We start from the raw sequence: 144,179 nt of genomic DNA, 5'->3' as shown, positions 1-144,179 counted from the left end.
TTTGACCTTGCACGACTTCTCTATATTTATTCAGTCCTTGGAAAATCTACTTAATTTCTAGATGGAACGTCGTCTACTTTACCTCACGCTTTACCTCATGATGGTAGTTGTCTTATTACACATTCTTATAGAAGACTCTTCATTGTATTTTGCCTAGATGTTTTCCTTATTGCACTAATATTTTTAATCAAAGAAACCATTCTTCTCACTAGGTTCTACCAGTTATCTTTAATATTCTCCACCAAATCAAAAAATATATCTAATTTATATTCAATATTAACAACATTAGAAATGTATTTCTCTACTTGATTATTAGAAAATGCTCATAGGGCATCAAATTCTTTACATGACCTATTAAACATTTCATTACACCTCCATTGTACCTTGGAACAATCACTTCTTCCCTATAAGAAACCACTTCTCTTCATCTAATATAAATGATATCACTACACACCTACCAACACATTCTATGCTATCACTTCCTTTGTAAACTACCTCAAACTCAATTATTCAATCTGCACAAGCATAAATCTTCCTTCTACTTTTTGAAGCAATCATATTTGGGTGCTATGTTCCTCATAATGTCTAATTATATTTCCCTACTCTTTTCGCTTTGCTTCTCTAGGATTCTCACCAAACTAAAAACTACAACTCTACATTCCAAAATCAACCCACTTGTTTTCATCTTATCAAAAAAACCTTAGATATAATTTCTTAGTTCAAATCACCCTTTATAGATAATTCACAACTCTTGAAGATTTCCACATACTCAACACTTCTATCTATTCACCTACAATGTTGTTAATTTAAAAGACACATTTCAATATATTTTCATCTTTTTGAATGATACATATCTAAATCTTTCACTCGACCATTTTCTCAAATTTATTAATCACATTTTTATCAAAAACAAATCAATGCAATACCTAAAATTACAGCCACCCAATGAAAAATTGGAAAGATAAATTCATCCATCATAAAATACAATCTATTCCATAAACACTAAAAAAAGAAATGTTAATCCTGATAAAACATCATAAGTAATTAAGGTGTTAATTTTAATTTTGTGCAGAAGTCAATACATAGTAATTGCAATGCACGATCACTATATTCTTGGGCAATAACTAATCCTTTGTTATTAAATATTAAATAAAATTCAAACGAAACACTGTAATATTTACAATATAATATTCAATGAACATTGAAAACCAGATCTTACAAAGGCAATACATTCATTCAACTTCTGTGTGGGATCCTGTTGAAACTTTCTGTTAAATAATCTTATGCAAAATATTCCAAAAGTAAGCATATGGTATTATAGAGTTATTTTTCTATTATAAGAATGATAATATATGTTTTACTAAAATATAAATTTATAAATATTTCAGATATAATTAGCATTGTTTTTGGATTCAATTATATGAGTTTCTTCAACTTTCTTTTTTTATTGTGATGATGAATTACAGAATGTGATCCACTTTATGCAAAAGAATATCACACAATTGAATCCAGAATAAGTACTTATTATCTGTCTGAATTGTGAAAATTTAATCTCAGATTCCAAATATAATCAATTTTCTTCCTATTGATATAAAATATAACAAAATGAACTCTCCAATGCCAAATATTTCAACGACAAGGGTGATGGTATTAGAGAGTTGTTCTTCCATTATAAGAATGATAATATATATGTTTTCTTCACTGATAAAACTACAAACAGAAACTTCGTTTTTGAATGGATTGATAAACATTATAAATATTCAAAATATATAATATCAACATACATTATGAATTCGTAAATAATATAAAATCCTCCGTCAAAAAATATATACAATCCATTTCTACGGATAATAAAATTGAAAAACCAAAACATATACAATCATAAATATTTCACAAAACAGCAGCTCTGAAACTACCTAATTCATTGGGTATGATTGTGTCATATATTTGTTTCTCTGTACAATTTTCAAATGAAATCTTGATTTTGTCTTTCATAATCTGATATCTAAAATATTAATTTGACTAATGTGTATGCAAACAGTCTACTTGAACATTTGCTGATCTAATGTGCTCGAGGATTTGAGGCTCAGCTTTGACAATTGAGGATGAGGTCTTCCATTTGTGACCTCACAGGTTCATAACTCTGAGTTAAAAGTGTTTCATGTGAGACCCCAAAATGTGTCATGCCAACATCAACATTAAAAAATTTACAAAATTATACAAAAGAAAAAACAATCTACATGTGACAAAACTAATTCAAAACAACATATCAATTAAAAAAAGGTATGAATATTTTTCCCTACCTTCTACACTTAATCTCTGCACTGATATCTAAAATATTAATTTGACTAATGTGTATGCAAACAGTCTACTTGTACATTTGCTGATCTAATGTGCTCGAGGGTTTGAGGCCCAGCTTTGACAATTGAAAATGAGGTCTTCAATTTGTGACGTCACAGATTCATAGCTCTGAGTCAAAAGTGTTTCACTTAAGACCAAAAGATACGTTGTGCCAACATCAACGCCAGATTTTTTAAAAGAAAGACAATCTGCATATGACAAAACTAATTCAAAACAGTATATTAATGAAAAAGACATGTATGAATATCTCTCCCTACCTTCTATACTTAAATCTCTGCACTGACATCGCCATTATGGAATTCAACAGGCATTTTATACCCACTCCAAAACAGTATTCAATCAGAGCCTATAATAGAACAAAACATAGGCTTCCATTATAGATTTTCAATCATGTTCTCAAGTCTATTTCAGTTGAAAAAAACAAGAGTACTTGTGAAATTCTAGTGCCCCAATATAACTAAAGTGGAATCTGTCTTGTCTGAGTGATGTGTAAGGAGATTTTATTTTATGCAAGTGGGCATGAAAGATTGAACCAGAAGACTGCTTATGGATTCATGCACAAGATTCAACAATGTAAACTATCATATACATCATCTGAAAATTCAAATACTTACTTTCATGTATAGATATGGAAATTTTGTCCAGGTTTTATGAAGTTTGTATAGTTTATAAGATATTTTTCTCATTCAACCTTTCTATTATTGTGGTGCTTACGTAGCTTTTATCATAGTATTCAGAATTAGATATTTGTGAATTTGGTAAAATATTTATATATTTGATTTATATAAAAAATAAATTGAATTTTCTACTAAAGAATTTATTGTTTTTGAAATGTATCAAATAGGTTTGCATGAATCTGAAATCTCTAATATCTTCATGATTTTTTTTTTATTACAAATGGAAAAAGTTTCCTAACTTTTCTTATGTTTCTAATGAAAGATTATTTGTTTTATGTTAAACCTTAGTTGTTTATATCTACAATATTAAGACCTAATGACTAATTTTTTAAAGTTTTTTAATTATTAGTGTTATATTAATAAGTGTAGTTTAATTAGGTAACTTTGGGAGGGTTTGGTTATTGGTATTGTCATATGGATCTATTGTTATTGAGTGTCTTATTTGTTTGGAAAAAGTGTGATGTTGGCTTTGCATAATATGTTTAGCATGGGTTAGACATTCTTGAGACCACTTGTTAGATTAATTAGGACAATTATCTAATTATTAAGTAATTAGGTCTTTTAATTACTTTATTCACTTAAGCTAAACATAGATGCTTTTTAGCTTTTATTAAATTACACTAATATTAGTTTCACTTAAGTTTGGCTATAGTTGAGATTTATTTAACTACGCATGCTTTTTCTTTAGTTACCCTAAATTTAGTTTAGGGCATCCTTGTGCTCTCTATATAAGCACACTATTATGCATTGTAATTTCATCTTGCAATCTTTTCTTTTGAGGAATATATGACATATTTTTCTTGCTACTATCATTTGTGGAAGGCGTTCTAGTTTGAATTTTGATCTTGAAAGCTTGTTTTGCAAACTTTTGTGTTTCAAAATTCAACACCACTTTGTATGTTGTATGTAACATTGGGAAAAATATTGAATGTGAGTTGCACATTGAAAAAAACTTTAATATTGAGAAAACTTAAAACCAAAAAGTAAATGAGTGAGACTTGATCCTGTAAGCTCTTGGTATAGGCGCAAAGTTTATCTAATACCACTTGTTGGTTTTGTGTAAACTTATTTTTATAAAATCAAGCACACAAGTGACTATTGAGGTTGCCTAATCATAACCTTTGGCTTGCTGGTTAAGGTTGGGTTGAGCATCTCTTGTAAGTTACATACATGAGTATAGGAAGCATGGAATGGGATGTGTAGTTACATTATTTTTCTTTTCTTTTTCATATAGGGTGCAATTAAGGAATTTAATGTTTCAAAAGTCTTGCATGGGAAATTGCAATTGTATTGTAATCTTTGCTCAAGAGATATTTTATTGAATGTGTGAGTACTTTTAGGCCCTATGATTTTACTTTTGAGATTGTTTATAGGTACATCTCATTTCATTTTGATGGTATATTTGTATTTTTTATATTATGGATTCCAAATACATGTTTGAATATTTTTCTCTCACAGAGTTATGTGGAAATAGTTTATTACAACTAAAAATTTATTTTCATTTGGTATCACAACATGGTTGTCATGTTGTGGGATGAGATCTCCATGGTATTGTTAGCCCTTGAAAGGAGTAGATTCTTATGCACACTTGAGTTCATGGTCTTGTAGGAAAATAATGAAGATAATTTCAAGGTTATATATATCTTTGTAGACTTGGATTATGATAGCTCTGAAAATTGATTGCATGAAATTTTCAATTTTGAGCTCAAATGTTGATTTTCTAGTTTAATTTAGGGTTTAGGGTTTATCAAAGTTTCTTACGTTTTATGAAGAAAACCCTAGCAATGATATATTTTTTTGTTACTTTTTCCCACTTAAAGCCAAGGGTTGTTTACCGTGAGCGAGGCCATTTCATTTCCTAAGTATTAAGTGGTGGTCAACCGATTTATGAAATATGATTTTCCTAAGTCATGCGCATAAAATTTCCCTATGACTGGTCTCCCTTTAAATATTTGTGCCCGTGCTTATGTTTTCCTAAGCCCGAAAGTCCTAAGTATTTTGACCGTTTGCTAAAGACAATGATTCCAACGGTTCACGCTTCCCCGTGATCAAAGATGCGAGGATGATAAAGACCGTGGCACCGCGAGATTGTGCCATGTGTTTTCAGCAGAAACCAACAAGGTTGGCAGTATAACTGGTCGAAGCATTGTGTTACCGGTACTCAGGCGATAAAGGTCGGTCTACTAACAGTCGCATCAATTTGCACGTGTTCAAAATGAACGGAGATGTTTTATCTTGAGGTAAAAGGTGCTCAATTTCTAAATTCTGGAGGAATAAACGGCCTTTGTGCAAAACAGTAAAGTTTCAACAGATCTATCGGCCCCCGTATCCCCACGATAGAAGTTGCAAGGATGTTACAGATTGCAGTATCACGAGATGATGCCATGTGTCCCGGGATGACCAGGAATACCTACGGTGGGGCTGCTGACGAAGTTTGATTGAAAGATGATATGGTGTTGTTTAGTCAGGATTTGGTGGGTCCGTGAATACAGATGGAAGAACAAATGTTGAGTCAATAAACAATGACTGTTAGATTTGCCATGTTGGGTGAGATATGCGGTTGAGTTTCAAATGTGAAACTGGGAGGGATTTTGGAGGCATCGGTCATAGCCCGTGGGGAAGAAGTAAGATGAACATGGATACAGAATTGTTGACTCGGGATTGATTAGACAATCAAAGATGATAACTCATAGATATGAAAGGATCAAGAAAAGCTTCTGGTTTTGATATGATGGATTACGATTTTTCTGATAAACTCAGAGATTTTCCTGTTGCCAGGAATCCTGAAGCAAGGGACTGTACACTAAGAAAGGAATAAGATCGAAATAAAATCATTCACGTGAGGTGAACACATGCAGGTGGCAATGGAGTGATGGCCTAGAAAATGGTGGTGTCTTGAGTTGTAGGCATGATTGCTGAAATCCATAGCTGACAAGGTGAGAAGAAGATATCAGGATGATGATTCTTCACATGGATAAGCACTGCCACATTGAAAGGAATTCTGATTATAAATTCACTAGGTAGATGATAGAATGGGTAGAAATAAATACAAGCTTCTTCATTTTTCTGAGAACAGTTCTTCATTAGTGAGAGGATGGTGTTTGAACATAATTATGAATGGAGTCATTCCATATTTTGTGACACTAGATGGATGTTTTTTCTCTGGTACGAGGTTGCTCATTATCAGAGGGGGCGTGAAAGCCTTTTCTTATCAGGAAAAGCCACCCAGGGCATATCCTTTGCTCTTACTCTGCATTTTGTTGGCAGAGTGTTCCAAGAAGGAGCTCACAACGAGCTAAAAGAAGGATTTGTTCGAGGGAGAATTGGCAGCCAGTCATCTCTGCAGCAACATGGAAGATGCAATGCCTCTCAACAAATCATGTTTACCCCCAAGCTCTTCTTTCTATTTTCTCTGATCCCGGGAATAAAGGCTAGAGATTTTCCTCTATTTTGGTGAGAAAGTCTTGTTTCATGTCGGGATCTGTTTTCCTTTTCAGGAAAAGAAGTGCTATGGAGCAGACTGAGCATCTAAGGGTCCATCTAGAAGTGTCTGGGTGATATCGGTGAGGCTCAAGTGTTTTTGTTTTTATCAATAATCAGTTGAAGATTTTGGTACCACCTCATCACGGGTACCAACATGTGGATAAGGAATATTTTGTAACAGAATTGTGTATAGCCTCTGAGGCATGGTTTTGATGACAAGTGTCTTTTGGCCTGAAGCTTGTCGCTCCCTTGTTTTCTATAAAAGGGAAATCAAGGCCATTAGTTAGTTTTTCAAATTTTTTGAGAAGGACCTCTGTAAAGATAGGTCTATTCTGCAGGGTTAGGTTCCATATAGTTCTTGAGAGTCATAGGAAATAGTAGTGTAATGTCATTTTGCTGAGCAAAAAGTAATAGAAAAGTTGCGAGTTTCCTTTTTGAGTGGGTTAATCTGTACTCAAATTTGTTGACTGTTATCTGATAAAAGATAGCTTATGATATTGATGCAAATATATTTCTTAATCTTTACTCTCATGTATGTGATTTAATCTTCTTTTAAGCAAATGGGATCAAGGGTTTCGTTTGTTTGTTACATTGTTATGATGTATGTAATTTTTCTTTCAATGCTTTAGTCCAAGGGGTTAATTAAAATTCTTGAATGAGATTACAGAGAAGACTTGTAACAGGATTTGATAAGCAGTTTAGGTGGAGTACTGTAAGCAAAACAATATTGTAAGGTAGTATTGTTCTACACTAGACCAGTTGTTAGACGAGTTTTTATCAAATTTCAGTAACGCTTTTCAAAGAATATGTAACCCAAATGAATAAGACATTGGTATTTGCTAGCGAATGTCATTAGGTTTTCGGTTTCTGGTTTATCTTCTTTATGATTTATGAGAACAAATCTTCTAAAATATCATAATATCATTTGTTAATTTTTATGTATTTTCTAAAAGTTGTCCCACCCTTTCTCATACTCCGGCTTAAGGTTGAGGATCACTGAAGGACTTGCCATCCTTGAGCATTCTCCCTTTCTGTTGAGTCCTTTCATGAGATAATCTGCTTTGTTTTTAGTTAATTCCTAAGTATCATTGTAGAGAGCAGGAGATTCACTGAAGGGATCACCCTCCCAGGTCCTGCAGAGCCCGAAGTGTAGAAGGATTTTGCATCCTTGTTAATGTTGGTCCAAGTCTGACAAATATTGATAGTTGGAGGTGGCTCTCCATAGATATTTGGAGGAATCATCTTGGTCTTTGTCCAGTGGCAGTATAAACCCGTCCATTTTTGGGAACCAACAAAAATGGCGACTCTGTTGGGAAAAAATATGAATTATAAAGAATCTCAGGTAAAATGATTTGCCTAAATATATAGTCAAGATTATCCCATCTGAGTCACCAATAAAAATGTCGACTGTTGGGGCATGTTGCATAAAGTTGTCTAGGTCTTTTGTGATTTGATGGTTGAGCATTGCTCCCGCGTCGCAAGACTAAAATTTTTGCCCACAGAGTGAAAAGCTTCTTAACCTGTCCCTTGTCGGTTTGAGTCAACTCTCATAAATATTGTTGGAAAATCAGCGGTAGTTTATTTTCTATAAAGAGTTTGGTCCAGATCTATCCGTTTTTCAAGATTATATGTAATACCTCACAAGTTGTGAGTGGCGACTCTGAGATCTATGCACCAATGTGCATTTGCTTGAAGAAGAACCAAGAAATTTGCAGAAAAGATGAAGCAGATTTGAGCTCTTATGATGAAGTACCCTGACAAGTTGAGGATGGAATTTATATAATGCCATTTGATGATAAGGAAGTGTTGCAGTGTTGTGTTGAAACAAATTTGACCTGTGAAGGAATTCCAGTTGTTTGAGTATTTATCCTCTGCAAGGAGGTGACGACTCTGTCAAAAGATCAGTGTTAAATATTTTTAGGATTGAAGTTGATTTTGCAAGTCCCAGGTTAAAGAAGGCAGCAATAGCTTCAGTATTTCTAGGTATTTACGTTTACATGAGTCAAGTGTGTTTTCATGAAAATTGTGTGTAAAAAATGTTCCCTAAAGAGTGAAAGAAGCACTAAGGAAGGGAATGGTAGTGATTATTTTACAGACTCCTATTATTCAGTTTCCATTTTCTGTATGAGATTGATGGAGTATGTTTTGATCCTTTGCAATATAATAGTTTAAGATTTGTGGAAAAAGGAAAGAAATATGGAAATGAATGAAAACATGTGTCATGTCCCTGTGCTTCCCTATGAAATGTTAAATGCAAATGTGCAACCTCTGCTGAATCACCATAGAGATTTTTTTATGGAAAGATATAAGCTATTGAATTTTGATGGTATCCAAGGTTTCCCAAATCCTATTTCTACAAGGGTTAGGGAACAATTACTAGGATTCAGTGGGAAAAGGTCAGAATCAGCACGACAACATTTGCAGGAGTTTTCAAAATTAATGGAAGATTTTGAAATAAATCAAGAAGATGTTTTCATGAAGTTGTTTGTTCAGTCTTTGAAGGAAAATGCCAAAGACTGGTTTTCTTATATGTCAGTATGTTCTATCTCATCATGGGATGAGTTGAAGGTAGCATTCATGGAATAGTTTGGTGAAATAATTAATCCAAGCTTAGTTATGAAAACATTCATGGGTATCCAGAAAGAAGAAGATGAGTTAGTACCTGCTTTTAATCTTAGGTTTTCTAGGGCATTGGATGACATTCCTAGTAGTTATAGACCAAATTATGCAGTATGCTTAGTTTTTTATTTGGTTGCATTTGAGGAGGAAGAGAGTCATTTGCTGAGAGATAAGGATCCTAAAACCTTGCATCAGGCTTATAGGATAGCAATGGATATTGAGAACAACTTGAAATATTGAATCCCTAAGGGTTATCTATCTGCAAGGGTATGTTATCCTGAGATATTAGAGGTTGAAGTAAATCATAAATCTGAACATAAAGAAACATATCAAGATCCTTATATCCCTATTGATCATATTAGCCTTGTTATTGATTATGATTTGAACAAAAATATGAGTGAAGAGAACTTGTCCTAGACAATGGTTATTCCTCATATTGATGAAGAAGAGGTTAATGAGAAATTATCTGACATATTAGATGTAGAGATGAATATGGTGTCAATCACTTTACTAAATGACAGCAACAGTAATTGCTCCAGGAAGAGAATCTCACAAGAAATTTATTTGCAGTCTTGTGTTTCAGATAGATCTGACAATGAATATGAAGAATTGGAAAGTTTTATGTACGGGATTTTGATAATATTAATTCAGTCTCTTAGGAAGTAGTTGTATATGATAATGAAAATTCAGATAATGAGATGCCATGAACTTTAGTTGCTAAGATCAGTGAGATAGACAATTGTGTGGTATGTTCAAATAATGAGGAAACCATATTAAACCAGTTTAGGGATCAGCCTTATAATGGATTGGTTTTATGCAAGGAGTTTACTTCATTTGAAGAGTGCGAGTTTGAAGAAGATGAAAAATATTATGCTAAACCCGATTGTCCCGATCTTCTGGGGGATTTCTATAAAATTGATCTGGAAACATTTATGACTAGTAAATGTGAGGATGATTTCCTCTTTGATGTCATGAATACTGACATTGAATATGAGAGTGTGGAGTTTGTTGATATTGACCAGTGTTCTGAAATAGATGAAGGACATTGTTGTTTTGTTGCTCCACATGACATTTTGAAGCCAGAATGGGAGAGTTTTATGTTACATGAAGATATCATTGTTGAAAGGGTAAAGGATGATGTTTTTTCATCATGCAGTGATCTAATTATACACGCAGTTGATCAAGACACACTAGCCACAATAATAAAAAATGGAAGTGAATTAGAATGGTTTTCAGGTATGGATGTTTGTAAAACAGTTACCATATTGGATGAGCCAGCATATGAGAGATTTCCCTTTGACCTTTGTAATGAGTTTGCACTGTGTTTGCAAAAATGCTTTAGTGATAAGCATGTTATAGGGGTGCAAATAGATGAAGAAAGCAATTTTCATGATGACAGTTGCATAACAGAGTATGAATTTTTTAACTTATCTTCTCATCTTGATGAGGCAGACATGAAACCTGTTGAGTGTTATTATCAACTCATCTCCATTTCGGATAGTGATTTTGGGTTATGTTTATGTCATGCAAAGCTAGATGGAAAGGTTCAGATGAATGGACATTGCATTCAGATAAAGGTATTTTATAACATGCTAAGGGGGGGAAAATTATATTGTTATGATATCTTTAGATTGTTCAAGATACAACATGATCATAACTATATTTTTGACAGGGGAAAGTATTGGTTGACATTGGCAGATGGCATTGGGCCATCATATGTGGTTTGACCCTCCAGGCCACAAACAATTTGGGGTGGAGTAAGTTTTTCTGACTCTATGCCCAATGGAGTTATGAATAAATTCCCTCTTAAATTGCTTGTTCATGGACAGTTTTTGAGGTTCTACTTTTTTTGAAGTAGTTGTTATCCATGAGCATTAGATAGGTTTGCTTTGGTAGTGTAGCTTCCTTTCTGTTGAAGTTACCCTATCCAGGTAATTTAATTTTGGTTTGCTTCAACCAAAGATTCTGGTCTCTCGCCTCATTCCTATGAAATGAGCGTCCCCAACTAGAGCCACTGATAGCTCTGAAAATTGATTGCATGAAATTTTCAATTTTGAGCTCAAATGTTGATTTTCTGGTTTTATTTGTATCCTCTGTAAATGATCCAAGGTCTAGGGTTTAGGGTTTATCAAAGTTTCTTACATTTTATGAAGAAAAACCTAGCAATGATATATTTTGTTGTTACTTTTTCCCACTTAAAGCCAAGGGTTGTTTACCATGAGCGGGGCCTTTTCATTTCCTAAGTATTAAGTGGTGGTCAACCGGTTTATGAAATATGATTTTCCTAAGTCATGCACATAAAATTTCCCTATGACTGGTCTCCCTTTAAATATTTGTCTTTGCGCTTATGTTTTCCTAAGCCCAAAAGTCCTAAGTATTTCAATAGTTTGCTAAAGACAAAATGAATCCAAAGGTTCACACTTCCCCGTGATCAAAGATGCAAGGATGATAAAAACCGTGGTACTGCGAGATTGTGCCACGTGTTTTCAGCGGCAACCGATAAGGTTGGTAGTATAACCAGTTGAACCATTGTGTTACTAGTTCTCAAGCGGTAAAGGTCGGTCTACTAACAGTCCCATCAATTTACACATGTTCAAAATGAACGGAGATGTTTTATCCTGAGGTAAAAGGTGCTCGATTTTTAAATTCTAGAGCAATTAATGGGCATTGTGCAAAGCAGTAAAGTTTGAACAGATTTGACGGCCCTCGTATCCCTTCAATAGAAGTTGAAAGGATGTTACAGACCATAGTATCACGAGATGATGCCATGTGTTCCGGGATGACTAGGAAGACCTACGGTGGGGCCGCTGACGGGGTTTGATTGAAAGATGATATGGCATTGTTTGGTCAGGATTTGGTGGGTCTGCGAATATAGATGGAAGGGTAAATGTTGAGTCGATAAACAATGACCGTTAGATTTTCCATGTTGGGTGAGATTTGCGGTTGAGTTTCAAGTGAAATTAGGAGGGATTTTGGAGGCATCGGTCGTAGACTGTGGGGAAGAAGTAAGATGAACATGGATACAGACTTGTCGACTCAGGATTGATTAGACAGTCAAAGATGATAGCTCAGAGATATGAAAGGATCAACAAAAATCTTCAGGTTTTGATATGATGGATTACGAGTTTTTTGATAAACTCAGAGATTTTCCTGTTGACAGGAATCCTGAAGCAGGGGATTGTACACTAAGAAAAGAATAAGATCAGAATAAAATCACTCACATGAGGTGAACACATGCAGGTGGCAATGGAGTGATGGCCTAGAAAATGGCGTTGTCTTGAGTTGTAGGCATGATTGTTGAAATCCATAGCTGACAAGGTGAGCAGAAGATATCAGGATGATGATTCTTCACATGGATTAGCACTACCACATTGAAAGGAATTTTGATTATAAATTCACTAGGCAGATGATAGAATGCGTAGAAATAAATACAAGCTTCTTCAGTTTTTTGAGAACAGTTCTTCATCAGAGAGAGGATGGTGTTCGAACATAATTATGAATGGAGTTGTTGCATATTTTGTGACACCGGATGGATGTTTTTTCTCTGGTATGAGGTTACTCATTGTCTGAAGGGTTCAGAGGATTGTCAGAGGGGGCCTGAAAGCTTTTTCTTATCAGGAAAAGACACCCAGGGCATATCCTTTGCTCTTACTCTGCATTTTGTTGGCAGAGTGTTCCAAGAAGGAGCTCACATGGAGCTGAAAGAAGGATTTGTTCGAGGGAGGATTAGCAGCCAGTCATCTCTATAGCAACATGGAATTTGCAATCCCTTCTCAACAAATCATGTTGACCCCCAAGCTCTTTCCATTTTCTTTGATCCAGGGCATAAAGGTTGGAGATTTTCCTCTATTTTAGTGGGAAAGTCTTGTTTCATGTAGGGATATGTTTTCCTTTTCAGGAAAGAAATGCTATGGAGCAAACTGGGCATCTAAGGGTCCATCTGGAAGTGTCTGGGTGATATCGGCGTGGCTCAAGTGTTTTTGTTTCTACCAATAATCGGTTGAAGATTTTGGTTCCACCTCATCATGGGCACCAGCATGTGGATAAGGAATATTTTATAACAGAATTGTGTACAGCCTCTAAGGCTGGGTTTTGATGACAAGTGTCTTTTGGCCTGAAGCTTTTCGCTCCCTTGTTTTCTATATAAGGGAAATCAAGGCCATTAGTTAGGGTTTCAAATTTTCTGAGAAGGATCTTAGTAAAGATAGGTCTATTTTGTTGGGTTAGGTTCCATATAGTTCTTGAGAGTCATAGGAAATAGTAGGGACTGTAATGTCATTTTGCAGAGAAAAATGTAATAGAACAGTTGTGAGTTTCCTTTTCAAGTGGGTTATTCTGTACTCGAATTTGTTGACTGTTATCTGATAAAAGATAGCTTATTATATTAATGCAAATATATTTCCTAATCTTTACTCTCCTGTATATGATTTTATATTCATTTAAGCAAATGGGATCAAGGTTTTTGTTTGTTTGTTGCATTGTTATGATGTATGTAATTTTCCATTCAATTCTTTAGTCCAAGGGGTTAATTAAAATGCTTGAATGATATTACAAAGAAATAAGACTTGTAACAGGATTTGATAAGTAGTTCAAGTGGAGGACTGTAAGAAGAACAATATTGTAAGGCAATATTGTTCTAGGCTATACCAGCTGTTAAATGACTTTTTATTAGATTTCAGTAACACTTTTCAAAGACTTTGTAACCCAAATGTATAAGGCATTGGTATTTGCTAGCGAATGTCGTTAGTTTTTTGGTTTCTGGTTTATCTTCTTTATGATTTCTCAGAAAAAATCTTCTAAAATATCAGAATATCATTTGTTAAGTTTTATGTATTTTCTGAAAGTTGTCTCGCCCTTTCTCATACTCCAGCTTAAGGTCAAGGATCACTGAAGGACTTTCCATCCTTTAGCATTCTCCCTTTCTGTTGAGTCCTTTCATGAGACAATTTGCTTTGTTTTTAGTTAATTCTTGAGTATCGTTGCAGAGAGTGGGAGATTCACTAAAGGGATCACCCTCCCGAGTCCTGCAGAGCCCGAAGTGTAGAAGGATTTTGCATCCTTGTTAATGTTGGTCCAATCATGATGAATATTGATAGTTGGAGGTGGATCTCCATAGATATTTGGAGGAATCAGCTTGGTCTTTGCCCAGTGCCAGTATAAACCCGTCCATTTTTTGGAACCAACAGATTATTCTACATCTAGGGTTTAATGGATGAGTTTTTTGTTTGGTCTTTGTGTGAGGTATCATTGGAGACCTTATATAAAATAGACCTCACCATTAAGTCTAAAAGGACAAACCTATGGATCCATACAAAACATTCCTATATTTGGGGTAAAAAAAAAACCATTTTTTTATGTCCTTAGAGGAATCTATGAAAGTTGTTAAAGTCTATACATTTATATAGAATCCATATGTTTGTGTAATATGTATGATGTTGCAATCATCAATAGAGCAATACATGATATACATCGTAGAATATTCACCTACCAACATATACCTAGTGTCGTCAAATATACTCTATGAATAAATATTAAAAACAAATATTGGTTGGTCAATGGTTCACAATTTGAAATAGTCGATATCATTCATTAGGAGCTTATTTAAAACATTTATACAAATGTTTTTGTCAAAACTCAATAGTCACATGGAAAACTATCAAACTAAACTTATGGGACACACCACTTGTCACTGAAGGTCTTGGCCCCTAGTCACCCTCAATAAAAGTCAATGCATGAACATACTCCTATTCTAGAACACATCTTTGAGCATCTAGAAAAGTATCAATTGAGACTCAACCCCAAGAAATGTGTATTTGGGTTCACATCAAGAAAGCTCTTTGGATTCTTTTTTCTAAGAGAAGCATCGAAAATGATCTTGCTAAGGTTAAGGAAGTTATAAAAATGCCTCCTCCTAAGATCCTCAAGAAGTTGTGAATTATACAAGGAAAGCTTTATTCGATTAGAAGATTCATGGATCATATTATGAACAAGTGTCTGAAACCGTTCACCTACTTACTTTGCAAGTAAATATCTTTCAAATGGGATTCTTCATGCCAACAAGGCTTTGACAAATGTAGGAGTATTTGGCCAACCCACCCATTCTTATGACTTTATTATTGGGAAGACTATGATACTCTACATATTCACTACATTAGTTTGGATCGGTGCACTTCTTGCCCAATATGATGAAAATGGAAAAGAATGGGTCAGCTATTTTATCAACCTCACATTAGTAGGCTATGAGCTCAACTATACACCAATGGAAAAAGTGTGCCTTGTAGTTATTTTTAGCTCTCAAAAACTAAGGTACTACATGCTCAATCATATTGTCAAGCTGATTTCCAAAGTGGGTCCACTTAAGCGTTTTATATCAAGAACAACTCTAACTAGTCATCTAGCTAAATGGGTTATGCTACTAATTGAATTTCACATGAAGTATTTGGATCAAAAAGTTGTTAAAGGTCAAATAATTGTAGATTAGTTGGTGGATGCTCCTTTAGTTCAAGCCTATCCATTGGTCACTGACTTCCCTAATGAGAAAATATTCACCATCACTAAACAACTATCATGAAAATTATACTTTGATGGTTCCTTCACATTACACAATTGAGGAGTTGGCATCCTATTTCTCACCCTCCAAGAGAACTTTATTCCAAAGGCATTTAGATTGGCCTTCCCATGCACCAACAATGTAGAAAAGTATGAAGCTCTCATTATTGGTTTGATAATCACAATTCAATGGAACATATCTGAGAGCTACAAGCCTATGGTGATTCCCAACTCATTATCATATAGGTTAACAATGAGTTTCAAACCAAGGTGGCAAACTCCTTCCTTACAGGTTCATGGTTGATGATTTCAAGAAGTATTTTGATTCCATCCAATTTGATCAAGTCCCTCAACTCTAAAACAAACTATTTGATACAATGGCCACCATCAAGGCTCTCTTTTGAAAGCCTTAAGATAGTCATAAATATGAATTTATAGTTGAACAACTTCTTGTCGCTACATATGTAGTTCTAAATATCGAGATGGTGTGTGAAATTGTGAAATGCATTGTCAGCAACATCGATACTTGATACATGTCTCATCACAAGATTTTCATCCTATTTCCATGCTATGGACTTTCTCTTAATGGGACCTCAACGTCATCGATAAGATCCATCCATCCTCCTCCAATGGACATGATTTTCTCATAATGAACACTAAATATTTTACTAAGTGGGTGGAAACCATTCCCCTCACTCTTATCACAAGTGTACAAATATCCAAATTCATCATCTATCATATCGTTTGATTCTATGACATTCCATCCACCATCATCAATGATAATGGTAGGCCCTTCAAAAACTAACATTTTAGGAATCTATGTGAAACCTTTCACATCCAACATTATTAGTCCACTCCATATTACTACCAAGGTAATGGCCAAGTTGAGGAAACTAATAAAATATTGCTCAAAATCCTCAAAAGAGTGTCAATAAAATTGGTCATGATTGGCATCTCCATCTTAATCCCACCCTTTGGACATACCACACAATAATTCATACGCCCACTGGTACCACTCCATACTCTCTTTTGTATGGCATCAAATCCATCTTACCAATAGAGGTTGAATCCCCATAAATATACATCTCATTGCAAAATATTATCAATTATGAGGAGTAACATGTGACACATTTAAATTAGTTAGATATCCTTGATGAATGAAATTAAATGGCTTATTATCATCCCCAAGTGTATCAAAATAGGCTCATAAGTTATTATAATAAGAAGATCAGGCCCCACCAATTCTAAGTTAGTGGTCTTTTCCTTAAATAAAATGTCAAAAATCAACAAGATCAAGAAAGGAAAGGTAAGCTTGATCTGAACTAGATTAGTCCTTATGTTGTCATGATCAAATATGGTTCAAGAGCTTATTAGCTATCTACTCTAGAATAACCTCTAAATAACCCTCTTAATATAATTCATCTTAAAAGGTCATATGCCTAAATCAATCGAGTATATCCTGCTTTCAAAAAAAAATTAAATTTAAAAATAATCCAAAAAAATAGTAAAGAGAAATCAATCGTCCTATGGTGAAAATCATCCTTGATAGTGCCTTGGATTATTACATATGGTGAAAACCTATAAATAGGCACCATGTGTAGTGGCGGTTCCATTATCCTACTTGTCCTCACCTAAAATTTGAGTTCCCCCATCATCCCTTAGTTCATCAATTTATTTCCTATCGTCCCATCCTAGTATCTCCATATCCATCCATCCTAATACATCTATAGTTCAGCATTAGATGAGTTGGATTACTATCCAAAATCTTGAGCTTCATACACTTGTTTTGGATATGTCTTGAACATCCTACAATATAATCATAATTAAAACATCTTTCAAGCTTGGCTTATATGAGAGCCATCCTTGTAAATTGGGTCTTGTACATAGTGTTAGTCATGTGTCTCCATCTAGGTTCATTTGTATATGTTTGTCTTCAGGTCTCATCCTTTTTGTTATTCATTGTGTGTTATCAATACTTTGTCCCTATCTAGCTGGTGTGTCAGCAATCATCTTTTGGTCTCATTGAGGCTTTAGGTGTCTCACTTGTCCTTTTTCATACCAGCCTTCATCAATCTTCACAAGATGTATCCTTACTCATATAAGACCACATCAACCCCATCTACCACATATCCTTATGGAAAAATATACTCAAGGTTCTTATTATTTCATTCACACTTTTTTATCTTTATTAATATTTATCTTGATCTTCCTAATTTGCCTACTCATGGTCATCGCGATGCTTTATAACATGATGTGTTGTGAATGGTGAAACTAGGGGCACAACCTTCATTTTTGTTTTCTTTTGTCTTTTTTTATGGCCCACATTGTTCCCACATAGGTCCTATTGACGAGTGTTTTGACACACTCACCAACAGTCAGGTAGTTTATGTGAACACTCACCACCTCTCCTGAAAAGAAGTTGTTAGGAACTGGAAGGCAACTGAAAGGGGGGTTGAATCAGTTGTCTATGAATTTCAACCCAATTATAACTTAATCAAACTTGATACTTAATACTGGTAAACCAAACTTAAGGTCGGTTAACAGATTAACAGTTAATATCAATACCGGTGAAACTTAATGCATGAAACAGAAAGAGAAACAATATCCACAACACAGAGATTTAAACATGGAAACCCTATAAGGGGAAAAACCACGGTGGGAAACCTTACCCACAATCAGATGATACTACTATAGATAGTATGTGTATACCAATGGGGTCTGAACATGCAGAAAGGCCAACCGCCTAGAGCACACTGCTCAAATGGGAGTCGCAATGACTACAGTAGGATGGTTAAATCCTAGAATAATGTACTGCTCAAGATAGCATCTCGAATGTTGGATTCAGTACCGGTTAAGCTCTGATAATCACCTTCAAACCTTCCTTGAACCTTCTCTATGGTATGCTCATATGATCTTCAATATTCGCACATACCATGTTACAATACCATACCATAACCTTACATACCATATCCCATGTTTCATCTCACAAATGAAATCTTACATATATACAAAACCTAAGACCAAATGTGTAGGTCGTCTCACTAAGAATATTACAATTAAATCAATTAAAAATAAGTCTTGATGCGATCCAATATGTCAGCTCAATACATTTACAACAATATCCAATCAATAAATCATCTCTATAACGTGTCCTGCTGATCTGGAATAGATAACGCATAACGGTCCATAACCTAGACCAATCTGCCGGTAACAGCAAATATGTCAACCTGATTAGACCAATAACCAAAACACCAAAACCAAGTATCCAAACCATGTCTTCAACATAATCAAGTGATCTCTAGATGATAACAAGTCATCATCAGTGTCAGTGAACCATATAACCTGCCGGTGAACAATATACCGGTGACTATGCATAAGTCACTGAACTTGCCGGTATACAATCGACTTGATTGAGTTACCTTGTAGCCAATGATCATGTTGGAAAATTTCACATCTATGTTGGCCATTTGGTGGAATTGATTATGTGTCGCATTGATGTTTTGTCATGATATAATTCAATTTGTTCTGCATTACCTCCATCATGTCCCTATGTTTTTGTTGTGTTTTCTCTTGTTGATCAGTCTATACTAATCTCTTTGATGTCCCTCCTATTCGGTGACTGCTTCACCCGATCATCTACAACCACAGAAGTTACATGTGGAAGTTTTGATACCTTTTGCACAACAGGCTCCTTTCATTTATCTGCACTAGAAGGAGTCATTCTTTTTCTCTTTTTAGGTTGTACCTTCCTTGGTGTTGGATCAGCCTCCTCTTAGTCTGAGTCTAACTCCACATTATGAATAATTATTATCTCAGTTGTAGGAGTCTTTGCAAGTGCAAGCATCTGTGAAGCAACAGAAGATGGAGTAACAGTTGTTATTGCCAAGGGTGGAGGTGGTGTTGAAATAGCCATTGCAAAAGACGTGATCAATGTGGTGGTAGTGGTAGCGGTGGTAGTTGGGGTGGTAGTTGTAGTAGGAGTAGTGGAGGCACTAGAAGGTTGAGCCTCTTGAGAAGTTTGTTTTGTCGTTTCTGCAATACCCTCAATGACGGGCCTAAAAGGATGAATCTCTGCTTGTGATTTGACCCCTAGGCCCACTGTAATCCCCAAACTTGCCTATTTTGCCAGATATTATGCTTCTTTCATTTTCTCATTTAATTTCTTCTTCAAATCTTTTCTAGTCAAAGGAGTTTCAACTTCCTCCTCCAGATCTGTAGAGGTATTCTTCCTCGACTCTGACTGGGTTCTCTGATTCGTATACTCCTTATGCACCCTGGATTGAAGATTGTCAGTCGGGATATTCTTTTGTTTACCTTTGGAGCTAGCTAGTTTAATCCTCAGACATAACCACTTTATGGTTCTATCTATCACTACTTGAGAAATTGTATCAATATCTACCACTTCCTGATGTGACCATCTGATTGGAGGAAGTGACCTCTTATCTATCCATGTCTCCTTATATATTGGATCGAGCAAAATGTCATCATCATGTAATTGCTTGGGGATGTTAGTCTCAATACCAAAATCTCTTATTTGCGGAACAGTGAGGCGGTGGTAATATTTCTCCCTTGCCTCAAAGCTATCCTGAAGATTGGCCCAAAAATCCTCCAGGGCAGGTTGATGCCTTTCATATACTTTTGGCATTAGTCCTTTTAATTTATTGTATGAATAATAAAATTGTCTAGTATAATTAAAAGGCTTCAGTTGTAGGTCTTGCAGTTCTTGCTCAGCAGCCTTTGCCACATGAATTTTCTGACATGGAAAGAATGATAAATTCAAGGGGAACTCTTCACCTGTAACCCTTGTCTTATGTCTTGACGATAGAAAATTTTTCAAGTGCACAATCTGCCTTGCGTACTCTAACAAAATTATTATATCTATACATTACCCAGGCAACAAAAATGATTCTCCAGTAAATCCACTTACTCTCAGATAAGTAGATCGGGAGTTTTGTATGAACCAACACCCCCACTTCTTTACTAGCTCCATTGCCTCCTTGCTCATCCTGAACCCAGTCACACTTGTGTTGTCCATTTGGTGGAATTGATTATGTGTTGCATTGATGTTTTGTCATTGATGTCAACACTAGTTGTTTGGATGCTTTAATGGCACGCTTCTGGTCCCAGTAGGTTGAGTAGTTTTTGGTTAACTTGGATCCGGCATGATCTGGTTGACTCCGGTATAATCTGGTGATGGAATTGACTAGTTCAATAATGCTTATACTCATATTTGGTTAGTTGATTTTGGTATGGTGTTTGGATGCTATTCTGCTTACTCAAAAGATTGGTTTTCAGTTTCGGCGAGGGTTTCACTGGCAGAGCTTTTGGTGGAGATCTTTGATGCATTGCATAATTGGTGTTGGTGCAACTTCTGATGGAGTTTCAGGATTTTGTTAGTGATTATGTTTGAGACTTGGCGTTTGGAGATCATTACTAAAGCGTGTGGACCTATACTTGGTCCCGGTTGATCTAGGTTATGGACTAGCATTGATGTAACGTGTGGATAGGACCTATTGTTGTATTTTTGGGATATCTTATGAATTAGATATTATTTATTTTGGTCTAAGGCTGACATGGTTTATAATTATGTAATTGATTTATTGTTTGGTGGTCGACCTGATTGTTTATGGTCGAGGGTTTGTATAAATAAGATATAAGATCTCATTATAGATTATCATGGTTATTGCAAGAAGTCATGGTCAAGGAATGTAATGTACGAATAATTTAATATCATTCAAGCAGAGGAGTTGGTCGATCATTGGAGATCAAATTGGGTTTGTGTAAGAGGATTTAGTCCTCCGCTATTGAGCTTAACCAGAGCTATACTCAGGCATAGGAGATGCTATCTTTTGTAGTTCAACACTTCTTCAGATTATAGTCTAGATTTGTATGTAGCCAATGAGACTCCTTTTGTGATGAGCAGTGTGATCTAGGTTGTTGGTGTTAGAATACAATGAATCCAAGAACACTGAGAGGGGGGGATGGATCAGTGTTATGTTGGTAACACAAGAATTTACCTTATTATAACATACACATATAAACCAATAAATGAAGAAACATATAACATGAACCAAATAAACCAGCCACATGAATGAACACCATAACACAGAGAATTTATACGTGGAAAACCTCAAAGAGGAAAAACCACGGTGGGATTTGTGACCCACAATATCAATTCACTGGCCATATGAAAGATATTGCATACCATGGGGGCTTGCACATGCAGGAAGACACACTACCTAGAGCACACTGCTCAACACAAAAGAGTCTCACTGACTACAAGCTTCTGCTGAAACAAAACAGTACTGGTGAACTCACAAAATGCATCTGCAATGCCAAAAAGAGTTTCGGTTAATGCTTTATCCTATACCGGTTCATAAACCTTGAATCCTTCTACCGGTATCTCCTTTCCTCCAAGAATGTTCAACAAACCATCTACTGATCATAGAATGATATTACATTTGCATACAGATGACCTTCACACATATCCTTCGCATCACATAGTTCTACTACCTTTTTCATATACATGTCCTATATCAAAATGACCTAACAGACTAACTTATATACCCTTTACAAACAATATGCCTTATGTCGGCTTACAATATAAAAGACATCCAATGTCGGCCCTTATGCAATAATTACAAAATGATTTTACAAATAAAACCTATCGGATCTCAAACTGATGTCGATTTCACTGAAGTGTTGGATGTTGATGTCAGTGATGACCCTAAATATCCCAATGTCAGTATCCGCCAGTGTATGCCTCCAAATGTCGGTATATGCCTTCGATAGAATCTTGTTGCCATCACTGACAACATATGATTCCAATGAGTGTCAATTGCCAACAATCTCCCCCTTTGGCATTGATGGCAACACTCATGTAAAAAATAGATTCCCTGTCGGTTCAACATAAAACATGAACTATGAACATGCTCCCCCTGAGCTGATTGACTCTATCGATATCCTCCTCCTAGGATTACATACATATTTTTCACATAATATACACTCCCCCTTTGGCATCAATGTCAAAGACCGATGAATGATTTGAAATAATGTTACAGATTACTTTACCGAAGCTTGACCAATCTCAAAATTTCCGGATAATTTTTCTCTAGCAACTGTACATAGGTATCCTAGCCAGTTTTGAGTGTTCCAGATATGGATACAAGTCCACTCAGTAAATGTGCTAGTGTTTCTTTCTCAGTGATTTCTGTCGTGTGGGATTTGCAATCATATCCATACATTCTCTCTTATGTACACCAAGTGAATCCAATCTTGGACTCACCAAAACTCTAAGACTCCTTGCTCTCTGAATAATCTTGTCTCTTTCCTTTTCAAAAGCAAAAACTTGGTTCTCCAAAGTCAAAATTTGTCCATCAATGGAAGTTGTGAGTGAATTTAGTCCATCAAAAGAATTAGCAATATTAGCAATCTTTTCATGTAATTCCTTTAACCTTTGATCTACATTTGTTGTAAGAATTTTTATATTACAACAGACCCTGTAGATGTTAGTACACCATTTCAAAGATTTTTCAATGAGTACAAGTGTCTCTTCAACCTTCCTCTTCTCTGTTTCAATAATCTGTTCAAAAGTGTCTTTCTTGGCTAGATTAAATCTTTAAAGTGCTTTCTTGTCAAAAATCTGTTGCAATGATTGAAAGTTTTTAGATGTGTTATGTCAATACCTTAAGCTTGTCGGAAGGGCTCGCTTCATTTTCAATCATACAATCAGGAATCAATCTATGTAAAACTATTATTGACTGATCTATTATCCCTTTGTCAATAGATCCCTCCTTCATTACCTTTTGAGTAGTCATCATCATTACCTTTGTGGGACTCATCTTTTTGATTGATTTCTTCTCAACTTCAAAAGTGTCAATTGCCAAAAATTTTGTTGGGGAATCAATTGTCAGTTCAGTCTCCTTTTCCTTATCTTCCTTATCCTCTCCCGGTGTATCTCTTTTCACTTCCTCTATTGCATCGGTAAAACTATTATTGACTGATCTATTATCCCTTTGTCAATATATCCCTCCTTCATTACCTTTTGAGTAGTCATCATCATTACCTTTGTGGGACTCATCTTTTTGATTGATTTCTTCTCAACTTCAGAAGTGTCAATTGCCAAAATTTTTGTTGGGGAATCAATTGTCAGTTCAGTCTCCTTTTCCTTATCTTCCTTATCCTCTCTCGGTGTATCTCTTTTCACTTCCTCTATTGCACCGGTGGCTTCACCACTTGGTGCAATATTTGTTACTGTCGGTGGAGTATTATCCACAATATTATCTGTAACCTGTACATTATATATATTACATTGCCCAGACTGTACAAATGTAGTCTCTGTCGGTTTAGTCTGTGCACTCTCATCAGTTTTGGGACTATCTACCGGCTCATTCAAAATTTGAACTAAACTTCCCAAAATTCCTTTCCCTTTAGATTTGTCCGAAATGGTGGGAGTAGTTGCGTTAGCAAATTCTTCTTGAGAAGTGAGAAAATCTGGATTCTTTTGGAAGAATTTGGTCCAACCATCTCTGGTCTCATTTACTATCTCATTAACTCTACCCATCATTAGACCTATTTGTCGGGTTTTGCTGCTAAAGATTGTTCTATTAGCAACATCTATACACCTTTTCATTTCCTCATTATTTATAGAGCCACACATATTCAAAAGTTCAACTTATTTAATCTCTTTGTCCCTCCTTATTGCATCTAATCTCCTTGCATCTAACTTATTGTACAATGATAAGGGAATTTCCTTCAAAATCTCTACCAAAGCCTTCTTATATATGTCTAAATATAACAAGATTGCTTCTTCTATTTCATTTTGCTCATTATCATCTAAATCTTTATAAAAATTTGACACATTCTTCAAAATTCCATCTTTAGTTACCTCATCAATTAACTCAGCACAAGTCATTTTACCAGATTCAGTTGCTTCATCACTCTTTTTCTTTTTGTTGGGGGTTGCAGGAGCAGATGGAGCAGGCTGCCTCTTCTGAGTAGGTTTCCTTGCCGAAGGTGTAGTTGCAGTTTTTACCTTTCTAATTAGCTTCCTCCTTGGTTCCACCTTCTTCTCCTCTACCGAAGGCTTGTCAGCTTTCTTCCTATGTACCCTTCTGAATGCAAGAGGTTGACTATCCTCAGGATCAGAGTCGGAAGTGATAGAAGAAATGAAATTTTCAGGCCTCTTCACCTTAGGAGCACTAACCGCTATCAGTTGATCTACCGGTTTAGATCCAGATGCTAGTTTTGTATCTATCCTATGAATTACATTCTGAAAAAATGCAGACAATTTTTCTATCTTCTTCTCTCTTCTTTTCTTGTTGAAACTAGTTTTAACTTCAAAAGCCTTGTCCTTTGCAGTGCCAAAGTGTTCAGCCTTATCATCCAAAGGAGCATCAATCAACATTTTAGCATATAGCTCCAAAATACTGTCATCAACCTCATAACCCAGTTCAATGACCCATATAGTTATATGTTCCACTGCTTCCATCAATGTCTCATCTATTTTTACCATGAAGCAAATATCAGTGGAGTATTTCTCCACAATGTGTTTGGAAATTCTCTCCCTTAGTTTCATGTTCTCTTGAAAAATTTTGAAGTAGCCCCAAAGCTTCTCATCCATGTTACTACCAAGACTGGTGATTGCTTCTTTGATCTGCATACCTACCGGTATATCATGAGCCCAACGCTTCTTTCCCAAACCTGGTAGCTCATTCATGAAGTACAGCATCAAACAGACAATAAGATTGCCAAACCTAAAAGTTCCTTTCTTAACGCTTTTTATCTTGCCAATATTAATCATTAATTCACTCCTTAACCATTCACACAAGTTGTACTTTTCATTATTCTTTATCATCTGATATGCAACATGGATACAAGAACTGGCAACAGAGTTCAATCCACTTGATTGAGTTACCTTGTATCCAATGATCATGCTGGAAAATTTCACATCTGTGTCTTTGATGGTGCTAAGCCTCATAGATCTTCCATCATGGGTTGCATCGGTGACCTTCTCAACCGCAGTGTTGGAGATCTTCTTTCCCAGTTCCTGTCCAACTTTAGGTAAGTTGGTGACCGCCTGAATAGCTTCTTTGGTGATATGTGGGGTCGGTCCAGCCAGATGAATTCATTGTGGACCCTGCTTAGAACATATATGATCACTTCATCCTTGAATTCTGGTATGTATAGGATTTCGGTTAACCCTAGATCCTCAATGACTTGATATTTCGGCTTGATTGTACCGGAGTTGCCTAGTATCAAAGATTGATACATTCCCTTGATTTCCTCGGTGCCTAAATCCTCCAAGGTGCAGTGAATATAGGCTCTAACATCTTCTACATAAACCACGCCATCGAGAACTCTTGAAAACGCGCCAGTAGAGTCTTCATAGCAATTTGGGAAACTTCCTTGAAAACAGGCCTTAACTTATCCTTGACCTCAACAATGGTGGGATTCGCAATGAAAGTAGGAGCAGATGATGATATGGATGTCATTTCAAATAAATACCTGGATAACAGTCGTTGGTTGAAGGGTTTTGATTACTTCTCAGATGACTGCTGGAAATCCTTCAAAATACCTTTGCTCACTCTTGATCGCCTATGATTCGCCTTTGCTTTTCTCTCGTTTGGTCAAGTGTTGGGTGAGTGAAAATGAGTCCATTTTCCCTTTTTATCGGCGAGTAAACTCTAATTCATCGCTGTCATAAATGCTTAGCAATGTACCCTATCGGATGTCAGTTTCACAATTTTATGCCAGGTAAACCTCCATCAATGATTAATACCACTCTCCGGATCTCTTTCAAATCTCTTCCAGTGAATATGCAAGATTTGCAATGAATTTTCCAACCCCTAAGGCATATGCCTCAGTTACCAAATGAATTTCCTGTCGATGCAGGAATGCTTTGTTCTACCGGTGTAGTTGCATCTCCACTTAGTTCTTCAGATTTTCTAACCCACCTCTTGGTGTGATCTTGATGTATTTAATCTACCTTCTTCTTTCCTTTCTCATTTGTTTTATCATGGTTAACTGGTGTAGTCTTACTTCTGCAGTACTTAGCAATATTACCTATTTCGTTGCATGCATAACATGTAACATTGTTCTTTTGAATTGCTTTAACATATCCGGTGTCATTCCTTGACCTACATTGATTAGCCAAATGACCAAAATTTCCACATGCATGACATTTAACATTCATTCTACAATCTTTTGACTTAAGACCATTTTTCTTGCACTTTGTACGTTGACCAGGAATAGAATTGTAGTTTTGATTTTCTCTATTTCTATATTGTCTAGCCATGTGCCCAACTTTATTACAAACAAAACATCTACCATTGAATTTGTAAACATTAGATTTCCTTACCGGTTTCCTCTAGTCTGATGAATTCTGCATATCGGTTGTCTGATCTTCATTTGTAGTACTAGAGCTTTCACCTTGTACAAATCCAAGCCCTCTAGAATCTTCACTATGCCTTTGTCTTTTCAATAAATCATCCAACTATGCAGCACTAATCCTGAATTTTTCTTCATACTCACTTGCAGTAGTCAGATCATCTCTCAGAGTTGTTATTTGTCTTTCAAGCTCTTGTTCATTATTCCGGGAGTGTGCCAAATCAGTTCTCAACAGATTATTCTCATGAGTCAATCTTCCACATTCATCAAATTTGTTCTTTAGATATATAACAAGATTTTCTTCCTTCTTCTTTTTGTCCTCAATATCTTTTGATTACCTCATAGTCAGGTCTTGCATTTCATTCTTCATGAGCATGTTAGCTTGACTCAGTTTCTGACATTGTTCCTTAAGTGCATTTTTCTCTTCATCATCCTAGTTTTGCAAAAGTTCCTTTCTCTTAGCTTGAGATGATGATAGTCTTTCTTGCAGAACAAGAATGAGTTCATTAGAATAATTCAATTCATCTTGCAATTTAAGGTTCTTCATCCTTTTAGCATCATAATCCTCAAGTGTCATCTCAAGTTGCTTCTCCATAGCCATGTTCAATGATTCTGGTTTCAGGATATTCCTCAAGTTGTTAAACTTCCTCCGAGGTACCAGGCTCCGATGCCAATTGTTGGAATATAGTGAATCCAAGAACATTGAGAGGGGGGGTCAATTAGTGTTCTGTCGATAACACAAGATTTTACCTTATTATAACATACACATATAAACTGATAAATGAAGAAACATATAACATGAACCAAAAAAACCAGCCACATGAATGAACATCATAACACACAGAATTTATACATGGAAAACCTCAAAGAGGAAAAACCACGGTGGGATTTGTGACCCACAATATCAATTCACTAGCCATATGAAAGATATTACATAGCATGGGGGCCTACACATGCAAGAAGGCACACTGCCTAGAGCACACTGCTCAACACAAAAGAGTCTCACTGAATACAAGCTTCTGCTGAAATTAAAAAGTACTGGTGAACTCACAAATTGCATCTTCAATGCCAAAAAGAGTTCCGGTTAAAGCTTTGTTCTGTACTGGTTCATAAATCCTGAATTCTTCTACCGGTATCTCCTTTCCTCCAAGAATGTTCAAAAAACCATCTCCTGATCATAAAATGATATTACATTCACATACAAATGACCTTCAAACATATCCTACACATCACACAGTTCTACTACCTTTTTCACATGCATGTCCTATATCAAAATGACCTAACAGACTGACTTATATACCCATTACAAACAATATGCCTTATGTCGTCTTACAATACAAAAGACATCCAATGTCGGCCCTTATTCAATAATTACAAAATAATTTTACAAATAAAACCTATCAGATCTCAAACTGATGTCGGCTTCACTGAAGTGCTAGATGTCGGTACCGGTGATGACACTAAATATCCCAATGTCGGTATTCGTCGGTGTATGCCTCAAAAGGTCGGTATATGCCTTCAATAGAATCTTGTTGCCATCAATGACAGCATATGATTCCAATGAGTGTCAATTGCCAACAGTTGGCCTTCCTGCAAGTGCAAGCCCCTTCATTGTAAATTCACATACTTATTGCAGAAGTATTATCTAACTATGGGTAGGCTTACCACCGTGGTTTTTCCCTTTACCGGGTTTTCCACGTACAAATCTTGGTGTTGTGTGGATGGCTTTTATTCTGTGATTATTGTTTATGCTTAATTGGATTAACTGTTATTCTGGTATTATTGTTTTGGGTTCTGGTATTATTGTTTTAAATTGCTAATGCTTCGGGTAATTTGTGACAAATCATTCACTCCCCACCCCCTCTCAGTTGTCTTTCGATTATCTGAACTGTCTAACAACTTGTTAACTTTATAATGATAGGAAACAAAAATGTGTCATTGATTCTCTTATAGTGCAACCTAGATTCTTTCACTGGCAACTGGGTATAATATTCCCATATGACTTTCTGTCCTTCTTCTTCCCCTAGTTTGCCCTCAATCTACAGCCCTGTAAATTGACCTGATCTAGCTTCAACCCAAATAACATTATATGTAAAGATAAATTTCTTCGTGTTGTGCACTTCTTTGAGCTGGTCTCTGATGTTATCTGACAAAATTTGAGCCCAGTCGTAATATTGTCGTCCATCCAAAATTGTCAACGTGAATGAGAACATTCATGGCTGAAAGTATCTGCATGCAGGTTTGTCGAAGGCCTTGTTAAGCATTACAATCAAATCCATTTTTCATTCTTTGAAATCCTACCTTAAAATTTCATTTTCTTTTAGGCCTGTCTTTCTTTCCTCCTCAATCCATTCCTCATTCATTCTCTTCTTGCATTGGCTCATATTCTGGTTCCATTCTCTTTCACCGTCTTCTTCTCCTTCAACCAATACCTGCCTCCTAGTGGAAATCTAGAACACCAGGGCTAACATATTCGACGATAAATCAATTACCGGTTTCCCATCAACATCGACACATTGCCTAGTGTCAAAGTTATAAAATTGTGCAACTTGCATTATAAACCTCGGCGCCTGTACTAATTGTGGGAAAATTGTCGCCTCTACTAGACTGGATATTTTGATCCTCCTATATTTTGCACTCAATCCTAGTTTCTCTAATTGTCTTTCTATATCTTTGAGCTCTATGTGCCTGATCTTTGTGTTTGTTACCCATTGGATGGCATCCTCCAGCTTGGAGGCGTATGTTTTCCCCTGGTATTGATATTTCATTGTGATTGGTAGCTTCTCAAGATCTTTTTTTTTCGGAAAGATTCCATTAAACACAACTAACCCTGGAAAACAAACATCAAACACTACTCAAAGAGAAAACACTGCAAAAACAGCTCACATCGGGACTCCGGGTTCCTGGGGTTCCGAGGTGAGAAAACACAAAAATCATGAAGAAAACTCAGGACTCCAGAAGTCCAGGATCCTGAGCTAAGACTACTAACAGAAGTAACAAACTCAGAACCCCGAGGACCCGAGATACCAAATGCACCAAAAGCACAAAAGAAGACCACTTCGAGAACTCAGGAACCCGGGTTTCTGAAGTGGTGAGACCCTTGACTATGAAAACCAACTCGGGACTTTGGGGTACCGAAGTTCCAGGGTGGGACACGAAAATGCAAAGCGGAACTCTGGAAAACTAAAGTCCCGATAAACTACAAAGATGGAGCAGAAAGAGAGCTCGGGACTACGGAATTCCAAGTTGATCAGACATGCAAAAAGAAACTGATTAGGGAACTCGGGGTTCTAAGTTTCCAAGTTTCCAAACTAGTTGGACCTAAGACCTAAGACCCAAGACCACCATCTCGGGAACTCGAAAATCCAAGTTTCCGAAGTGGTGGGAAATAAACAAACAAACAACAAAAGAAACCCTACGACCATTATTTGGGGAACTCAGGAATCCGAGTTTCCAAAATAACACGAAAACAAGCAACAAACTCAAAAGAATGTCATTTCGATAACTCGGGAACCCGAGTTTCTGAAATGACATGACAGTGAAAAAAAAACCCTAACCCGGAACTTCGAGATCTCGAGATTCCGAGGTTAGGGCACAACAGAAAACTAAAAGAAAAAATCAAACAAAATAATCAAAATTTAAGAAAAAAATAAAATCTAACCTAAAACACACGCAAATCTGAATGAGGAAGGCGAGAAATCCACCTACCTGGCACGAAAAAAGAAGACAGTTCTTGATCGAGCGCCTGGGAATGCAAAATTGTGAGGTCAGAGCTCTGAATTCGGACAAGTGAGTGCACAAATGAGATCCACAATGACCTCCAACCATATTTATAGCCCCGACCAGGCACCACATTAAATGCGACTTCGGGAACCCGTGAACTCGAGTTTTCGAAGTGCAACACAGGCAACAAGCTCGGAACCCCGGGGTTACGAGATATCGAACAAACAAAATAGAAAACGAACCTGAGAGTTCGAGAACTCGAACCTCTGGGGTGATAACTCCAAAGACAAACAAACACTTCGGGAGTCTGGGAACCCAGGTTTTTGAGGTGTTGCTCCGAAACAAAAAAGAAGCGAACTTGGGAGTTTGGGAACCCAAACTTCCGAACAAGGAACCAAAAACAACAAAAGGTCACCTAGGGACTTAGGGAACCCAAACTCTCAAGGTGGCCAAAGCAAAATCTAATAAAAAAAGGAAATCTAACATAAAAAAAGAAAAAAGGGGGGGACCCATATTTTCATGGGAATGAAAATAATGGGACTAGATATGCAGGGCATAACAGGTCCTTGTGGTCTCATGATATGTTGGGGTAGATCTTCTACTTTTGTTTATCTAGCATCATGCCAACCAAATTTTCCTACAACTTTGTGAGATGTTGGTCTATCCTTTTTGTTTTTTGTGTTAGTCTTATGCATTTGATATGAATTCACCTTGGTTCCTCATACCATGATGCATAATATCTCATGTCAAATCAAAATGAGTTCTCATTACAAGAAAACTTTTATATGGCGCTCAACATTCTCCCCATCCATTATCCTACATGTTTCTAACATGTTCATCCTATATTTATATCCCCCGTCTATCTATCCCATTTATCTTCCTCGTTTCCACCTTAATAATGCTCCCTCATCCATCTTTATTCTTTTGTCTTCCCATCTTTCATTTCTTTCTCACATCACATTCATCATTATCATCTCACTTAATTTTGCTTAATATATATTAGTCTATCCATTATCATTTCCATTCTTTTTATTGTTAGTTGAATCATCTTACATAATATAGAATTGTTAGTCTATCCATAAATCATTTTCAACCTTTCACCACCATTAGGCATATGCATCGACATCACAATTATCCATATATCGTGCATTCATCATCTCATCCATTTCGAGAGAACAATTGTGTTCTCTTCAACCACAAGTCCTCTCAAGGGGGCATCCTCATCCTCATTTCCACTCATTTGTTTTCCTCCTAGTCACTCCTTTGAGTGATTGGAGCATCTTAGTCTAACCATCTTCTTTAATGTTTAATGTGTTAGTCTTCTTTGAAACGATGCTACTTTGTCACACCATCTCAAAGAGGGGCAAAACATAGACAACTAAAATTGACCACATGGGGTCAAGTTACCCCTATTTTATTTAATTCCCTATCATCTATATTAATTAAATAATATTCTATTATTTAATCAATATTATCTAATCTCTTCTAGTTTTCCCAAGTCCTAACCTAAAGCAAATAATTACCTTTAATAATTCACCCTAACCCTTACCTCTTTTATACCAGAAATTAAATAAATAAATCCTATTTATTTAATTTGCCTCCCCAAATGTCACTTCCACCATCCTTTCCACTTGCCTCTAATCTTAATCTTAATCTCTCACCTAATCCTCCCTTACTTTCACATTCCTAATCCCTTGGATTAGGAAGGGGTCAACTCCATGTCATAAATAACTACCCTCCAAGCCCACTCAACCTTAAATGTCTTCTCCTTTTGGGAAGAAAGCCCACATGTGCCCTCTCGCAATGGTCACATCCAAGGAAGATAAAATTCTTGTATTCCTCTCATCCTCATACCTTTGGAGTGTGAGGACAAGACATATATTTATGAAAAGATCTTCCTTACACCCCAAGGGTACAATCTTCCTCTAAAGCTCTCCCATGTTGTCACCTGGCAACATATCATCGCTTGAGAGGACAAAATCATTCTCCACCCTTGATTTCCATCAAGAAATCCTAGCCCTCCATTCATCTCTAAATTCATTCATATTAACACTATACCATTTTTCTCATATCTTGCATTGAAATCAATTGAGTGTCGTTATGTTGTCAAATTTTCATGAACACGCATTGAAATGGAGTGCATTGGCAAATCTACACAACAAGGAGCACACCATACTTCATTTTTATGGATTTCACTATGGTTTGACCCCTCTTTTGTCTAATATAGAGTGTTGTTTGATTTTTTGCTTTTGAATCGTTTTAATTTCTATTTTGGTTCCATTTGAAACCACATTTCCTTGCACACAAAGTTTTGATCTTAGATTTAGGACCAAGCTATGGTTCCTCTGGTGTAGCATGCAAAATAAGATCAACATGCTTTTATAAGCCTATGTACGCATTTCTTGATTTAATACCTCAATCAATTACTTTATCTTGGTTTATATTGATGCAAAATTAAACTATAGTGTTAGAATTTTCTCTAATCCAACTAATAGAGTATTTTTTCGTTCAAACCTAGAACATACCTTATATTTTATACTTTAAAGTTTGATGTCATTGTGGATTGAAATTTTAACTTCACCTATCTCTTTGACTCTATGTGACTTGTTGTCATGAAGTGAAATAGGATCCTTGTGACTATCATTAGTAATAAATATGGCATGCTAATTCTAAGAACATGAAGTTCTAAAAACACTCGAATCAAAAGAGACCAACTACTTTTATCACTATTTGAAATAGTTATCAATGCAAAATCCTCAACATGGTTTGACTCATCAATATTGGTCAAATTGGCTTCACTATGTTCCTTGGGGATAGATTAAATTATCTTTTTCTCCAATTACTTAGATTTTCACAATAGAAGCATTGCACTTTTCTCTATTATTGTGAAGTGGTAAACAAATTCTAGTTTGTACCTTGTAACTATGTAGCAAGTGAACTTTCTAAACTCCCAAAAGAAACTTCACTTAGTTGTCTTTGTTATCATTCCTTCTACAACAAACATAAACTAACATTGTCAAAGATCAAATACTAATTTTCTTCTAATAGGTTCAATAACTCAACAAATCCTCACAAGAGGATAATAAATGGTTTGTGATTAAAGCAACCATATCCATCTTATCCACTCAATTATTGACCAAAAGTTGATCTTAAGATATTTTATTTTTAGAAGATACTCTAATAAACACCCACCCTCATACAATTTACTAGAAAATAACAAAGTCCCACCCTCATGCAACTAAGTTATAAACAACAAAGTATTAAAATATAAGGTTACTTTTTTCAAAGACTTGACATTTTTTTTAAATTATTCCATATTGCATACACAAATGTAGCATTTCAATCTTCAACAATTAAATAATCTAATATTAACAACTTTACAATCATCGAGGATTATGTATGATGTGTATAATAGTCACTTAGGAAATTGATAGACCTAGTTTCTTTGCCTAAATAAGATTATGTTGCATTCTTAATACTCAATAATATTTAGCATCTTGTGAATCCATATGTTTTAGTTTTATTTCTCAATTTCTATGTCTTCGACAGTACTAAGTTTAGAATCATGTCCATTTACTCAACAACCCAAAAAATAAACTTTTCTCTAAAAAATTTAAATATAATCCAAAAAAATCAAGACTTGTAAGGTTTTGGATAAACTGAATAAATACCTAAAACTACTGAAAATTGCAACTAGTAAAGAATTATGTGTTGTAGCTACCTACACCTATCTATCTATTGACCACAATCATTTTCCTTCCACTGTGAATAGAACTTTACAAATGCTCTCAGTTGCAAAATCTAAATCAAGGCAACCATATCCTATTGCTACACACAACCCTTTATGCAACTTGCAACCCTTCTAAAAACCCTCAATACAATCATGTAAAGTGTTTCTCATGACTTTTTTTCATATCGATCCTCCCACAATGTTAGACTAATATTTCTAGTGATTGCTTCCCTCGTGTCCTTCAAGCTTCTAATATGTGAATCTAAAACTACAAGCTTCATAAATTGCTTGAATGTTGACTTTTCTTTTTTTTTAGAAATAAATTCTTGTGATCTCTATGAACTTCATAAACTTTTAGAACATGCATTTTTTAGGTGACTTTCAATACGATCAACCTTCTCTTCTCGTCTTCTTTTGAAGCTAGACTTGCATCAAATACTATTGTTGGTATGACCAAAAGAATAAGATGAAAAAAGAGGTTTCTCTGTCTCAAAGCAAAGATAGCAACCTTGTAGAATTTAAAAATAAAATAGTTAATAAGGAATCGTTGAAAACAATAAAGATCACCCAACAACTAATAAAGTGCATATATTTTAAAAATTAGAAAAAGCGATGTAGAATTTAAGTTAAAATCTTCAATAAAAATTATATCAATATAAAAGACAAATCCAAGCGTGATCCAACAAACTTAGTAGAATATAATTTACTCGCAAATCTATCATTCTTCTCTTACTACTTAGTGTTTTCCTTGTATGAGGATTATAGTGAAAAAAATCATGATGGTGAAAAATTCCTCAAATATTATTATAATGAAAAGAATTATAATTTGTTGATGCTTACACATATTGAAGAGCATGGAACTTCCACAATTCTTTCTTCTCTTTCATAATGATCTAGCATAAAGCCTATATTTAGTGTCCCAGCAAATATTAAATTATTCACCATAGTCAATTCTCTATATTTTATCTAATAATAAGAATTCCTAAAAATATAAGATCAAAAGACAATCAAACTCATTTGAATGTTTATCGGAACCTTTTTATAAGACATTAATAATTAAATAATAAATCAAGTAATAATTAAAAATATTTTTATATTAATTAATTGAATATTTTATAATATACATTTTTATATTATAAAGTGGATAGCCTTATAGTTAAATTAAAATGTATGTCTGCTTATATGTGGACTCCTTAATAAGCATTATGCTATCATAGTTTAGTTTTTCTTTTGATCATATTTCAAAAGCATATAAAACTATTATTAGCATTGTCATTATTATCTAACATCTACTTCTATGTTGAAGGTTTAATGTCGTTTGATACATATATTGATTTATTTTAATTTTTTATATACTAAAGAAAAAATCTTGTCATAATCATTATAACTTCATATTTTTGATAGCATAATGTGTCATAATGATAGCATAATGTGTCATAATGATAGCATAATGTGTCATAATGATAGCATAATGTGTCATAATGATAGCATAATGTTTATTAAGGAGTCCACATCATTATGCTTCCACATATTGATCTAGCATCTATATCAATCTTAATATTTTTCAACTATATTTTGAAATTGATTCAATTCTACCCTAAAGATTTTCAAATTCATAATAAAATTAATTTAATAAAAGAAAAAATAAAATATATTAAAAAATAATTTAAAAATTATAACATTGAAATATCAACATACCAATAATGATGCATTCAAATATTAATAGATAGATTTGACATTCCAAATTTTAATATAATTAAAAATTAAAATTGAAAAAATCATTCATATGTTTGATTTGAATATGACATTGTTGTGTAGAATGTATTTATCTTTGGCTTAACATTTGTTGAGACCATTCAAATGCTATTTGTTCAGACAGTTAACAAGGACCCATGCATGCTTCTTCCAAATCCATGCCTACCAAAAGTAGTTTGTCCTTAACCGAATTTCAAATGTTCTCCTCAGGGCAAACATTTTTGCTCACTTTGGTTGTTGGCTTTTTTTATTTCAAAAAGTATTTGGGTTAGTGTTGACGTGTATTTTATACACAATCATACACAGAATAAAATACCGACAGGCATCTTATCCTCTCTTGAGAAAATAGTCTCTAACTGCTGAAGATCTGCAAAAAGGATCAGTTAGATGGACTCCAAGGTTCTTTTAGTGGGGTCTCCACGTGTGGACAAGCTTTTTAGTGGTATGATGTGATTTGTTGTTTCCTCCAAGGCGTCTTACGGATTCCAAAGGCTCGAAGATTCTACTAAACTAAAAGAACTTTCAAAAAAAAAAGCAAAAGAACAGGGTTTAAGGAAGTCTAATCTAGCCTAACCCTATGAGCGACTTAGCATGAATGAGATTTGGCAAGACTCAACCAACTTCAATTTTGCCATAAGATAACAACTCAATTGAAATTAGTGCGATCTTCTAAGGTAATAATGATGTTCAATGCATCAAAGACCAAGGACACTACTACGAAGGTACATATCCTAGATACGAAAATGCTTGAAGGTTAAGGACTCAAAATGTTCTCCAGTCGACCACGCAAGGCGTTCCTACAATCAGCGAGAAGCTAGTGGTTTGGATTGCGAATCCTACCAAATATCAAATCTCACACTTAGTCTTTCAAATTAACAAACTACTTTGATTGAGCGTGATTCAAGTACATCCAACAACCATGAAGATAACTTAAGAAATTTGCAACAAAACACCATAACTTCAATATTTTATTGATTTCCAAGTCATCATATACAACAATTGCTTGAATCTCTCTCTTCAAGACTCAATCTTGCTACAAAATAAGAATTGCTTCTAACTCTAATCTCTCTATTTCACTCTTATCTGACTATTCGACTATTAACTATCACACTATTACTAAATGAAATGAAAAATGGGGGTATAAATAGCATCCCCAGTTACAATGAAAGGTCCAGATTGAAAGTAAATCAACGGACAAGATCATGACACCTAAACCCTAATTAGGGTTTGTTACAAATGACCTCCTTTTTACTGAACAATATTAAATACATAGCCAAATATTAAATTTGGCACAAAAATCTAGGAGGTATCAACCAATGAGAAATAAGATGTCATGTCATCTGCAACAACCTTTCATCTAGAATCTTATTCCCTTTCCAATTCTCTTTCTTAGCATATGCAATGAATTTTGTCACGATTCCTTCGATTTCTGTGATTGGAATCTCGGGAAGATTCTTGATACTCTCTTCTAAGTGGATGACCTGATCGAATGCATCTAGAAGAGCTGCGTCCCAAGTAGGTTCAAGTTCCTTTGTTCTATCATCTTTCTGCTTCATTGATCGATTGAAGGGGCAATGCCTGCACTGGTGATCTAACTGGATCCTGACGTCCCAAAGGTTCATTGATGTGACTGAAATATGTCCTCCATGCACCGACCTCTCTCTCAAGCTTTCTATTCTTTTCTACTTCTTCTCTAAACTTGTCCTTCAATGCCTCAAATGTGTCGGTGGCATCATCTAAAGTCTGCTCTGCTATGGATGGTCCTAACTCAATAGTCTGTATATGATAGTCTTCTGCTAGGATCTCACCCTCATATTTGTCTACTGCCGGTGTAGCTATCTGCAGTTTTCTAGATCCAGTCTCATCTCGAATCATCTTGGACATCTTTGTAGCCTTCTTCTTCTCTGTTGTCATATGTGAACGTCCCACAAGGCTCTCTAAATCAACTGCACTGTCCTCGTCCTCAATTACGATCACCTTAGTCAATCTTTCCTTCAACCAATCTGGGATATTCGATCTTGTCTCTTGAACTTGAATTTCTTTATGTACTATTTCTTCCTGTCTGGGAGGAGATGTTACTTCATTATCTTCTTCTAACTCATAATCTTGGAGAGATCCATCGGATGAAACATGTTGTGCCTGTCCTTCCTCCTGTCTGTCATTCTGTACCATCGACTCCATGGACTCTTCCACTCGAACTGTTCTATTTTCCGGTCTGGAAGAAGTACCTGGTGTTTGATCTTTGTTAGCACCTAACTTTTCTTGGAAGGCTCTTTCTTTTCTGATCCTTCCTTTCTCTTCGAACCTCTCGAATGGAGATTGCCCTCACTGACACATCGAAGGTTACCTTCACCTGAATTCCTAGGATTAGGATTGCCTTCACTCACACTTGCTCCACCTTCGGCTGGTTTCTCTTCCAAAGTAAAAGACATAGCTATGCCTTGTTCTCTCAATTTCTGATGCTGAACGTCTACCCATCTGCGAGTACAAGACAAGACTGGTGCCATCAAATCATCTAAATCCACGGCCTCGGGCTCATTCCAATTCAAACTAATTGTTTTGCTTTCTCTATCATATGAAGATTGGATGTGCCTGCCGTTGTCCTGAGCTTGGTCGGCTACTCTGTAAATCTTACATTTCCTGATGAAATCCAAAGGCAATCTAGAATGTATCTTACGTTTCACTTCAAGATCATCTAGGAGGTTCATCATAAAATCTTCAATTTGGTGCTCATGTCTAAATCTTCTACCGACCGTCTCCTCTAAATGTCCATGTGGATCAAAGCTATTCCTCCAAGCAAAAGATGAAAAAGAATACAAAGCTAACTCCTTCTCTGCGTCATCCATGGCTAAGACATTAGGACATACCTCAACTGAATTACCCAAAATAATAGGTACCTGAACTCCATTCTGATGTCTGTGTCTGAATGGCTTCACATATGCTGCCAACTGCCTTGTTACTTCAAGTAACACAATTCTGTCTGTCGGGTACCTCGGCAACATGTATGGAGGTAAAGGACATCCATGCACTCTAATGTAAGTGAACTTGGGAAACTGAATGAACCAAGCACCGTACCTCTTGATGAATTCTTGGGCATCCTGAGATAATCTGTTGTGGATCCCTCCTTGCAACGTCCTTGTGATGTTCATCGTGAAAGTATCATTGACTAATTTGTAGTTTTTCCCTGGCGGATGATGCAAGTAGGTATAGGATTCACAAGCTCTGACCTTGCCGGGTCCTCTTCCAATCACTCCTCTGTGAGGTAGTCCTGCGTACTCAACACTCCTGATTAAGGCATAGATGACGTATGAACTCATGTGGAAGGACTTAGTAGCCCTGAGTCTCCTTAACTGTACGTCTAAGCAATGGCTAATTATCCTAGCCCAATGTATTGTACCCTTTCCTTGAACAATCACCTGGATGAAGTAAAACATCCACTTCTCAAAATAGAAGGCATGAGGTGCTCCTGTAACTCTGTTGAGCATGGTAATCAAATCTCTGTACTCCTCCTGGAAATCAATCCTGTGTGGTGTGTTCGGTACTTTGCTTAGACGGGGACGACTCTTGAGTAGCCAATTCTTGTTGATTATGCTTAGGCAAGCATCTGGATCATCATCGTACACTGATCTGGCTCCTTCAACACTCTTATATATCATGTCCCTGTGCTCTGGAAGATGGAAAGCTTCACTTATGGCTTCCTCTGAAAGGTACGCCAAAGTGTTTCCCTCATTGGACACAATTGTCCTGGACTGTGGATTGTAGTGACGGGCACACTCGATCATCAACTCGTGGCACTGAATAGCTGGAGGAAAACCGGCCGCCTTGATGATGCCACTCTCTATTATTCTCCGGGCGACAGGTGATGGCTTGCCAATGTAAGGGACCTCTCGAAACTTCTTCGTGCTAAAGTTTCCCAGGTTTGTATCTCCAATGTTGCTCCACTTCGACACGATCCTGGTCTCCACTTCTTCGGTCTTCTGATCTTCTTTCATGAGAGCCGAGCAGCTGGTGGATGCTCCCGCCTTTGGGGTCGCCATACCTACACAACATTTCATTATAAGAAATAGATTTTGCAATAAATAGCGTAAATAAGAGAGATAAATTTTTAGGAAACATCATGATAAGTCTCTAGAGTTATCATTTCCTAAAATAAACGATTGAGCTAAGAGAAATTCAAAAATCAAAATTTCAAAACTTGAAATACGACGATGAATGAATAAAGCAATAATAATTAAATCGCCATACCTCGATAGAGAGCTAATCTCTAGAATGCAAAAACAAAATTCGCCTAGGCAAAAATTGAGGTATAAAATAATCTTCAATATGATCTCCTCAAAATTGACTTCGCCACCTCTGGAGAGAACGTGATCTTCAAGTATCGCCTTAGACGTGGTCTTAAATGATCTTCAAATTCGCCTTTGGCGTGGTCTTAGATGGATCTCCAAGTTCGCCTTTGGTGTGGTCTTCAAATTCGCACCACCTTTTGATAACTAAGCGCCACCCTTGGATGAATGAAACTCGCACCACCTTTGGTCTTCAACGCAATTCGTACTCCACACTTAATGATATACTTCGCATCACCTTCGCTTCTCCTCAAGATCGCATATGAAGGATAAAAATAATGATGTGAAAATGAACATTTCACTCCCCTTATAAATAGCGCGCTCATCCTTTCACCCCTTAGGCCGACTTGACAAATAAAACCATTTTTTAAATGATTTGCAATAAAATAACAAGGCCGACTTGCTTAATTGGGCGTTTCAAATCGATTTTATATTAATTAAATAATTAATTATTAATGCCTTGCGTTTTTTAAATGAGAATTTTGATTTTTAATAAAGGCAAAAAATAATTAATAAAAGATAACGCCATATTAAATGCTAAATAAAAATGGATTTTCAATTTTTTAATCGATTTAGCATTTGAGGAAAATTTGAATTGTTTAATTTGGCGCCAAAACTAGAAAACAAAGGGACGTACCTCATCGCTCTGGTCCCTTGGAGAGGGACAGGAGCGATCCATGATTTTGGTCTTGATTTTGCATTTCTTACGTCCAACTCCTTCATCTTCGTGTTGAAAATCGATCATCATGATGAGTCCTTTGAATTTGATCATCTTGCATGCGTACTTAAAGGCCTCTTGAATGTTCATCGCCCTTGTCCCTTGGAGAGGGACAGGAGCGATCTCCAAATTTCTACGTCCATCTTGCATCTTTTAACTTCGATCTTTATTGTTGGCGAATAACATCCTTTGTTCGTGTCTTTTGCGCTTATTCCATTTGTCTTCATTATGTGTTTGGACGCTTTGAGGGATCATCACCCTTGTCCCCTGGAGAGGGACAGGAGCGATCCACATTTTCCCCTTGGCCTTGGCAACTTTAAACTTCAATCTTCGTTGTGATGTCCTCCAAACGATGTCCCTTGCCTTGCTTATCCTCGCCTAGCTTTGATCTTGAAGGAATATGCGTGTTTTTGATGATATCGCCCTGGTCCTTGTCCAAAGGACAGGAGCGATGTGAGCTTTTACCTTGATTGGCAATGTTTGGACGTTCAAAACCCTTGCGAATTATCTTCAAACGATGCCTTGGACCATATGCTATCTTATGACGTCTTGACTTAGCTTGAACTTGAAGCAAAACGAGGAATCCAAAGCAAATCGCCCTGGTCCCTTGGAGAGGGACAGGAGCGATATAGTCTCCATGCTCAAAATGATGATCATTTTACGTTCAAAACTCTTGTATATCATCTTTTTATCATACCATGGACCCTCTAAAACATTGCAACGTCTTGTCCCTACGTAAATTTTGCATGAAATGGCCAATGCATCTAACATCGCCCTGGTCCCTTCCTGAGGGACAGGAGCGATCTATGTTATAGGGTGTCAATCTCTTCATTTTAACGTCCTTTGAGTGTTTGCGCATGATGAAGACGCCTTGAAATTTCCCTCACCACCTTGTCTTGACTTGTGTCGACCTTGAACTTTGGAGGAACGACCTTGAACTTGCGTAGGAAGTATCATCACCATTGTATCGCCCTGGTCCCTTGGAGAGGGACAGGAGCGATCCTTCCCTTGTGGCCTCTATCTCACTTTGCCAGGTTCCAAATTTATATTCAACGGACTCGTCCTTCTTCACTCTATTCGTCCATGCCTTGACATCATCTGTAACTTTGCAAGAAAAGCAATTATATCAAAAATCGCTCTGGTCCCTTCCTAAGGGACAGGAGCGAACTAGGCATTTAACACTGTTATGGACGTCCCAAAAATCTTCAATTTATATTCAACGCATTCATCTCATGTTTCCCCTTGTTTTTGAACGTAAACTTGCCTTGACCTCTGTCTGGATTTTGCATAATGAAGGAAATCGCTCTGGTCCCTGGGAGAGGGACGAGAGCTTCAAGGTACCTCGCCCTGGTCCCTTGGAGAGGGACAGGAGCGATTTGGTCAATATAGGTCATTCTCCTTCGTTTTTGCATATCAAATTATATTCATTTGGCAAAGCATCTTCCCTTGGACGTCCTCAAATCATTAAGTTTTCGAAATCTTGCAAGGACAAGGCGAAATTTGAATTGTAGCTCCGGTCCTTCACTGAGGGACAGGAGCGATTTTCCTCCTGGAGGCATTTCTATGCTCATGAAAATCTTCAATTTATATTCAATGGAAAGATATCGCCGTTCTCCATCACTTCCAACTTGAAATTTGTCTGGACTCTGCAGGGATGATGAGATATTTGAAAATGAGCTCTCGTCCTTCACTGAGGGACAGGAGCGATTTTGCTCCTACAGGCCAAAATAACATGATTTTTCACATTTTAACACTTCACGAGGCGAAAACAAATCAATCCCAATGCCCAGGATCAAAATCAAAAAAAGGTCAAAATTTGGTCAAAATATTCAATTGGACAAAAATTCACATTGACTGTCAACACTTAGACAAATTTAAGCTCTGCATCAACATTCCAACTGAAAATTAGACCATTTTGGCGAATCCATTGCATTCAAAACTTGCATCCTAGAAAAGGAAGCTCAAAAGCACTCAAAAACGACTGGATTTTGGCCTGAAAAGGCAAAATTTAAAACCCTAAGGCTTGGCCCTAAATCCAGACGACCAACTAACTAACAAAACCCTAAAAACGAAAGCGAAAACGAGCGAAAAACAAGCAAAAAGAGGGGGTCCCCATTTGCGATGGGGCGATGTGTGAAATGGTCACAACAGTTAGAAAATCAATTCTTCAAATTTGGGCTGAGCTTTTTTACTTTTGGAAATTTTGAATTTTTTATTTTTTTTAATTTTATCAATTGGCAATTAGATGGCTGTTGTCAAAAGTGTTTGATGCAATAAAATACTTAAAAATTCGATTCTTTGATCAGCTTTAGACACCTTTTGATGCTACATTGATGGTCTAGTTTTAATGGCTTTCAATTCATTGTCTTCATGTAAAGACTAGACTATACAAAAAGAGTGTGATTTCGAATTGTTCCCTTTAAAATTATTACTAGTCTATAAGGCTTTTCTTTTATAATTAAATAGGTGCTCCTCTTTTAAAAGTTTAACTAAAAGTCGTTTGGAACTTGAGAGATTGTAGCAGGTTAGCTCTTTGGATAGTTTGTCTAATCTTGTGGTTTGTGTGTAAGAAAAAATCAAAAGAAGAAATTTGTATGGTTTATTGGTTGCTCCCTTCCAATCCCTCCCATCTCTACCGTAGGGTTTGGCAATGTTTTATCGCATAATTAATTATCCTAGCTTGATAATTCAATTAATCACTCCTCCAATTGTTAGGTCAATTTTTGCTACCTAATTACCTTAATCCAAACATTACAAATGCTTGGAAGATTTTGTGGACTTAAAGACAATTGACCAATGCTTTATGAGAAAACAATTGTCAAATTACATATTTGACATCATAGAATATGTACAAATGTTTAAAGTTTCAAATACATTTGCACCCTAACATTCAAAAGGCTTGAGTCTCTAAAAAGAAACAATGGATCTAAAATAAAGAAAAACTTTCTTTGGGCAATCAAAGTTCATCTTCATTTTAAAAAATTTCATGTGATAGGCTTCTGTTTCTAAGGTAAGAGCCACTTTTCTTCATGAAAACAAAATGCTTCATAATCTTCTTATAGGCATAGGATTTCAATTTCAAACTACATGCCATTTTCCTTCTTGGAAAAGTAGAAAGCCTAAAATCTCCATATGAACATGTGTTTCAATTCCAAGGTAATAGCCATTTTCATTAATAATTTGGAACTAAGGATATGGAATAGGTCTTACAACTTCAATGATCTCAAGAGGACTTATAAAGTGAGGTTCTACTCTTCCAAATTTAACAAAGCTAATTTACTCTAAACTATCACAATGTTCACCACATATCAACCATTAAATTTGAAATTTGATCATTGCTATTCCCAGAATCATTTCAATTTCACATATTTGTCCATACGAGTGCATAAGGGATCCTCGAGTATGTTGCACCCCTACTACCTACTAGAAACCATTGATTTATGTGGTTTTTCTAGCCACCATCATCAATTGAATGTTGTGCTATCACCCCTTGAGCAATGACAATAGGTTACAATAGCAAAATGCTCCTCCTAGATTTGAGTTTTTAAACTCATGTTCCATTTAATTTTTTGAACACATTTTTCACATTGACAACCAATTCTTTCTAAGTAGATCCACTCTTTGGATTTATTAATTAAATGAACATCACCATAGACCCCCAAATAATAATGCTCAACATTTTTTTATCATATGATTCAAAATAAGTTTTAGAGAGGGGTCCAAACCCTTTACAACAAACAACTACCAACACAATAGCTAGAAAATAATGGAACTTCAACCAAGCTACCTCACATTGCTCAAATAGAACATAAAACCTATATACCACAAGACAAAACACCAAACACAACACAACTTGAGCCCAATGAAAACATAGACAATGCCTAACATCTTCCTTGCAATCCTTATACCCTAACCCATGGATGGGATTTTGAAAAAAAAAATTGAAAAGACCTCTCTTCATTATTTAAACAATCATCTAACATACATCGTTTTCCAACTGAACAGAACATGAAGAGAAGACATCCACCACCACCACCTCATCCTGGGTCACTCCATGCCATGAGGAAAAGGGTTTATCCACGTAAGATGAATGCAACACAAACTCCAATTGTTCAACAATGAGAGTCCCCATTAACAATTGCCTAAGTAATGAGGTCAAATAGTGTCAAAGAAACTAAGTCATTTCAAGGGTCAACTAAAGCAATATCATCCCTAAGGAAGCCACCACAAGAGGAACATCCATTATAACATGAGCCTCATCCACCAAAGAGGATGAAACAAGGACATCCATTGCCAAATGATCAAGAACAATCCTACCAAGGATGCAAACACTCAAAAGCAAGATGTTGAGTAACAAAGCAACTCCTGCAATGGAATAAAAACCTCTTATAATCAAATGGCTGAATCATCTACCTAACCTTGATCATCAAGACTAGCTCTTTATGAAGAGGCTTGAAGATATCAATCTCCACCAAAATATGAATAAAGGTGGAGTGGCCAATGTTAGACATGGTAGAATCCACCTTTAAAAAATGACCAATAGCATTACCAATATTATCAAAGTAAGTATTTTTCTACAATTGAAGAGGGGGGTAAGGCAACCTTATCCAAACAAGTACAATACTAAGAGATTTGATCATAGGGTTGAAAGATGGAAACCACAACATGAGAAAGAGGGAGTGCACACCACACATCCACAACCAATTATTTGGCACTACCTCCATGTCCTCCAGAGAAAAAATTGCAATAAACCCTTAACACAAGGAAAAAGACAAATGCCATCAATTTGACGCCTCCAAGACTCCAAAGCCCACCCATGCAAGTTTGAGAGAGAAGGCCAAAAGATGTTAAATTTGCAAATCTTACAAGTGTAAAATCTTTTATTTTCCACCACTTCCTACCCACATACCACACTCGATGGGGACTAAGAACAACAAAGAGGTCAAGCCATTCCATGAAAAGAATGGTAAGTTAAACCAAAAGTCCCAATGAGCTGACTTTGGGCACAAAAGATCTCAGCTAGGCCTCCCCAACCACCAAACCAAGGAAAAGGCAACCAATATCACCTATATATCCCAAGATGGTCACTACATCAATCACAATAACACTATAATCATCAAGTGCAAACCCAATGACTCCAAGCAAAAACATCCCATAACCCTTAAAAAGGTCATTTGCAAAGGAACTAACCCAAATCCAATGACTTGTAGGGCTCTAGATATGCATGGGAGGGTATCGTTTGAAATGCCAAAACAAGATACATGTGCATGGGAGGGTATCGTTACCAATTTTTTATATAAAGTTATCCTAAAACTATAAACTAAATAAACATCACCATAGGTGCAAGAGTATCAATGCTTTATAATCTTATTATGTTGTTATCTTGAAATTATGATATAACAACTTAATATATAATACAACACTGTACAAAATCAAGAACTCAAACATTATATTATATTATTTTTAATAATTATAATTGTAATTTAAAAATTGCAAACTTATATTGCTGCAATTTAATCACAATTATTTTTTTTCAATTTTATCTGTCAATTTAATCAAAATTTTATCTATCTTCTAAAATATTGGAATCCATCTATAATGATAATTCAGGGTGAAATGATTGTGTAGTCCAAATGGATAATTCCTCCACAACCCTGCTTACCCCTATAATACTTGCCAACACAGGTTTTTTCGATCTTCCTTTTGTTTCCTCCTCACTGATGAATGAATCATATAAAATGTACTAGACACTCTGTTATGTACCATGTCTGTTATGTACCATGTAATTCCACATTGTATGAAAAAAAGAGTCAAATTGAAACCCGTTTGAAACAGTAATGTACATGCATCATTCTGTATAATTCTATAAAGAGATGACTGGATTATATATGTAAAATTGATATGAAAATGCAAAATAAAGATGTAAGAACAGCATAAACCAATAGCCCTTGAAATGACCTGCATGTAAAAATTGGTACCAATTCCAATTATCATGTCTAAAAGGCCTCAAAGCTTCATACACTACAAAATTTGTGCAGGTTGTACCAACACTGCCTTCTCACTCTTGCAACAAATTAATTCCACATAAGAAATTTTATCAATATCACGCAAGATTTATTAAATGAACATCTTTCTATCAAAATTTGAAAGTTTTAAATTTTCTGATTATCAATTTCCCTATGAGCAAGATCCGGATGCTGGCATCCACCAGTATTAGTTAAAATTATATGCCTGCATACTGATGGACAGTGTCATGACGAATAGAAGCTCATAGTCCTTTCCAATCAGTACAGTATCCTGTCCACATCATGTCATGCAAGTTCACAAAGTGATATCTTGATTGTTGCCGAAAATTTGAAATAGAACTCATCTTTCACGAAACTTGTCTTCATGATATTTGAAAGCCACCAGTTGAGCACTCCATAAGAAATTTCTTCTTCCATCTCTATTGACATTCTGATCGAATCCAAAGCAAAATGTGTATGCATTGAAGTGAAGTCAAATGTCAAAATCCTTTTCTAACCACTACCGTCTCTGGCCCCAAGCTCTTATAAATCTTGCAGAGCATGTGTAGGGATTTCACTTGCAAATAAATTTCATTTGAATGTCCTAGATGTGCAGAAAAACAAATTTGTTATAAAAGACAAAAATGATGGGGAGAAACATTCACAAGAAAAGTCAAGAAGATGCAAAGCAGATTATTCAAAATGGATTACAGGTTGCAAGCATATATTAGTTTGTAGGAAACAAACCTCAGAATATCCACTACGCTAAATTAGCTCCACTAGAATTTCGTCGGGGACTTCTATTCGAAACACGGTATAGTGATGGTTAAGGCTTTTTATTCCATGCAATCTATAAGCACTACCTAATGCACCATTTTTTTGATTTGAGAATGCATAGAATACCCGACGGACTCTTTCATGAACAAGAGCCATTGCACACCTATGTCATAATAAGAGAATACATCTATCAAAAGAAAATCATGCATTTTCCCCCTTTAAGCATATATTTCAAAGCAACCAAAATAATCCTAACAGTTATAATTCCATTTAGAAAGGCAGCCAAAATAACGTACATAGCACATGGTTCCCGTGTAACATAAACATCAAATCCTGTGCAGAGGTAAGGTCGTGGAATATCTTCAGATGCAAAAGGCAGTTTATATTCTATTGATGGAATATCCTGTGCTCCGTCTGTGTTTTCCTGCACCAACACAATTTTTACTACGAACTTTTCTACAGAAAAGCAATTTAATTTGAAAAATGGCAGAATTATGCAAGCCCAGTATATCCTGTTTTTCTGACTCAAAGCACAAAACAAAAATTTAGATTCCGATTAAATAGGTTGCCAACTTAGTAATTACATCTTTCAGATGCCATAAGATTTCAGGTAGGAATAGTAGAGCACTCATAAAAGAACGTTAATATCAGCTTTCAGAATTAAAAAATGTAGGGCCTGATTAAACATTAGTTTATATTTCTGGAATTTATAGAAAAGCAAATTAAATTTGTTACCAGAGAAACAGATTTAACTGTTTAATGTACAAAAAGACGACCAGAAAGCATTAATCACATCAGGGATTGAGAAAATAGAAATATTTACAGGCAGTCAGCTTAAACATGAAAATCAGAAAAAGTTGCCTTAAACACCTCATCCAAAATCAGAAAAATTGGAAAAAGAGACCCGACAAATAGTACAACCAAAGATTCCCAATAGGTCTTAATCACGGTGGCCAGACAGACTCAGACAAAGGAGTGTAATTGATAGGTAAAAGTGTCAATGTAGGTTTGGACATATCTCTGGTCAAGACTTTCGAAGTATTGAGTGAAAAAGATATTCACTGAAAATAAAAAGTAATTATGTATTTAATTTATTGAGTGAATCACTAAAACAATTCACATAACCAACATCACTAGGACTTTATCTCCCCCTTTTTGAGCTCTAGTTGCCCCAATGATTGGTTGAGTAAAATTGAAGTTTGGACATCTCTATCACCTGAACAAGAGAATTCATTCTCTTTTCTGCTTTATCAATTACTGTATCCCCATAGTATGAGGGGGAATTTATTTTAATGAAGGTAAGTTTTTACCTTTTAGTTTGCCTTATTGAAATAATGTAATATCCCCCTGATTTTATTTTGTGTTGAAGTTGCTTACAATTATTTTGTGAAATGATATACCATGTGTAACATAAGCTTGCTGGTTGGTTTCATTTTCAGATTCAATTCATTTTGTTTTTCATGATCATTGGTAAACAACAAGTAATAGAACTAGTCATATCAAATAAGCAAATTTTGAAGCAATGATAGCATTAGTTATAACTACCGGAAGCCAACATAAGACCTTCACAGCCACACAAATCTTCATGGTGCACATCGTTTTCATGATTTTGTAAGAGGCAAAAAGCAGTGCTAACAAAGTCAAATAATAGAGATTTTGGAGTATTTAGCCAACATATGATGTCAAACTGGAATTAAATTGCTCGTCGTACTCTCTCCCCAAGATGACATGCGGTGTGATTGACCAATTGTGAGCACTGTCGTACCTCATGATGAAGGATTGTAGTTGCTTGACAATACCACCAAGCTATACTATGTAGGAAGAGTATGGTGAATGATCTCGTAGTATGAAGAAAGGATGTCACTAAGTTGTGAGGGAAAGCCCCTATTGCCAGAGGATGGAAAAATACCAGTGTTCAACGGGGACGCGTCCCCCCCCCTTTTTTTGGCGCGTCCCCCCGTCAGAGACGTCTCGGGGACGGGGGGACGGGGGCGCGACGTCCCCCGCCGTCCCGCCACCGCCACCCAAACGCCACCGGGACGTGGAGACGTCCCCACATCTCTGTGTCTCCCAGGGAGACATGGAGACATGGAGACGTCTCCGTGGAAGACGCCTAGGCGTCTCCCCGTCCCTCGAGGTAACTAAAGATGGAATTTTGAAGAATGTGTCAATTTTTTATAAAGATTTAGATGATAATGAGCAAAATGAAATAGAAGAAGCAATCTTGTTATATTTAGACATATATAAGAAGGCTTTGGTAGAGATTTTGAAGGAAATTCCCTTATCATTGTACAATAAGTTAGATGCAAGGAGATTAGATGCAATAAGGAGGGACAAAGAGATTAAATAAGTTGAACTTTTGAATATGTGTGGCTCTATAAATAATGAGGAAATGAAAAGGTGTATAGATGTTGCTAATAGAACAATCTTTAGCAGCAAAACCCGACAAATAGGTCTAATGATGGGTAGAGTTAATGAGATAGTAAATGAGACCAGAGATGGTTGGACCAAATTCTTCCAAAAGAATCCAGATTTTCTCACTTCTCAAGAAGAATTTGCTAACGCAACTACTCCCAAAATTTGAAATGAATTTGCTAATGCAACTAATCAAAGTGTACCAAGTCTGAATACTCCCTCTAAAAGTCTGAAAATGGCTCCAAAAAGTCTAAAGACACTCAGAAAATGATCAATATTAATGGCTGGAAGTGGTCACAGTCGTGTCACATGCTTGCATTTGAATTATTTTGCCCCTCAAAACTCAGAAATGGTCACATCTAGGCACAACTATGTGGCTGGAAATGAAGTTTCAGTCTGAAGACAACCTAGTATACTCAGTAAAATGTCAAAAATGGGGTCCGAAAGTATACCACAAGCCTAGAAATACTTGGAAAGGAGTGTAGATAAGTCTAATTTTCAAATTTCAAAGTTTGAATACACCTTCCAAGTCAACAATGGTTGCCCAAAAGTCTGAAGACAACCTACAACTAACATTAATCAGCATTTTGAAGTAGTTGCAGCCATATGAAATGCTTGCTTTTGATGTATTTTACCTCTCCAAGGTCAAAATGGCCAAATCTGGGCGTAAGTATAGGGCTGGTAATAAAAATTTAAGTCTGAATAAAAATGGAGTTCCAGACTTATACTAACAATGGAAGCTTCACCAAATGTCTCCAAAACTTGTCAAAATGAGTGCACAAGTGAAATCGCCCAAGTGTGGAGGAGCTGGAAATGGAAGTTAGTTTGAGGACAGCCTGCAACAATGGAGTTTCAGACTTATAGCAGCAATGGTAAACCTCAGAAAACGCTCCAAAATGACCCTTCAATCAAATCGCCTAAGTATGGAATGGTTGGTAAGTTGAAAATGAAGTCTAAAAATGGAGTTTCCAGCCAACCATGAGGTCAAAGTAACTGTTGTCATTTTATGACACCCTTGGTCCATCAATGAGAACCAATCAGAGATACGATACATGGACCAGCGCTGCCCCAGTTGATCAAGGAGAAGAGCAATGGAATTATGAAGTGTGAAGTGTTGTCTTGTCAGGAGGAAGTCCCTTAGTCCTCAACCCCGGAACTTTGGACCCCCGAAGTTCCCAGGTTGCTAAGCCTCCTTCTCTCTTCCTTGGAACTCCGGAACCTCGAGGTTCCGAAGTTTCTTTCCTTTGCCTACTTCCCTCTTTCCCAGAACTCCGGAACCCCGAGATTCCGAAGTTCCTTTCCTTTGCCTCCTTCCCTCTTCCCCAGAACTCCGGAACCCTGAGGTTCCGAAGTTCCTTTCCTAAGCCTCCTTCCCTCTTCCCCGGAACTCCGGAACACCGAGGTTCCGAAGTTCCTTTGCTAGGCCTCCTTCTCTCTTCCTCGGAACTCCGGAACCTCGAGGTTCTGAAGTTCCTTCTCTTTGCCTCATCATCTGTTCTCCGGAACTCCGGAACCCCGAGGTTCCGAAGTTCCTCCCTTTCCTTCCCCCTCCCCTTCAGTTCTTTGGAACTTCGGAACCCCGAGGTTCCGAAGTTCCCTTTCCTTGCCTTCTTCGGAACTCCGAAACCCCGAGGTTCCGAAGTTCTTTCCCTCCTTGCCGTTTCTCTATTCTCTGGAACTCCGAAACCCCAAGGTTCCGAAGACCCACCCTTGTTGCCTTTCCCTCTTCTCCGGAACCCCGAGGTTCCGAAGTTCCTTCCTTAGCCTTTTTTCAGTTCCTTGGAACTCCGGAACCCCGAGATTCCAAAGTTCCTTTGCTAGATCTCCCCTTTTCCTTTTGCTTAGTCTCTTCTTCCCTTTCCTGGAACTCCGGAACCCCGAGGTTCCGAAGTTCTCCTTCCCCTTCCCCAAAACTCCGAAACCTCGAGGTTCCGAAGTTCCTTCCTTTGTCCCCCCAACTTCAGCAACCTGTGTTTCCGAAGTACTCGAACTTCTTTCTGGCTTGCAACACTTCCAGATGGCATGATCAACACTCAAAGCTTTAAATGCTCCGACGACTTTTGTGACTTGTGCACCTTCTTTTGTGGAGCTACAGAGGTGCATTTAATGATTTTGGTAGGATTTTCATCAAGAGAGGTACGGGACCATGCTTGTTGTGGTAACTTATGTCATGTCTGCATGCTCTGACTTTGGAAGGTCAATCAATCCACCCTTCTCAGGGTTGCCTTTTCAGGGTATGGCTAGGTTGCTTGCATGTACAGAAAGTCAAGTGCATGCACTTCCCTGCACTCCCAAACTAACATTTCCTTGCACACACAAGGTTCATGATCACTCTTCTAACCAATTTTCTATATAAAGGTTGTTAAGCATCATTGTAAAGGGTTCTCTCCCTGCTGGCTTGAGCTATTCTATGCTCTTTCACTTCTCTTAAAGACTTGTATATCTTGCATTTCTGCAACTGTAAGTTTGGCCATTGGCCTTTGAATGAATTGAAATTATCGTTCTTGCCTTCCTTCAACTTATGCATGTTGTGTATGTTTTGTGGCTCTTCTCTCATATATGTTGTGTTAATTTATTTATGAGTGTGACTTGTGGGAAACCTTCTCCCCTCTTGACATTCAGTGAATTCTAACCTCCATACATGCATTGGGGTCACTCATACAACTGAAGTTTGTGCATCTCCTGGGTATTTCAATTGATTCTTTGTGTCATTTCGAGTAGGGAGAGAAACAATCTCTTCTTGGTGCATCACCTCCTTTTATTTTGAACATTTTCCTATTCCCTTTTCTTCTGCGAGTTGTTAGGATAGGCTTAGGAGTAAGTTTTGAAGTGTTGAGTTGGTTCAACACCTGCACCTGGATTGAAAAGGAAGTCGGCCTTCTCCAGAGATTCAACCCCCTTGCGCAAGGTCCCACACTTCGGGGTTGTTTCCATGTTTCACGAGGTTGTTGAGTTGATAGCTCAGCAAGGGTGCAAGCTTTTGTGATAACAGTTTTTGGCACGCCAGGTGGGACAAGTTCTTTGTCAAGCTAAAGATTGGTGCCTTCTTCAGTACACTCATCCTTCAAGAGGCACGTTTCAAGCACCTGGCGACTCTGTGGTTCAATCAATTTGGTGACCCTGCTAGTATGGGCCCAGCTCTCTGGTTAGGGCAGACCTGTTACTCTTATTTGCAACATCTTCTAAATAGGCTTTGGCCTTCTCTATGCTACTGTCATGGAAGGATATTATGAGCAACGCCCTTTTCCCCTTCCATTTCATGAATATGCAAGTTATTATCCGCCTCCTTGCCAACAACATCAAACTAGGACTGCCCCTAGTTTCGACCTAAGCAGCTCCACTTCAGTAGCAGGTGGGTACTTTCCTGGTTCTTACCTGTTGACGTGTATTTTGTACACAATCATACACAGAATAAAATACCGACAGGCATCTTATCCTCTCTTGAGAAAATAGTCTCTAACTGCTGAAGATCTGCAAAAAGGATCAGTTAGATGGACTCCAAGGTTCTTTTAGTGGGGTCTCCACGTGTGGACAAGCTTTTTTAGTGGTATGATGTGATTTGCTGTTTCCTCCAAGGCGTCTTACGGATTCCAAAGGCTCGAAGATTCTACTAAACTAAAAGGAGCTTTCAAAAAATAGCAAAAGGACAGGGTTTAAGGAAGTCTAATCTAGCCTAACCCTATGAACGACTTAGCATGAATGAGATTTGGCAAGACTCAACCAACTTCAATTTTGCCATAAGATAACAACTCAATTGAAATTAGTGCGATCTTCTAAGGTAATAATGATGTTCAATGCATCAAAGACCAAGGACACTACTACGAAGGTACATATCCTAGATACGAAAATGCTTGAAGGTTAAGGACTCAAAATGTTCTCCAGTCGACCACGCAAGGCGTTCCTACAATCAGCAAGAAGCTAGTGGTTTGGATTGCGAATCCTACCAAATATCAAATCCCACACTTAGTCTTTCAAATTAACAAACTATTTTGATTGAGCGTGATTCAAGTACATCCAACAACCATGAAGATAACTTAAGAAATTTGCAACAAAACACCATAACTTCAATATTTTATTGATTTCCAAGTCATCATATACAACAATTGCTTGAATTTCTCTCTTCAAGACTCAATCTTGCTACAAAAATAAAATTTGCTTCTAACTCTAATCTCTCTATTTCACTCTTATCTGACTATTCGACTATTAACTATTCACTATTACCAAATGAAATAAAAAATGGGGGTATAAATAGCATCCCCAGTTACAATGAAAGGTCCAGATTGAAAGTAAATCAACGGACAAAATCATGACACCTAAACCCTAATTAGGGTTTGTTACAAATGACCTCCTTTTTACTGAACAATATTAAATACATAGCCAAATATTAAATTCGGCACAAAAATCTAGGAGGTATCAACCAATGAGAAATAAGATGTCATGTCATCTGTAACAACCTTTCATCTAGAATCTTATTCCCTTTCCAATTCTCTTTCTTAGCATATGCAATGAATTTTGTCACGATTCCTTCGATTTCTGTGATTGGAATCTCGAGAAGATTCTTGATACTCTCTTCTAAGTGGATGACCTGATCGAATGCATCTAGAAGAGCTGCGTCCCAAGTAGGTTCAAGTTCCTTCGTTCTATCAATCAGGAGCATGGTGGCATACATCTGATCATACTGCTCATCTGTAACATCTGCGTCCTTGCGAAAGATGATCTTGATTCTATCCTCAAATTCTTGTATATCCACATCTGTCTCGACCTCGATCCTTCTGCCAAGAATGGTACGAAGTACCTCAAATACTCTGTCCTGGATCGGATTGATCACCTCCTCAACTTGACCACATCTAACACTGATGTCCTCGAAGAGAACACTCTTTATATGGTGTAAGGTTGACCACTGAAACAAACTGTGAGAATCACCCTCTAAGATCCTCTCCTGCGTTAAAATTCTTCTGGATGTGTGTCTTATTACTTTCAAGACAGGGATGACAACGTCCTTGGTATGGGCAAATGCAGCTACTGTTGCCATCAATCTGTGGATTATCTCAAGGACTTGGATAGCCTGATGAATGATCTTCGACATCCTCGAAACAAATTCTATGGCCACTGCATGAGATCTATCCATCCAACTACATGTACGCTGGACCAGGTTCCTGAATCTTTCTGCTTCATTGATCGATTGAAGGGGCAATGCCTGCACTGGTGATCTAACTGGATCCTGACGTCCCAAAGGTTCATTGATGTGACTGAAATATGTCCTCCATGCACCGACCTCTCTCTCCAGCTTTCTATTCTTTTCTACTTCTTCTCTAAACTTGTCCTTCAATGCCTCAAATGTGTCGGTGGCATCATCTAAAGTCTGCTCTGCTGTGGATGGTCCTAACTCAAAAGTCTGTATATCATAATCCTCTGCTAGGATCTCACCCTCATATTTATCTGCTGCCGGTGTAGCTATCTGCAGTTTTCTAGATCCAGTCTCATCTCGAATCATCTTGGACATCTTTGTAGCCTTCTTCTTCTCTGTTGTCATATGTGAACGTCCAACAAGGCTCTCTAAATCAATTGCACTGTCCTCGTCCTCAATTACGATCACCTTGGTCAATCTTTCCTTCAACCAATCTGGGATATTCGATCTTGTCTCTTGAACTTGAATTTCTTTATGTACTATTTCTTCTTGTCTGGGAGGAGATGTTACTTCATTATCATTATCCAAATCATAGTCTTGGAGAGATCCATCTGACGAAACATGTTGTGCCTGTCCTTCCTCCTGTCTGTCATTCTGTACCATCGACTCCATGGACTCTTCTACTCGAATTGTTCTATTCTCTGGTCTAGAAGAAGTACCTGGCGCTTGATCTTTGTTGGCACCTTGCTTTTTCTTGGAAGACTCTTTCTTTTCTGATCTTTCCTTTCTCTTTGAACCTCTCGAATGAAGATTGCCCTCACTGGCACATCGAAGGTTACCTTCACCTGAATTCCTAGGATTAGGATTGCCTTCACTAACACTTGCTCCACCTTCGGCTGGTTTATCTTCCAAAGTAAAAGACATAGCTATGCCTTGTTCTCTCAACTTCTGATGCTGAACGTCTACCCATCTGCGAGTACAAGACAAAACTGGTGCCATCAAATCATCTAAATCCACGACCTCGGGCTCATTCCAATTCAAACTAATTGTTTTGCTTTCTCTATCATATGAAGATTGGATGTGCCTGCCATTGTCCTGAGCTTGGTCGGCCACTCTGTAAATCCTACATTTCCTGATGAAATCCAAAGGCAATCTAGAATGTATCTTACGTTTCACTTCAAGATCATCTAGGAGGTTCATCATAAAATCTTCAATTTGGTGCTCATGTCTAAATCTTCTACCGACTGTCTCCTCTAAATGTCCATGTGGATCAAAACTATTTCTCCAAGCAAAAGATGAAAAAGAATACAAGGCTAACTCCTTCTCTGCGTCATCCATGGCTAAGACATTAGGACATACCTCAACTGAATTACCCAAAATAATAGGTACCTGAACTCCATTCTGATGTCTGTGTCTGAATGCCTTCACATATGCTGCCAACTGCCTTGTTACTTCAAGTAACACAATTCTGTCTGTCGGATACCTCGGCAACATGTATGGGGGTAAAGGACATCCATGCACTCTAATGTAAGTGAACTTGGGAAACTGAATGAACCAAGCACGGTACCTCTTGATGAATTCCTGGGCATCCTGAGATAATCTGTTGTGAATCCCACCTTGCAACGTCCTTGTGATGTTCATCGTGAAAGTGTCATTGACTAGCTTGTAGTTCTTTCCTGGTGGATGATGCAAGTAGGTATAGGATTCACAAGCTCTGACCTCGCCGGGTCCTCTTCCAATCACTCCTCTGTGAGGTAGTCCTGCGTACTCAACGCTCCTGATTAAGGCATAGATGACGTATGAACTCATGTGGAAGGACTTAGTAGCCCTGAGTCTCCTCAACTGAACGTCTAAGCAACGGCTAATTATCCTAGCCCAATGTATTGTACCCTTTCCTTGAACAATCACCTGGATGAAGTAAAACATCCATTTCTCAAAATAGAAGGCATGAGGTGCTCCTGTAACTCTGTTGAGCATGGTAATCAAATCTCTGTACTCCTCTTGGAAATCAATCCTGTGTGGTGTGTTCGGTACTTTGCTTAGACGGGGACGACTCTTGAGTAGCCAATTCTTGTTGATTATGCTTAGGCAAGCATCTGGATCATCATCGTACACTGATCTGGCTCCTTCAATGCTCTTGTATATCATGTCCCTGTGCTCTGGAAGATGGAAGGCTTCACTTATGGCTTCCTCTGAAAGGTACGCCAAAGTGTTTCCCTCATTGGACACAATTGTCCTGGACTGTGGATTGTAGTGACGGGCACACTCGATCATCAACTCGTGGCACTGAATAGCTGGAGGAAAACCGGCCGCCTTGATGATGCCACTCTCTATTATTCTCCGGGCGACAAGTGATGGCTTGCCAATGTAAGGGACCTCTCGAAACTTCTTCGTGCTAAAGTTCCCCAAGTTGGTATCTCCAATGTTGCTCCATTTAGACACGATCTTGGTCTCCACTTCTTCGGTCTTCTGATCTTCTTTCATGAGAGCCGAGCGACTGGTGGATGCTCCCGCCTTCGGGGTCGCCATACCTACACAACATTTCATTATAAGAACTAGATTTTGCAATAAATAGCGTAAATAAGAGAGAAAAGCTTTTAGGAAACCTCATGATAAGTCTCTAGAGTTATCATTTCCTAAAAACAACGATTGAGCTAAGAGAAATTCAAAAAAATCAAAATTTCAAAATTCAAAATATGACGACGAATGAATAAAGCAATAATAATTAAAATCGCCATACCTCGGTAGAGAGCTAATCTCTAGAATGCAAAAACAAAATTCGCCTAGGCAAAAATTGAGGTATAAAATAATCCTCAATATGATCTCCTCAAAATTGACTTTGCCACCCTTGGAGTGAACGTGATCTTCAAGTATCGCCTTAGACGTGGTCTTAAATGATCTTCAAATTTGTCCTTGACAAATCGCTCAAACAAATCCTCCAAGTCTTTAGCAAATTCGCCTTAATGTATCCTCAAGTTCGCATTTGGTGTGGTCTTCAAATTCGCACCACCCTTGATAACTAAGCGCCACCCTTGGTTTGAATTCGCACCACCTTTGAACATACTTCGCACTATATTCGCCTCTTCTTAATTCGCATGAAGAAAGGTAAAAATGATTATGTGAAAATGAAATCTCTCACCCTTCATATATAGCGCCCTCATCCTTTCACCCCTTAGGCCGACTTGCTTAATAAAACCATTTTTTAAATGATTTGCAATAAAATAACAAGGCCGACTTGCTTAATTGGGCGCTTCAAATCGATTTTTATTAATTAATTAATTAATTATTAATGCCTTGCGTTTTTTAAATGTGAACTTCGATTTTTAAATAAAGGCAAAAAATAATTAATAAAAGATAACGCCATATTAAATGCTAAATAAAATGGATTTTCAATTTTTTAATCGATTTAGCATTTAAGGAAATTTCGAATTGTTTACTTGGCGCCAAATTTGGAAAAAAGGAAGGGACGTACCTCATCGCTCTGGTCCCTTGGAGAGGGACAGGAGCGATCCATGATTTTGGTCTTGATTTTGCATTTCTTACGTCCAACTCCTTCATCTCCATGTTGAAAATCGATCATCTCGATGGGTTCTTCGCATTTGATCATCTTGCATGTGTGTTTAAGTGCCTTTTGAGTGTTCATCGCCCTTGTCCCTTGGAGAGGGACAGGAGCGATCTCCTTGTTTCCACGTCCATCTTGCATCTTTTAACTTCGATCTTTCATTGTTGGCGAATAACATCCTTTGTTCGTGTCTTTTGCGCTTATTCCATTTGTTCGCATGAAGTTTTGGGTGTATTAAAGGGATCATCGCCCTTGTCCCTTGGAGAGGGACAGGAGCGATCCATGTTTTCTCCTTAACCTTGGCAACTTTACACTTTGATCTCCTTTGCAATGTCTTCTAGACGCCGTCCTTGACCTTACCTAACTTCGCTTTGCTTTGGTCTTGAAGGAACGTAAGTGTTTTGATAAGATCGCCCTGGTCCTTGTCCAAAGGACAGGAGCGATGGGAGCTTTTCACCTTGATTGGCAATGTTTGGACGTTGAAAACTCTTGCGAATTATCCTCAAACGATGCCTTGGACCATATGCTATCTCATGACGTCTTGACTTAGCTTGAACTTGAAGCAAAACGATGAATCCAAAGCAAATCGCCCCGGTCCCTTGGAGAGGGACAGGAGCGATATAGTCTCCATGCTCAAAATGATGATCATTTTACGTTCAAAACCCTTGTATATCATCTTTTTATCATACCATGGACCCTCTAAAACATTGCAACATCTTGTCCTTACGTAAATTTTGCATGAAATGACTAATATATTCAACATCGCCCTGGTCCCTTCCTGAGAGACAGGAGCGAACTAGGCTATGGGGTGCGAATTTCATCATTGCGACGACCTTTGAATGTTTGTGCTTGCTAAAAAAGTCTTGAAGTGTCCCTCGCTACCTTGTCTTGACTTGTATCGACCTTGAACTTGCATAGGAAGTAACATCACCATTGTATCGCCCTGGTCCCTTGGAGAGGGACAGGAGCGATCCTCCTTTTGTAGCCTTTACCTCACTTTGCCAGGTTCCAAGTTTATATTCAACGGACTCGTCCCTCTTCACTCCATTCGTCCATGCCTTGACATCATCTGTAACTTTGCAAGAAAATCATTTATATCAAAAATCGCTCTGGTCCCTTGGAGAGGGACAGGAGCGAACTAGGCATTTAGCACTGTTATGGACGTCCCAAAAATCTTCAATTTATATTCAACGCATTTATCTCATGTTTTTCCTTGTTTTCGAACGTAAACTTGCCTTGACCTTTGTCTGGATTTTGCATAATGAAGGAAATCGCTCTGGTCCCTTGGAGAGGGACAGGAGCTATAAGGTATTTCGCCCTGGTCCCTTGGAGAGGGACAGGAGCGATTTGGTCAATATAGGTCATTTTCCTTCGTTTCAGCATCTCAAATTATATTCATTTGGCAAAGCATCTTCCTTTGGACGTCCTCAAATCATTAAGTCATCGAAATCTTGCAAGGACAAGGCGAAATTTGATTCGTAGCTCCGGTCCTTCACTGAGGGACAGGAGCGATTTTCCTCCTGGAGGCATTTCTGTGCTCATGAAAATCTTCAATTTATATTCAATGGAAAGATATCGCCGTTCTCCATCACTTCCAACTTGAAATTTGTCTCGACTCTGCAGGGACAGTAAGATATTTGAAAATGAGCTCCCGTCCTTCACTGAGGGACAGGAGCGATTTTGCTCCTACAGGCCAAAATAACATGATTTTTCACATTTTAACACTTCACGAGGCGAAAACAAATCAATTCCAATGCCCAGGATCAAAAATCAGAAAAGTCAAAATTTGGTCAAAATATTCAATTGGACAAAAATTCACATTTCACTTTCGACACTTAGACAAATTTAAGCTCTGCATTAACATTCCAATTGAAAATTAGACCATTTTGGCGAATTCATTGCATTCAAAATTTGCATCCTAGAAAAAGAAGCTCAAAAGCTCTCAAAACAACTGGATTTTGGCTTGAAAAGACAAAATTTAAAACCCTAAGGCTTGACCCTAAATCCAGACGACGAACTAACTAGCAAAATCCTAAAAACGGAAGCGAAAACGAGCGAAAAACAAGCAAAAAGAGGGGGTCCCCATTTGCGATGGGGCGATGTGTGAAATGGTCACAACATTACCACCCACCCACCCCTGCTCAACCTCCTCGGCTCTCTGTAGGTTGAAGATTAGAAGGTGGTGGAGGGAGCTTCGTTCCTTGAGATCCTTTCTTTAACAAATGATGCTTTGATTTGCGTCCTGCTATTTGATATGTTTTCTCTTTCTCATTAATATATGCCATGACTTATGCTTCTAGAATGGGTACACCTTTTTTGCCAAGGCATGCTTTAATCCCTAGTACAGGGATGTGCCACGAACAACCTTATACTCGAGTGTATGAGCCTGAATACCTATGAATATCTAACATCACATCCACTACAAATCCAAACATAACCTGCACCACCTAGAAGCTATTGTACATTTCAATATATTTCTGAAGGGGAGAATTTGAATTTGTTTTAAAATGGGGTCGGCCCACAAAGCTAGAACCGGATGCCAATGTAATAGCCATGACAACAAGTTTAATAAACATTAAAATAATTTAAGCATATGTTATAGATACATAGAAGAATAAAATCTGGCAAAGCTGGCAACCATGTTGGATGTGCTAGATTTCAAAAAAAGGACAGCAAGCCTTGATTAAGCCTGCCCAGACCAAAACCTAGGAGACTTGCCAATTCTAGTAACTACAAAATTTCCACATAACCTTTTTATTTACCTGCTATGATTCCATGCTAAATCACACTTTTCCTGGACCATTTCTGTTTTTGTAAACTATTGAGCTTTCTGGTTACATAATTTCTTTTCTTTTCTTTTAGGGAAAGGAATAAAGGCTTGAAGAAACAAAAAACCTTTTAAAAATGATAAACTGAATACCTAAAAAAACACATAGGAATTCATATAAGAATTTTACGAACCAAATAAAAATGGTCTCCCATTCCCAAAATCGAAATCAAGGAAAAGAAAAAGAAGGAAAAAGCTGTAGACCCTATAACCAATGGAAATTGGGAAAAAAGAAACTGAAAATCAAGTCTCTGTGCTAGAAAATATGTAATTCTGAATTTGTACAAGGTGAAATTGGCTGATAAATTCACCAGCATGTTAATCCATATTTTTCAGTCAATATCCTTTCTTTCCCTGTAAATTGACTGAGTCTGGCTAACATAGCCATTTGGAGTTTGAACTTCCCCTAGCTCAGACTTGGTTTGCACTTGCAACTTTGAGCCAATTCCACTCTATCCTATCATTGCTCTCAATTGTCGGTTACCATCAAGGAAAAAGTAGGCCAGAAATCACAAGCAACAGATTGAGGTCAGAACTAAGAAAAATGTTCAGACATGGATGATTGTGTACAAGAAGGTTATGATAAACTAGCTGGAAACCATTTTTCTCTCTGTTTTGTCCCCAGTTTCCAGTGAAAATAGAATGCTTTGTAAGTACAGGAACAATACATGGCATTAGCACATCTACAAAGTTAATGAAAAATTTAGAACAAAGTAAGTGAACTGAAAGGAACAAAGTAAGTGAACTGAAAGGTAGAAAAGCAGGGAATACTTCAGTAGCAGCAGATCTATGCAGACCAGAATAGGCAAATAAGAACTGAAATGCAGGGAGATGAGGAGACAGGTACATCAATTGCAGCTTACGCTGGTATCAGAAGATTAAATTAAGAGACATTGTATCTCTGAAATGATTACTGTAATTGTTTTGTTGAGAGACAAAATAAAATTTCATATTATATCAAAAAACATCATAGTACAATATTTGAGGACAGCCTTAAAAAAGGCAAACCCACCATAAGGAACTTTGTTACAAAAGAAAGCACGAGTCCCAGTTAAAACAAAAAATTATGTAGATATAGAAGCCTGGAACATCAAAGCTAGTAAGTTGGAACACCAGTTAACCAATAGAAAGTCAAAAAGATATGTTATAAAGCATTTCAGAGCACTCCTTGGTAAGGATAGACGGGTCACATAAATTCTACTCTTCAAGTGGAGGAACAATCAGGGACCAAGAATGCAGTAAAGTGGGTTCCCACATCTTTCACATGAGGAAGTTGATTACATTGAAGAGTAGCATTCAGACGCCTAGGTTTGTATAGTCATAGCAGTAATATGTGTCACTTGCTTTTATAAACCCTTAAGCCAATATTTTGTGTGAACAAAGAAAGAGAAAATAAAAATCTTGATCAAGTTAATTTTCCTAGCTCTAATAAGAAAATAGTCAACACATAATGGAATAAATGATTTTAAACTCTATCAAGGTAACTTCAGTGAAGCCTAGAAAAATTTAGAATAAGTACAAAGATACACAAGCTTAAAAGTTAATCACCTTTTTGCCTTTTATAAGAGAGCTACCAGGTTAAACAGAGCAATTTGAGAACCACTTGAAGAGACTGAAAATTTAAAGTTTAAACCCTCCGTTAGTATTCAAAGTTTAAACAATCAAATGGTTTCTAAGAACTTACCTTGCACATTGTCATCTTTTGCCGTTTTATACTAAACCCTGACAAGTCAGATTTTGAGCCATCTTTATAAGGCAAAAATCTTTGATCTGGAAATAATTCATTATCTCTCTTAGCTGCCATTTCAATAGCGACAAGGACTGCATGTTTTAATGGATGCCATTCACCATCTTTTGCAAATACATCTAGTGAATCACTTGCTTTCAAATTTATGTTCTCATCTCTTTCATGTTCTGCATCCTTAACACCCACATGTTCTGATTGAATCTCAACATTATGACAAGGCAGAGAAACAGTCCCTTCAAGTTTGTTTTCTATATTTGAATCACATTCTTGAGTGAGGCATTTGTTATGGCTAACCTGCCAAGAACCAGTTTGATCATGGCCACAAGCAATTATCTCTCTAAGTGAAGGATCAACAATGACTGCTCCATTGGCCAACTGCACAATACAAAAACATGCAAACAGTATAATATAGCTTCAGAGATCTTATGAATTTAAGGAAATTTCCTCAAATGGAATAGCTTTTGTGTGCACACTTGGACATGTATCATTCTTTTGGGGAGCAAAAATGGTCCTATTCTAATCAGTGAATCTTCAGGAGGGCAACAAATTTTGATAATATAATAGCACAATCTACTAGATGTTTGTTTATTCTATTATCATTACAGATACATTAAGGTCTATGAGTAAACAAAATCGGTTAATCAAATACATCATGTAAGAGAGCCCAGAGTAGCCCTTAAGAAATCTTCAGTAAAAAGTATGTGATAGAAAGCTACAGCCTACAGTAGTAAATGTTCAATGATAATATGTTTCTCTTCTACACCACCAGAGAAAACATTACATTAAAAACCTAAGTATAATGCAAAAAAAGTAAAAACACTAAATCTCAAAGATATCTAGGAAGGGTAACTGTAAACTAAAATTATGTTTCGATTTATGATCAGATTTTTTAACTGTTAAGTGTAATTTTTGTACCTGAAATCAGAAATTATCCAACAAAACATTTTGATAATTGTACCTGACCACACTTCTGCGCAAGCTTTGCATTTTCTATTGCAGCTTTCATAAAGAAGCATGCTAGGCTAGCCTCCTCTCCACTAAGTTCCTCAAGAGCTTGGCTATCACTGATTTTACACCACACAAGTAACAACTTCCCAATCTTAGCCACAGAACACTGGTCATAAAAACATCTATTCCACTGATAGAGAGATGTGTGGCTGGCAAATGACAAAAATTTACTACATGAACGATGAACATCAAAAATTGCAATGGCAACCTACACTAGCAACCAAGACAATCTGTGTCTGATAAATCCAGGCATACAGTACACAAGTAATGATGTCTGAATTAGTATGTCTAAAAAACATATTCTTTCAAGAGATTTAATAATAAACATTATAGAGAAGGAACATCACATTCTGGAAACAGATATACTTTGCTGAGAGATTTCCAATATTTTATTAGTTGTTTTCCAAAATGCCACCATATTAAAACCCCCCAAAACACTCACCTGAAAAAGATTATTTATGTGCTATACTGCCACAAGTAACTACAATGCGAAGCAAAATCACTCAGAACTACAAGACTAAGAGAAAGGTTCTCCTAACAAGGTGGATTTCTGGACCATAAAATATTGGCTTGAAGAGCAGAGGTACAACCATGATTGGCCTGATAAGTCTGGGTCTACATTACAAGTGAAGAAATTAAAAATTCCCCCAATAAAAGTTTGAATATACTTGTTTGACCCATAAAAAGTTGAAAGGGTCAACTTCCCCAACGAATGTTGCAAATCTCTGTTGTGCTTATTTGTCTAGGATTTTGGTCCAGATCTAGGTCCATTCCTTGTCTTCTTCAAACTAGTGAAATTTGTAAGACACATTTCTGCTTGAATCTCTGCAGGAATAGCCCTACACTCAGCACAAGAAACCATAGTATCATACTATCATGTAACATTAAAGTCTACACTTCCACTTTTGGTCCTTCTTCTTCCCTATGCAGGAAAGTAGGTTGAAAGGGTCAGGTAGCGCAACCAATAATGGTTCTATTGTTGTTGTTATAGTTATTGTTTGCTAAATAACTCCCTTTACCATTTTGATTTTGCGAAGACATAAGAAAATTCAAGTTCTACATTATCTATATCAACTGGGCCATCATATTTGTCCTTTGTTGTTGCCCTTGGATAAGAGAATTAAACCATGCATCTTCTTTTTCTTTGTCTATCATGACTCTCTTATCTCTTCCCTCTACCATAAACTATTCTATTTCTAAACCCTAGCTCTCACATTGATGTTCTAGTGATTGAGCATTTCTTCTCTCTCTAATAGTGTCTACCTCTGTTGCTGTCATACATGAGGTATTCTCTACATCAAACAATTAACTCTCTATAGGATGACAATATCATCAGCTCTAATGCCATTGCAATGTCCTGATCTAATATTTTTCTAATTTTTCACTTTCACCATGAACAAGCATGAAACCTTAATACCTTTTGATCACCAAAATCCCAATGCGAGCAAAATGAGACCATACAGTGAAAGAGTCAGAATGATATTATAATAAACGTTTGATGGTGGCAAGCCACACAACTAAAAATTCCAACTGTTACAAAATCCAGGAATAATGAAATTCTTATTATTGGAGCTAGTTTTAGCAACAAGCCTTCCACCATTTATAGATCTACATAAAGGGTTTCAGTTGGTAGGAAGGGAACAAGAGCAGACACAGTCGAGGGAAAACTTAGCACACTTGACCGCAAAGAGCTTGCGGAGCTTGAGATTGAAAAGACATCATCTAGAATGGGATAGAATAGATGGGTCACAGCCCATCCGCTAGATATATGTACACCGAAAGATATATGTAACAAAGTATGTAGGAATTGTTAATTTTATCAGATTTGAGAATGCTAAGGGTTATTTTATTTATCAAAGTACTTCTTTTATCATATATTGATTTGATCTCTTTTGAATATAAGCAAGTAAGAAACAGAAATCAGAATTTATGATTTGTATTTCAATGAATATGTAACGGCAATGTTCATGTTTTTTTGTGCAGACCGGCTGGTTCAATATTTCCGATTTCTATATTGTCCCTTAACCGCAGCTATACACCATATATACAATGGTGTGGAGACGTGCCTACATAGAGGCATGCCTCTACGTGGAATAGCATCCACGTAGAGACATGTAGACAATACGCTAAGATGCAAGATGGTATAATTAACCAATTCGACTTTAAGTCGACTAATGTTTGTCAAGCGATTAAATGTAACAAGTCGATTATATTGACTATTGGTTTTAATAAACATATTTAATAATCCGCTTTTCTTTATTACAAAAACATATGTATATATTATATATACATATATATCAATAATGTAAATCACAAACATTATTGTATATATAGATATATAGATACATATATACATTTGTAATATATATTAATATATGAGTATTAAATCCAATCATCAATTACAAATGCTTCGGTGACAATACATGCAAGCTAATTTAACATAACTTGCAAGGATAAAGCAACAATCAAATGCTTAAGGCCAATTGGCCACTTAAACATTTGATTACGACGATCAGAATTATCTGACCGAAGCTACACAACATTAACACTCCCTCTTAGCTAGGGAGGATTAATTATATCCCAAACAAATGACATCACCTTCTCGTGATATCAAAGAATCATGACATAACCACAAATATCATGTCTCGTGATATTTTGTCATGGTTCTCAAAGAGTATCCAAGATCCCTGATATGTGCATTGGTATCAAGTCGCATGATACCTATCATGGGGATATAAATCATGGCCTATCCATGAATATTACGTCTCATAATATTCGCCATGATCATCTCAATCATTATGATTTCTCAAGATATCAAGTCTCATGATATCAATCATAATGCCTGCAGAGATGCAAACTATCATGACAAAGTTGCAGATATCAAGTCTCATGATATCTATTCATGATAGTGAGGTTAGAGTACTGTGAAGTCGTCACTCTACAATATTAATCAAAATAAATGAAACTTTGAAAAATCGTCATCTTTCAAAGTCACACAAAGATTGAATAGTCCTATAGTTTCACACATGACAAATAAGAAATAGTACAACAGATCAAAAATTACATTCTCAATTTAACTTACATTTTCAACCATGCCAAGTTTCTTACAAAAGTACTCAACCTTTGCTTTAGACAAAGGTTTGGTGAGAATGTCTGCAATCTGCTTGCCTGTACTCACATATTTTACCTGGATAGCATTCCTTTCAACCATGTCTCTAACATAGTGATAAGGAATCTCAATATGTTTGAATCTATCATGAAATACTGAATTAACAGATAGCTTTATACAGCTCTGGTGGTCACAATGAATAAGAGTAGGATTCAGTGGTTGACCAAACAGGCTCACAAGGAGTTTCCTTAACCATAATGCTTCTCTGGTCCCCATAGAAGCTGCAATGTACTCGGCTTCTGTAGAACTCTGAGCCACTAAAGATTGCTTCCTACTTATCCAGGATATCATAGCTGATCCTAGACTGAAACAGCACCCTGATGTGTTTTTCCTATCAACCACACTTCCAGCCCAATCTGAATCTGTGAACATTAGCATATTTGAGTCCATAACCAATAGTGCCTCGAATATATCTCAGAATATGTTTTGCAGCCATCAAATGTATCTCCTTTGGTTCACACGTGAACTGACTAAGTGCATTAACTGAGTAACATATGTCTTTTGCTTCTTGAATCATTTTTCTGGCCTAAAGAGGCCTTTTACGATTCTCGAGGGGGACAAGATTTCGAGGATCTGAGTTATTCTCATTATCATCATTGTTTATAGTTTCTGGAGTCTCCCTTTGAATCCCAGGAACTAGATCTTCTTCCATGTTTTGAGGAGGATGAGGGTCTTCTAAATCTCAAGAGCTTTTAGATTTCATGAAGGCAATATCTTCTTCAAATATCACATCTCTACTTAGTTCAATTTGCTTTTGACCTGGAATATAAATCCTATAAGCTTTGGAGGTTTCACTATAACCTACAAAAATGCCTTATCTGCCTGAGGGATCTAGCTTGGTCCTCTTTTCTTTTGGTATATGAATATATAAAGGACAACCAAAGATTCTTAGATGGCTTATGTCAGGCTTAACTACAGAGAAGGCTTCTTCCAGGGTTTTATTATCTAGGAGAGAGTGAGGGCTCCTGTTTTGAATGTATACAACAATGCTAGATGCTTCTGCCCAGAAGAAGGTGTTTAAATTTTGGTCATACATCATGGCTCTAGCAGCTTCTACAATAGACCTATTTTTCCTTTCTGCTACCCCATTTTGTTGGGGGTTGTAGGGAACAGTGTACTCCCTCTTAATCCTAGCATTTTTACAAAAAATCTTAAATATTTCTGAAGTGTATTCCCCCCCATTGTCTATCCTTAAGATTTTTATTTTCTTACAAGATAGATTTTCTATTAGGGCTTTGAATTCCTTAAATCTCATAAGGATTTCTTCTAGCCCTTTACATTTTAGGAAATAGATCCATGTCTTCCTAAAATAGTCATCAACAAAAATAATGTAATATAAAAATCCTCCTAAGGAGGTTACAGATATTGGTCCACATAAATCAGAATGAACAATTTCTAATATATTTGTAGTTTTGCTAGTGCTGGAGTGAAACATACCTTTTGTGTTCTTTCCAAGAGCACATCATTTGCACGTACCATCATGATTTTGTTTTCATTTGGGTAGACCAATCACCAACTTTTCAATTGTGGGAAGAGCTCCGAAATGTAGATGCCCTAACCTCCTGTGCCAAATTTCATTTGAGTCTGGTGATTCATGTAACAAAAATTGAGGGAGAGACGTGCATAGTTTGTAAAGGCATCTGTGCCTTACTCCAATTGTGTAGGCTTTCTTTATGGTTGAATTCTTTGCCCAAGCCAAGACTTTTCCTTCCATGAAGGTGACTCTAGAACCCTTGTCTTCAAGTACTGAAATGGAGAGTAGATTTATTTTTATCCCTGGTACATATACTCCTGAGAGTTGAAGAGAAATCCCTGATTTCAGATTTATGGTGCAGGTCCCAATCCCTTTCACAGGGTAGCTTGAATCATCCCCAATGGTTACTTCTTCATTTGAATTTTCTTTTAAGTCATCAAGATGTTCTTTGAGTCCAATAAGATGCCTGGATGCTCCACTGTCAATTACCCAAGTATTAGGGTTTGCTGAAACTTGACTTGAAAGGGCATAGTAGAATACAAGCTTTTCTGATTTTTCATCTTCCCTTGATTTTCCAACTTCTGCAATGGAGACTTGAGTCTTTAATCTGTCTGGGCACTTAATGGCATAGTGTCCATATTCATCACTTCTAAAACATTGGACTTTGGTCATATCTCGTTTCCTTTTGTGAGAGTATTTTCTTTTGTTTCCTTTAGGTTCTTTGTCCTTCTTCCCTTTAAAATTTCTTTTCTTTCCCTTTTCGTGTGAAGAAGAATTTAGAACACAAATGTCTTCATTTGAAGTGGTTTGATTATCTCCCCACACAATAAGTCTTGATTCCTCCAGGATGCAATCAGTCTTTAATCTATCAAAATCAAGTAGTTCGGCACGAGCACTGATTCCTTGTATGAATCCCTCCCATGATCCTGGTAGTCCATTTAGTGCTAACAGGGTTAGCTCCTTACTATCTGCGGTATGACCAATTGTAGAGAGTTGGTCTTTTAATTCCGTAATTCTCATGAAATATGAGGTGATAGATTCACCCTTATGTATCTTTATATGATGAAGTTTTTGTTTTAAGGATAGTACCCTGCTGGTGTTGTTAATTTCATACATGTTTTCCAATGTTGAAAACATTTTGCTTGTTGTATCCAATTTGGAGATGATAGGCACTATGTGATCTTTCACTGCATCTACCAATATCTTCATAGTTTTGTTATTGTTTTTAATCCATAGTCTTTGCTCATCTTCATCTTCTAGCATGGATGAATCTTTGTGCACGAGGGTTTCTAATTCCTGTTCTCTTAGTGTAGTCATGATTCTAAATTTCCATGAAACGAAATTTGATGCCCCTTCAAGGCGGTCCTCAAATCTAACCCCATTTGCCATTTTGAGGTAAGTAAGAGATAGGGGAGTTTATGTGTGATTTCAATTTAATTTCTATTCTTGATTTAAATCTGATATGATCTTCCTTAGACTGGCTCTGATACCATGTTAATTTTATCAGATTTGAGAATGCTAAGGGTTATTTTATTTATCAAAGTACTTCTTTTATCATATATTGTTTTGATATCTTTTGAATATAAGTAAGTAAGAAACAGCAATCAGAATTTATGATTTGTATTTCAATGAATATGTAACAGCAATATTCGGTTTTTTTTGTGCAAGCCGGCTGGTTCAATATTTCCGATTTCTATATTGTCCCTTAACCGCAGCTAAACATCATATATACAATGGTGTGGAGACGTGCCTACGTAGAGGCATGCCTCTTCGTGGAATAGCATCCACGTAGAGACATCATGTCTCCACAAACCCGTGAGGGTTAGACCGATAAACATTAAAGACGATATGCTAAGATGCAAGATGGTATAATTAACCAATTCGACTTTAAGTCGACTAATGTTTGTCAAGCGATTAAATGTAAAAAGTCGATTATATCAACTATTGGTTTTAATAAACATATTTAATAATCAGCTTTTCTTTATTACAAAAACATATGTATATATTATATATACATATATATCAATAATGTAAATCACAAACATTATTGTATATATAGATATATAGATTACATATATACATTTGTAATATATATTAATATATGAGTATTAAATCCAATCATCAATTACAAATACTTCGGCGACAATACATATAAGCTAATTTAGCATAACTTGCAAGGATAAAGCAACTATCAAATGCTTAAGGCCAATTGGCCACTTAAGCATTTGATTTCGACGATCAGAATTATCTGACCGAAGCTACACAACATTAACAGGAATATGGCCACTTAAGCATTTGATTTCGACGATCAGAATTATCTGACCGAAGCTACACAACATTAACAGGAATATGGATGAGTATGTATGAAAGATAGGAATAAGAAGAGATACATATAGACTAAGTCATAGAGTTCGGCGAATTTCATGGTAGAAATATGAATTTCAGCGAATTTTAAACTTTTTTATCAAATTCATTGAAATTCGACTTCATGTTCGTATGGAAAATGTGCACCGTTTTTTCATTTGTTTTTTTTTGAAATGCTTGTTAGGGTTTTAGGGCCCATTAAACCACACAGTAATCGCAATCTATAAAAAACATTTCTTTTGCGAAGCACAACGCCATGCAACACCTCCAGTTCTGTTGGGTGACTGCAACAGTATGGTGAGACACCTCCTCTCTATCAGGCGACATCTTCTGCGACTCCATTTCAGTGCAATGCTTTCAACCTCAATAGTTAAATGCAACTCCATTTCCATGCGACGCTTTTGACCTCTGCAATTCACTCCATCGCAACGCTGTTTGCCGTGATTTTTTCACTGCATTTGATTTTTTTATAAGTTTAATTTTAGGTTATTGAAATGGTTTTTCAATGTTTAACATTAATATTTAATAATATAAGCTCTTAAACTGTTATATAATTAAATGTAATTAAACTGTTATAATATTCAGTTTAGTTTCATTTAATTATATAATGTTTTAAAAATTTATATTATTAAACTGAAACATATAAATTTATTATAAATATAAGTTTATAAATTTATTTTGTTAAACTGTTAAATATATATTGATATATGATATAATATTATAATAATATAATTAAGGAATTGTTATAAATTTATAAATTTTATGACACTTTAAAATTTAATATTATAAATTTATATATTTATTAAATATATTGAATATATTATCTATATTTTTTTTTAAAAGATTGTATAAGGCGAATTTAATGCCGAATTTTTTTCTGAATTTTTACCCTTATTGAACTTCATCCAAATTTTATGGTTGTTGAATTCGAATTCGAATTCAAATGTTGTAACTTACCAAATAGAAGACAAAAAGAATAAACATATATGACGTAATAAGAGATATATAGAGGAAATGAATGTACTTGATTGATCTTCATCAAGATAATATCAATATATTGGAATTGTATATATGTTATGTTATGCTTTTATGTTCAATTCACTAGTTAGTGCTTTGTCAAAATTAACTCCTTGCTCCCTTTGTATAGCTGAATTTGGGGTATAAATAAAACACATAGAAACTACTTGGGGCTCAAAATTTCAGTTTCTATTCCCCATTTTTCTTGCTAACATTGGTTCCATTGTCAAGACCCTGGTTAGGTTGTATAAAAGACAGCAGGGATATACTCAAATTTTAAAATTGCTAAACTGTATATAAAAGGAGAAAGAAGGATGAAAGTTTTTTGTTGATCGGCACTATCTCGTTGGTGTCTGCCTCGTGGGAGGGGGTTAGGCACCAAAGTGATGGAGAATGTGTTGATGTGTTTTTCATGCACATGCGAACACAAAATAAAATACCTAAATGTACCTTACCCTCTCTTGAATAAAGTCTCTGAATGCTGAAGATGTCGCGAAAAGGATCAATCGGGATGACTTCAAGGTTCTTTGATGTAGGATCTCTACGTGTGGATAAGCTCTCTGTGGTATGATGTGATTTTGCTGGAATCACAAGGGGACTTACACTTAATGACTAAACGTCTGATTTGCTTTGAATGTTGCTGGAACACAGGATTTTACTGGCTTAGACTTTGAAAAGAAAGGAAAAAGGACGAAGGCGAGGAAAGGATCTAATTCCGATACTAAGGAATGTAAGAGCAATGAATGATCTTTGATGAAATTCTAACTAAGTCTTGTTTTGACATCCCAGGACCATCTCCACAAGGTTAGTGCGATCTTCGAAGGAAAGTTTTATGATGTTCAGATCATCACTACAGGCATAGACACCATCAGGCTGATGCATATCAATGAAGAAGCGACAATTGAAGTTAAGCTTAAGCTGAATGATTCCAGTTGACTACACAAGGCAAGTCTGCAATCAACAAACTGCTAGTAGTATGGATATACGAATTTCACCATCAATCAAACACATTTCTTCCACTCATCTAATAACATGAAATCAAAACTGAGAAGTATAGAGACCATGCAAATTGTTGAATCGACCCATAGATTTCACCATTTTTTCAATGAAGTTTTACAAGTCTTTTACAACATCTTGGCAACAATCTTTGCCTTCTCCCTCTACTCTACTCTAATTGCTATACTATTAACTGACTATTCACTAACTATTTACCCACTATTTTCCACTATTCACTAACCACTTTCTATTAGCCTTTACAAAATGAAGAGTCGGGGCTTATATAGTGCCCTTAATACAATTCAATGGCTAAGATCAATTTGAGATCAATGGCCAAGATTCTACAATGAAAACCCTAATTAGGGTTTGTTACAACAAACTCAATTCTGACCAATGAAATAATTGTATTAATTGGACACATGTCTTCTCTGGAATATTCGACCAATGGATAGCTGGGGTAGGTACATCAAAGTTTGTGCCACCTTTCATGAGTCAGGTACATTGAATCTGGACATGCTGAGGTGGACCAATCCGACTGGAGGAGTGATGACTAGGATGCCACCTTGTCTGATACTTGCAACTTGGTAGATATCCAATTCGATGATGCTGAGAAGCTAGCTTTAATTAATTCATCTGAAACTATCTGCTTCTTCAACAAACCCTTGCTCTGACTTCTTTTGTCTTTGATGTGCAGGATGATGATGTACCTCGCCTTGGAATGCTGGATTGGAAGAGGTTATTCCTGATGATGCTTGACCGAAGAAGGCCGTCCTTGTCGATGCTAGACGGGAGGAGGTCGTCCTTGTCCTGACTTGATCTTCTTTGATGAGGGTCCGCCAAGTAGTTGATCTTCCGACTCCGGGGTCGCCATTCGATGCCTACACAAAAAGATTAAAGTTAGTCTTTGAGCATCAAACCTTAAGGCATAGAATTCCAGACCTTCCAAAGGAATAGTTCAAAACATTAATTTGAAAATGACATGATAAATCCAGAAATTCTAAATTTCCAAATTAATTATGAATGAAAATTGGATTTTCAAGACTTAGACCTATGAAAATCAAAACAAATCTTGAATAAGAACTCCAAACAATTTGATTCTTCATACCTTCCCTTGAATGCTTAACTATAAAACCTTGGAAAATGAAGAAAGAAGACCGGATTTTGCTGGACAAGGGTTGAATTGTGGCCTTCCTTTGGATGAATTACGCCTCCACTAGCCTCCAAAAGAGCTTCTCCTTCTTTAGCCTCCAACACTTAGCAAAATTCTTGAAATTATCCTCCAACTTATCAAGAAATTCGCCTCCAACTCAGCTAGGATTCGCTCTTCAAATTGCTCCTCAATTTCGCATAAGGAGTGAAAGAATGATTTGCATTTGCTACAACACTCCCCCATTATATAGAGCGCTCACCCTACTTAACCATGAGGCCGACCTAGGTTTTTTGATAATAAAATAAGATAAAATCCCACCTAAAAGGAGGCTGACTTGCTTGTAAAAGCAAATAAATGCTCTTGAGTGCTCACCTTTTATTTTTTTTATTTTCAAAATTAATTTAAATGCCTCCAAGGTGGATTTTTTAAATATTTCAAGGCCTAAAAATTAATTTATTAAACTGACAATGCCTTAATTAATGCGCATTTAATTCAACCTCCCAAATGTCTTGAGTTTAGGAAATTTAGTGCAAATTGGGGAATATCAAGGTTTATTTGAGGCTTAGTGAAGTTTCTTCAAAATTTCGCCCTGGACCCTTTGGAAGGGTCAGGAGCGATTTTCAATTTTAGGCCAAAATTTCACCTTAGTTTGATCATTAAACTCCTTCAAGGCGATCTCCAGGGTTCATTCACCTCCATCACCGGGCTAGCTCATCAGAAATTTGAAGGAAACATTGCATTTTTGGGAATTTCGCTCTGGACCCTTTGGAAGGGTCAGGAGCGAAATGCTCTCCTGTGCTCAAAATTCTCATTTTTCAAAGTTCACAACCCCTTCAAGGCATCCCAAATAGGCTTCTTCACTGTAGTCTAGGCTTAGTCTCATTCAAAACTTGGAGAAAAAGGTGGATTTAGGATTTTTCGCCCTGGACCCTTTGGAAGGGTCAGGAGCGATTTTCCTTGGTTGGGCTTACTCCTTCATCAACTTTTCTTGAATCCACCCCTCAAGGCTAGGCAAAGGTCTTCTTCTTTCACTCCATCCAGGCTTGGTTCGTTCCTACAAGGCAAAATAGGGGATTTTGAGATTTTCGCCCTGGACCCTTTGGAAGGGTCAGGAGCGATTTTTAGGTTTTAGGCCTATTTTCCAATCCTTTCATCTTCAAATCACTTCCATGGCATAAAACATCTTGCCTTACTCCCCTTCAAGTCATAAAAACCAAAATCTCATCTTGAAATGCAAGGAAAATTGGAGGATTTGGAAATTTCGCCCTGACCCTCTAGAAGGGTCAGGAGCAAATTTCCCTTTGGGCATCAAAATTTGCATCTTTAGCAATCCAACCCAACTTCAAGGCAATTCAAATGTCATTTTACACCCATGTCTAAGCTTGGCCTTGCTCAAACTTTGGAGGAAAAGATAGGTTTTAGGATTTTCGCCCTGGACCCTCTGGAAGGGTCAGGAGCGATTTTCAAGTTTTGAGCATGTTCCTCTATCCTTTCAACTTCAATTCACCTTCAAGGCTAAAAACACACTTCTCCTTGCATGTTCAACCCAAGTTTCATTTGATTTCGCCAGAGAAAATAGGTGTTTGAAGAATTTTCGCCCTGGACCCTCTGGAAGGGTCAGGAGCGAATTTTCTCATTTGGGCTCAATTCCTTCTATTTTCACCTTGTCCCATACTTGCCTTAGCAAAACTTGATAGCAAAGAGTGATTTTGAGAAAATTCGCTCTGGACCCTTTGGAAGGGTCAGGAGCGAAATTTTCATTCTTGACCAAAAATCATCATTTTTCCAACTTGAAACTTCTTTGCAAGGTAGGTTTTCATCTTTCATCATGCTAGGAATAAAGTCTCATGTCCAAGGAAGGCCAAAAATGTGGTTATGAGGAATTTCGCTCTAGACCCTCTGGAAGGGTCAGGAGCGAAATTGCCTTCCTTGTCCAAAATTCATCACTTTGCATGCTTCCAAATCTTTAAATGATGTCCAATCTTCACTCCAAGAGACCCTGCATATCACAATTTAGCCAAAATTAGTGAAAAATGAGCATCAAATAAGATTTTCGCTCTGGACCCTCTAGAAGGGTCAGGAGCGAAATCTTCATTCTAGGCTAAACTGCTCAATTCTTTAGTTTCAAACCATTTCACAGGGCAAGGTTAGATCATTTTCAAGGCCAGGAACAAGGTTTCAAGCTCAAACAAGGTGGCAAATGAAGTTTATGATGAATTTCGCTATGGACACTCTGGAAGGGTCAGGAGCGAAATTCCTCTTCCAGGCTAGAATCCATCATTTTCTTCAAGGTTTTCAATCATTTCCAATTTTCCCTTCAAAATGCCTTGCAAATCAAAATTTGGTCAAATAAGGCAAGAAATGAGTCCTAGGTTGATTTTCCCCTTGGACCCTCTGGAAGGGTCAGGAGCGAAATTCGCTTTGGACCCTTTGGAAGGGTCAGGAGCGAAATTTGACTTTTTGAACTCTCCGTCAGGATCATTTTATGGAATATAACATTTAAGTATATACTTTCAGGATGTTTGAGAGTGGTTTCAGACCTCCAGGAGTTATATTGCAAAATCTAGTTTTTGGAGGTTTCTTCAGTTTTCCAGACTTAGTCAAATTTCAAGATCAGGACATTCCAGACTTCATCTCAGGATCAGGACATTCCAGACTTCATCACTCATCAACTTGACCTCACTCAAGCAGAACCTGCTATCCAGGTGATCCCCTTGGCGACACTCAAAATGCAAAGGCTAACAGACAAAACCCTAAAAAACAAACCCTAGAAAGCAAAAAAAGCAGGGGTCCCCATTTGGAATGGGGCGATGTGTGAATACGTCACAACAGAATGTAAAGGGGAAGGAATTCTGAAAGGAATCCTTGAAAAGATGTGAACAATAGAAAAATATACCAAATAATTACCACGGGAAAAGAACAAACATACCCATGGTCAAAGGAGATAAGAAGAATTCAAGAGAGATTAGAGAATAGATTGAACTAAAAAAGAAAGTGAAAAGGGCAAGCCCAAATGGAGAAGGAAGGAGGCAAAGATAGAATGCTGAGAGAGAAGAAAGACACCACAAGAGATTGGACAATGCGGAGAAGATAATGAATGAGCGTGCCTAAGAGTGTTGTTGAGCGTGCTAAAGTGGTGATTGCCGAAGAAGATAAAGAAAAAGAAAACAGAGAAGAATGGAAGAGCCTGGAAAAATCAAATTCATGGTGGGAAAAGATAGGGCAACTTTTAAATGGTTTGGAGAAGAGCAAAATAACTATAGAAGATCTAAAAAGTTGTTAGGAGATTAGGATGGCACAGAGGCTCCATTCCTACCACAACTCTCCAAAAGTTTGAAAACCAAATTGAATACTTGGAGTAATTAGTTAATAGAAGTATAAACAAATTAAGGAAAGAACAACTAGACAACAAAAAGAAGATTAAATATAATTTGGGAGAAGAATTATGTTCACTAACTAATGAAATGACATTAACAAATAAAAGGATGATGAGATGATATAAAGAGTAACAACCCCAGACTTAGACTCATCCCCCATGTTGTATAAGAGTAGGAGAATTTTACTTGAGAAAGTACTGCAAAGAGAATAGACAAGCACATAGTGAAAAGTAAAAAGAAAGAGAAAATAAACAGTTTGTCAATTTGCAAACTAAAAACAAACGGGAAAGAAACAAAAATGGAGTCATCTATTAAGCTACCAATGTTTGGTGACACCACAGAGCCCACAGAGCATATTTTCCTATTAGAATCACGTTGGGCAGACAAGTTATAGACTTTGTAGCTTCCATGCAAGAGGATACACTAGAATGGTATAAAAAGACATACCCTGAGCATAAGAAAAACTAGGAAGAGGTGGCAAAGGACTTCCTAGTAATTTTTGATATTAGATATCTCCATAGTAAGTATAAGCAAAATGAGGAACCTAGTTCAAAAAAAGCATAAGTCCATTATATTACAAAAGATTTAAGGAGTGCTGAAAACTAGAATCTTTGACTAAATGACAAAAGATTGAATGGTTCATCTATAGGCTACAGAAAGATATCCGACCCACATTAGATGGAAGAATTTTTCATACCTATATGGATGTTGTAAAAATAAATCCCAAGTAGATTCATATTTTGCTCCACGCACAACTCTAGGTTTCCAACAATCACTTGAGAGCATGAATTGAAATAACGAGAAGCATGATCCTACAAAAAGTGCAATTGGAGATTTATGGTTCTACTGCACCATTCCATTCCATGCAACCAAGTAGTCATTATTATTTTTATTTTAAAATACATAATTTAATTTCTCTGTCTATTGATTTTTTTTTCTTTTAAGAGTATGTAACATTGAAGATTTTAATTTTTAAAGTTAATACTTATTTTATTTACTTAATTTGTTTAGGTCTACTTATTGGCAAAATATAATAGACTCTATTATTGTTTGTGGTGCGAGGTTCAACCCCCCTAATGATGAGAAGATAAAAGGCACTATTTTGTCTTAGAAGGTGGCTAATGCCAAAGCCACAAATGATGAGCAACGTGAGATATGAAGGAATAAGGGTTGCACCATCATGACTAATGACCAATAGAAGTAGAACATTGTTGAATTTTCTTGTTTCTTCCTATTGATGTGTTTTTTATGCACATGCGAACACAAAATAAAATACCAAGGTATCTTATCCTCTCTTGAACAAAGTCTCTCATATGCTATGCTTCGCAATCAAATGAGACAACTCCAAGGTTACGAAATGTTAGGTCTTGACGTGTGGATAAGTTTAGTGGTTTGATGTGATAATGATGGAATCACAAGGGGACTTACGTTGTACATGAATGCTCAATCTTATCATGGATCAGGATAAATATGCCGATAACTTAGGATTTGGCAATGAAGCTCTGGACTTAATTCTTACTAAAAAAATGAGCAAAAGGAATAGGGTTCAGGAAATCTATTCTAAGCCTGGGAATTTAGGAAATGATGAATGGATCTAGTGGAATCAAACCAGGCAAGGTCTCACAATCAGGTATTGACACAAGCTTAGTGCAATCGTCAAAGGTATACTTAAAGATTTTCAGGCCATCACCATCAAACGTTGACACCATCCAAGTTGATGCTTGTCAAGGGATGCGTAATAGTTGAAGTTAAGCTTACTTAAATTTCTAGTTGACCACACAAGGCGCACTTACCAACGGCAAGAGGCTAGTGGTATGGATTAAGGATTCCACACAAATGAATTCAACAAATCTTTCACTCAATCTAACATACATGAAAATAAATTATAATCTAACTTGGAGGAATTGAGAACCATGAATGCAAATACAACACTTGAAGAGCAAAATCACCAACAATTGAACAATGATTATGATTCAAATAGCTGCAGCATATACCAACAATTCTACAAAAACTCTCTTACAAATGAGAGACAAGGAGGCATATATAGAGTCTCTTACAAAATGGATGGCCAAGATTGATCCAAGATAGATTGATCCAAGATCAACGGGCGAGATTACAAGATAAAACCCTAATTAGGGTTTGTACAACCACCATTACATTGGCCAATAAGAAACGAGGGTAGGTAAGATAAATAATATTTGATGTAGCCCCATGTGTCACCTATTCCCTCCTTGAATGAATGTTGACTTGGTACCCTTTGATTGAACGAGTGGTGACTAGGATGCCACCTCAGCATGCCTTATACACTTAACCAATTTGCCTCGTACATTCTTCATCTTCACAATGTTTGGAATCCCTTATGATAATTTACATTACACCCTTATGTTAAGGAATTCCATGAATTGTACCCTCCTTATGTTTGGAAAATTTCCCAATCTTGGAATCCTGAAATATTTCCTTCCTTGACGCTCTTTGATGTTGGAATTCCTTGATGTAGTTCTGGATTTCTTGGTGTAAAATCCTTTGTGTTGATTTCTTGAACTTGCTTTCCTTCATTTGTTCACCATCAAAGTGAAGTCTTCTTCATGATTGACCTAGTCCTCATCTTCACCTCAAGCCCTGATCATCGTACTTCCTTTCCTCATAACAGTCCTGCAAAATAAATAAGCATTGAATCAAACACCAGTATGATAAACTTAACTTCAACCTTGGTGGGAAATTCATCCGCATATGGACTGATCATTCCTCAAAACCATCCGCATTATCCTTGTCCATTCTTCACTTGGTGGAAATTTGATGCCTATCTGGACAACTTCCTTCCTTTGTAATTCCGCCCTGCAGTGGAAATCCAACCCTCATCCAGACTCACTGTCCTTGAAAATCTTGTGTTGACTGGATCACCATTCCATGGAGTGGAAATCTGGACACCATCAGGACTTTGTTCCTGACATTTGTCCCAACATGTGATAGGTAGTCTTAGAAAATTTTAACACCAACTTTGGAAAATATGAAGGTCAGGATTGAAATCTGGAAAATTCTCCTCAAGAAAACCAATTTTCAAACTTAGGATAAGTCTGATCATAATTGCTAAGTCTGAAGACATCCATGTAAACTTAGAAAATCAAGTATTTGGAGCCCAAAAATGAATGTCCAGGTTTGGAAATATCACTTGGAGGTCTGAAAACACTCAAAAAGTGACTGATTTTTTATATCAAAGTTGTAATAAAAGTCTGATTTTCTGAGGACAAATTCTGAATACGCCCTCCAATGTCTGAAATTACTCAGAAAATGGTGTATTGAAGTCTGATTTTCTGATTCTTAAGTCTGAATACACCCTCTGAAAGTCTAAAAATGGCTCCAAAAAGTCTGAAGACACACTGAAAATAATGAATATCAATGGCTGGAAGTGGTCACAGCAATGTCACATGCTTGCATTTGAATCATTTTGACCTTCAAAACTCAGAAATGGTCACATCTGGGCACAACTATGTGGCTGGAAATGAAGTTTCAGTCTGAAGACAACCTGGTATACTCAGAAAATGTCAAAAATGGTGCCCGGAAGTATACCACAATTTTGAAAATGCTTGGAAAAGGGTGTGGAAAAGTCTGATTTTTAGTTCTTAAAGTCTGAAGACACCCTTCCAAGGTCCAAAAATGGCTGCCCAATGTCCGAAGACAACCTGCAACTCTAATAAATCAGTCATTTAAACTTGTCGCAGTCATAGGAAACCCCTGTATTTGATGGATTTCACCTTCTGAAAGTGAAGTTTGTCAAATATGGGCACAAACAAAGGGCAGGTAAAAAATATCTAAGTCTGAAGACAAATCTGAAAATGGAGTTTCAGACTTAGATCAGCAATGGAAGCTCCACCAAATGCCCAAAAAAACTCATAAGAAATGACGCCCAAGTAAAATTTTCCAAGTTGGCAAGTGGCTGGAAATGAAAATCAGTCTGAAGACAACCTGCAACTATGGAGTTTCAGACTGTAACAACAATGGCAGCCCTTGAAAATGCACTGAAAACTCCTCCAAACAGCCCTTAACCAAAATCGCCTTAGTGTGGATGAGCTAGGCAATGAAGAATAATTCTGAAAATGTGTTCCCAGCCAACAATGGAGGTCAAATTACTCCTAGCAATGGCGCCCAGCAAGGTCTGAAAATAATGGCAGCCCCCAAGCATGAAGAAAATCACCCCAAACAACGGCACAAAGCACTCCCAAATAAAAAATCGAAATTTTCCCAGCTATGGCGCCATTCCAAAATTCTGAAAATGTCTTCAATGGCAGCTCGGATCTACAAAATGGAGGTTGGAACAGCCAAATTGGAAAAAAATGGAGAAAGAATCCTCAACCCAACACTTCACTTCAGAACTTTGCCAAAATTCGCTAATAAGGGAGAAAAATCACCTTTCATGGAGACACCTGGCAGATTTAATAATAAAATAATGTTGGAGACTCCTCTCATATACTTGCTTTTACCTTTCACTTTCACCACACAAGCAATGTGGGATAAAACACTTGCATATATACTTGCTTGGTAAAAACCTAACTTGCTTCTAGAAGGTTAAAATATTAAATGTTTATTGCAAGTTATTAAATTTTTCTTTTAAAATTTTAAATAATCGTTAATAATTATTTAAAAGCAATTAAAAATGGGGCTCATTTATTAAATATTGCAATTTAAATCCAAATTAAGCCTCCAGGAGAAATCGACTTGGGTTGGGATTGAAAAATCCCTTTAAAAATCATTAAAATTGTCAAAAATTCCCCATAAGGGAAAATCGACCTTAGCTTGGATAAAAATCCATGCTCAAATGCACACAAAACTTCCTAGGGGAAAATCGATGGCAGTCTGGATTGAAAATCCACACTCCAAACTCACTTCACTTGCAAAAAAACACTCCCTGGTGGAAATTTGACCTCTGTCTGGATGAAAATCCGAACTCAAAACTCATTAAAATGCACCCAGTGGAAAATCGACCTTTGTCTGGATGAAAATCCAGACAAAAATCCGCAGTCACTTGTCACAAATATCCTGGTGGAAAATCGACCCAGGCATGGAATCATCATCAATGTTGTCCGCACTATAGTCCACACTCCAGTCCGCACTCCTGGTGGAAAATCGATGGCAGTCTGGATAAATCCTGACACTTAGCCAAATTTTAGCACTTCCAGGGGAAAAACGACCCAGGTATGGATAAACAGTGGTGGAAAATAATAGCCAGTATGGATTTCAGGGGAAACCCATGTGTAGTGTGGATTTTGAGTGGGGGAATGGGTTGGGTAGTCTGGAATGTGAGGGGAAAAATGCATGGAATTTGACCCTCTAACCCTTGGAATATGGATTTCCCTTAGGATTTTAACATTTTAACCACTCAAAATCACTTAGAAACTTTAAATTTAGACTGGACTTAGGCAAATTTTCCAAAATATTGAGCAAAACACTAAGAAATAATGGGATAAAGTGCGAAATCAATTTAAATAATACTGTAGGAGCGAGAAACAACTCCAAAAGGTCTGTGAATACCTTGGCACTTTAAAATCATCGATGCGCATGTTTAAAAACACGTTAACGCTCAAAAAGTCAACACTTAGACAAAATTTAGGATCGTTAAAACATCAACGTTTGCAACTTGATCCTATTCAAAATTCAAAAACCCTCTCATCGACAAAGGCAAACACTAGGAAACTAGGCAAAACTTCTACTCTAAAAAGCGAAAAGTGGGGCAATTGGGTGATGTGTGAAGACGTCACAACACTTCCTCAGGTAATTGTACTTTATAAATTCCATTGATTAAAGATTTAGTAATTGAAATTTTATTTTTTTATTTTACTAAATCGCCGATTTTTTTCTTTCTCAGGTGGCACAGTGTTCTTGAAGTCAATTGATGCTTCAAAAAACACAAAAAATGTTGAGTTTCTTTGTGAGACCTTGGAGGAAGTGTTGGTTGAGGTGGGTGAGGGGAATGTGGTACAATAGTCATAATCCAGCAAATTATGTTGCTATAGGTAGAATTCTTATGGAGAAGCACTCCACCTTGTTTTCGACAACTTGTGTAGGGTGCCTCTCCATAAGAAGTCTACCTACAACAACATGATTTGCTCCATTATTTGTGACTATTTGTACCATGTTCTCCTCACCCACCTCGGCCAACACTTTCTCCAAGGCCTCGGAGAAACTCGACAAAATTTTGTGTTTCTGAAGCATCAATTGACTTCAAGAACACTATGCCACTTGACAAAGAGAATATTCAGCAATTTAGTAAAATAAAATTAAAAAATCTCAATCACTAATTCTTTGATCAATGGACTTTACAAAGTACAATTGCTTGAAGAAGAAACAAGAAAATTCAGCAGTGTTCTACTTCTTCTGTTGGTCCAACCATCAGCCATGAGGGTGTAGCCCTTTTTCCCCCATATCTCATGTTGCTCATCAATTGTGCCTTTGACATCAGCCACCTTTTGAGACAAAATAACGTCTTTTATCTCCTCAGCATTAGGGGCTTTGAACCCTGCACCACAACCAGTAATGGCTTCTAGCATATTTTGCCAATAAGGAGACCTAAAACAAATTAAAAAAAAAAATAAGTATTAACTTTAAAAATTAAAATCTTCAATGTCATATACTCTTAAGAGCAAGAAAATCAATAGTGATGCAGAGCAGGAGCTTAAGGTCTCTCTACTAACTCAATCAAGCACTCACAATAGATCTTTGGCATGGTTCAATGGTAGGTTGTTCACAACTAGGCCTCTTTCCTAGTAGCCCTTTAAATAGGATTTTCCCACCATAACTTCCAGTGTAGGCATGATATCAAAAATATAAAAACAGTTTCAGATACCCATTTGGCTCTTACAAAACACACTTCAAAATCAGGTAGCGTTTTGTGCAATGGGTTTTGCCTTTATGGTAACCTTGGTACCATACCTTGTTCAAAATAGCATATGAGACCAATCAGAAGACATGTATCCACCTATCTTGGTGGTGAAGTCTCTTGACAGACAAATGGCAAAGAAGGCAGGGAGGTCAATGACTAATATGTCTTGTAAGACAGTGCAACCAGGGCATGCATGCAAGGTTAACTTCAAGTTTTTAACCACTCCTACTGTCTTAATAGAAGTGCCATCCAATTGGACAACCCCCTTAGTCACAGGTTCATATTTTATACCAAGAAGGTCAACTACCTTCCTAGGCATGACTAAGTAGCTAGCTCCTGAATCTATCATGCAATTGTGGACTAAGTTATCTCCTATGATTAAAGAGAGATAGAATGGGGGAGGCTTACTGATTTTGCTTGAATCTTCTTCCTCCTTGGGTTGTACCAAACTGGTGGAGACTGCCTTCTTGCTGATTGTTACCTCATCACTTGATTGGTTGATGTCCTTCAAAGCCTCCTTAAGCAAATCCCTTTGAGATGGGATGGAAAGGGGCTCCCACATAGTGACATTGAGATTGGTCTTCTTCATTTGGTCAACTATATTGAAAGAAACACCAGCTGATTTTGGAGGCCCCTTTGAAGTTACAAGGTCTACCTTTATTCTTGGGGTGACCTAGACCCTCCTCCTACCTCATGCTCCATTGCATGGTGTTTTGACTTGTATCTTGGACAGCTACTTTGGGTGTTGGAGCTTGGGTGGATGCCGAAGGTGAGGTACCCTCTACCGCTTTCCTTTTTGACCTTGTGTATTGCAGCATAGTCTCGCCATTTGTTTGGTTTACACCACAATATTCTACCTCCTGCCAATTGACAAAGGTAGAATCTCCTCGCATGTGAGTCCGATTGCCAACACTTGGCTAATTTGGATCATATTGTTGGCCAGAGGTGGTTGGCTCATTCTACACTACTAGAGCTTCAGCAAACTCTCCATTCTGGCATGCACCTTAGTTGTGTGGCTAATTGCATGGTTGACACCAATCTTGCTCTTAAGCGAGATTGTTTTGCATTGGGACTATTGCCTTTGAGTTACTTGCAGCTGTGGGGTTCGCACTATTCAAGGGTCATGCATTACTCCATTGGTTTTGCCCTTGAAAAGGTGGCCTATTCTGCTGATAATTTTGATTTTATGTTTGATAAGGCCTGCTATGCTGAGCCCGTTGCCTCTTTAGTGTCACCAACTCACTGCCAAAGTTTTGCAATAGAATCTTGACCTCATGGAGCTCATTTGAGGATGAAGTGGATGTAGATGGATAGCTTGTGGATGCCATGGGGATAAGAGCCAAGTTGGGCATTTGAGCAGGAGCTTCTGGGAATAGAGGCATTGGCGGCCTTGGAGCTACCTTCCCAGCATGTATCAAACAATTTTCTGCCCATTGATTGTATCATGACAGCTACATCACTATTGAGAGCTCTTAGATAATAAAGGAAGGCATGACTGGGAGATGGCTTTACAAAGGCAAGGATCATATTCCATGTTTTTTGGAATCTGAAATTGAAGTCTCCCATGAACTCATGAGGTGCCCTCTTGATAGTGGTCAACTACTCCACAAGTGATAGGTGATCACTTTTGTCTTCGAAATGGTTACACAATTTCTCCCCTAATTCATCCCAATTGTGAATGGAGTTAGGCAGCATCCCTCTATACCACTGCAAAGCTTTTCCTTTCAAGGATGTGGCTAAGACCCTGACAGCAACATCATCCTCAGTGGCATTATGGACGAAGCGGATGTTTGCAATGTCTTGAATGTGCTCTATAGGAGTAGTAGTCGTTTCACCAGTGAAATATGGTATACTCTTTAATGCAGCCACTGGTATATCGTTCCATTGGGTCAAAATAAGAGGACTCCCCCCATGGAAGGTAGCAAAAACCTGATTTCTAGCCATGTGAAACAATTGTCTATCGATATGAGTGGTGGGATGTAATGTCCCTACTATTTAGAGATCACTATCCTGCAAAACAGACTGTTAGAATGCAACAAATATATATGTAACTAATCTAATTTGCAATTAAACTTCAATTATTTAATTAAAACTAATCTCAATTCTTAAAAAAAGGATACGAGTGCAGTACTAGGACATGTCCTTAGGCGGTCATGAAGCTCGCCTTCTTGGAACCCATCTTGGTTCCAAGCCATACCAGGAAATCGATGGATAATTCGATTCCTGTCTTGGATGTAACATCTTACATCCAAACCTACCAAGGAAGACCATCATATATGATCCATTCCTTGCCTTGGATGATGCATCTCATCATCCAAGTCTACCAGAGAGGACCGGCTAGATCCGTCTCTTCTTGAGTGAGCTTTTGACACCCAAGTCATCACATATATGCATAGTAATACTCAGTATATACTGCCTACCAGGGATTATCATAATCCCTGAATTAGGCTTAGGGGATTTCCTCCCAATAGCCTCCATCATATAGCCACATTATTCATATAACATTCTACATTTCATTATCATTTTTCAATCCATAATTTATGCCTATATTTACATATTCCTTGATTCCCATTATTGATCCTATATACATATAAATATTCTACATACATCCATATATCTATACTGCATACATACATATATAAATACCGCATACATACATATATATACATACTGCATACATACATACATATATATATATATATATATATATTTAAGTTCAGGTAGTATTACACTTTACTATATAATAGTTCTTAACTTCTTTATAAAATATTAGTTGACTAATCAACCTTTGTATATACACATATAAAATAAAGGAATCAGATTATATTCCCTATAATATAAATTACTATCACTACCCATTTACTAAGTCACTAATCATTATTCCACTTAGTAACTGTAGTGGCAGACAGATCTGATGTGCATGAGATCTGGTCTGCCACAGTATGTGAAATTGTTAAGTATGAATGCCTTAGTATTAGTATCATTGTAGTTTATGTTAATATTATTAATATTACATTCTGCATACAACATTATCGGGCTACGTATATTAAGAATTCATATTAGGCACATCACTACCCTCAAGAACAAATATGTTACTGCATGTAATAACAACTCTATTCTCCTCTAAGGTTTTTTCCTTTTTCCCCTTCCCCGTCTTTCTATCTTAAATGACATATATATATTATTTCCTACCCTTACGTAAGGGCCACATCTCTTTGCATTGTTCACATATCACACCCCTACGTGAATGGTCATGTGCATCATATTGTAATTATCGATTGGCATTGGTCAACCAATTCAAACCCAATCATTGAATACTACCGATTAGTTAATAACTATCGGTTAGACTAAATATCATTGTGTTAATTATAAAGCGATTTAATACTGCTGATTGCTAATGGCTATTAATTAGACGAAATACAAATATGTGAAATAACTTAATACCACCGATTAGTTAATGACTATCGGATGTGATGAATTGTTTTATAAGTATCGGTCCATTATGGTTTTAAATTTCTTTAATACGTGTTACCTAGTCTCTTCGATACTTGTTACATATTATCATTTAGTTTTCTGATCTCATCATAACATCTTCACAATGTCAATAAAGAGGAATCGGGCTGTATTGTCTTCAACCAATAAGCTATGATAGACGTCTTGGTCTGCCGTCTTCACTATCCTTGTATAATCATAGTATATAGTGTTGTTTCTATCTATCTATCTATATATATATAATGATCAAGGAGGGGTCAAGACATGGGAGCCCTAAACCGTAATGGTCTTGTGAATGGAGGGGTAGAACGAGACCTGGGTGATGGAGTGCTTACAACCTTGACACCCCTAACTGGTGACAATGAAGGTCTACCTCTTCGCCTTCTAGCACTTGAAAATGAGAGTTCTACAAATTGGAAACTACCTCTAGAAGACGCCCTTGTATGAGTTTTGGGCATGAAATCAGCAACAGGTCATGAACAAGAATTGGGTTTGTGAGCAGAGTCGCCAAGTGCTTTAATGATGACTACCTCCAAAGGCTGAGATACTAAGAACACCACTGAATCCTTAGCATGTAAGTTGAAAGTCACTCCCACCGAGCGTGCCAAAAACTGTTGTCACAAAAGTTTGCACCCTTGCTAAGCTATCAACTCAACAACCTTGTAAACATGGAAACAACCCCAAAGTGTGGGACCTTGCACAAGGGGGTTGAATCTTCGAAGAAGGTCGGCTTCCTTCTCAATGTTAGTGTAGGTTTTTTGTTTCCTAGATAGGTTATTTATTTTCCTATAGTCCTAGGTTTTTCCTACACTTTACTTAAGCTTGCTTAGGTTAATAAAGCATTTTACTTGAGACAAGTGGGTATTGAGGTGTCACCATGCTATGAGAAGGTGCATTTACTATGTTTAGACCATCATGGTGGTCTCTCCTCATAGTCGGTATTGCCACCTCCACCCCTCACTTGATTCTATATAATCATGCTACCTTGCTTGTATTTTGACATAGTTGGAGATAGTAATCTGATGCTATTTTGCCTTAGAGCACTTCACATCGGTTTTCTCTCAGTATCACTGTTATGCTGTTTATTTCATTTGCATTTACAATTTATTTGATCTATCTCTTTCAATTCAATTCTAGGTTGTAATCTATTTCTCATATTTAACATGGTATCAGAGCTTGTTTTGGAAGATTAGATCTTTGTAGTGATCTTGTAAAACTCTGTTGTTTTTTCTCTTGCATTGCGTACGATATGGAGAACAACAAGGGTTTATGAAGATCCAATAATCTTTGTTATTGTATGTTTGTCTTTCTCTTAATTTGGGTGATTGTAGCATTCTGGGAGGATTTATTTCTATTCCATTGCATTCAGAAGGCTCAAGAAAGTCAAGTTTGATTTTCGTTTCACCAAAATCGGAGATCATTTGTTGCAGCTGCGAAACCTAGGTTTGTAGCTTAGATCTGGAAGACGGCTTTCAAATGAGGCATTTTGAGGCCAAATAGACCTTTCCATTGTGTCTGAAAGGCCCAAAAACCCCCATTTTCGTATAAAGATTGTCCATATTTGAACACTAGAGCCTCTGGAAAAAATTTATTTTCTGGAGGGGCATTTTTCTTTTCACAACATTATTTTTCAGCAATTTTGTGGTGTATTCTTGCTGTTTGCGGCCTTAAATGGTTGCCCCATAGCCCTACTATGGCTTAGGGATCATTTTGCCAATATTATTGATCAGTTTTGGCTGATATAAGGCTCTAAAATCTGGATATTTTTGTCTAGGCGTGAATATTGGAGGTTTTATTTGTCTTTTTTTAACCTGTCAAAGACAAAGAGTGATACGCGGGCTGACAAGAGGCCAATTTCCCCTCGCAAATCACATCATTGGATTCTATATTCTCCCCAAATTCCATATTGGCAAAGTGCAATTTTTTATTATTTAAAGTGTTGATATATTAAAATAGGCCATTTAACGGGAATTTGTTTTAGCTATAACTTTTGATCGGTAGCTCGAAATTGAGTGCCATTTTTTGCAAAAGTGCATATTTTTTCATTTCCCATCTAATGGTCCTATTTTTAATTGTAAATGCACTAAATTATAAAGTGCCAATTTTTTTTTTTGTGGGGGGGGGGGGCGCTTTTTGATTGAGTGAAAAGAGGGGGTGTCTAGTGTGTTGCGTTGATCTTTGCTCTCTCTTTTTCCGCACAACAAACAATATTACTTTCTGCATTAAAATGGATCAAACTACAGTCCCAATAATCACACCCTAACTACTATGAGTGGAAGTCAAAAATGACAATCTATCTTAAGAAGTTGGGGTTGTTTAGAGTAACTATGGGTCTTGAAACTGAACCATCACTACTTAAAGAAAAGCCAAAATGGTTTAACAAATGTGATGAAGCTTATGGTACTCTATGCATGTCTGTATCTCCTGATCTTCTTTTCCATGTTGAATCTGCTACAACTCCAAATGATGTCTAGACAACTTTAGAAGGGTTGTTTGGTAAACAAAATGAATTAAAGGGACACCAATTGGAGAATGAGCTAATAGGGTTAAATCCATGCAATTTTGATACAATTCAAGACTTCTTCACAAAACTTAAGGCTGTAAAATTGCAATTGAAGGCGTGTGGGATAAACAAGAAAGATTCACAATTGATTCTACGCATTCTTTCCAAACTTGGTCCAAACTATTCAGTTTTTGTTTCTACATTCTATGCCACAAAAAGTGCCTTAGCAACCAGCTATAAAATGCCTTATCTTGATGATTTTGCAAATGAAATCACAAATGAACAAGATAAGCTGATTCAAATGGGCACAATTAAGCCCTCTAAATCTCATGCCTTGGCTGCAAATCAGGGCACAAAAGATCAAATAGGGCCTTCTAAGAAGAAAAAGAAACAAAGGAACCAAGGAGAAAAGAAGCAAGAACAGAAACCAGCTGCACCAAAAACAGCTAATGATGCATCTTCTTCAAAAGGTGATAAGCCCAAGAAGGAGAAAACTAAGTGTTCCTATTGTAAGAAGAATGGTCATGATGAACATAAATGTCTAAAGAAGCAAATTGATCACTTGTCTCATCTTCTTGAAAAGAACAACATCAAGGTGCCTGATTCTATCATATCAAGATCATCTCAGGAATCTTCAAAGGACACGAAGGGAAAGCAAAGGGCAAGGCCCTAGATGCTATTGTTTCACAACCTAATTCCTAGATTATTGACTCAGGTGCTTCGCACCACATGGCTTCATCAAAGGATAGTTTTTCCTCCTTGGAATCATGTTCTATGCCATCTATTCTACTGGGTGATGACACTCCTGCTGAAGTGCATGGGAGAGGGTCTGTTGACGTGGGTGAAGGAACATTTCAGGATGTCCTTTGTGTTCCATCTTTGTCAACTAATCTCCTATTTGTCTATGACTCTATCATATCACTCACACTGGCTCTGGCAAGCGGGTTGAGTTCACTCCAAACACAGTGGTAATCAAAGAGATGCACAATGGGTCTACAATTAAAGTGGGAAAGGTAGATCATCATTCCAGACTATATCAATTTTCTCACTTTGTTCCTGATTCTCCTTCACTTGCATTGCTCACTCACTCCAATGAGATGAGTCATTTGTGGCATCAACGGTTTGGCCACTTGAACTACCGGTACTTGCAACAACTTAGTCAAAATGACATGGTTATAGGGCTGCCTTCTATTAGATTTTCTGATGGAGTTTGTCAAGGATGCATTCTTGGCAAGCATCCTAAAGAAAAATTTGATAAAGGCAAAGCATGGAGAGCCATACAGCTTTTGGAGCTAGTACACAATGATTTGGCAAGACCATTTCCATATCCTTCTTTCAGCAAGGCCAAATATGTCTTGACACTCATTGATGATTTTTCCCGGTACACCTTTGTATATTTTCTCAAACAAAAGTCTGAAGTGTTTGAGTCTTTTCAAGAATTTAAAGCTTTTGCAGACAAACAATCAGCAAAAACCATCAAGTTTTGCGCACCGATGATGGGAGGGGAATATGTCAACCAGAGATTTGAGCAATTATGTATCTCAGAAGGCATTGGTCTTCAACACACAGTTCCCTACACTCCATAGCAAAATGGGGTTGTAGAATGTAAGAATCGGTCCTTGAAAGAAATGGCTAATTGTATGATTCACTCCAAATCATTGGCACCTCAGTATTGGGCAGAGGCCATCAACTGTGCATGTTATATCCAAAATCGGGTTCCTCATCGAGCTATGAAGGGGGTAACTCCTTTCAGAAACCCACAGTCAAACACTTTCGAGTGTTTGGGTCTACTGCATGGGCCCACATTCCAACAGAGAAACGCAAGGCTATGGATCCGCATATTTGTTGGGTATCCAGATGGTGTCAAAGGCTACAAGCTTCTCCATCCTACCACACATGAGCTTTCCATTGAGTGTTTGTTTTGAGGAGGATTCTTTCAGTTCTTCTTCTGCCACTTCTCCATCTTTCATTTCTATGGAGACATTGCAACTTCATGATGATAGTTCTTCCGAGGATTTTAATCCTTCTGAGGAGTCTTCTTCCTCCACTTCAGATGAAGATGATGAGGATTTATCTTCCTCCTCTCTTAGTCATCATTCAAAGGGTGATGATTCTCCTCCAGATTCTCCTCATTCTCCAGCTACAGGGCCTCTTTGGGCTCGTCAAACATTGGAGTCAGCAGGTGATTGGGTTGAGAGAAGAACAAGGTCTCAATTTGAGCATGCTCCACATCTCTTCTTTGCTACAGCTTCAAATCCACAGTCCTTTCGAGAAGCTTCAAGTGTCCCCGAGTGGGATGCTGCTATGCAAGAGGAGTTCAATTCCTTGGAGAGGAACCATACTTGGGATTTAGTCCCTCTTCCTAAGGGAAGGAAACTTGTTCGGTGCAAGTGGATCTACTGAACAAAATTTGTTGCAGATGGGTCAGTTGCTAAGCATAAGGCTCGCCTGGTCGCCAAAGGATTCTCCCAGGTTCCTGGGATTGACTACTCTGAGACTTTTGCACCAATTGCCAAGATGAATTCCATCCGACTTGTTCTTGCTATTGCTGCAGCCCATCACTGGGAAGTTCATCAAATGGATGTGAAGAGTGCTTTTCTTCACGGTGACCTTCAGGAGGAGATATATATGGAGCAGCCACAGGGGTTATTCCAGGATCCTTCACTTCTTTGCCACCTTCGAAAGTCTCTCTATGGCCTTAAACAGGTCCCTCGAGCCTAGTATGCCAAGATGGACTCCTTCCTTCTGTCAGTTGGGTTCACTCGGTGCCATTTTGATCCGAACATCTACATTTTGCAGCAGGATGATACTCTCACTTTCCTTGTTCTCTATGTTGACTTGTTGATCACAAGGAGTCACTCATCCCGCATCAAGGCAGTCAAAACTGCCCTTTATGATCGTTTCTCGATGTCTAACTTAGGCTTACTCCACTACTTCTTAGGGATTGAGATCACTCAGTCACCTTCTGGTATCTTCATTGGACAGCCTAAGTATGCTCTTGATATGCTCTCCAAATTTCGCATGGTTGATTGTAAGCCTGCACCGACTCCATTTCTGTCAGGGGTCAAACTTGAGGCTTCTTGTTCTTCACCCTTGGTGGATGCTACCTTGTATCACCAGTTGGTTGGAAGCCTCATATATTTGACTCACATGAGGCCGGATATTTCCTATGTTGTGGGCCCGATCTCCAGGTTCGTGCAGGAGCCACATGAGCTGCATTGGAAGGCAGCTAAGCAGATTCTTCACTCACAGTTATGGGATTCACTATGCAACGAGCGTGGATATTGACTTGGTAGGATATACAGATTCAGATTGGGCAAGCAATTCTCAAGATCGCAAGTCTACTTCAGGGTATTACACTATATAAGCTAAAAATAGAAATAAAAATAAAATATAAAAACAAGTAAAACTTATAACAAAGTAATCAAAAAAACAAAAAACCACATACCATACATTTGGATGATATGATGTTGGCCAATGTTGACATTGTGCCTCCCATTCTTCTCTTGAAGATGCAGTGTACTTGGGAACCTGAAAAAAATAGAAAGAAATAATAATTAACAAAGTGAATAAATACCTTTAATTTCTTAATTTGATCCTCACACTTATAACCAAAGTCTGGATATCTTTCTTAAACAAACTACAATAAACATGGCACAAAGATCCCTATCACAGGTATGCCAGCATGCAAAAATACAAATGCACATAGGCACCAATAAGCACATGCATCCTCACATGCACGTGAACCTACTCACACAACACACCCAAACATGTTACATGTAAGGACAAATGCACCCACACACACACCCCAACATATGCATACCCTCACACCACATTTGCACATGAACACACCCGAATGCACATACATGTGCATCAATAAATAAGAATGTACATCAAGCATACACACAAATGCACAAGCACCGGCATTCCATAGGACCTAGCAGAAGTGTTTTTTTGTGTCTAGAAGATTATTTCTAGTACAGTTTAGCTTGAAAAAAAACTACAGAAGCCTATGTAATTGTGCTTAATATCATTCTATAGTGGCCTCATTAAGATAAAATGCATTTAGTCTTCTATTTCACTAAAGTTGCATAAATTAGAACTTCTTTTTTCTCAATGTCTCTGGTAGGATCCATCTATTTCATTCAAACTCCATTCCTTAAAAATTCTCTACGCTCAAGACGTCTTTAGGAGGATCCATCTGCTGCTTTCACAACGTAGTTCATGTGAGTTGTTTCTTAGCTTCACAATAAAAAAATTCATTCTAAGACAAATACTCTTATGCTTGATTATATTTTTATCTTTGACTATTTTAGTTTGTTCCAAAGGTTGTAAATGATTTAGTTGAAATGCTAGAAGTATTGGACTTCGGAGCATCTTCAATTCGTACAAAACTATAAATGGCACATCATCAAGATACTCCGAAGTCCAATACTTCTAGCAAGTATTCCGATGCTTCCCGATGTATTTAGTCAGAGATTGGTTTAAATTTAAAACAATTGTTCAACAATTATAAGAAGTCTATCTTGACCCAAGTTTACCAAGCTAGTTCATATATGCAGCCCTGTTCTGCCTTGATTTTTTTGAATTTTGTTTAATGATTTGCAATTGTTTATAGAAGACAGAAGAGTGCAGAATAACTGTATCATACTAAAAAATACTTGCATCAATTCAATAACTCTGAAGTCTATACTTGGTTAAAATTTAAAAATAATTGTTCAACAATTATAAGAAGTCTATCTTGACCCAAGTTTAGCAAGCTAGTGCATATATGCAGCCCTGTTCTGCCTTGATTTTTTTGTGTTTTGTTTAATGATTTGAAATTGTTTATAGAAGAGAGAAGGGTGCAGAATAACTGTATGATAATAAAAATACTTGCATCAATTAAATAACTCAGAAATTGACAATATTCAAGGAAAACATAAGGCTGAAATAACTCAGATTTACTTTCAGAACTGTAGATACAAGATATCTCAAAAATATGAACAACCGAGTTCAGGAAATGACATTACAAATATATTTCAAGCATACCCATAAAATGCAGAAATGAAGAAGTCTGATCTGGAACATAAAATGCAAATTGGCTAAGTAGAAATGGGACACCACTTTCCAAGAACCCCTCCAAAGGCTCAGTGATGGATAGAAATGAAGAAGCAGGCCCAAACGCCTCCAAACAGCAACAAACACTTTCCCAAACCCTAGTCGTCTCTTCTCCCAATACACACGCCACTCCTAGGGTCGCACAGCCAGCAAGAGATAAAGTACAGCCTCCTCAAATGTCCTCAGAAACTGCAAACAGCACAAAATTCCTCCTCAATCTCCTTCTATGAATGATCTCTGATATTATGAAGCCTAAAAAACAGAAGAGGAAAGCTGAATCAAACCCCCATTAAGCTCTGCTGTGCGTTCTGCACACGCACCCCTTTGCTTCGCAGGGGACCCCCCCATTTTAGTTGCAGTCTGCCTGAGAGAAGTGAAAGGGCTTTTGTGATTCAATACCAAAATGAAGAGTGTCCTGGGCCTTCTAAAACCTGAGAAAACCCACGTCGCAGTATCTGAAATCACGCGAGTATTCACAGTACCAAAGGAATGCCGAGAGAAAGCAAGAGGTCGCGTTTTGACCCTAGACACCAAAAGTATCTTGAGTCGGCCAAGGGTGAATGACGAGGAGTGTCTCTAAAATCGCACATTTTCTCAGAAATGCCCGAAGTTAATCTCGAGCATAATGTCTCCGTATTTGCCAAGAAAAGCCCTCACATGAAGAACAAATGGGAACCATGATTTTCATGATGCCTTGCAATGCCGAAAATGATCCCGAAATTATAATGTCAGTGGCCGAAATATTTTAAGGCACGTGATAAGGTTCACATTTCCTCTAACTGAGCCGATTTTTGCAAAGGATGAAGTCGTGCAATTTCACAAAAAAATCGCGAAGTTTGCAAATCGGACAAAGTCGCGCGATTTGCAATGAGTGCCGAAGTTTCTAAAAACCAAAATTGCACAAAATATGTGAAAGGCCCGATTTTATCAGAGGACATTTAAAAGATTCGGTAATTTGGCCGAATTTGCAAATTTCAAAAATAAAACAAAATCGCGCAATATCACCTCTTGAGCCGAAAATGGCATAAGGCATAAAGTTTAAATCACACATTTCAACCAAAGCGCTCGAAAATCATCAATGAAGGGCGAAATGTGAATTTCATGGAGTTAGAATAAAGTCGTGCGATTCATTGTGACTTAGAATGCCCGAATTTCATTAGAAGAGGTCGTGCATTCTATGCAAAATGGCCGAGTTATGTGCTTAAGTTAAAGGGCATTCAAACAATGAATAAAATCGCATATTTTCCAAAGAAAGCCCGAATTTCATATGAAGTAAGAAAAGGGGCCGAATTTCACAAAATCACTCATTCCACACTAAAACCTGAAAATAGAAAGCAAGGCAAAGTCGTGCAATATGTCCCAAAATGCCGAGTTAAGTGAGAAGAGGACGTTTAATAAAATCACACACTTCATGGTAAATGCCCGAACTTTTCAAATCGAGTTAGGTGTTTAAACTTAGAAAAGACAATCGCCCAAGAGACTATAGATGGCCGAATTTCATAAACAAAGAGAGAAATCAAAAACAAAATCTCGCCAAAAGCTCAAATCGCTTGAAACAACAAAAGGCGAGTACAACATAAAAGTTTAAAATCTCTCAAAAATCACAAATTGCCCGAAATTTTAAGTGAAGAGCATGTTATCACTTAAAGAAATATCTCGCAAAAGGGTGAAATCGGCCGAAATTTAGTAAGAGGCATCCAAAAAGCCAAACCAAAAATCTCGTATTCCTCATGTTTGACCCAAAATTCTAAATGGAGGTCACTTAAAGCTTAAGACATCAAAATCTCATCCTGCGAGAGGGAAAATAGAGTCTCCACTTAAATCTTAAAACCCTAACTTCGCAAAAGGACATTTGAAAATTTAATATTTGTTGAATTAATTTATTTAATTTTTCAAAATGATTATTAATTCGAGGTTGAAATTGATTGTTCACAAATCGATGACATCGTTGAAAGAGCCAGGAGAGAACCTAAAAGGCTCAGATTGAAGACCTGATCGCGATCAAAGCCGAAAGCGAAGATGCAAAGCGCAGGATCAAAACGACGGTCCCAGGCGTTGCTAATGAAGAACGCACCATAGAGCGTAAAACAAAGCATGGGGAAGCGCGCCACCACTAAATCACAAGTTGAGATCCACCCTCAAGACCAAAGACGAAGAAGACGAAGAATGCAACGAATGTATGCATTCCCAAAAATGCACAGCTAGAATTAATTCCAAAAAATCAATTGCAAAACGGATTTGTTTAAATATAAAAGGACTGCCTATGGGCCCCATTCAAGATATTTTAAAACAAAGGAACACAAGACAGTTATGTCCAACTACCGGATTGACCCGAATTGATGCCAAACAATTGTAGGTAGTTGGAAATGTCGTTGGGAGAATAACTGAGGTTTGAATGGGCATGGGTTAAAGCTGCCAAGTTCTAAAAGGCAGATCAAGGATTGTTAGATGCAATCAATACTGACCCTTGATTCAAATTGTAAAATCTATAAAAGGCAGGAGCCTTTCTCTTGTGAAGGGTTAGATTTTTAGGGTTAGACTGTTAGAACAGGTTAGAGTTTTTGTAGAAGGTTGGAATTTAGTAGTTAAGAATAGAGTAGAACTGTTGCAGAAATTGTTGTAATGACAGCCAAAATCAATATATGGACAATGAAGTATGGTGTTTGCTATCTTGGTTTTCTTTTGTTTGCATGGTTTCCTTCAACAGGTTTAGATAGATCATTTTTGGTGTGCAGGTATTTGATGGATTCGGGTTCATACCATTGGGGATATGCTGATTGTGTATCCCTATGTATGGTTAATCTGAGCCTCTAAAATCATGCTTAGTTCAATTGCAAGCGTCCGTCTGAGCTGCGCCAAAATTGGGTGCTTAGGCATGCACCTACAGTCTGAAAATCTTCTAAGTCTCCCTTGAAGATTGCACCGTTCTTGTGAGGTTGTGAGTTATTCTAGCCAAGCAGGGATTGGCTATGTCGAATCCGTCTACTCGCACACCAGTCTTGTTAATTTTAGGTTTCCTAAACCCTTCTCCTTTGCTTTTATTTCCCAGCTTGAGAAACACAGCATCTTAGGATGCAGACCAACTTGTTGTAATCATAAGGCCCCTTGTGCTCCCAGCAAAACACATCAACCATTGAGTTATTCCGCAATCATGAACTGACATTTGGAACCTTATAGTTGTCCCCTTTGATCAACTAAAACAGCATTAGGGATTCCTTATACAAGAGAGGATAGGATACTCAGCGAACATTCTATTCTGTGTTGGCCAGATAGAGTTGTGGCAATACGATTTTAGCCACGTCAACAAGCTCCAATGTGATTCCTGAATGAAATCACCCCAAATCCTCCAAATTGGATCTCTCACCAATGTGGAAGATGTTGCTTGTAAGGGATTTTATCCTCACAAACCTTTAGGGAGAAACAAGTTACATCAAAATATCAACTTTAGCATAAGAAGTGAACTCCTCCATTTGCTTTTATATGTCTCCAAAAGACTACGTCCTCTCGCTTTTTTGCCCTTTTAATTAAATCAAAAATTACTTTATACTCCCAATGTGGCATCCAAGTCCCAAAAAGGCCCCACTCATTTAAATAAACACTTTCACTTATTACAGGCACCCACATAGTCCCTTGATTAAATAAATTAAAATAACGATAAAGTTACATCTTTAATTTAACTTTATTAATTAATAACTTATCATTATTTAATTTAAAACCACTTAACTATATCAAATATCGAGATATTGATATCAATTGCTTCCACCGACACATTTAAAAATAGTAACACTAACAATTGCCTCAGTTAGTGCCCAAAACTAACTTACTAAAAATAGTAAGTATTGGAGAACTCAACCAAATTCCCTCTTGGAAAGGGCATTATGCACATCATAACTGTCAGAGCTCAAATAAACATCTAATACTACCAACTTGTTGAATAAACTGTCTCATTAGCCTACAGAAACCCACTGAATAGGCTAACGGTCCACCATACTGATCTTATTAGGAAGGGGGCATTACATATATGCATATGTATATACATATATACACATATGAGTGTATATTTCTCTATGCGTGTATGTGTGTGGGGGTGTCAACAATAGCAAACTGCTTATTCAACTTCAAGCAACCCAAAGGATTCATGTTTGATCCAACATTCTCACTTCCACTTTGTCCACATATGTCCATGCAAGTTCTTTCCTATGAAGAGAAATAATATCGATAAATACATGCAAAGAAAAGAATGCTAACAAAATCTTATAATGCAAAAGAAAGAAATAATGGCCACTCAAAAAATGGCAATAGATTTGACATTGGGAACCTCATTTAGTAAGAAAAACTCATCAAAAACAACAGTCATTGTATTAACTTGACCATTTGCAATACAGTTAGATAAAAACATGGCACACCACCATAAGAAACTGCTAAGAAATACTACAATACAATGTATATAAAACCATGGGACTCTAAAAGCACCTATAACAGCCCAAAAATTTCATGCATGACTCCACATACCCCTAGTTGGGGCACAAACTCAAGGTCCACTAGGTATGGTGTGGTGTACACAAGTGGTGTAGAATATGCAAAGTATACAACACATATCCAACAAATCTCCCTCTCCTTGAAAATTTTGCATAAGGGCTGTGCATACAAAAATCAGCCACTAAGGGTAGCTATGCAGATGCCTATTGATTTCCCACACCAAGAAAATTTCTTAGTATTAATTGACTCCATCAATGAGTCAAATACATTCTCTGAGGCATCAACCTCCACCATTACATTCTTGTCTCCATCTGTCTCTAAAAAAATAACATCGCACATTAATATGATTTGTTCAAGCATGGTTAGTAGGGATCTTTACCAAACAGATTCCAGTTTTACTATTGCAGTATATCCCTACTGCTTTTCTAAGATGCTTTTCTAAGAAACAAACATCTGAACACAACCTCTCTAACTATACAGCTTCCTTACATGTATGACTAGTTGCCATGTACTCAAATTCTATAGTTGAAAATAAAACATTTGCTTGCCTCTTGCTCATCCAAATAATTGCCCCACTAGCAAAGTAAATACATAACCATTTGTAAACCTTCAACAATAAATATATCCCACGGATGGGCCCAATCAACATCAATAAAACCTAATCCATCCATCTCAAGTCTTCCTTGGTAACAAACTGCATAATTGGAAGGACTGCACGAATATTTGAAGACTTTATTGCAATCCAAAGCTTCTTCCCAAGATTTCACGTATATCTGTTCAAAACTCCACTACATGGGCAATGCTTGGTCTCTACAGACCATGGCATACATTAGACTTCCAACAACTCTTGCATAAGGAACATGGCACATGTCTTCAATATCATTTTATGTTTTGGGACACTATTCTATAGATAACTTCAAATCAACAGTAATAATAATATTATCAAGTTTGCATTGGTATTATAAAACTCTATGTTTTGGGACAGTATTCTATAGATAACTTCAAATCAACAGTAATAATAATATTATCAAGTTTGCGTTGGCATTATAAAACTTTATAATATATTATTAATATGTTACTTTACTTGTTATTCAACTAGAGTTTCCTATTTAAAATGATCCCTTTTAATTTCCATGCCCATAATAAAGTTTTGCAACACCAAGACCCTTCATATCAAACTTTAACAACAATAAAGATTTAACATCCTTCATCATTTCCTTGTTGTTTTCAATTAGCAACATATAACTACAATAACAAAATGGTCACCAGCCTATTTTATAATATCTGCATAAAGGGACTTCTTCAACCTACAAATTAATTCCTCTCTTTTAACTTGTAAATAATACTAGTTGTAACATATTTATTCTTCAAGAGCCCCATGTAGGAAAGTTGTTCTAACATCCATCTACTCTACTCGTGGAGCAAAATCAATAACAGAGAAAAGATATCTAAGTAAATTCAACTTAGAACCGAAGTGACAATATCACCAAAGTCAACTTTCTCTAGTTGGGAATATTTGCCACCAAACAAGCTTGGTATTTCTCTACTTTTCATCCCCTTCCTTTCCCTCCCAACTCCCAATTACTGTCCTGTTGACAATATCTCAATGTGAGCTAATATTTGGTAAACATACTGACTTTGTATGGATTTTTTGATAGAATGTTCATTTGAATTATACATTTCAACAGAGTATAAACCACTTAAGTCCAAAAGACACTAGAAGTCATCATCATCATTAGCTACTAGTATTATCGTATTAGAATGTAAAATGTTTAAAAATCACCTTCTTTATTTATTGGAATAAACACTCTAGTAAGAGGATTGTTCATTTTATGTTTGAAGATTTCTAATAAAGTCCTTAAAATAACAAATTTTGTGAATATTTTTTGCAGATAGCAAGTTTTGGAGGCACCTAGAATGTATAGATATGTCATAATGCAAGATATCAATGAATAAGTTATTCATAAGTCATTTGTCAATGAACATTAGCTGTTCAAGTCTCATACTTATACTAAGCTATGTTATTTCCAAGAAAACTATTATTCGACTCTGAGGAAAGTGGTGATCATTTGATCTGATTGTTATGTAAGTTCATGTCGCGATGATTACGAGTTTTTTGAATGTGTGCATTGTGTTGTAATTTATTGTTTATGTAATATGACTACAATGCAAAATTAGGCTACAGTGATCCTGAAGGTTTTTCCTCCTATATGACTTACTTAGCTTACATTAAGCATTATTTTCTTTTTGTGTTTCTAATCTGTAAGAAGGCTTGAATTCATACAGGATGGACTATTTTAATGTATCATTTTTATTTCTACTTTTGGATGAGGTATAAATATGCTCCCCTTATGGTACTCAAAGTACATGAATTTGTCTCCTATTATTTTGGACTTAAATTAATCTATTTATGTGACTTAAATAATTTATGTATGATTAGATGCCTACATTTTCTTATATACTTCAAATTTTATAATTTGATTATGTAGCTGGGCTTCTTTCAAACGAATTTAAGGGTTCGAATTGTATCACAAATTTAATTATCCAGATTCCATGTTTATGAGTTTACTGATTGTTAGAATATTTAATCTTTACTTAGCTTAGGTTTATTTGTATTTAGTTTAGGATATTCCTTTGGAATTCCTACATGTAATTTGTCCTCTAGTACATGTGTGAGGACAAGTCATTTCTTTTATTTTCCTTTATTAAGGAATATTAGATTTCCTCCATAAGAGGATGAGGACACATGGCACACACATTTTATGAATGGTGGCATTCATAGATTTGGGAGTTACTTTGTAACTCCTCTCCTCATCTCTATTTAAGAGATGTCTCCTCTCTCATTTCTTCTTAATGACAATATTGTAAAGAGCTTCTTGCTCTCTCTCTCTCTCTCTCTCTCTCTCTCTCTCTCTCTCATTTTAGGCATTGCCTCATTCATAATATCACAAGGGGTTTTTCTTTGCTTTTCCCCTTTCAAAAGTTCTTGTGCCTCCTTCTTCACATTTGGGTGATGCTCCAAGGTTTTTGCTTTTCTCTTGGTAACAATTACTTCATCATAAACTTTCTTGGATTTTATTTTCCTTTCCTTGCTCTTGTATTTCCTTTCATGGTATCAGAGCAGGTTTCTAATCCTTGTTTTAAGTTGACATTGATGAAGGTTACCATTCTGTGGAGTTCACCTTGTTGGAGGCATTCTTGAGAGGAGAAGTTCTTTTTCTAATATTTTCTATTGTGCAGGTTTTGGTTTCAGTTTTTAACTTTTTTTTCAAACTTGTTAACAAGTTTGCCTGCAGGTTTAATCTTCTATTCTAGTTTTTTTTATTAAAAAAAAGGGCTTTGGAAGGCTTGCCGCCAAAGTTTCTTCTTTCTAGTTTAAATTTGTGTCTTTGGAAGGCTTGCCGCCAAAGTTTCTGGTTTTTTTTAGTGTGCATAGTTTGGAAGGTTTACCGCCAAACTCAGTCTCCTTAATCTATTTGGTCGGCTTGCCACCAAATCTGATTTATTATTACATTGCATTAGTTCGCATAATTTGTTTCTTTGAGAGGAAAAATTTAAGTTTTTAATAGTTGTTCTTATCAGAACAACCATCATCTTTAGCTTTGATATCTGTGTATTCTTATATCTCTATTATATTTTGCCTCTTTTGTTTATATTTCAAATCTAATCTGTAACTTTCTGTTTATATTTTTTTTAGAGATACTTTATCTAAAACTTCTACGTCTCTTCACCAAAAGGATAAACTTTATCCCGTGGCTGTGAATAATATCTTCTGCCCTTTAAATCTCCGCTCCAGTTATAACCCAGTATAAATTATCGATTTGGTGTGGTGGTGTCTCTTATTCAACTGCTTTGAATCGATTGGTTTTGGCTTTGGGCGAAAGTTTGGTTAGAGGTCTTGTTCGTCTTCTTTACAGCAAGAGTTCTAAGGAAATTTGTTTTTATCTATTGGAAGATTTGAAGTTTCGAGAAAAAAAAAAAACCACTAGCATTTCCTCCATTAAACTGAGCTTTCGCTCAATTGGGACATCCATAGTTTTAATTTTTGACTCAAACTTTATACTACTCTTTATTTCAACTGAACTAATGGTACCTCAAACATAAAATATTTCTGATACATTCAAGTCATACACCATTCAATACATATATTATTTCTTAGCATTCTTATTCCCAGCATCTTTCGCTCCAACTTCTGCCGCTGCCTTTTTTGCAGTTTTTTCTTGAAGCGCTTTAGCATCTCTTTCCCTACGTTGCTCAGGTGTGAGGCCATCATCCTTATTCTTCCCAGCTTTGGCACCCCGGGCAGCAGCTCTCTCTCTGTCACGGTCTCTTTGGTTTCCCCGAGTCATGGTGAAGAAAGATTGAAATCTGGCTTCTGGATATCCTGAGGTGTTATTGTCGACTAGCCCAAAAGGGCTTTCTTGTCTGCCCTCAATCTATTCTGTTTTTCAACTCCAAATGCGTGAAAACATTCAGATTGTTAGCTTCCAGATTGTTAGTTTTAAGCTGCGTTATTGTATGAGGTGAAAACGTTCAACTTCCAACCTGCGTTAAGGTGCTCAAAGCTTGCAATCTGTTATTTTCTGTAAACCAACCTAGATTAGATTCTTCAGTTACACCCATTGAGTTTCTGCTCCTTTCTGTCACCTGTGCAGTAACGTCTCTGTTCTCTTCTACCGAATTCAGAATCAGACTGTAGAACACAGTGCATAACCGTTTCTTTCCTTTTCATTATCATTCATAGGAATCTTAAAACGTTTTTTATCAAGATTTGTCTATATTATAACATTTAAATAGTATTAAAGTTTATAAAGTTTTAATATATATGACAAATTTAAAAGTTTTTTTTAAAACTTATTTTATCTAAATAAAGTTTATCCTTTCTTTAAATTCTTTCGTATTTTAGTTTATTTTCAATAAAATTTAAAATAAAGTTTAGTTTAATATTAAATTTTATTAAACTTTTGTTATTTCTTTAAAAAAAAAAAGTTTTTTATTTAAATAGTTTTATTTTGTTATCATTACGATTTAAAGTTTTTTATATAAAGTTTGCTTAAATAAATTTAATTTTACTATTAAGGATTTGAAAATAATACTTTTTGTTAAATAGTTTTTTAAATTGTTATTTTTTAAAAACAAAAAAATTATTATTGAATTTTAGTTCAATTTTTTAATCAAGGAGGTTAAAAAAAAAATTTCATTTTTATCCAAGAGGGCATTTTTTTTCAATATTAAGCATAATTTGTTCATTATTTTGCTATTATGTCTACATTAATTCCGGAAATTAAATTAAATAGTTCCAATTATCATTCATGGAAAACACATATCTCGTTTATTTTTCGTTTCAAACACCTTTTGGATGTTGCGACTGATAAAACCTTTGAACCCGCTACAACTGCTCCTCAAGCCGACCTAGATAGATGGAAGGCTCAAAATGAGGAAGCACTTGGTTTAATTGGTATTTCAATGGTTCCTGATTTGTATGTTTTAATTGGAAATTGTACAAAAGCGCATGAAGCTTGGGAAATTTTAAAAACAACTTATGATAGCTCAAATGAATCCCGAAAAATTCAACTTCAAGATCAACTTGAAGATCTAAGGTATACGGATTTTAAAACTATGGATGAATTCTTATTAAAGTTTGATTCTGTTAATAGTCAATTAACTGGTTTAGGAGTTACTCTAGCTGATTTACGTTTAATTCATCTTATTCTTAAAAAATGTCTTCCTCGTCAATTTCAACAATTTATTACGAATATTCATGCTCAACTTGCTATTCCTAGCTTAGCTACTCAATTAACATGATATTTTTCGTAATTTATTGCGTCAAAAGGAAGCTAAATTAATTCAATTTGGTACTCTTAAAAGTAGTGAACATGCTTTTATGTCTAAAAATCAAAATCATAATAATACTTTTAGATCCAATAATAATAAACATAATCATAATCATAATAATAATAATAATAATAATCACAAATCTTCTAATTATCAATCTCATTCTAAATCCTATCATAACAATTCTCATAATAATAATCATAATAATACGTACAATAATCAAAGGAATAATTCTCAAACAAGACCCCATTGCACATATTGTGGGAAAGATGGACATATTACTAATAATTGTTTTAAGAAACAAAATGGTAAAAAGCCCATGAATCAAAATAATCAAAATAATCAACATAAACCTCATTATAAGAAAGGTAATAATAATGGTAATTCATCTCGTCATGCATTTACATGTACTTATAATGTTTCTCAACCACTTGAGTGGATTATTGATTCTGGTGCATCTCAACATGTTACTTCTCATAAAGAATGTTTTGAATCTTTGCATCTCGATACTTCTAATATTCCTGTTCAATTAGCTAATAATCATAGTTGTAAAGTTGAAGCTATTGGTGATGTGAATGTTCCTAATGGGAAATTACATGATGTTCTTTATGTTCCTGAATTAAAATCAAATTTGATTTCAGTTCCTAAACTTTGTCAAGATTATAAGATTAACTTTTATAGGGGCATATGTTATATCATTGATCCAAACACTAATCATGTTATTGCTACTGCTAAAATGGATAGTGATAACTTATTCAAGTTCTATGAATTTGCTCCTCCAAAGTATTCTTTGCTTACTACTGTTGATTTTACTATATGGCATGAAAGACTTGGCCATCTCAATTCTGATTATATTTCATTGATGCAAAAAGCAAATATGGTTGATGGATTGCCTAGTATTGTTCCTTCTCAAATTGTTTGCAATGGTTGCATGAGTGGTAAGATGCATAGGGAACCCTTTCCTCATGGTCAATCTTGGAGGGCATATACTAAATTGCATCTAGTTCATAGTGATCTCTTGGGTCCTATGGAGAATCCCTCCATCCAAGGTTCAAGGTATGCACTTACCTTTGTTGATGATTTTTCAAGGAGAACATGGATATATTTCCTTCATAGTAAGGATCAAGTGCTTGATGTGTTTACTGAATTTCATATGTTTGTAGAAAGGCAATCTGGTTCTAAAATTAAGATTCTTCGTACTGACAATGGAAGAGAATATGTCAATAATGCATTTAATGCTTATTTGAAATCTTTTGGAATTAAACATGAGCTTACCGTTCCTTATACACCACAACAAAATGGTGTGGCAGAACGGAAGCATAGGACAATTGTTGAAATGGCTAGATGTTTATTGCATGCTAAAAATATGGATTACAAGTTTTGGGCTGAAGCTATGGCTTGTGCAACATATTTAATTAATAGAACACCTACCAAAGCCTTAAAGGATAAAACTCCTGAAGAAGCTTGGTCTGGTAGAAAGCCTAATTTGCAGAATTTAAGAATTTTTGGTTCCATAGCTTATGTTCACAAACCTAAGGAGAAACGAAAAAAATTAGATGCTAAATCTTCTCCTTTTATTTTTGTTGGTTATGATGAAAATACTAAAGGTTATAGAGTTTACAATCCTATTACTAACAAGGTAAAAGTTGCAAGAGATGTTTGTATTGCAGAAAAAGGCATTCATGATTGTTCTAAAGTGGAGGATGATGAACTTGGTCAAACCAAAGTTGTGCTTGTGGAGGACCAACCTCCTTCTCTTAACCCTACTCCTAATGCATCTCTTTCTATTCCTTCTAGTGATAGTGATGATGATAATAATAACTCTACTCCTCATGACTCTTCTTCTAGTGATGAATCCATTACTTCTAAAAGAAGACCTAAATGGTTTAAATGTTTAATTCAAGATAGTGATGAATACTTAGCTAAAATGGATAAACTTCAACCTAGAAGAGTTAATTATTGTAATTATGCTTTAATGACTACTATTATGAATTCTAATGATCCTAAAACATTTGATCAAGCTAAAAATCAACCGCATTGGCAAAAAGCAATGAAGGAAGAATATGATACTTTAACTTCTAACCAAACTTGGGATTTAGTTCCCTTGCCTCATGGTAAAAATCTTGTTTCTTGCAAGTGGCTTTATAAAACTAAATTGAATGCTAATAATCACGTTAGTAAATTTAAAGCTAGATTAGTTGCTAGAGGTTTTTCTCAAATTGAAGGCTTAAATTATACAGAAACTTTTGCTCCTGTTGCTAAAATGCCTACAATTAAACTTGTGCTTGCTTTAGCTTCTAGAATGAATTGGCCTATTCACCAAATGGATGTTAAAAGTGCTTTTCTTAATGGTGATTTACATGAGGAAATTTATATGTCTCAACCTCCTGGTTTTATTAAAGAAGGTCATGCACACTTAGTTTGTAAATTAAAGAAATCAATTTATGGATTAAAGCAATCTCCTAGGGAGTGGTATTCAAAGATTAATGAATTCTTTCTTTCTCAAGGCTTTATTAGAAGTAAAAATGATCCTAACTTGTATATTAAACATAGTGAAGATGATATTATAATTATTATCTTGTATGTAGATGATTTGATTCTTACTTCAAGTTCCAATACTTTGATTTCTGATATTAAGTTTCAACTTAATCAAAAATTTCAAATGACTGATCTAGGTCTTCTACATTATTTCTTAGGAATGCAAATTTGGCAAACCTCTAAAGGAATTTTCTTATCTCAAAGTAAATATGCTCAAGATCTCATAGATAAGTTTAAAATGAATGATGCTCATCATGTTTCAATTCCTATTGAATTAGGCACTAAGTTAATGCTTGATATGCAAACTCCTCTTGTTGATCCTACTTTGTATAGACAATTAGTTGGAAGTTTAAATTATTTAACTCTTACTAGGCCAGATATTGCTTATAGTGTTGGTTTGGTTTCTAGATTCATGTCTAAACCTCAACAAACACACTTTAAAGTTGCTAAAAGAATTTTAAGATATATTAAAGGAACAATTAATGTAGGTTTGTTTTATGATGCAAATTCTGATTTTACTTTAAAAGGTTTTACTGATTCCGATCTAGGAGGAGATCCCAATGATGGGAAATCTACTTGTGGTTATTGTTTTTTTGTTGGTTCAGGAGCAATTTCTTGGAATAGTAAAAAGCAACAATCTACCTCTCTTGGATCCACTGAAGCTGAGTACAAAGGATGCACTAATGCTTCCAAAGAAATCTTGTGGCTTAGAAGACTACTTGAAGATTTGGGTCTACCTCAACACGAACCAACTCCATTGTATTGTGACAACCAAAGTGCCATTGCCTTGGCTAAAAATCCAGTTTTCCATGCAAGGACAAAACACATTGCTCTCCAACACCACTTTATTAGAGAACAAATTGAAGACAAGCAAGTTTCACTCCTCTATTGCAAGGGGGAAGACCAAGTTGCAGATATTTTGACCAAGCCACTTTGTAAAGAAAAGTTCCAATTTCATTGTAAAAATCTTGGATTACAACCCATTGAAGGGTTTGATGTAAGCTCCCCAAGTAAAGCTTAAGGGGGGGTGTTAGAATATTTAATCTTTACTTAGCTTAGGTTTATTTGTATTTAGTTTAGGATATTCCTTTGGAATTCCTACATGTAATTTGTCCTCTAGTACATGTGTGAGGACAAGTCATTTCTTTTATTTTCCTTTATTAAGGAATATTAGATTTCCTCCATAAGAGGATGAGGACACATGGCACACACATTTTATGAATGGTGGCATTCATAGATTTGGGAGTTACTTTGTAACTCCTCTCCTCATCTCTATTTAAGAGATGTCTCCTCTCTCATTTCTTCTTAATGACAATATTGTAAAGAGCTTCTTGCGCTCTCTCGCTCTCTCTCTCTCTCTCTCTCTCTCTCTCTCTCTCTCACATTTTAGGCATTGCCTCATTCATAATATCACAAGGGGTTTTTCTTTGCTTTTCCCCTTTCAAAAGTTCTTGTGCCTCCTTCTTCACATTTGGGTGATGCTCCAAGGTTTTTGCTTTTCTCTTGGTAACAATTACTTCATCATAAACTTTCTTGGATTTTATTTTCCTTTCCTTGCTCTTGTATTTCCTTTCACTGATCCCTGGAGTATGCCTCAGGTGGATTTATGATATTGCAACAAAAAAACGCTAGGAAAAAAAACATTCATAAGGAATATAACAAATAGTCAAATGTAGAAGATTAGAACATGTTTAACTCTTTTTACCATACAACCATCTTGAAAGACAGTATGTCAGAATGCTACGTGTATGCAAAGTCAATTAAGAACTGGGACAAAAGATATGACAATGAAAACTTTCCATCAATACATAAGTCCACAACAGAAATCAGTTTGCACTTTGCACCATGTTCCATGCAACGTTGTTTACAGAAAAAAGAAAAAGAAAATCAAGATTGGGCCGCCTGAGGCAAGGACAGCAAACTGAGGATACCCAGACTCCATAAAATCAAACATGCATGTACAATGTAAATGAACTATGATTATTTTCCTTGTGTTCTACAATAGAGATGTACATGTAAGCTTGATTAAAAAAGATCACATAACAACAGAGCTGACCAAATAAATTGAATGAGGGATAACCAAACTTGTAAATAAAGCGAAGCAATAGATTTAGCATAAAGATATGAACTCCACTTGCATGTCTAAGGATGCCAGAGATGAAGCATATCAGGGTTAATATATAAATATAGACTCCTTCATGGATGAAACCTATTCAGTGATTGCAATGTCAAGAATGATCAGATGGAGAAACAAAAAGAACACCACAGTGATATGTATGATGTAAATATTATCTACACGTAAGATGAGTCCACTAAGGGCATTAAAGCACAAACACTAACCAACATAAAATGCTATGTTAGCACAAGCATATATGATGAGGATAAATATTATGAAACCACTACATCTAAATGTTTCAGAATTAGATTATATTTGATATGGTTTAGCACTAATTGAATTTTGCAAAAGGAAAAATATTCTTAACTAATCCACATAAATTATTGCATCATTGACAATGAAGCTTCCATAGACAAAGCTCTTAATTGACCTATTTCAGTGTTATATACAAAGTGAAAAACAAATATACAAAAGAATATTGAATATCATGGAACTTACTCTTGCCATAAATGGTTCCAACTGGTATGCCTTTGTCAGTTCAATCACAGTCTGAGGTAGGTCTTTTTCTAGGTCACCCAAATGATCTCCAGCAACACAAAGAATAATGGAAAGTTCAAGCTTACCTAAAAGAGTCCAATAGTTTAACATATCAGAACCAAATGTTATTATTGATCGAAGTACAAAAAAGCATAAACAAATGAAACACCAACACAAAATATCACTAAATATATCCAAGATGGAGAATATCCATACCTACTAGTCTAAAACCTAACAACTAAATAAAGTTACTGTTGTCATTTTATGACACCCTTGGTCCATCAGTGAGAATCGATCAGAGATATGTTCTATAGACCAACGCTGCCTCGATTGATCAAAGAGAAAACAATGGGATCATGAAGTGTGAAGTTTTGTCTTGTCAGAAGGAGGTTCCTAAGTCCTCAACCCCAGAACCCCCAGGGTCCCAAGTTCCTAAGTCTTCTCTTCCTCAACCCCGGAACCCCCAGGTTCCCAAGTTCCTAAGTCCTCAACCCCGGAACTCCGGAAACCCCAGGTTCCCAAGCTCCTAGGTCCTCAACAACCCCGGAATCCCGGAATCCCGGAATCCCGAAATCCCAAAGCCTAAGTCTTCGGTCTTACCAACTTCGGGAACCCATGTTTCCGAAGTCTTCGGTCTTCCCAAACTTCAGAAACCCAAGTTTCCCAAGTCTTCCAACTTCCTTCCGGCTTGCAACACTTCCAAATGGTGTGATCAACACTCAAAGCTCTTAATGCTCCAACAACTCTTGCGACTTGTAAACCTTCTTTCATGGAGCTACAGGGGCGTATTTAACGATTTTTGCAGGTGGAGTACAAGGCCATGCGTATTTGTGGCTACTTATGTCATGCCTGCATGCTCTGACTTTGGAATGTCAGGCAATCCACCTTCTGGAAGTCTCTTTCTTCTTAGGATTGCGTTGTCAGGGTATGGCCAGGTTGCTTGCATGTACACAATGTCAGGTGCATGCACTTCCTTGCATTCCCTAACTAGCATTTCCCTGCACACACAAGGGTCGAGGCTTCTCTTCCTTGACCAATGGTCTCTCCTCTGCGACCAGTTTTCTATATAAACGTTGTTAGGCCTCATCGTAAGGGGTTCTCTCCCTATTGGCTTGAGCTATTCTATGCTCTTTCACTTCTCTTAAAGACTTGTAATTATCTTGCATTTCTGCAACTGTAAGTTTGGCCATTGGCCTTATAATGAATTGAAATCATCATTTTTGCCTTACTTCAACTTATGTATGTTGTGTATGTGTTCTTACCTTCATTGTAAGTGTATGATTGTGGCTTTCTTTCACATATATGTTGTGTTAACCTATTTCTGGGTGTGACTTGTGGGAAACCTTCTCCCCTCTTGACATTTAGCAAGTCCTAACCTTCATACGTGCGTTTATTTTATTCATGCAACTGAAGTTTGTGCATCTCCTGGGTATTTCAGTTGATTCTTTGTGCCATTTCGGTGGGGAGAGAAACATCTCTTATCTTGGTGCATCACCTCCTTTCATTTTAAGCATTTCTCTCTTCCCTTTTCCTCTGCAAGTTGTTAGGATAGGTTTAGAAGTAAGATTTGGTGTGTTGAGTTGGTTCAACACCTGCACTTGGATTGAGAAGGAAGTCGGCCTTCTTCGGAGATTCAACCCCCTTGCACAAGGTCCCACACTTCAGGGTTGTTTCCATGTTTCACAAGGTTGCTGAGTTGATAGCTCATCAAGGGTGCAAGCTTTTGTGATAACAGTTACTAACAAGAAACCTAACTTCTTAATTGTTAATTTGCTCATGTTTTATAAAACCTACTCCTATACAATATCTATTGTTACACATTACTATCCAACCGTCAATGTGATCCCTTGTATATTATGTTCCCTAGGGATGCATCCCCTACCCTCTTGGATGAATAGGTGTAGCAAGGATGTTCCAAGGATCTGAGAATGTCTCGAAACCATCTCCCTGTTGTTATCAAGAATTTTTCAACAAAAAAGTACTAGAAACAGCAGCATTACACGAGGATGGATGCAATAATGGCCAAAAAAAAAAAATTAAGCCCAGATTACATCATTTTTTTGTACTCTTTTGAGATTACCCACACCACACTCCACCCTCAACAACTAAAAAAAGCCTCCATCTTCCATTCCAAACCATTTGAGCAAGGTTTGGTGGTGCAGCTTGAGATAACAAAAGTAAGGCAACATTAGTGAGCAGTGAGGAGTGAGATAACAAAACCACTAGCAAAGGTAAGGTAAGTGCATCTTTCCTTTGTTTTTTCTATTTTTTTTCGAAGTTTAAAAGAAAAACAAAAAATCTTTTTTTTTTTCTATTTTCAATTTGCACTTGTGTTCTCTTTTTATAAAACAGTATGGGCAACAACAATGACAGCAGTGAACATAAAACGGAAGAAAGAAATGTAGGAGTTCTAACCTTAACTAGAGGTTCATTAGGGTGTGGGAGTGTTGTGGGTAACAGAGAATAGCCACATAACCCATTTGAGTGCCCTTCCACCATCTTGAAACCTTATGCAAAGGGCCCTTTCAAATTCAATAAACCTCTTCTCCAATTTGAGACAGAACTAGACAAAGACAGAAAATTCAGGGTTTTGAGTACAGTGTGGTTGTGTCATATCGCAACAAAAAATTTAGAGGAAGCTACACCAAGGTATATTGTCGTCTTGTGGGCATCATAGTACACATGGGCTAAGCTTTGTCCAAATAAATATAAAGGAGAATGAGAAGGTGACGGTCAATAGATAATTTATAGAGGCAAAGACAAGGTCTAGGGGTGTGCTAATGCCAATTCAATAAACACTATTAGTTATGCCATCCATGGTTGCTAGCAGTGGTGGTGGTGAAAGGCCTATCATGTTCAATATACAAGCAAATGATGTGGTAAAGTCTTCCTTTGCCAAATTTTTCTATGCCCATGCCATCCCATTTCATGTGGCACATTCTCCTTCAAACAAATGTTCAAAGATGCAATTATTGTCGATCCCTCGTTTACTCCCCTAGAGAAATTAACTAAACACTACCATCCTTGGTAAAAAGATATTCTAAGGTGAATTTGGTGATGAGGACATGAGGCAAACTTAGACTAGGATGGGTTGCTCTATTGTCATGGATGAGTTGACCGATATTAGACATCAACTAATCATCAACATTAGTCACATGTACAATTGGCTCTTATTTTCTTAGAGCTATTGATTGCTTAGGGAACTACAAAGATGCAAACTTCCAATATCAAATTTTGAAAGAGGCTATAGAGGATGTTGGGGCCTCAAATGTTTTTCAAGAGGTCACTAATTAGGTAGCATGATGGAGGTTGCTTACAAGCACATCTTTTGGACCCATGTTGTATCCATGCATTGGACAACACATTAATAGACATAAGCAAAATAGATTGTGTAAACTAAGTGTGGTAAAAGCTAGAAAAATCCAGATGTTCATTTGCAACCACCACAACTCTTTTGCTCTCTTCAAAAATTTTTTGAGGAAGGAATTGCTCAAACCCATGGAGACTACATATGCCAACCATTTCATTTTGTTAGAAAGGATACTTGAAGTGTTGGAGGCTCTACAATTGATGATGGTTAATCCAAAGTGGGGTGGATAGCCTAATGAAAATACCAATAAAGAAAAGGGTGTGAAACAAAAGATCCTTGATTACAATTGGTGGTCTATTGTGAGATAAGAGATTTGTGATTATTTTATTCAATTATTAAATTATTAATGTTAGTAACTTGATAATAATTTTTCATTTTTGTATTAACATTTACTCTTTGTAATTTGCGTCTTACCCATTTTGAAATTTGGTTTGTAGATTTATTTGTTCCTTCATCTCACCTATTATAGATGTCATTAGATATGTTGATATGGACTTAAATAGTCAAAGAGATTTATGAAACATTTGACAAAATGCTTGGACAGATGAAGCAAGCAATTTGTGATAGGGATCCTGATTTGGGATTATATGAGGAGCATATCAAGCCTATTGTAATGTGGTGGTAGAACACTACGAACACCCTACAAATAACTTATCTATGTACTCTTACTCCACACAAAACATCCATGTGACATGAGAGAACTTGATTGATTAAAGTAAAACAACAAAAAACAAAATAATATAATAGAATTAAACAAGAGCCACAATGAAATAATGTGCAAGTTTTCACTAGCTAATATACAAATGATAAGATGATTTTATGGAGGAGACAATGGTTTACCTTCAAGAAAAGACTTGCGAACCCGTTTCACATGACCAAGATTCTCCAATGGTGCTATTGTATTTAACTGCCTACAATTTAGTATTCAATTTCAAACAAGAGAAAAGTGTGAAAAATCTCTTACGGCATGCTTTTGTCTATCTGTGTTGTGTCACAAATGTTGCGCCCCTTTCTCATGTAATCTTTTGAGGCAAGCTTTCCAGCAATATGGAAGGAAGTACATCGGACTTAAGGTTGTAAAATTTGAATAATGACACAAAAAGAAATACATGTGCAACACATATGCATTGATGCACACATGCAAATTGATCTAAAACAAGTTAAGATAACATAGATTACATCAAAATTTCAGTACCTGACAAGTGTGCTGCCAAGTTTCGGTTCAAACTTTGAAGCAATAACATCAACTGCCACAAAAGGAACATGTTTAGGAAAATACACTAACAATAAATATATATATATATATATGCACTTAGCTTCATAGAAAATTTAATGGATGTGGATTGCAAAGAGCCTCAGTTTTCGTTAATAAACCAATATTTAAAGGCATAAATGATATTGGTTTATTATTAATTAAGGCTAATATCTTTTCCATAAAAACTACAAAACCACTTATCAACTGTGTAAAACCATGGACTTCAAGAAAACTTCCAAACTATTTTTGAGGCAGGTTTGTGCTTGCACACATTGGAGAAATTTCAGTACTAATGATAACATTAAACATAGGATGACTTTGATCCAGCACCTTGCATTGCATGATGACCATCCATGGAATTGGACTAATACAAAAGCATCTCAAGGGCCCTTCCTTGACTGCCTTAAAGCTTTATAAAAAGCATAAACAAAAAAGAGGACAAATATAAAGAGGTTAGCTCTCAAATTATTTAAGAATGACAAACAAAATCTTTCTGTAGATTGTCAGAGGATCACTATTTTAGGAATCCAACCTTGAGATTTCAATTATGCCTTTTAGCCTTTGGGCCTACGTCCTCTTGAGTAAATTTGGATAGTAAGAGCTTACATGCTTCTTCTTCAAATACTATGCATGGTTAACATCAAAATTGATTCAACTACAAGGCATGGTAAGCATCAGTCTTCAAGTTTTGCGTCTAGCTATTAATTGTTTTTGGTTTCTTGGAAATTGAGCACTTACCTTCTGCTCCTATGCACCATTGCACAGTAAACACAGATCTTAAATTTTTATCTCTAGAGCCCTTTCTATCCACGTTATATTTTAAACTGACATTTTTATTTTCATGTTTGAAACTGAAATTTTAATATGTACTTTTATAAGTATTTAGACCAGGCCTTTGGTGGAGACATCTGAACCCTTATTAATGGTTGTCTAATGGTCATCCAGTCACAGTAACAAATATATATTTATCCCATATGCAAAATTTGCAAGTAAATGTTCATAAAAGCAAGTACAAAAACTACTGCATCCATGCATAATAATAATTTTAGAATATACAGATATATATCAGCCTTTGTTGGAAGTTCATATATTATTTCATTACAATATATGATGCCTAATGAAAGCAAGAGAAAGGGTCTCCAAATGACAATTTCCAGATGGTGACATAACTAATTCATCTAGATAACATTAGTGATCAGTTGAAAGGTAGGGCACAAATCACACTTCTTCAATGGAGATGTGTGGCTATTGGGTTTACATTGTATGACTGAATGATGCTGGAGCATTTGGGGCTCTTGCAATCCAACATCCCAAAAGATGTTGTTCAATGATGCTTAAAGATTTCATCACCATCATACTATTTGAGGAAGCACTGAAGGACAATATAGAGGAAGCACTAAAGGAATCATTGCCAAAAAAATTTCAAGATAAACAAGCTATGGTGAGTGATGCGATCCATCATCAATTGCGACCTCCCGAGACATCGCTCGAGAATGAGACATCACCTGAGATTATCTTTGATCAACTAGAGGAAATGTTTGAGGCTCAATCCATCAGGGAATGCTTGGTTTTTGACGATATGCTCACAAAATTCCATGAAGATGCTTGGTTTATGCAAGATGCCTCAATGAAAACAAAGAATGTTGAGCTATTCGAAGGGGCACTGAGCTTGTTTCAAGAGGAACTTCCTAATCAAGATCAACACACTGGGAATGCTCGTGGAATGGTTCATCATCAATGGCGACCTCCTGAAGCAACAGGTGACCTCGCTCCCGACAATGCAGTTCCATCTGAGCCTGAAATATGCCAGGTTGTCTCTTTCCTTAATCCTAGCCTTGAAAGTTATTATGATTTTGATTATGGGGATTTTGGGAAAACAACTTGTATCTAGATTGATCATGGTCCTAACGAATTACCCCAGTTGATCATTTTAAGTGAAAACTTGCCTAAATATGAGAGATGCCTGATGAGAGCTTGCTTTTCTGTGTTTAAGGATGAATTTGCCCGATTGAGAACCATCACATTTGCCATGCTCCCGTTGCACAACCTGAGAAATCATGTAAAGTCATGTACATATTTCGCTTCCTTGAGTCGTGTTGAGTCTGGGAGTCTTGTATATAGGGTTAGAGTAGGTTTCCCTTTCGTGTGTTTTAGATTATAGGTCTTTTGAGCCTTGTTTTTAATCTGCTTTGAGTCATTTGACTCAGGATCCTGAGTGGCTCAGGTAGTTTAGTTGTTTGCTTTCTTTAGATAGTTTCCTTTTGGTGTGCGCTTTAGCTTAGTTTGCTTTGGGTCGGTCTGTTGGTCGGTTTGTTGTCGGTTGGTTTAGTTTAGGTGTCCTGAGTGGGAGCCTCCATCTTGTGAGAAAGGCGTCTGTGTTGTTGCTCACACACTGGCAATATCTTGGATCTTATGTTAGACTCATTTCTTAGATATCTATTCATAAAGTGCTTTGAATCCGAGGCTTTTCCTCTCCAATTTTATCATCTGATTAGGACCTGTATTTGACTTGGAAGGGAATCATTTTCTGTGTCTTGATGCCAACATCTGTTCATTACTATATCTTCACACATTAATAGACTCTGAGTCATTATGGTTTTCAGGCAAAGCTGTGATTAGTGAAAAATCTAAAATCTGGCTTCAGCGCCACCGCAGTCCTCAAACCCTAGTAAGCTTCACTGCTTACAAGCCAAAGGAATTGATAGAATGAAAAAGCAATATCAAAAAGAAAAAATGAGAAAATGAAAGAGAAAAATCTAGAAAAAACGAAATGAAATGAAATATAAAAATTGGCTAATGGGAATATGCGAGTAACTCCATCCAGGCTATGGACGCCCGGCTGGCAATGGAGCAATGTTCGTGAGATTGTGGCGATAACCTCGTCGGGACTATGGACGTCTGACTAGCAGCGAGGCTCTATCCAGGATGCTTATGAAGTTTAGACATACTACGTAGCCGATCACAGGAGAACCTGAAGGTCATAATTGTCTTGTCGAGAGGAATGAATACACTTGCACACACCTGGGTAATCAAAGACTAAGTGTCTTGATCTGATTAAGGAATCTCCTTCCATTTTGAGTACATTTTCTAATCTCTTGATACGTTGGGTTGAATTTCCCGGAGGTTCTAAGTGTCAATTGAGTCTTTATCTCTGAAATGTTCAGGAACATTTATTCAAGGTAGCGCTAGATGTTGTGATGTATTCACACATCGCCCCATTGCAAATGGGGACCCCTACTTTTTGCTTTCTGGGGTTTGTTTTTTTTTAGGTCTTTTAGGGTTTTGTCTGTTAGCCTTTGCATTCTGAGTGTTGTCAGAGGGATCACTAAGATAGCAGGCTCTGTTTTAGCTAAAGGTAAGTCAGTGGATGCTCCAAGTTAGGGTTTCTTTGAAAGTCTTCCTTAGGGCCTGGTTTTGCTCTTGTTGCTAATTGTGTCTTGCTTGGTGAGTGAATATCCTCTTTGAAGGTCTAAGTTAGGTCAAGTTGGTGAGTGATGAAGTCTGGAATGTCATCCTGATCTTCAAATGCCCTGAAATTTGGCTGTCTGGAATGTCTTCCTGATCCTGAAATTTGACTGTCTGGAAAATTGAAGAATCCTCCAAAAACTAGATTTCGCATTATAACTCCTCGAGCTCCGAAACCACTCTCAAACATCCTGGCAGTATATATGGAATATAACTTAAAGTATAAGAAAGAAGAAAGATATAAGGAAATGTCACTTATACTTAAATGTTATATTCCATATATGAATCCTGACGGAGAGATCAAAATGTCAAATTTCGCTCCTGACCCTCCCAAAGGGTCCAAAGCGAATTTCAATTTCGCTCCTGACCCTTCCAAAGGGTCCAGAGCGAAATTCTCCATAAGAGATTCTACTTTGATCCAAACTTAGAACTAACTCATTCCCAGGCATTATTAAGGGCAAAACACTTGTTTGGATTAAGAAATGTGAGAAATGAAGTCAAGATTTGAGCCTAAAGATGAATTTCGCTCCTGACCCTTCCAAAGGGTCCAGAGCGAAATTCTTGAATGACCTTATTTTCTCACTTAGGCCTTGAAATAAATGCCACTTTGAGAGCAATTTTACTTGATGATGGTAGGAGGAGGCCTAAGAAGTCATATTCAAGCCAAGAAAGGGAGGAAAAAGGTGAGAAATGAGCCCAAGTAGGAATTTCGCTCCTGACCCTTCCAAAGGGTCCAGAGCGAAATTCACATAACCTTCATTATCTTCCTTGATATGGCCAAGTTTTGGACTTCTAAGGCATGGTGGGAGTGACCTTGAGGTGTTCTAGCCTTTGAAAGAAGGTGAATTGAGGCAATGGAGAGTGAAATCAACCTAATTTATGAATTTCATTCCTGACCCTTCCAAAGGGTCCAGAGCGAAATTCTTAGAAGACACCCTTTCCTTCCTGGATTAGACCAAGGTCTTAGTTTCCAAGGCATGTTGTGAAGGTTTTGATATGTTCTTGCCTAAGGAAGTGATTGGAAGTATTGAAAAGTGAGGGTTTTGTCCAAGAATGGAAATTTTGCTCCTGACCCTTCCAAAGGGTCCAGAGCGAAATTACCCATAAATCTCATTTTCTTCCTTGTTTAGACCAACATTCTAGTTCCTTGGACATATTTGGAAGTGGATTAACATGTCTTTGCCTTTTGAAGTGATGGGATGTAAAAATGTGAAGGATTTTGTCCTAAAACAAGATTTTCGCTCCTGACCCTTCCAAAGGGTCCAAAGCGAAATTCTTGGAAACTCATATTTTCTTCTTGGAGATGGTCAAATTCTTGACTTTTGTGGCATGGTTGGAAAGACTTTGATGTGTTCTTGCCTTTGAAAATCGGATTGAGGCGATGGAGTAGTCTAAATCAACCCAAAGTGGGAATTTCGCTCCTGACCCTTCCAAAGGGTCCAAAGCAAAATTCTTGATAAACCTCTTTTTGCTTCCATGTTTAGGCCACAAACCTTATTCCTTGAGCGAAGAGTGGTGTATTTTTACCTTGCAAAGAAGATTGGAGTTGAAAAGATGAAGAGTCAAGCCTAGAGTTGAAATTTCGCTCCAGACCCTTCCAAAGGGTCCAGAGCGAAATTTCACAAAACCACTCTTTTCCCTCAATTTTATGCCAAGTCTAGGGTGGTTCAAGGTGAATTAGGATTGGAAGTGTCCTTAGGTGTGACTTTGACTTGCTGGTGATTATCAAATTTGAAGGAATTGAGCTAAATCATGAATTTCACTCCTGACCCTTCCAAAGGGTCTAGAGCGAAATTCCTAAAATCACCTATTTTCCCTTCAAAGCAAGTCAAATCCTTGGTTTTTATGGCTTGGATGGGTGTGAAGTGGCGTGACCTTGCCTTTGAAGGTGGATGGAAGTGAGAGGAATGAAAGAATAAGCTCAAAATATGAATTTCGCTCTGGACCCTTTCCTTAAAACTACCTTTTCCTTTCATTTTTTATGCCAAGCTAAGCCTAGACCAAGGTGGGAGAAGTTGGGAGATGCCCCTAGGATTGCCCTTGAATGGATTGTCGCCTCCAGAAATGAAGATTTTAAGCTTGGACAAGGATTTCGCTCCTAACTCTTCCAAAGGGTCCAAAGCGAAATCCTAAATAGGTCCTGTCCCTGGCCATGGTTTTTGGCAAAATTCTCCTTATTAGCCATTTTTGAGGCCAAGTAAGTGTTGTCAAGTTGAGAAAAGGATTCAAATGGAGAATCAAGTAATAACAAAGTGAAAGAAATGGAATTGAGTGAGGGAAAACAAGCAAAGAGAGAAATTCGCTCCTGACCCTTCCAAAGGGTCCAGAGCGAAATTCTCCAAATCAACCATTTTCTCCTTGAGTGAAGCCAAAACATTGATTCCTATGGCATGGTTGAAGGTGGAGTGAGGTATTCTTGCCTTGCTAGGTGAATTGAAGAGAAGGAAGTCAAGAAATAAGTCTAAAGCTTGAATTTCGCTCCTGACCCTTCCAAAGGGTCCAGAGCGAAATTCTCAATTTCACCTAACTTGCCCATAACCAAGGTCAAGACATGGATCCCTAAGCTTTGGAGAAGAGAAAACTAAGCATATGCTTGCCTTGGGAGGAATTTTGAACCAATAAAATGATGGAATTTGAGCTTTAACAAGAATTTCACTCTTGACCCTTCCAGAGGGTTCAGGGCGAAAATCCCAAATAGGTCCTGTCCTTGGCCAGGGTCCAAGGCGAAATTTTATGGGGCTTGTCCCTGGGAAGGATTTCAAGCGAACTTCATTTTGATAACTCTTATTGATGATTTAAGGTAGAAAATGCTATGCTAAATGAATTTATTATGTATCCTTAATCATCTTTTGGTTTATTTTGCAGATAGAGGAAGACCAGGCCAGGGCAAGGACGACCTCTTCCAGTCCATCCTCATCAAGGACATTCCACAGACAATAAGGGAGCCTCATCAAGCAAAGGAAGTACATCAGTCATCACGTCAAAGACAGAAAAGAATCAACCAAGATGCAGACGTCAGACAAGGTGGCATCCCAGTCACTGCTCCTCCAGTTAGATTGGTCCACCTCAGCATGTCCAGATTCAATGTACCTGACTCATCGGAGGTGGCACAAACTTCAGTGTACCTACCCCTGCTTCCTATTGGTCCTCGCTCCAGGAATGTAATTTTCTCATTGGCTAAGGAAGTTTGTTATAAGAAAACCTAATTAGGATTTCTATCTGTAATCCTAGCCATTGATCCTAAGTCAATCAGAGTAGTCAATCTGTAAAGGGCTCTCTATATAAAGCCCTGGCTCCTCATTTGTAAAGGTTAATAGTGGGTTAATAGATAATAGTCAGAGATTGATTAATAGAGAATAGCAAATAGAATAGCAATTAGAGTAGATTAGGAAGAGAAGGCAAGAAATTGTTGCCTTGATTGTAAATGAACCCCCTTTTCATTGAAGATATGGTGAAATGTGTCGTTTCTTTGCAATATGCATGGTCTCTTGCTGAATCTTCATTGTAGATGATAAATCATTAGATTGAATGAAAGAAGTTAATGAATGCACTCGCATGGAATCCCCCTAGTCCAAACCACTAGCCTATTGCTCACTGTAAGTGCGCCTTGCGTGGTCAACTGCCATAGAATGAGCTTAATCTCAAGTTGTTACACGTCTATTGTTCATGCATTAACTTGAATGATGATCAGTATCTGATGGTATCTGATTTGAATATATTTGAAGCATCCCTCAAAAGATCGCACTGAGTTGGTGTCGGATTGTTCAAGCCTAATGGTGAGACCCAGCCCAGTAGGACTCCACCTGGTCATTCATCCATCTTCTCGCATTCTAGGTCTTAGAGTAGACTTCCTGAACCTTGTATCTTTTGCCATTTCTTTATCTTCCAGTTAGTAAATAGGACTTGTGATTCCAACAAATCAGACGTTCAGGTCGTCAAAAGTAAGTCCCCTTGTGATTCCAGCAAAATCACATCATACCGCAAGAGCTTATCCACACGTAGAGAGCCTACATATCAGAACCTTAAAGTTACTCCGACTGATCCTTCGGCGAGATCTTCAGCAGTCGGGAAACTTTGTTCAAGAGAGGATAAGGTACCTTTAGGTATTTTATTCTGTGTTTGGTCGTGTACAAAAGACACATCAACACCTCCCTTCAAAGAAAACCCCCAGTTCTAATATTAATCCTGAATCTTGGTATTCACGAGTTAATTCATTTGGATATTCTTATTGGCCTATCATTCATCTCTCTTCTCCCTCCCTATTTAGCCATCTATTTTCTTTCAGCCAATGTCAAGAGACCTATTCAAAAGGCATCTACCAACAGAGCAATTGACTGTGAGGAGCGTACCTCTTAGTTTATGGTGTTTTTTTGTACAACAATGAATCAGTAACTACACCATCTACTGCCCAGCATGGGATCAAATTCCACAAGCTGCCTCTATAAAAGCCTCCCCACTCTCATTCAAAGTATGGCAAACTCACTGGCAAACACTCATCTGTGACTAATTACCTATCCCACATGGATGGTTTTTGATGTACACAATTGCCTTCCCTAGCAGAATTATTCAATAAAGCTGTTTACTACATTTTCCTTCCTTTAAGTTGCATCGTATATCCCATCCCAAAGGTAGTTTCATCAGCACCATGCATGCATAATTGTGCATTTGAGTAGTCATTGCATCAAAGTATGTATCTATGAGCATAATTGTAAAAGTCTTCTTTGCCTCACCACTTCTTTTGTGTTTGATTTTCCATCCACCCTTTTATCTTGTACATTGTCATGGTTAACAAGTCGTGATGCAGTCAATAACAGGGAACGAAATTAATAGTGGCCTTATTCTAGCAGCCAAAACCCAGATTTAATATGCATATCTGTGATACACTATTAAGACACAGAATTCTATGGTTTTAACTCAGAATTAGAACACAAAGGAAATGAAGAACAAAAATATAGATTAGAAATTTTAGACATGTCTTTGAAGACTCGTCTTCATTCACTTGAATTCTCTTTGATATCTCTTTACAAAATCTAAACTGAGTTTTTCCTCCTCCTCTAAGAGTCTCACTCTACCAAAAAGAAAACCTCTCTTTCTTTTTCCTCTCCAAAAGCCCCATTTGCTCTTTTCCCTTCAAGAGCCCCCGCGCCCCTTCTTCATTATTATAAAAAAAAAATTATAGATTGGTTTTCCAACACTTTGTCTATTGTCTCTTCACAATTGGGCTAGCTCTTTGAAATCTTGTCTCTTCACTTCCATATGCTGACCCTTTGCTTCCATGTGATGACTCTTTGCCTTCATTCATGCTCAACATTACCTTTCATCAAAGAGGACTCACTTTATTTGCCTCCTTGTTCTAAGTAAGAGTTATAACATTGTGCTCACAAATTAAAACTAGACAACAGAACCATCCTTTTATCCTGCTGAGCAGGCCATTGTGTACCCTTCCACCATGTGAGATACCTTAAAAGCTTGTTACTTGTTTTATTTATTTTTTCCAGCCACATGTTGGACCATAACCATCTTCCTCTTTTTTCCTCTCCATTCCCATATCAGTTTTTGATCACCTATGTCGGTCCACCTCCACCAAGCTCTATTCTTCCTCTTGCTTTTCCAAGTTCTTATTTCTTTAACACTTCTCTTGTGCCTTGTGCTGATTGCTCCGATTTCTTTCCACCCTTCTTGGCTCCACTTGCATATCCTACTGCAACATGACTCTCCTCATCACTTAGCACTTTATCAAAGTCCTCATCAATTGCATTCACTTGCACTTCATTCACCTCCACTTTTGTATCCAGTAAAGAATATATTTGTGTTGTTTCGTCCTCTTCAAGTCTAACAACTAACACCTCCCTATCCTTCCCCATAAGGATTTCTTATTCTATGTGTTGCTCACAACCTTCCTTCTTCTCAACTGGAATTTACATATCGTCTTCAAGTAAGAGATGGTCATCTACTTCATCTGCTTGATCACGTATTGTTGTTACACTTAAACATTCCAAGTCTTCCTCCTTTTCTTCCACATTTTAGGCTGCACCTTTTGCCCCACTCTCCATTTCCTTCTCTTTTGCAGTCAAAGGTCCACTTCCTTCTCTTTTGTTCTCAAAGCATTCATGTTAATACCCATGGCAAGATCATTATGATGCTCATATTTGTCTTCTCTTGCATCTAACAATTGTTTATGTACTGGTCCCAATACTTTACTCTCAACTCTTTATCTTTTCTTTTATTCACACCAATTCTTCTCCCATAAACAATGTCGAACTTCACTCACACAATTCTTAACAAGTTCTTAACTTCACTTAGTCTTCTAGGCACATAAACAAATCTTTCTCTACCTCTTACAACTCCTCTTCTAAGAGGTATCTTGACTCGTGAATAGTCAGACTATACAACTTTTGCATAATCCAACTCTTGATATTAGACTAAATTTCAACTCTTCATTCTCTACCCAACTCCAAAAGATAGGGAACACTCTAAACACCCTCTACCCAGTATCAATCCAATAGATGATGTTTCACCTCTCTTTTTGCCTTCTATCCAACACACTCTGCTAGAAGATGGAGAGCACTATAAGCACCCTCTACCCACTATTCACTTAGTGTAGGATTTACCACTTTCTCTACACCTTATACCTATCTCTCTCTTGTTAGTTCAATGTGAAGAACTGAATGTTCCTCACTCTCAAAGCAACCCTTCAGAGGATCTTTCACCTCCTCAGTTATGCGGATCGAAGGGAGGTATCATTCCCTAAGATCAAATCTGTGAACAACCCTTGGCTCCACAACCACAATACAAAGAAGATAACAAACAACTGATGATCAAACATGTATTACCCTCTTCTATTTATTCTTTTCATAACCCATCATAAGATTCCTTCTAGAAGATTCGAGTAGGTACACTTTATTATTTTAATTGCACTTATAAAATATTATTTCATTATTATTAAAGTGCACACGTCTCATGATACGTGTTATCCCCTTATTTCTCCATAAAACCAAATAGAAATAAAATGTGAAGCCACCAATTTCCGCCAAGTTGATCCCCTAATCAACTCCTTGGCCTGCGAGGGTCAATTATAGGCCAACCTTGTGAATGTCCACATGCTAAGGAGAAGGGGACATTACATGCGCAACAGTAACATAGATTAAAAATTTGTGCCAAGCCTTCAAAGACTTGTATTAATTCACTTGATCTCTCTTTACAAGAATGAACAGGGTTTTTCCTCTCTCCAAGAGCCCCACTAGACCAAGAAGAAACCCCCCTTCTTTTCCCTCTCCAAGAGCACTTGCTATTTTCCCTTCAAGAGTTCCCCTTCTTCATTATTGAAAGACCAATTTAAAGATTGGTTTTCCGACATTATCTCTTTCTTCTTCACATTAGAGCTGACTATTTACATTCTTGCCTCTTTGCTTCATATGATGAATTTTCACTTTTGTTCATGCTCGACAATGTCGACATGACCTTTGATCAAAGAATACTCGCTTTATTTGCCTACCCATCCCTGCAAAACATATAATTAGTTTTGGTTGATGCAAGATTGCACTACCCCAAGATGCTTCTACCTCGTGTTGTTTTCCTTTAGTAACCTGCCTAGGTTATGTTTATTGTTGTCACCTTGTGTAGAAAAATTAAGTTGGAAATAGGAGCTGGTTTTATGCAGTGATGTGTGGAGAAAGTAATACCTAGGGTCACCTTACAAATAACAAAGCTTTCTTAATATCCAAAAACATGGTGTTTTGAATTTTATTCCTTCTTGTAAGGTAACTTTTGAATGCCAAAAGGTTAGGAAATGTAAGAGTAGGAAAGTGAGATAAGTGAGAGTTGAGCAGGAAGTCACTAAAAAATTTTAACCTTCAAATTCCCTCAAAACATGCATCATTGGACCTTTATTATTGTTCGGTAGGAAGTTCACCTGCTTGGAGCTGGTTATTGGTGGAACCCTCAAGTTCCATACACAATCATCAACCAAGTGGTAGTGGATAAAAGGGAGTTGACAGTTTACATTAAGGAGTAGACCCACATTTCATTTTGGATGCAAGGTACTCGTGTAATTAGTTTGAGCTTGTTTTAGCATTATTTTGAAGTTGGGAAAGTTTAGAAGCAATTGCTAGGGCAATATCTATGAACAAGGTATGATCTTTGCACCATTGTTTGTTCTCCTCTATTTTGGAACATGAGATATGAATGTTACTCTATTATTTGTTTGGAACATAAAGATGTGGCACTTGTATTAGAATGCTTATATTTCAATAGTTGTCCCTGCCCCATGTTTAAAGAGGTTATTGAGATGTCTATTTTATTTGATGAAAATCAATTCCATGCAAACCAGCCTAGGGTTAAAGACCGGGGCAAGTAAATCAATTTTAAGATACTGTTCTAATATAGTTAAGCCATATATCCAGTAACTAAGGGACTGAGAATGATCAAAGGTAAAAATAGACGATTTTATAGTTTTAATTGTTTGTTTTTGGAGGATCCTTACTCCTATTTGACCCAATAGTCTTGTTTTGAGCATGCATGATAACTGTTTGACAAAGTCCCTCCTTCTCTTCTAGAGTATATTACTGCTTGAATTTCCCATACAGACCATTGATAATAGCCTAACAAATTTCTTGACTGGGTTCCTTGGATGTATGAAGATTCGAAGTCAGTTCATCCCTCTCAAATAATTTGTAATGTGTGATGTTGTGCACCATAACTCATTTCATAGTGAAACATTCAACCTTAGTGTATTAGCTTGTGTGCTATCCTTTGTAAGAGGGATGTGCATTATGGGAGATCCCAATGCTCTATCAATGGTGGATAAATTAGCCTACAAAAGTCTAGACATGGAGAACCATGTGCCTACTGCAGAGCAACTGAACTTGAGTGGTGTTATAAATCCAGCAAATCCTTTTCCAATTCTTGTACTTAAGATTGTTTTTATGGGGAAGGTAAGCGTAACACTCATTTCTCCAAGGACTACTATACCAGTGTTTTCTGAATTTTTAAAAGAGCTCTTCCTAATAACAACCTATGCTGCTATAATTCTATGAGAATATGATTTAGAACTTTAAACCTTGTGAATAGACAATTTATGCTAGGGGAGGCAATGAGATGCACTCCCTACATGAGATTGTGAACCACAGTTATCATTCATTGATTTGAGAAATAAATAAATTGTAATTTCTTCCTTGACGCTTTAATGGTATTTGTTTTTTACGCAAAAACCCATTAATCTTTGGCTTTCTCCCTATGCATACACTGTGTGATGGTAAATGAATAAATATAAAGTTGATTTTGTGGAACATGTGAGTGTTGTTAAGATTTTCAGATTCGATGTGACGGATTGAGATGCTTACTGATATGGCAAAAGATTAGTTATAGATTTAAAACTTGAAATTTTGAATAGATTGTTATTGCTCGCCCCAATAAGAACTTGGACAAAATCCTGAAAGGCTATGAAATCAACTGGATTTAATGATGCTTATCTGCTAATGATTATATAACTACACAATTAAGATGTAATATACACCCCTAATTTGTAAAAATTGTCAATTGAAATAGAGATGCAAATCAACTTCCTTCCCGCTTTTTGATCACCCAGATCCCGATATGGGCAAGGTGAGAGCATACAATATTTCTGAATTACAATCAACTAAAATGCAGTGCTGAAAAGAAAGCACTAGGTGGAAATCCAGCCAATACCACTTATTCAGTGGGGTGCATATGCATTACAAGAAATGTAAATAAGCATCTTCTACTTAAATCAGTGGTGCGCATAAGGGCACATCTACTTATTCAGCAGGAAAGCTTATGGGCACATCCACTTATCCAGTGGAAAGGTTTATACAATTTTGAAAAGTAAAACAAGCTTCTTTCCACTTATCCAGTGGCAAGGAATTACAATAAAACCACTTATTCAGTGGGATAAGTACATCAGCAAATATCAAAGCAACTCACTAGCGATACTATCATCCAATGTTACACTATGGAATGCATTAAATAGTAGCCTTCGACGGCATGACCATCCAAAGCATTACAATGTTAATATATTTGCATCATAAAAATCATAATCAGAGGATTAGTTGCTGATAACAAGTGTTGATGTAAACTAGGAAAATTGTATCACCCCAAAATGAAGCCAAATCAGATGGATAATCATCTTAATCAAATGCCCAACACAGAAAGTACCTTGGATTAAGCAATTAGGAGCTTTTGCAGGTCTGGAACACTTTTTTTTGCTGGTAAGAGGGGCTGTATAGGGTCTGATGTGACTGTAGCAGTGCAACCACACTCATCAAAACACTGCTGTACTACTACCTTCAAACAGCACATCCACTGATAAAGACTTCTCCAATATTCAAAATATGATGAAATAACACCCCAGCAACCAAATCATTAACAATCCAAGGTATGCACTATTACATAAAACCCTCAGAAAACACCATACAGAAGAATGAAAATCAGCGAATTAAGTCGCAGATTTGAAAACAACAAGCAAACACTCCAAAAAAACTCATCAACTTTGATTTGCCATGCACAACAAGATCATAGACTGAAATTATCAACTCAAAAGGCATTCAAACTTCACCCAAACATTCTAGAAAGAGTATACATCATGCACTGAAATAGCAGGTTCGGCACCTTAAATGATCAATATAACACCTCAGAATTCAACCACGTTCAACGCCCAAAGACTTGGAATGGGCTCCGATGACCCAAACACCACCACACATGGAGAAACCAATCTAAAATGCCAACCACTTGCCCAAAAAATCCTCATGCCACACTTCCAGCCATAGTATAGCTAACCATGATAAGTACGGCCCAACAAGGAAATAGTGCAGTCAGCTCATGTTTAATAAAGGCATCCTGCAATGATTTATTCATGGCACCCAAACAACTGCAAATAAAATTCATAGCTACTACAAGTTGTACAACCTGACATGAATGGGATGGTACTGCAGGCAATATCTCCTCCAAACTGAGCAAAAACTCAAACAAAATCTTCTCATATCTGTAGCTCCAAATGACATCAGACACATCCATTTTGCAGCAACAAATCTGGAACTCCAAATTGTAACAATGGTGATCCCAGGATGGAATCACACCAATCTAGCTAGGGGGGTTTCATCCCCAAAACTAAAACTCTTGAGAGCGTTTTCGTCCTCAAAAAATTTGAAAGAACCCAAATTCATTCTAGCTGCATAACAATATCACATCCATCGGTCTCCCTCAAAATGAGCGCCCAACACCTCCTTGTATAGCTTTTTAGAGGGAAATAATCAAGGTTGCATGGGTACGGGGGTTCTTGGAGACGTCGGGTACTTGTACTGGTACTGGTACGGCTATTTTTTCAAAATAGGAGACGTGGGTACTTGGAGACGCCAATTTATTTTTTTTAATATAATTTAATAATTTATAGAAAATCTGAAAATCTGATGACATTGGACTTTCAAAACAAGAAATAACATTAAGTATTAACTATTAACTATGAAGTTTAGGATCAAAATGCCATACAATCATTGTGTCATAGTTTCAAACTGATTAGTGATACTGATTACATATTGAAGATAGCTTGATAAACAGCAAGCTGATACGCAAACCAAAAACTGAAAGCAAAAATCAGAAATTTTATATTTATAATCTACTCTTCTTCGCCATGATCATCCATATCAAGGTCATCAGCTATGAGGCTCTCCAAATAGTCATCACTCTCGAATTCGGGTTCCTCTGATGGTAGAATAACAGGGGGTAAATCAGCTAGTCCATCTGCTTCAGCCACTTCATCTACAATGGCTGCAACGTCTCCATCAGGTGAAATTTGATCCCATTTTGCCGAAGGACCCTCATTGTATCCAGGATCTACACGAGAGAGAAGACGAAGTGAGCTATGAATGTACACCAGGTTCTCTGCTTTCTTTGATCCTAATCGGTTCCTCTTCAGTGAATGAATGAACCCATAAGTGCTCCAATTTCTCTCACAAGATGAAGAGCTAGCCACTTGTGAGAGTAATCGTATTGCAAATGATTGCAATTCAGGGGCTTCACTTCCATGATTCCACCACCACTCTATAGGGTCTTTCTTTACTTTCATATCATATATAGCTTCCACAGAAGCAAAATCACCTTGCCCACGTGAAAACTTATTCCATTGAGTCCTCATAATTGAAGCTTCCTCACCTTGGCCATAAATCTTTTTAACCGCAGCCCAAAAGCCCTTCATTACCTCTCTATCCTGATGTGGAGCTCTCTTTTTGGTCACTTCTATATCATACCATTTAGGATTAAGGGCATAGGCAGCACAATGAAGAGGTGTGTTAAGTTTGTTCCACCTTCCATGTAACTTTTCTCCTATCAAAGGATATAGAGAAATATCTTTTGCATCAGTTATCTTCTTTACTCTTTCACACATGGAATCTATTGCTTCATAAACCTCTCCCAAACATGCCTTATCTGAATCTGCAAATTTGATCACCTCACATATGGGCTTAATAAAGCTGGGTTGCAGGGAAACGTACCCTAGACCCTTGGAGACTCGAACCGGATACTGGTTCGCGTATCCCGTGTGGGAGTCGCCATTGGATGCGTTTCCAGTTACAGGAGACGTGGGCGGGAGTCAGCAAGGCGTCTCCCAACGTCTCCAGGCCGAAAATAATAAATAAAACAAAAAACGCGAAAAAAAAACTAAAAAAAAACCCTAAAAGTCGCGCATCATAACACATACAACAGCCAAAAAGTCAAAGAAAACAAAGAAAACCTAACGCGAATAGATTTTCGTCTATTTGCAGCCACGCGAACACATTTCGTCGGTTTGCAGCGTCGCGCGAACATATTTCGTCGGTTTGCAGCCACGGGTTTCATCGATTTGCAGGCAGGGTTTAGTGTTTACCACAAAAAACAATAGGTTTTTTTCATTTTGCCTTCCATTTGGGCGTTAAAACATTCAATTTTTTACCGTTTTTTGTGGGTTTCGTCTGCATTTTTGGCATTTTGCTGGGTTTCGTCAATTTTATATTTTTCACAGTATAGGCTAAAAAATTTCGAATTTTATTTTTCTGGTTTCATAGTCTGTGTTTTTGCCATTTTTAAACTTTATATTTTTATTTTATAATATAATATATTTAATATATAATCTGATTCTGCTAACTCGCCTATTTAAGTTTTTAACTTTATATTTTTATTTTATAATATAATATATTTAATATTTATTATTTATTATTAAATTATTAATATATTATTAATTATATCAATTACATTTATATTTATAATATTAATAATTAAATTATTAAATTATTAATGTATTATATACTGTGAATGTGAGTATCCGTATCTGTATCGAACATTCACAGTTAATATTATTAATTTATTAACTATGAATGTCCAATCTTAATATACTGTGAGTGCAATTTTGTTTTCAATTTTACTGAATGTGAATGTGAGTCGCCATTGGATGCAGTATATTTTTCATTTTTTATTTTCAAGTATATACTGTGAGTGCAATTTTGTTTTCATTTTTTAGTGCAATAATAATATTTTTCATTTTTTATTTTCAAGTATATGAAGTATGAACATTGAGCAGTAAGAAAAAAAATTATAATCATATTATTCTTTTGTTACTGCTCAATGTTCATACTTCATATACTTGAAAATAAAAAATGAAAAATATTATTATTGCACTAAAAAATGAAAACAAAATTGCACTCACAGTATATACTTGAAAATAAAAATGAAAAATATACTGCATCCAATGGCAACTCACATTCACATTCAGTAAAATTGAAAACAAAATTGCACTCATAGTATATTAAGATTGGACATTCATAGTTAATAAATTAATAATATTAACTGTGAATGTTCGATACAGATACGGATACACTCACATTCACAGTATATAATACATTAATAATTTAATAATTTAATTATTAATATTATAAATATAAATGTAATTGATATAATTAATAATATATTAATAATTTAATAATAAATAATAAATATTAAATATATTATATTATAAAATAAAAATATAAAGTTAAAAACTTAAATAGGCGAGTTGGCAGAATCAGATTATATATTAAATATATTATATTATAAAATAAAAATATAAAGTTTAAAAATGGCAAAAACACAGACTATGAAATCAGAAAAATAAAATTCGAAATTTTTTAGCCTATACTGTGAAAAATATAAAATCGACGAAACCTAGCAAAATGCCAAAAATGCATACGAAACCCACAAAAAACGGTAAAAAATTGAATGTTTTAACGCCGAAATGGAAGGCAAAATGAAAAAAACCTGTTGTTTTTTGTGGTAAACACTAAACCCTGCCTGCAAATCGATGAAACCCGTGGCTGCAAACCGACGAAATATGTTCGCGCGACGCTGCAAACCGACGAAATGTGTTCGCGTGGCTGCAAATAGATGAAAATCTGTTCGCATTAGGTTTTCTCTGTTTTCTTTGACTTTTTGGCTGTCGTATGTGTTATGATGCGTGACTTTTAGGGTTTTTTTTTAGTTTTTTTTTCGCGTTTTTTGATTTATTTATTATTTTCGGCCTGGAGACGTCGGGAGACGCCTTGCCGACTCCCGCCCACGTCTCCTGTAACTAGAAACGCATCCAATGGCGACTCCCACACGGGATACGCGAACCAGTATCCAGTTCGGGTCTCCAAGGGTCTAGGGTACGTTTCCCTGCAACCCAGGAAATAATCAATTTAAAATTATTAAAAATTCCTTTTTTCCCTTGCAAAGACCTTTTTGGAGAATTAATATTACTTTTCATGAGAAAAGACCTCCAAGCCTAGGCATCCAACTTAAAATATAATTTTAGACCTTTCCAAATAACTATTAAACTAAGTTGTCCTTTTAAATTTTCAATATTTCCCAGCATTAGACAACTTAAGTGAATTAGTTAAATAATAATTCCATAGCTTACCCAAGTTGTGGAAAGCACTAAAATTGCATCGGAATCAATCTCTGATCACACCGAGATGATACTAAAGATGTAGGATAATGATCAGAGCCAACCGGATGACTTATTAAAAATAGGCTGCTTCTCCAAGAAGTTTGGAAAAGCCACCAAAAGTCAAAATTCACTTCTGAAAATGTCATACCGATCCACACTGTATACTAAGCTCATTTCCAAGAACCAAAGTCACTGCTAAACAACCCAGAGCACTCCAGGAAGTTTATAGTTCTCCCCAACTCACCAAGAAGTTTACAGGAAAACTCAAAAACTGAGCTAAATGCTCACAAATCAATTCTGCTCAAAATGGAGATTACACCATATCTTGTGTTACTACACTTCCTGAAGCTGACCATCTTGTTATCATGCCAAGCTAAGTTGCCAGATTCTGCAAAAAATCCCACGGGTCCTGGTTCGGTTCACACCAAATACTGGTCCGTTGCAAATTCTCCCCAAATTCTGTCAGGGTTCGATTTTGACCAAGGAAATTCGCTCAGAGGAACCCTGGCCGAATTTTGACACATTTTGGACGAATTTCAGTGCCAGCGGCAGAACCCGGGAAGAATCTGGGTGAAAAAGATTTTTTTTTTTAACTTTTTTAAAGTTTTTTTTTTTGCCTAATTTAGTCTATTCGACCCTCCAACCCTAAATTAGACCACTAAAAAGGTCAAATAGATAAAACCTATCTCATTGGTGCATTTGTGAATGAAAAAGAAAACTTGTTGGCTCCATTTCTAAACTTTCTTGTTTGCTTGCCATAGCTGAAGGAGTGTTGAAGGGTGATAGTATTTTGCTATTTATTTGCTGCTGCATATATGTATATATTTTTATTTTTTTATTTCTGTATGTTTTTGTACGGACGAACCCAAAGCGAACCCGAATCTCGAACCAGAGTCCGAACCGGCAACTTAGATGCCAAGGATAGAGCACACTAGTGACAAAGTCCTTAAGATTTTGCTACAATTTCTTCTATACTTATCTTGTTCAACAGCTGACTTAAGGCATGAGGTAGGATTCTGGTGATCTGAAGATGTTTTTAGTCGGAGTTGAAATGAGTGCAGGAATGAAATTTTAATCTATGGTGAAAAGTGCCCTTCGTGTCATAGAAAAAATTCATTTCTTAAATTCTTAAGGTCTCATAATCAGCCCAATGCTAGACAAGTTGGTAGCTTGAAAAAAATGGCATAGATATTCAGCAGCATCTTACATATAAAGCATTCCAAACTTGGTTTGTGAGGAACAGAAATCCCATCGCAATTTGATAAAGTCACTCTTACCCTATGATATAAGTATTGGACTTAATCTATGTCATGCGCTTTAAGTTGTTAATGTAAGAAGAGTGCTGAAATGGGGAGCTTACTCAACATAGGAGATTGAATGTAACCTATGACACTCACCCAACGTTTTAGCAGAAATAGATTTCTAAAGTAGAAATTTGGAAAGATAAACTGCAAATATTTAATGGTTAACATTGCAGATAGAATGTTGATTATAACACACTCATGAAAGTCCTGTCAGAACTAATCCCTACCAGAAGAAATTTTAAATATATAGTTTACAGATATTTAATAATAGTATTTCAATGGAGATACATGTCCAATATGGAGGCTGACCATTTACCCTTGTTAGAAACTGTTGCGGCATGGTTGCTTTTATAAATGTTTATTACATTTCCTGAGACAAGTTATGATAGTATGTTCCAGTAACACTCTTCCTAAGAAGGATAGCTAAATGTGATGCAATTAGCATGCAGGATTGCTAGACACCCTACCGAGTAATGAATGATCATTGAAGAGATCTGAGGAAAGTTAGGAAAATTGCAAGAAATGGATTAAAAGTCTTAGTAATCAACTTGGCCATCTTTCCCTACATGGTTGAACAATGTAATCACTGTAATGGGATTCTTCTGCTAGAATGGCAACTTAAGGAATAATTTACCCTGATAAAGAAGCGTGACAACTAATTGAATAAGTCAACCTTTTGAGCACATATATAAATCAGCTGTATGCATTAACAACGTAATTCTGCTTCTGTTGGCTGATATAAATATTTTAATTTAAGGATGGCACGGGAGCATCCTAAGGAGCTTCCTTACATCTTATGAATGTTATTGAACTTCTTGAATGGGCGATAGAATATGCTTACCCAATATAAGTCATATACCTGCCAGAGTTTTAAAATTTAGATCAGAATAATACTTTACATATTAGTCTGAAACTGTTGGCAGCGGGTGATATCCTTATAAAAATCTAGTTCTATTCTCATGGAAGGATGTGACATAGGTTGAAACTCCAATAGCATATTTTCGCCAGTGGAGCATTTGACGAGGACTTGAACTAATAGTAAAGTTTCCGGTAACCACTTTCAGAAAGTTGTCAATGAGTAACAGAGTCGTGATTTGGTAGCTCTCATGCTGATAGAATCTAAAAGTTGTGGAAGCATGGTAGGTTGGTAGCTTTCTAATAACTAAATAGGAAATATTGATGGATTGTTCTCATAAAGAATATTTTCTTTAACCGGGACTGAGGGCCTGGATTTTGCCCACAAGGATCTTTAACAAAACAAAGGGCAAAAAAACATTCCGTTAAAAGTAGCCAGCTATTTGTACCCAATGCAGTCCAAAAGTGGCTGCCCCATATAATTGTACCTGTTTCTATTTAATATATGAAGCATTCCTAACAGGGATTGAACCAGGTCATCATAATGGATTATTCCGTGTGAATGGAAGACCGTAACCTACTAAACACTAATAATTTCATTTCTACTAGTTAAAGAAATGTGATAATTTACCATGAAGAACTTATGAATTGGAAACCGGTTGACAATCATAATCTCTGCTGAAAACTCTCGTCAAATACTGCCTAGCCTGTAGCATCTATTGCGTTTGATTTTTCCAAATAAAATTTAAGCCCTTCTCCACACAGAAAGAAAACCAAGGAATCGCTATACCGGTCAGTTTCGGCGATGGGTTTTTACGAATCCAAAACACATGGCACTATTTTTCCGCTATCTTGTTGAACTCGCAGACCCAAAATTCTTAATTCTAATTAAGCAACAAACTGTATCAGCTCTAACACAATAACCGACATAGTTTTCTAACCGATGATGTCTGTTATATAATTCAATTCCTGATTAAAATGGTTAACATAAAGAGAAGCCCTAATCTCAGTAGCGATATTTTAACAGAGCCATTGAATACAAAAGCTGAAATTCTCCATGGTTTAGTTTCCGGAAACTTTCCAGTATCTTTAAAAAATACAATAAAATTTTCAATTCGGGAATAACATTTAAAAACTATTATTGCTGTGTTTGTAATTGTTAAAGCGATAGTTAAACACCTGTGGCTTGTTTCTCCTCTGGATTTGGCAGCTCCCCCGGAATGTGAACTATTCTCCACCTCGGCATAGCAGTCGCTGTTTCTCTGAACGCCATTTTTCTGATTTGCTATGGCTATTCACATGAAAAAGTACCGTTATTCTTTGCTATGGACGTTTACATTAACAAGTACCACTAGCAATTGCACTTGTGGTGTGGAATGAAGGGAAGAAATTATTTTACGTTCAAGATGTTAATATAGCTGTCTCCTTGAAAGCTTCACAATCTAAAATGAAGTGTTTTTCCGTTTCTACTTTACCTCTTGAGCAGAAAATGCACGTTCTCTCCTCTCAATCTTCTTTAGGGCTTTTCTAACGATCGGTTTAACTACGAAGCTGGTGAGAATTAGTTCTTAATTGAACAATAAAGATTTTGGCTCTCCAAGGAATATTGGCCCCTATGTATGTCTTTTGCTGATAATTACAATTGGGGTTAAACTCTTCAATATAGTATTTTTTCTTTCTCTCCCAAGTTTTTTATCCCAAGTGCACTTACGAAACTTGTCTATAACAAAGGCTTTTATCTCCTTGCTATTGGTGGGGCACGCGTTCAAGTAGATATTCCATTTACTTAACCATTTGTTATTTTGTTGCATCCAAGTCTTCTTTCTTTTGCATAGAGTATCATTAAAGACAATCCTAGGCCATCGGTCGTCATCCATTCTCTCGATTCTTTTTAAATAACTTATGAGTCCCATCATAGCAATAGCCTCAATGGGTCCTGCTCCCACACTACTCAACATAATGTCATAAGATACTGAATTTTTAAGCTTGAACTTGTTTGTAATCAAACGTTTTTTAATTTTCTCAATTTGTTTGCATTGAAAGACAGAAGTACTGTTGCCCCACACTTCACAGCCATAAAGGACAACCTGAAGCACTAAAAGACCAAAAAGAGTTTGAAAGGTCTTCCAATCCCATAACTTAGCCTCTCTACACCTATTCTGAAAGGCATAAAACGCTTTCCACCCTCCCAAAACTCTCTTGTTTATGCACCCTTCCCAACTTAAGTTTTTGTTGAAGTCAATACCAAGGTACTTGTAATCCACTACTTCTTCAAGAGTATTACCTTCAAAATGGAACACATGTTAGTCATGTTTTCTTTTGGTAGAGAAAATCATCACTTTTGTTTTGTTGATGTTAACTTGCATCCCCACAATTCTACAAAATTGTTCAAGGGAGAGTAGGTGTTCATGTAAACCAATAGCAGACTTAGCAATAATGATAAGGTCATTTGCATGTAAAAGGAGTCTTATGACAAACTTGCCCAAGTGAACACCATCCCCATTTTGTAAGTTTAACCAATCTTCGAGTTTGTCGATGTCGAAAAGGTTTGGAAGGTTAATTAGGGAAAAGAAGGATTTATGTTTTGCATAAGAAGGATCTATGTTTTGCATACATGTGTAGTACATGAGGTCAATTAGTAGGGCTTTTAGCAAATGATGTTTATTTTAAGAAAGGTTTAAACGAAGAAATGATAGCTTCAAATCAACTAGGTGCAATGGTTACGTTGATAGCAAGATATACATTTATATTGTATTATCAACATGTAACTTTATTTTCTATTTTTTTTCTTCTTTTTTGATGACGAGGTTCTGAAACATATGCCATGTGTCTTCAAGACCTATAGAAAAAAATAATTGAGATGATTAGACATGTGTAGATTAGTTGTCAAATTCTCGAAGAATAAAGTGCATAATTATGTAAGAGGGAAATTAGATAGATTTTGAGCACTAATTTTTATTTTGAAGTTTGAGTTGTGTAATGATTTGTGAGTGCCTAGAGGAGAGTTTTTGTAATCAAGCTTCCTCTTGTTTTCTTATAATGTTTGTTTTGCATTTTGGAGTATCTCGAAGAAGAAGAAAAATATTGGTTCAATGCAAAGGTCGTTTAACAACTAACTCTTGATATGGTTTTGAAACTAAGGCTATATACGATTCCAAGAGCTTTTCCAAGAGCTCCATTTACTAGTCCTAGTTGGTTGTGAGCATGATGTGTTTTCCCTTACAAAGCAGTACTTGTTTTTCAAGTTGTTCATTGTTAGCCGCATTATCTACTTCGATCTTAATTCTTGTTGCGATACTTATTGTAGATGGTTCAACGATTTTAGTATTCTTTTGTTGTGCATTCTAACTAAATCATTGGTAGAAAACAAGTGCATTAAGTTGTCAAATTATTCTTTTTCATTCTATGTGAGTTGTTTTTCTATTCATGCCATTAAAAGTTGCCCATCACAAGTGGTAGTAGTGTGACGTCACTAATAATTATTATAGACACTCCATTGGAGTACAATTCTTTGTGCAAAAGAGAGCACTATTGCATATCAAACACAAAATTGGTTGGTAATCAAGGCAAAAGCAACTAATGCATCTCAAAATAACAAGACGAAAATTAATGAAATTATATAGCCTTTACATCTACCTATTGGTTGTGTCGTCTCATCTCACCCAGTTTGCTACGATGGTGTTCATTCCATCATCTCCTTTTTAACCTTACATTATTAATTTACTATATCTTAACTATTTGTTCTACTTATTTACTTTTGTATTGTTATCTTATATTGTTATTGGTGTTATTATTTTTGTAAACATCTTTGTGATTAACTTTTTCATTTTGTTACTTCTCATTTGTGATGAATGCAATCCCTATATCTTGTGACAATCTGTGAGTGTCCCTCCTTGTCTTTTGTTTAGTGGTTGTAAGTAAGAAATTGTAAGGGCAATACTTCTTCTTTTTTTTATCGGTGACTGCTTTTTTTACTGGAGCTTGAACCAGTGGGGTCACAGAGGGGGACCCCATCCCCAAGTACATTATATTGAGGTATCAACACCTCCTAAGTGATTCTCACAAACATTTCTCCTTTATCACTTTGTTCTCCCCTTATCTCTCCATTTTTCTCTCTTTATCACTTCGTACTCCTTATCACTCTGCTCTCTCCTTATCACTCCAATCTCCTTATCTCTCCATGACTGCCTCCTACCTCTGGCTATATCCACACACAACGAGCAGAGAGGGACATTAACATCTCAGCATCGTGAACCAGATCATCTGCCACATTGTCAACACCAAGGCTCAGGTCAACACTGAAGACTACCACGTGATCAACGAGCATAGGGAGGCATCAACGCCTCAGCACAAAGGACACCAATCACGGATAGGGTCAGCAGCAGCACGGTGGGTCGGGGAACATCGTAGCATAGACGTACAGACGACATAGGTGCTCGGGCAGGGATTCGAACCGAAATTCTCACTATCAACAGTGGGATGCAACAATTGTTGCACTACGGGGTTAACCCCATAAGGGCAATACTTTTTAAGCATGCTATATGATCAATATATATTTTAATTGTTTAATTATAATGTAAATGTATAAATAAAATAAAATCATAGATAAATATAAATATAGAATAAGAAATAATACATAAATAAATGTAGATTATGATATAGACAAAGAGAGATTAAATACGATACAAATAAATCATTTTATTAACGTGTTTTATGACAAAAATATTTTATCAAAATAAATAAAAAATTAAACAATATAATATTAAAATAATTGTCAAGTATAGAAGCAAAAAATATTTCTACTATAAACTAGAAAAATTGCTACATAAGAAAGAGGTTTTCTTATAAAATTAAAACTTATTACCTAACAATATTTCTTTTTTAAATGCCTTAAATATATATATACTGTAATTTATTTTTTAAATATGTAAAGGCAAATTTAGAATTATTTTATTCACTTGCATTCTCTTTATTTTACTTCAACACTATTTAATAAATTACATACATGTAAAAAAAATTACTTAGTAAGTTTTTGACATTAAAATGCATGCAATCTTTTATCAATGTTTCCCAAAACATTCAATAAAAAATTGTAACAAAATTGAAGTTTGAAGAATATGTACTTGATAAACTCCTTTTGTTTATATGAAATGAAAGGCAATAGAATTTGGACTCATTTCAAATATCAAAATAAGTTGAAATATATATATATATATATATATATATATATATATATATATATATATATATATATATATATAATGTTGTTTGCATGAATAATTTTTTTAAAGTAAATTCAAAAATTTATTAATCAGTGTAGTTTTTACAAATATACTATAAAAATAGAATTGTATGCGCATCCTCAAGTAGCTAAACTCCTTATTGTAATTAAATGTTTTTTCTTTTCCTTTTGCTATAAAAGGAGACTCACAATATTGTAGTAGAAGGATTTCTAACACCTTAATCCCTAATAATATTTTTTATTTATTTTAATATTAATTGTAGGAGTTAATTTTTAAATAGTATTTAGATGTAGACATTTTTTTAGTGATAAAATTGAATCTTAGTATAGTGATCTTGTTGGGGTTATACAAGTCATCAAAATCTATAAAAATCTCTTTTACAAAAAAATTGGCTTTGCACCTTTTCTCTTAAAAACCATGCTTCAATATCAATATTACACGTTTTCACCATGCTTCAATATCTCTTTTATAAAATTTCACAATTTGGCTTTGCATGTTTTTTTGTTTCATGCATTACAATTTGCAATGTGCTTAGGGGAAATTTGTTAGATTCATTTCTCCCACTCCATTTTCAAAAATAATTTCTATATCACATTAAAGATGTTTTATTTGTTAAATGAAGCCACTGGATTCTGGTTTTAGCTAGGCAATTATTGGAATCCTAGTTTTGGTTTGGGTGGGATGTTTTCAACTCCTCATAAACTACACTCAAAGTTTGAAATTTTGGTCAGGAAATATTTAACAAAATTGAATTAGCTCCTCTTAAGAAACATTTTTTTCAATGTATTTGGGAATAAAAGGATCATGTCAACAAGACAAGAACAAATATATAGGCATAAAAGAAGAAGAGAAGAACATGAGTTCATCAAGTATAAAAGAGCCAAAATGCAGCTTCAAATAAAATGAAATGTCTACCTGAATATTTGCAGTTGAAGCTGGTAAGTTAAAAAAACTGATGCCTATAACTTGTTTTTTTTGAGGAGATAGGGAGAAACAAAGAAAACCATGCCCAAATGAATAATGTGTTCATTAGACTTCTACGTTTTTTGCAAATTTCAAATTGCACCTACTTACCTAACTGCATTCAATACTTATTGCAATAAGATTTCTCCAGATTTCTAAAGAGTTTTCTTTTGAAGGTTGGAATAATATATGGTTGCATCCAATTGGACTTCACTACTAATGTAGTGCTATTCCAACACAAGCAAAACTTTTATGGCTTACATAAAAGGTAATAATATTGATTGAGAACTATGTACTTCCTTCTATTAAAGAATGAAAAGATTTATGTAGCCTTCAGTGTCATATTTCTTTAGAATTTTGTACTCGAAATGATAAGATGTGTGCAACTTTCTTCTATTTTATTATTTTTTTCTTTATCCTCGGATGGGACTGCTATCTATAATCTATCCTAAGCATATTTATTTCTCTAAATAAATGCGCTACGAACCAAAAGCTTTTTGCAGTACATGGCAAAGCTTGAGATTTGATAAAATAAATTTTTAATGAAACTAAATAGGGCACTATGAAACGGGAGGAGGCGACATGGCTAGAATTACTCCCGTACATGTACATTGTGGACCTTTCCAAGCATTTTTTTCCAAGACAAGAAAGACACAAAATTTCTTCTGCCAAATTTCAAAAGTGCATTTTATTTTCTCATCGCAGTCCACCCCTTCCCTCCCGTCCCTCTCAACCATTTCGTCCCATCTCTTGACAAACCCTAGACCTGCGCCCAATCCACCCATAGTTTAAGAAGGGTTAATTAATCAACATGCTAAAATAACCCATAGAATAGTAGGGGCCAACAATGATCACGTATGCAACCCCAAAGTGCCTCCCGCTCCTGGTAATGTTCCTACCCATATGTCACCTTTGCTATTGATCCATGTCATTGTTTTTTG

The 144,179-nt window shown here is 36.6% G+C and overlaps 2 protein-coding genes across 7 annotated transcripts; both read right to left on the bottom strand.

The window, feature by feature from the left end:
* Positions 1–47,309: 47,309 nt before the first annotated feature.
* Positions 47,310–138,427, bottom strand: LOC131031303 (tRNA-specific adenosine deaminase TAD3). Of its 6 annotated transcripts, none has more exons than XM_059221733.1 (10): positions 138,212–138,424; positions 116,402–116,453; positions 116,047–116,117; positions 111,798–111,922; positions 94,680–94,762; positions 64,766–64,964; positions 63,745–64,182; positions 48,425–48,552; positions 48,099–48,291; positions 47,310–47,955 (listed from the first exon to the last, which is right to left on the bottom strand). In XM_059221733.1, exons 1-9 carry the CDS (start codon positions 138,303–138,305, stop codon positions 48,117–48,119), a joined length of 1,365 nt encoding a protein of 454 aa, XP_059077716.1. In that variant the 5' UTR covers positions 138,306–138,424; the 3' UTR covers positions 47,310–47,955; positions 48,099–48,116. The 6 variants fall into 6 exon arrangements, with proteins under 6 accessions (XP_059077716.1, XP_057818371.2, XP_059077718.1 ...); XM_057962388.2 differs by having other exon boundaries at positions 64,766–64,871; positions 138,212–138,422; XM_059221735.1 differs by lacking the exon at positions 48,099–48,291 and having other exon boundaries at positions 138,212–138,427.
* On the bottom strand, positions 104,847–105,242 carry LOC131876413 (uncharacterized). Its single transcript, XM_059221737.1, has one exon. The coding sequence runs from the start codon at positions 105,157–105,159 to the stop codon at positions 104,959–104,961; it is 201 nt and encodes a 66-aa protein (XP_059077720.1). The 5' UTR covers positions 105,160–105,242; the 3' UTR covers positions 104,847–104,958.
* Positions 138,428–144,179: the final 5,752 nt, after the last annotated feature.

This window comes from Cryptomeria japonica, chromosome 5, assembly GCF_030272615.1.
Source record: "Cryptomeria japonica chromosome 5, Sugi_1.0, whole genome shotgun sequence".
In the NCBI taxonomy this organism is placed as follows: Eukaryota; Viridiplantae; Streptophyta; class Pinopsida; order Cupressales; family Cupressaceae; genus Cryptomeria; species Cryptomeria japonica.
The sequence above is the reverse complement of the archived record's forward strand: the minus strand, read 5'-3'. Positions and strand labels throughout refer to the sequence as shown.

Bases quoted from the DNA above. Each gene is read 5' to 3' on its own strand.
- LOC131876413 (XM_059221737.1), bottom strand. From the start codon at position 105,159: ATGACTCGGGGAAACCAAAGAGACCGTGACAGAGAGAGAGCTGCTGCC.
- LOC131031303 (XM_059221733.1), bottom strand. From the start codon at position 138,305: ATGGCGTTCAGAGAAACAGCGACTGCTATGCCGAGGTGGAGAATAGTT. The intron at 116,454-138,211 runs GTGTTTAACTAT...CTTTTGTGGCAG, and splicing joins AGAGGAGAAACAAGCCACAG to TTGATGTTATTGCTTCAAAG. The intron at 111,923-116,046 runs GTAAACCATTGT...GGACTCTTTTAG, and splicing joins TCGCAAGTCTTTTCTTGAAG to GTAAGCTTGAACTTTCCATT.